Source organism: Dipodomys spectabilis, unplaced genomic scaffold (assembly GCF_019054845.1).
Source record: "Dipodomys spectabilis isolate Male_0828 unplaced genomic scaffold, ASM1905484v1 ptg000096l, whole genome shotgun sequence".
In the NCBI taxonomy this organism is placed as follows: Eukaryota; Metazoa; Chordata; class Mammalia; order Rodentia; family Heteromyidae; genus Dipodomys; species Dipodomys spectabilis.
Genome location: NW_024870773.1, coordinates 17988589 through 18113429, shown reverse-complemented (window position 1 = coordinate 18113429; position 124841 = coordinate 17988589). Strand labels below are relative to the sequence as shown.

General features: G+C 40.2%; 1 protein-coding gene across 2 annotated transcripts; it reads right to left on the bottom strand.

Annotated features, from left to right (window-relative positions):
* Nucleotides 1-24100: 24100 nt before the first annotated feature.
* Upf2 (UPF2 regulator of nonsense mediated mRNA decay) lies at nt 24101-123906 on the bottom strand. 2 transcript variants are annotated; one of them, XM_042685964.1, is made up of 22 exons: nt 123827-123906; nt 117741-118120; nt 112951-113730; nt 103887-104047; nt 98072-98269; nt 96666-96815; nt 95510-95613; nt 88175-88260; nt 69460-69568; nt 60421-60534; nt 57076-57192; nt 55109-55294; nt 52300-52503; nt 51430-51705; nt 48576-48759; nt 42179-42318; nt 37673-37774; nt 36956-37054; nt 33812-33979; nt 30796-30937; nt 29239-29359; nt 24101-25374 (listed from the first exon to the last, which is right to left on the bottom strand). In XM_042685964.1, the coding sequence occupies exons 2-22, from the start codon at nt 118100-118102 to the stop codon at nt 25365-25367; spliced, it is 3813 nt and encodes a 1270-aa protein (XP_042541898.1). In that variant the 5' UTR covers nt 118103-118120; nt 123827-123906; the 3' UTR covers nt 24101-25364. The 2 variants fall into 2 exon arrangements, with proteins under 2 accessions (XP_042541898.1, XP_042541899.1); XM_042685965.1 differs by lacking the exon at nt 24101-25374 and having other exon boundaries at nt 29235-29359; nt 123827-123900.
* Nucleotides 123907-124841: the final 935 nt, after the last annotated feature.

Genomic DNA, 124841 nt, shown 5'->3' with positions numbered 1-124841 from the left:
TGGGGTGGGCAGCACTGCGCAGGTCTCCATGGAGAACCCACTTTCATGATCAGCTTGGCGGGAGTTCCCTCAGCACCGACCTGATCCAGACCATCTCAGAAAGGGACCTTTGTAACCCCCCCTAGCGCTCTGCAAGGATCTGGCTTCCTCGGGGTTCAGTGGTGACGTTTTCTCTGCAGGTGAGCTAAGAAATCCATTCTTTAATGATTATTAAAGAGGAAGAAGATAAGTATAACAATTTAGCCTTATCAAAAATGGTGTGCCTCCTGCCCGTGCATAATGAAGTCTTTGTTTTATTGCTGTGACATGTCACGAGTAATAAACTTTCTTTTTGTCCCTGAATTGCTACCTGGTGTCAGGCAGTAATGGTGTCCTCAGGATGAACATAGTGGCTATTTCTTCTTGTCCCGCGCTGGCTGGGAGGAGGAAAGGGGGAAGGGGAGCACGGGGGAGCGTTCTCCCTCCCCAGTGACAAGTCACCAAACAGGTTTTGTGTCTTCTTTTCACAACAGGGCTTTAAAGTGTGGGGCGCGTGTCCTCATATCCTTTTCTAATCTAGTTGGACAAGCCTTGCTTTCAAATGTCTGAGAAAAGAGAAGACCGGGCTTTGAGCTGCTGCACCCTGGGAAAGTTGCAACTCTTTGTAATGGAGGCCGGGCCGCCACCCCCCAATCCCAGCCCCACAGTCCCAGCCCTCCAGCTCCTGCCTCTCCCCCCCCCCCATTCTGTTCCTCTCTACCCCCCAACTCCAGGATCACCTGCTTTCTCAAGGCCCTAAAGCCTTGGGAGGCCCTGAGACTCACATTTGCGGGACAGTTAAGTCCTCTTAAAGGTCCTTTTATTCAGGGAAAAAAAAAAGCACACAATCGTTCATACAGTCCCAAATCCACAGGACTTGGGGAGGCCAATCCCCTGGCCTCACGCCCCTTCCTGTTTCTGGAGGTGGTGGGGAGTCTGGGAGGATTGCTTGGGGCTGCTTCCTGCAAGACTGCAACAGCCCCATGAGCCGAGACCATGCACCCTGCAGGCTGACGGGACTCCTCACCTGCCCTTAACGAAGTTTCCTGAATCCCAGCACTGTCTTAAAGCCATCCAGGCCCCCTCTGCCCCCTGGATCTTATTGTGGAGGCTCAGGGGTGAGGGTGAAGCAGGGTTCCCCACACCACCCCACCCTACCGCTGCCCACAGTCACGGCAGTGGCTGGCTGTCCCACCCAAACCAAAGGGAAAAGGCATCAGTGGGGACAGAGGCTCATGGAACTCAAATCACTGACAAACAGGTCACACGCCGTCAACGTTACCCGCAGCAGAGGAAGACTGCCAAGGGTAGTAACCTAAATTCTGGAAATGCCTTCAAGGGGTGGGGCTGAATGAACAAGGAGCCCATCTGCGTGCCAGGCAGGTGGCTGCTCTACCTGTTTGTACATGTGTGCTGTGCCCTGTGCGTGTGTGCGTTGGATGTGTGTGTGTCCTTGGTGACTGATTTCAGCGCAGTCATCATGTGGTTTATTACATAGGTGGGCTGCCCATGAGCGTGGCCACATGCAGCACTAGGCCTGCCCCGATCTACATGCAACCAGCACCCGTCCAGAAAATGGCCCTGCCTGGGAGTGTCACTTTCAGAGAGAGGAGGCAGATGGAAGAGCTTTGGCACACTGTATTCATGGAGGCATCTCTCGCCTTCTTGCCTTCCACACTCACACCTAAAAGATTGCTTAATAGTGTTCTTGTTTGGGGCTGAGAAGGTGGCCCAGTGGTAGAGCGCTTGCCTTGCATGCCTGAGGCCCTGGGTTCGATTCCTCAGCACCACATAAGCAAAAAAGAAAAAAGCTGGAAGTGGTGCTGTGGCTCAAGTGGTAGAGCGCTAGCCTTGAGCTGAAGAGCTGAGGGACAGTGCCCAGGCCCAGAGTTCAGGCCCCACGACCAGACCCCCCCCCCCAAAAAAATAATAATGTTCTTGTTTTTCTGACACTACTGGGATTTGTACCCAGGGGCCTCAAGCTTAGCAGTTAGGTACATTGCCACTGGAGTCAGGTTTCCAGCCTCTTCTGCTTTTTTTCCCAAATAGGGTCTTACATTTTTTTTGCCTACAGCTAGCCTTGGACCTTGGACCACGGACCCCGATCCTCCTATCGCCTCCTCTCCTGCATAGTTGGACCACAGTGTGCTTCATTGCACCCAGCTTGTTTTTGAGATAGGGTCTCACTAATTTGCTGGGCTTGAATTGTGATCCTCCTATCTGCTTCCCAAGTGACTGGATTATATGCATGGGCCACCACACCTAGCTCTTAACCTCATTCTTTTAAATTCATAATCCATGGTGGTGAAACTTTTTGTAAGTTAGGTGGTTCTCGGTCCAATCTTAAAGGCTGAAAGAATGGAATTAAAAGTGCTTATAATATTTTTTTTAAAAAAGGTGGGGGCTGGGAAGTTGGCTCAGTGGAAGAGCGCTTGCCTTGCATGCATGAGGCCCTGGGTTCGATTCCTCAGCACCACATAAGCAAAAAGAAAAAAGCTGGAAGTGGAGCTGTGGCTCAAGTGGTAGAGTGCTAGCCTTGAGCTGAAGAGCTGAGGGACAGCGCCCAGGCCCAGAGTTCAGGCCCCATGACCGTACCCCCCCCCCCCCAAAAAAAAAAAGGTGGTGGGAATGCAACTGTAAATGAAAAAACAAGTTTGAGAATTGTTTTTTGTTTAGGCAGGGTTTTGCTATGTGTGTAGCACAGGCTAGATTCAAACTAATGGGCTCAAGGCATCCTCCTACCTCAGCCTCCTGAGTAGCAGGGACTATAGGTGTACACCATGGTACCCAACCTGAAACCATGCTTTCTTAATTTTTGAAGTTTGGGAGACAAGCCGAGTGGTATGGAATGGTGACAGGTGACTCCTCCACTATCCCTGGGACTCCTGCTGGACGGGGAAGCCTCTGCCTCCCTCAGAGGCCTTGAGAGACTCTTCTTTACCTCCTGGGGCCACAGCCTCCACTACCCCGGTGTGCTTGTACTGCAAATGTCCTGCGTTCAGCAGCTTCACGGATGCTGCCTCAGCTGAAGGCTGTGGCCTTCGAGCCCTGTGTTCTCCCCAGTGGGGAGGGGTTCCTCCTCTATCCTACCTGGGTGTTCCGTCCCGAGGGTCATCCTGCTCTCCATCAGAAGGAAGGACAGATGGAGCATGTCATCCTGAAGCCGGGTCTGGTGGAAAGAGCAGTGCGGTGGGGTGGCATCTTTAGGGAGGAAAGAATACTGAGCAGGCTCAGGGGCGAGGGTGCAGTTCCTAGAGTCTGAGCCTGACCCCTGCCTTGAGGAGGGGGAGGGGCAGTTCAAGGCAGGCACTTTGGCTCTGAGGCCCTCTGGCCCCTCGGGCTGGGAATGTGGATCCTGGGAATTACCCATTCCCAACACACCCATAAGCAGGGCTCCTGCGCACAGCACAGCTAACTGGGTTGCCCAGTCAACACCCTGGCAGTGTCTGGAGTCCAGGCTGTTACTGGAAAGGCAAGAGAGCCTCAGTGGAAAGCCCAGAGACCTTCTAGCCAGAAGGCTGCCCCGGCCGGGCCTCCGCCCAGGACCTCCTGGCTCAGGAGAGAGCTGTGCAGAGGAGGTGTTTCCTGGTTTAGATTATTTTTTATTTCTGACACCATGGCTGTAACAAACCAGTGATCTCAATCCCACCCTGTAGAGATGATTATGCATAGATTATACTTATTAGTGGTGTTGCTGATATCTGTGCCTTGTGTGTGTTTGGGGGTGGCCGGTCTGTGATAATGTTTCTATTGTTGATTTTTTTTTTTTTTTTTTGCCTGTCCTAGGGCTTGAACTCAGGGCCTGAGCTGCTTTTGCTCAAGGCTAGTGCTCTACCACTTGAGCCACAGCACCACTTCCAGCTTTTTCTGTGTATGTGGTGCTGAGGAATTGAACCCAGGGCCTCATGCGTGCTAGGCAAGCACTCTACCACTAAACCACATTCCCAGCCAAAAAAAAAAATTTTTTTTTTTTGGGGGGGGGTCCGGTCATGGGGCCTGAACTCTGGGCCTGGGCGCTGTCCCTCAGCTCTTCAGCTCAAGGCTAGCGCTCTACCACTTGAGCCACAGCGCCACTTTCAGCTTTTTCTGCTTAAGTGGTGCTGAGGAATCCAACCCAGGGCCTCATGCATGCAAGGCAAGCACTCTACCACTGAGCCACCTTTCCAGCCCCCAAAATTATTTTTAAATAAGTAGTTTTCCTGTGGTTTTTGAGGCAAGGTCTTGCTATGTATGTAATCTCAGCGGGCCTTGAACTTGACATCCTCTTAGCCTCCCAAGTGCTGGGATGCTTCCTTTTAAACCATTTTTCCCCTCAGCTCAGTCCTTCACCTCATACAATCTTGATCCCAAGGGTGTAGTTGCTGTTTCTACAAATCATACTCACCTGATTTCAAAGGATTTTTGTTGTTTTTCTCTAAGCGTTTCCCTGGATTTCAGATTCTACCTGGCCTGAAAACAGATGCCAGGGGGAAGGCTGGAAAGCTTAAAGGGGTGCATGCTGGGTAACTTCCTGGTAGCCAGAGTGGTGGTGAGAAGTGAGATTTGAATTCAGCACAGAAACCACATGGCATCCAGGCTGATTGGAACAGACAGCACAGCCCCATCCCATGGAGGCATGTGCTGGGGAAGAGGACCTGACGCCAGTGGCCAGTCCTGAGACTCTCCCTGCTGGCGCAGACATCCTCCTCCTCACCTGGGTTCGAACCTCCTCCCTGTCGCCCTTTTGGAGTCTCGTGCTGGCCCATAGGACCCACGCTGACCGGTCAGGCTCACCAAGAGGCCTTACTGAGATCACATGGGTGAAGGCCTAATTTTGGTGTGGCTCAACCCTTCATCACTGGGGCCCCAGAGGCGGCAGAGAATTCTCACACGGCCCTGGGGACCGGAACGGGCGGGGGAGGCTGGCAGCAGGAGAGGCCCCTCCTGTGTGTGGTGGTGGGCCCTGGCTTCCTGAGGGACACAGCCAGTTTTAGATTTCTGTTCCACTGCTCACCAAGTAACAGGGTTTGCCTCACTTGCTAAAAATACTGTATCTGCGCTGATTTTCCTTGTGGGGCGGGCGGAGCTGGTTTCCTGCTCAAAAGTACACTTGACTTCTCCCTGTCTCCTGTCCCTGCCCACAGGGGACGCACAGCTGGCCTCTCCCTGGGCCTCCTTCCTGGGCCTCCTCCCTGCCGGCAGTGCCAGCTCAGCTCTGACACTGGAGGATTGTCTGGCCTCCCCAAGGCTGGCCAGCAGGAAGTGCCTGGCCGGAGGGGGTGCTGGCTTGTATACCACATTCCAGCATATTCCACAGGCAGGGAACCAAACAGAGGCCACCCTGGCCTCCTGGAGATACAATCTCTTCAGCTGGCCCCATAGTTCACCCACCAACCTCAGCTCCTGCCACAGATGAAATGGGATGTGGATGGGAGCCAGCTTCCTTGTGGAGGCCACGCTGGAAGGCCAGTGTAGTCTACACAGCGGCTCCTCGCTGGTGGCAGCACTCTGGGGAGCTTGTTAGCGAGATGCCCATTACCAGACTTGCTTAGGCCCAGAAACACTGGTGTGGGATGTGCCAATGTGGGCTTTTCGTGGTGGGGACATTTATACTCACCTCCGTGTCCCCTGTATCTAGGGTGACCTCTGGATAGTGAGTGTCCCAAAAGCAGCTCTATTTAAACGGAATAGCTGTGAACACTGAAAGCGAGAGGAGCTGTCAAGTCTTTAAAGGATGGGTGTCGTGGTGATGGTTGCAGTACTAGTGAGGGCCTCACACTTGCCAGTGGTAGTCTCACTGAAACCTGATAAACCTGATAAAATCCAGTGGGAGTTTCAGAAAAGAGGCACAGTCCCTGCTCACCCGGGGCCTTTATGGTCTAGCAGTCATTCAACAAATGCCCAGGCAGCATTCATACACACGGGAAACCCAGTCAAATAAAAGCAAAACAAAGCCACGCCTTACTCCAGAGCGTATTATTTGTGGTGAAGAAGGCATACGCACACCCCAGTGGGGAGAGGATGAGGCAGAAGGCATGGGTGGAATTCCTGACCAGGAGAGATGGGTGGGGCCAAGGAAGTGTCATCACAGGTGATTAGGAGTCAGGAATGTGCCGGCTCACCCAAGCCACCCCACCTGTGGGACTCTGTGGGTTCAACCTGCCCACGTCAACATCCCAGTTCACCACCACAGAAAGGGAAACTGGCCCAGCTCCCAGAGAAAGAAGAGACAAGGGCACTCCGTCTGTCACCCTGTACCGTGTGCACTCACCTGCAGGACTGCTCTGCACAGCAGTGCACATTGTCCTCTGTGGGGCACCGTATGCTGTATCACACATGGCAGTCTCTACCATGCTACGTATAGTAGACACTTACTATATAGCCAAGGCCTCTCGGCTGAGAGTGGAGAGCCCAGTCTGACTGATGTGACATTTGGGGTCCAAGTTATATGCCCTGAGTTTGTTCACTTATAAAACTGGTTCTTTCTGGGCACTGGTGGCTCACGCCTGTAATCCTAGCTACCCAGGAGGCTGAGATCTGAGGATCTCGGTTCAAAGCCAGCCCGGGCAGGAACATCCATCCATGAGACTCTTATCTCTAATAAACCACCAGAAAACTGGAAGTAGTGCTGTGGCTCAAGTGGTAGAGTGCTTGCCTTGAGCTGAAGACAGCTTCTAGGCCCAGAGTTCAAGCCCCATGACCGACCAAAAAAAAAGCTGGTTCTCTGTCCAAGTCCCAGACATGGGCAATGGCAGTCCAGGAAGACATGGTAAATGACAGGGCAGGGAGGGGTACTTGTGGGCCAGGTTAATAACCCTTAATGGGAGACAATTGCAGACGTTGGCCACTCCGGCTGATCCTTTAATGACAGAGGCTGGAGGGTTGGGTGTGTCTTCCGCTCCCCACGTTGCCCTCCAAGGATTCACTGTAAGTTCATCCTTGCTAGCTATGACCTACAATGCGGTTTTGAACAAAACTTACCTAGGTTCACAGTGGATTCTGAAGGTCTGAGGTCTGTAGGCCTGAGCGGAGCAGAGTGCCCAGTGAAAATGGAGATGTGATCCAGGCTGGCTCAACCAGTCCCCTCCTGACTCCTGTCTCCTCATTGGATCAGCCTGGTAGTAAATGGTGATGCTGCACTAATAAATAAAAGACAAAACAAAACAAACAACAACCAAAAATCTTGATCATCATGGTTCAAAAAGTTTATTTTGCTCACAGCTACTTTGTAGGTCAGGCATTCCTTCTCTACTGTGTGACTATGCCAGCAAGAGCCAGTGGCGTGAACGTGTCCCCCAAAGTTTATGAATTGAAAACACAACATGTGTCGTGCCCAATGCCACAGTGATAGAGGTGGGCCTAATGACTGACTGACAGGTGTCACGTCCATAGGTTCCATCTTTTGAAATAGATTACCGTCATTATCATGACAGTGCTTTGTTACTGAAGCCAGTCAGCCCTCTTCTTGTCCACTCTTAAGCACTCTCTTGCCATGTTATAACACAGCAAGAAGGCCTCACCAAATTGGGCACTGGTGGCTCATGCCTGTAATCCTCACAAGGCGGAAATTTGGGGATCAAAGTTGAAAGCTGGGGGGGGGAGGGGGGCCAAGAAAGTCCATGAGACTCTTGTTGCTAAGTAACCACTAAAAAGCTAGAAGTAGAGCTGTGGCTTAAGTAGCAGAGTACTAGCCTTGAGCAGAAAAGCTCAGGGACAGCACTCAGGCCCTGAGTTCAAGTCCTAGGACCAGCAAAAAATAAAAGGCAGCTTTACCAGAGGGAGTTCCTCTAGTGTGAACTTTACCACCTTCTGAGCTGAAATTCATGATGGATGAATTTCCCACACTGCAGACCCAGACTAAGACACAGCCGATGTCCCTGAAGCTGGGGAGGGAGAGGGACTCAGAGAGTCTCACAGGAGCCATTTGAAGACCAGGCCTGAAAGCAGCTGACGTCTCCTGCCACACCTCCGCTGGACCAGACTCACTACATGGCCACAGGTGGTGGTATGGACAATATTATGGTCTTTACTTTCCCAATTTATAATCCCTATAATCCTAGCTACTCAGGAGACTGGAGGATGGTAGTTTGAAGCCAGCTTGGGCAGAATAGTTGAAGAGACCACACTTCCAATTAACAAGTAAAAAGCCAGCCTGGAGGCATTACTCAAAGGGAGACCACCAGCTAAGCAAGCAGACCAAGAGAGTACAAGGTCCTGGGTTCAAACTCTGGTACTGGGCAAAAGGAGGAGAATGGTGTGCTGGTAAATGCTGAACAACTGGCTAACTGAAAAAATTATATGTGTATGTGTGTGTGTGTGTTCCTTATAATTCCACTGATATAAAGGATGTAGAACATACAACTGACGGGGCTGGGAAGGTGGCTCAGTGGTAGAGCGCTTGCCTTGCATGCCTGACGCCCTGGGTTCGATTCCTCAGCACCACATAAGCAAAAAGAAAAAAGCCGGAAGTGGCGCTGTGGCTCAAGTGGTAGAGCGCTAGCCTTGAGCTGAAGAGCTGAGGGACAACGCCCAGGCCCAGAGTTCAGGCCCCACGACCGGACGCAAAAAAAAAAAAAAAAGAACATACAACTGACAACATTAAAATATATAATATACAATATTCTACACTGTAAATTCTAAGTAGTCAGTTGATGCTCATAGAACTTGTTAGTTGACTATTGCCAAACTCATATTCATCCGTGACTTGGCAAATGGATTTACATCTTAGTTGATGAATATTTCCTGCATTAAGTTTATTGTCCTTAAATCTAATTTGTGATATACACGCAAACCATTTCCCACCTTTATACATATTATATTTATGACATAAAACCTCTTTTGGACACATTGAATTTTGTCAATGACATGGACAACTTTTCAAATGCTAGAAAAATATTTCCTCATGAAAGCATAATATACTTTTAATCTACATTACTAACATTTGTTTTCTTATATCACTTTCTGAAGTCTACACCCATCAGCAGAACAATAAGCCCTGATCTGCAGTATTAGCCAATGACATTGGTGTAAATACTTCTACCCAATCAGGGCCAATTTCCAGATGCTAACCTGACATCACTGAACTCAAGAGCTGGGAAGAGACATGTTGCATCCCCACCATGCAGACACACTGGACAAAAAAGCATGTCAAGAGCATAGAAAATCATGAAAGAATAGAAAAGTACTAAACTTAGGAGTCTTTATTAACTTTCTGACCAATCATCTGTTTGAAAGTGAAGACTAGATTTAACAACTAAATAGCAAGTTTCCTGACAATGATCCATCAGCTTGGCCAGCCAGCCAAGTCCGCTCCAGCTCAGCACCAGAGGCCAGTGAGAGAAGTCAGACAGACACATGACCAGAGCGAAGGAATGTGCTGGAGCCAGTGGACCCCACCGTGGAGTGAATGGAGACCAGGGAATGACCTGCTATGTAAATGTACTTACCTTGATAACGTGGCCTAGCTTGGCCAGGACAATTCTACTTTATGTTACTGTCCTATTGCCTCCTCTTATTCTCACAAGTAGTCCACTAGGAATGGAAACTACAGGCTCTATGGCTTTCCTATAACAGCTGGCTGGGGCCTTGGCTGAAAAGGAAAGGCTGGGGAGCAGAGAACTGTGGGGGAGGGGGTGGAGCAGGATAGAGGAGGAAGGAAGAGGCGGTGGCATTATCTAGGAAGTTGGGATAAAAAAGAAGGGCCTTGGGAGATTAGGCTGGTGCCAGGAGACAGTTAGTGAGCAACAGGCCTTCTGGGGGGGGGGGGGGCTGGAGGACCCCACATTTCCCAACAAGCCGGCAGGTCTCACAGAGCCAGCAAAGGAGAAAAATGCATATAAAATGCAAATGACTTGAAGGACCAACAGCAGAAGGGGTCAAAATTCTGACCTTGAAATCTCTTGGTAGACAGGTTGGGTCTTGGATTCCTAGGCCTCTAGTCTACAGCTTCCTCAGAGACTGGAGTCTATGGCCAATCTATAATACCTGCTAGCAACCTCCTCAACTCTGAATCCATCCAGCTCTCCCAGCTCCATTTTCTCCAGTATAGACAGGGCTCAGAGACTCCTTCCCTTGAGAACAGGGCCAGGAGGCAGCTGAGGTCCAGCTGTTGAAATGAGAGCACATCCATGTGCTGTGGTCAAAGACCAAACAGGAGAGGGAGGTGGCGGCTGGCAGCTTAGACAATCTAGGGAGCCCTTCTTCAATATAAAGGTTACAAAACTGTGGCCACCAAATGTTCATGTTTTGGAAGTTGCCCATGCAACTGAAGGACCCTGAATTTGGAGCTTCTCTTGGGAAGTGGGCCCCCACCCCAGGTGATATGTAGGGTCAGGAAGTGCTGGCACTCCCCAGTTATCTGCGCCAGAGCTTCCTGAGCCTTTTTCTTGTCTCTCTTTCCTCTGGAAAAGAGAAGTGATACTCCAGAAAGTAAACCATAAAGGGATCTGAAGGAAAATCCAAAAATAGCCCCGTCTTGGCTGTCTGTTGGCCCCTACTTAGGCCAGTTGCGCTGGGGTGGCTTGGTGTGCTGCCTGTGTGTGGCTAGAATTCAAGCTGAAGGCACAGGAACATACCTGATTACTCAGAAAGCAGGAGTAACCAGGGTGGATGCGAGCCCTGACACTGGGGAACATAAAAACCTAACCCATCCCAGACCCTACATGCAGCCAGAGCCTGATAGGGAGGGTGAGAAGAGGTGGAGCATTCATCTCTGGAGACCCCCCTTCAGTGGTTTGATCGGGTCAAAAGTGACAGCCAGGAGTCCTCACCATGGCTACATCTTGGGTTCCTAAGATTCAAAACATCCAACTAGAATATTCTACCAACTAGAATATTCTCCTACTCCCCCCAAAAGACAGCCTACAGCCCGTGAGGAGGGCCGAGCTGGGTGAGAGTCTGTCCATACAGTGGGGGCTGGAGGCCTGGGTGGGGGGAGGAATGGCCCGGGCCAGGTGGTACAGGGAAGTTCAGACAGGGGTGGGGGGTGCAGGGGGGCCCAGGGTTATAAGGGTGTAAGGCTTTTGTAAGGAGGATGGGAGGGCATCATGGAGGAGGTGATAGGTTAGTTAGTACACAGGTCCACAGACAATGCCAGCCAGCTTCGCCACTAGAAGTGGTTACAAGCATGAAACAGAAAGCGCCAAACCCTTTGTCGTTAGGCTGGAATTGGGAGATATGGAGAAGAACCTGTGGCTTTCGATCTACATTGATGGATGTCAAAATAAATACAGATGTAAACGTGTGCATCTACATGTACCTGTGAACAGATGTATGTCATCTAGCTCAGTCACTAGGGTGTGCAGGTAGTGAACAGCATTCGTTCATTTTCTGCTAAAAAGAATCATGGCTCCTGGGAGAAGTGGGCCTCAGTGTGGCAGGGAAACCACGGGATGAGTCTGGAGCACATTTTTGTGACATAAAGGAAGGGGGTTTGGCACCTGTGGCTCACACCTGTAATATTAGCTACTCAGGAAGGTGAGATGCAAAGGATCAAGGTTCAAGGTCAGCCCTGACAGGAAAGTTCACCGGATTCCGTCTCCAAAATAACCAGTAATAAAATAGTTCCCACCCTTGTAGAACTAAATATAAGCCAATAATACTAACCAGAATAAAAAAGCAGGACTAGATGCAAATGTGAGGCCCTGAGTTCAAACCTGAATACCTCTCCTCCGCCAAAAACAGTAAGGAAATGTTCAATGATACCTATCAAAAGCACATAGAAGCCAGCTCAAAAGTGCTCCACCGACCAAATCTGACATAATTTGAGCATAAAATAAATAATGACAATAGATTATGACCCATGAAATAAAACAGCAATCTAAATGAGGTCAAACATATTAATTAATTATATTTGTTATAGTCATAGCTATATTTGTAATTATATTTATAATTAATTATTCACCACAATTATTTAGTGAGTAATGCAATAAGAGACATAGTTTAAGTACCTCCCTACAAAATACTAGTTACAAAGGAAAAATAACTTCAGGTGGAGAAGCCTGGAAGAAGCTACCTTAATCAAGCAATCGAAGTTGTATCCAACACAGGAGAGAAGGAAATATAGCACCGCCTGATGGGAGCCAGGAGAACACAGCATCACTTTTATGTTAGGTGTTCCAAGGAGCTAAACCCTGTCCCTAAGTGTGAGGAGACCCTGGAAAGTTATTCAGAAACCATTGAGTTTGCAAGGTACAAGCGTTAGGATCATACAAGTCAATAAGATACTGGGGAATGCTCCCAGGTAGAGACATATTACAAATGTGACAGTATCAGTTGCTGCATTCAGAATGGAGTTGTTTATGTCAACCCTAACAACAATAACAAAAATAAGTAAAGGCAGAAGGTTAGGAAGAAAGAATTTTTTTTTCTGGTCGGCTCTGGGCTTGGGCGCTGTCTCTGTGCTCTTCAGCTCAAGGTGAGTGCTCTACTGCCTGAGCCACAGTGCCACTTTCGGTTTTCTAGTGGTTTATTGGAGGTTAGAATCTCACCGACTTTTGTGCCCGGGCTGGCTTTGAACCATGATCCTCAGATCTCAGTGTCCTGAGTAGTTAGGATTACAGGCATGATCCACCAGCACTTGGCAGGAAGAAAGAATTCTTAGGCATTCTTGCCTGATAGTAATTATCACCAAAGACTGCTACAATTACCAGTGTGCATACAGGCCAGACCACCCTATACAATATGTATAGGACATTGCATTGTCACCAAACTTCTTAACTGCCTAGAATGAACAGGAAGGTCTCTTTTCCCAGCCTTAACACATTTAGACCTAAGTTGGAGTTGAGTTTCTTAGCTCAGAAGTTCATGCTGGACCTAAATTAGCCAGAACAATGTCACTCTGCTTATTCTCCTGACTGTTAGTATGACTTCTGTTTGGAATTCAGGTCCCAATCTCTCCCTGCCACCTCCCCACCTCGTTCACCTGCTCTGCCACTGGGGAATCAGCTACTGGACACTTCTGCACACTGAATCTCCCTGGGAGCCCTTCACAAAGCATGGTGTTCTACAGTCACCTCTCCCACCAGAAATATAATCCATCGCATGCTTTTACCATGCATTGACTATGTTTGAAGTCTTAAGAGTAGGATACCAGTCATCTGACAGCAAACACAAATTTTAGATAAACAGCAGATTCTGTCAAAAGCCTGTCTCCATGGCTTAGATTTTAAGACAATCATGCATTACAGAACCTTTAAAAAAAAAAAGAAAAAAAAGAAAGGTGTTTGTGGCAGATGAAGGAGCAGAATGAGGGCCCTAGCTGTGTCAACACAACCAAGTCATAAGAAGGATCTGGATAATACAGATTACAACCGCAACTCCATATCCAGTTCTTCTGCCCACCCTGCCACCTGGAGGGCCTTTCCCTCCAAGTACAAGCATTCTTTCATTAATACTTTCAATCTGTCTTTATGGTCTTTGTAAGGTTCATTTTTTCTTGTAGGCTGCATGCCTCAAACATATCCTTAACAACCTGAGATTTCTTTGTGCTGGTCCTGGGGTTTGAATTTCAGGGCCTGGGTGCTCTCCCTTAGCATTTTCACTCAAGGTTAGTGCTCTACTACTTGAGTCACTGATCCACTTTGGATTTTTGCTAGTTAATTAGCAATAAGAATCTCATAGCCCCTCCTGCCCAGGCTGACTTCAACCCATGATCCTCAAGATCTCAGCCTCCTGAATAGCTAGGATTACAGGCATGAACCACTGGCACCAGGATGCATCCTGAGATTTTGTTATACCTGGCTCGATTTTGTTTGCACTTCTTCAAGTTTGTAGCCCTTAAAAAAGTGCTCAGAAATGCTGAGATGTCTATGGATGTTCTTTGATCTGTTAGGCTCAGAATGGTAGAAATTCTAGCCTTAATTTCAAAAATATTAGGTAAATGTTCAGGAAAGCATGTAAGTCTTATATATTAGTAGTCACTACCATCTTAGCCAAGATTTTGCATTCCTTAAGGGCTAGAGTGCAGCTCAGTGGTAGAGAGCCTGCCTGGCACTTGACAGAGGCTCTGGGTTAGGTCCCTAGCATGACAATAAAAAAGGGAATAATTTTTAGAATGATTAAAATGATTGTCCTATAGCCTCAGGAGGCTTCTGTAGTCATTGTCTGGATGACTGCATGGGAACTATGCTCTTCCCACTGTCTTAGGAAAGTAGATTTAACTACTTATAAGCAGAAAAGCTATGTTTTGTCTTTAGGATTCGTGCAATTCTTTCTTCTCTATGACATGTATGTTTGTTTTACTAGATCATCTCATAAAACTGATGTTCCAGAAAAGTGCATCAGCTATCCTGTGGCTTTATCTCCTGGCACATCACCAGGAAATCCCAAGGATTTAAAATTCCAGTTTCAGAAGCCCAAGACCAAAACCAGGCATGGTGGCACACCTGTAATCCCAGCTACTCAGAAGGCCCAGGCAAAGGTCTGTCTCAAAAATAGTACTGGGGTTTGAACTTAAAGCTTTGTTTGTGAGGTAGGAACTGTACCACTGGAGCCACTCCCCCAGCTCTCTTTGCTCTAGATAGATAAGGTCTTGCTTTTTTTTTTCCCCCAGAAGCTTAGACCTTAAGCCTCCTATTTATTTGTCCCAACCATATCTGGATGGCAAGCACATGTTACCACACCTAGTTTTTTCTGTTGAGATAGTTTCAAGAACTTTTTTGCCTAGGTTGGCCTTGAACTGGATCCTCCCACCTCAGCCTGCCTACATAGCTAGGATTATAATGCTTGAGCCACCAGTGTCTGGCCTCAAAAACAAAACAAACAAACAAAGGACTTGGGGGGGGGAATGACTCAAGAGGTAGAACTCTTACCAAATTGCTCAAGGTTCAATTCCCAGTGCCAATCACAGGGGGTGGGACAAAAAGAAACCAAGATGAAGCTAATGTCAAGCTTGATTAAAAAGGTTCGGAGGGAGAAGCATGGTAGAATACCAAACACTGGTAGTCCTCTACATCTTCCCTATAGAGAAAGTTTAAAGCAAGGCAGAGGAGAAAGATGACCCTATGAATGAGAGCATCAGAGGATCTGGGTGCAGTAGTACACACCTATAATCCCAGGTCCTGAGGAGCTGAAATGTGACGATAGAGACTGGGCAACTTCCTGAGACCCTGTCTCAAAAACCCAAGCAATTAAAATTGCAGCAGAGGGAATGTAGAAGGAAGTTGGGTTGGCACTCAACCTTCACCTCTGTGAGTCTGGCTTCAGGCCAGCACTGATGCTCTGACATCACTGAATAAGCATTTGGAGAAGTTGTCACACACCTACTGGCTCCAGAACATTCCATGCCAAGGCCCTTGTAGAGCAAGGGGTGAAGCCCTGGGGGAGAGGAGATCATGCTGGGACCAGGCTGGAAGTTCAAACCATGCAATTATCAGCTTCAGTGCATCACTGGAAGGCCTTTCATCTCCCACCTGTTTATCACTTAGGGCAAAATGAGTGTCCTGAAGGTCAGAGGTCAGATGGAACAAGTTTGAAATCAAAAGGGCACTAAACCCAGGCCTCTGGACACTACACGTTCCCTCCTCACCCCCTGAAGTGGAGCATGGCACCGTTTCCCTCTTCCTCTGCCTCTACCAGGCAGGGGGATAGAAGGTGGGACTTAATCACAAGTATGAGCTGACAGGAAGTGGCACCCTGGAGAATGTGATTTCTCCCAACATAAAAAGATTCCCAAAGAACCTGTGTTCTGTTAAAAGTCTTTTGAAGAAGCAAATGAGGGGATGAGGACAATGATATCTTCTTTTTCTTTCTTTCTTTTTCTTTCTTCCTTTCCTCCTCCTCCTCCTCCTTCTTTCTCCTCTTCTTCCTCCTTTTCTTCCTCTTCTTCTGCTATATAGTACAGACTATGGGAAGAGAAGTGAGGAAATGGAATGAGCTACCTATGTGCTCCAGTACTGAAGTTTGAACTCAGGGCTTGTGCTTGCTAGGCAGGTGTTTTACCACTTGAACTGTACTTCACTCGCAGCTGTTTTTCTACTTTATTAATTTTTCAGGCTGACCTTGGACTTCAATCTTTCCACAAGCAAGAACCATCACACCCAGTTTGTTTGGATGGATGTCTCACTTTTTGCCCTTACTGGCCATGATCCTCCTGATGTTCATTGTGCTATCCTGTTGTAGCTTCTCCAAAGACCACAATCTCTCCAGGCCAGTTGGGAGTGCCAGTGCTAAAGAGGAGGACAAAAGTCAAATGGACAAATGGGTCTTAGAAGTTGTTAGTTTCTCAAAGAGCTGGGGTTACAGGTGTGAGCCACCACACTTGGCCCAAACTTATTTTTGATAAAAACCTTGTCTTGGCTTTTTAATAAAACCTTTAAAAGAAAAGAAAGAGGCAGAGATGGGAGGGAAGGGGAGGGAAAGAGAGGGGAAGAAAGGGAAGGGAAGGGGTGTTCTAGAAATGCTCCTTGCAGTGGGTTTGGGCCCTTAGCTGAACTTCATCTACCCCCTTCGTCACCCCAGCCTGCTGGAACTGCCTCCAGTGGAAGGCCTTGAACCTGGTTGCTGCCTTTCCCTAGCTCCTCCTGCCCTTCCTAAGCTTGACCTTGCTGTCTAAAGCTTAGGCCACCCGTACCTCACCTCCCACAAATACAAACAGAACGGGTGACTTAACTTGTATTGCCCAACCTAGGTAAACAGCCCTGGCTGGTCCCTGCCCTGACCCCCAAGGTTGAACCTCAAGCCAGAGATAGCACACACGGTGAGATTTTCCCTGCCCGTTTTCTCCTGGCAGGGCTTCAGCATTCTAGTGAACTATTGTTTTGTAGTTCTTAGGCATGATGGTGGTAATCTAAATCTAGAAGAATCTAAACATTTTTTAGGCCCAAAGGAAGAAACACCACAACTGCTTTTTTTTTTTTTTTTTGGGTCCAGTCATGGAGCCTGAACTCTGGGCCTGGGCGTTGTCCCTGAGCTCTTCAGCTCAAGGCTAGCGCTCTATCACTTGAGCCACAGCGCCATTTCCGGCTTTTTTCTTTTTGCTTATGTGGTGCTGAGGAATCAAACCCAGGGCCTCATGCATGCAAGGCAAGCGCTCTACCACTGAGCCACCTTCCCAGCCCTACAACTGCCTCTTGTCCCTACAGTCCAATCATACAACTCTTAAACAGGAAAACCTCCAGAATTGGGGCCCCCTCTACTCTGGTCTCTCTGAGCTTGGCTCCCAGCACCTCAAGAAGCCAAGGTTTTGTAGAAAGAGCGTCAGGTATCTGAGAAGGACAATGGCAGCTGGGGCTGGGGCTCCTGTTTGAACCAGATGTGTGATGAACACAGACACTGTCAGCCCAGACCACTTGAGCTGTGTCTCCTGAGCCTTCCTCTTAAACAATGCAAAGCATGCCTCCAGCAAACAAACAAAAGTCAAATGAAAAGGAAAGGAAAATCCAGGTCAGCCAGCATAGATGCAGGCATCGGCTTACAGTCAGCCCCTTTCTCACAGTTTCTGTCACACTCTCTTCCCCCCTCAAGCCTCTAGGGGTCCCAAGAGGCTCTCAAAGTATCACTATTTAACACAGTTCTGGAGAGGAGCCCTCCTCTATCACTCCCCTTTGCATTTCCCAGAGCACAACATCTCCCAAACTCTGCAAGACCTTTGTCTGTTCACCACAAACCAGGTCCACCCAGCAATGTCATGTTCACAGGCAGCCTCTGAAAACATTAGGTGCGGTGTCTGGTTATGTAAATGAAACAAATGGAAGTGGGGAGCTCTGCCAGCTGTCCCACTTAGTGAGTGACACTGTGGGAGCTTTCCACACATCTCCTTCTAGCTCACCATCCACCCATAGCCCAGGCCAGTCATGAGTCCCTTCACTACCCTCCTACACCTAATCTATTGTTGAGGCCCTGTCAGCTATGCTTGGAAAATACATCCTATGTCTGGTCTCCTTGGGTCCAATGACCTCCTCTTGACCCCATTTGTTTCCCTGACTCCACAGCCTGCTTTCTAGGGGGCAGCCAGTGGAAATTTGACTTATCATCAGATCAAATCAACCCTACCACGCTGTGAGTCCACAGTTCTCGGTCTGACTTGCCAAGTCCTCCCTACTCTCAGACCTCTTCTCCCCTCCCACACCCCCTTGAACTTTCCCCACCTATCTGATGGCCAGGCTTGTTCCTATCTCTCTGAGGACAAAGTATGTGCCCTCCTCCAAGGAATGACTGTTACTCAGGTCTTGGCTCAGCCTTCTCTTGGAGGCTCCAAGAGCGGCCCAGTTTCTATAGTCCCATTTTCAGGGAGCCAACCAGTCACTGAGCCATCATTGTGGACCCAGTGGAGACTCCTGGAGCCCTGAAGTTAGACCAGCTACTCAGAGTTGGCCTGACCTGTCAAGAATGGCCAGATCTTAGTAGCCCTGCATCAATCACTTTGCATGAAACCTCCCCAGGACATCTCAGAAACTATCCTAGGAGCAGGTCTGCCAAGTGCACCCCTGTGGCTCCTCCTATGGGTGCTTTAACTTAGTCCTAGGGCCCTATGGCACAGCGCTTACCCTTTACCTATTTAACAGTCACCTTCCTTCTTGCTTATGTCCCATTCTCTCTGGGAACATCATCTCCAGAGTCTCTATAACTCGAGCTTTGCAGGTGTTAAGTGGTGACGAGTACTTTGCATTCCTTTTTACCATCTGGAATAGTCAGGAAATTTTCTCATTGGACAAACAAGTTATAAGAGGCTTAGGTTAAGAAAATTCCCCAAGAAAATGATAAAATTCAAATCCAATCTTGCCTAACTCCACAGCCTTGCATCCCTTCCACTCTCCTGGGATGAGGGGGAGGGGGACAATTAGGTAGGGGATCAGGTGTGGAAGGTCAAATGGCTTTGGAACTAGATTATGAATTGCTAAGAATGTGTGCCTTATGTTGTAATAAACACAAGTTCATTGACATGAGAATCTCCCCTCCCCACAGACTTAAAGGTAGCAATACTACTGGTCAGTAAACCTTTCTTGAAGGCTCTATCTATCTATCTATCTACCATCTATCCATCCTCCATCTGTGTAACAATCCATTTATCTACCCACCCACCCATCCATCCATCCATCCATCCATCCATCCATCTATACCAGCCACTGTACTAACATCGTTTCATTATTTCATTAATTCCCTATACAATCTTACTAAATCATCCTCATTTTACAGATGAGAACATCGAGGATTAGAGGTCAGTAGCTACTCAAGATTGGGAAGGCAGGAAGTGCAGAAGCTGCTGCTCAGCATACATCTAACAGGACTGGGTGACATGTCAGCCTAGGTTCTGGGTTCCCCCACTGCTCCTCTGAATGGAGAAGATATTTCAGTTATTTCTGGCCTCTGGGCTTCTAGTGACTAGAACAGAACAATTCCAAAAGCAAGTAGTGCCTGAGATGTACATGTTCTTCTCATGAATTACAAAGCCAACAGCTCATGGCACCAAAATGCTACTCTCTGCTTGTGTCTGACCACATAAGATATTTCCAGCACTGACTCCAGCAGGCTTCAAGTCACCATGTTGCAACCTGGGACGATAGATCCACATGGCTGCTTCCATTCTGCAAATTCCTGAGCGTCACTGGTCAGATCAGACCAGACAGGTGAAAGCTCATCAGCAAGCCAAGGTCATGTGGAAGTCCTGTTCCGAACCAGAGAGAGGCAGCTGATACTGACAACCTACTCTTTGGGGCTGAGATCTCAAATTCCCTAGACCAGGAGAGGAAAGCATTTGTTGAGCACTTCTCAGGGAATCCTTCATTCCTAATCTTACATTCCTGTAAGTGGGCTACAAAATGGTAACCCTGCAACTATCCTCACTTTTTTTTTCATCTCCTACCATCCCAACACTCTTTCTTTCTCCCTATATATCTCTTTTTCTCCCTTTTCTCCCCCCTTCTCTTTCTCCTCTTTTCTCTTCCAGGTCTCAGTACACAGCCCAGAATGTACTGAAATGCCAGTCTTCACTCCTTCAACCTCCACAGTGCTGAGATTACAAATGTGCACTACTATCTTGACAGACAAGAAGATTGTGCCAGGTAGTAAAGTAGAGGCTGATTTATCAGAGGAAACAGTATATGCAAAGGTATACTATTAACAGTTGGGATCATAAAGGAATCCTTCCTACATATCAGTCACTGTGCTAGGCACTTCATAGATAACATCATCAAATTTCACTAGATGGCTTACATTTCTTGTTATTCCCCCTTTAAAATATTAATTCCTCAAGGATAGACATCCCACCCCCACTTCTGTTATCCCCAGGTCTTACAGTGCCTGACAGAATAAACAATGTCAGTTTTCCCATGTTTCTGGGTAGCCATATAAACAAATCCAACATCAAATAACTACACAGCCTGGTAGCTTTTAAGTTATCCTATATGAAGCCAATGAAAAAGAACACTAGTGCACACACACTCAACACTTTGATATAATCGCCCCAGAAACTATAAAAGTAGAACCGCTTCTAAGAAACATTTGCGCAATTACCTAGCAATTTTAAGTTAGTTCTCCTGAAAAAAAAAATCTACTGAAATAACAGAAAATGATTGTCTTTTTGAAGATCCATAGATTTAAAAAAGTATTTAAATGTACCAACAATCTGATTTTACTCATAGCAAGAAAAGTGCGTTTCTTTTGTATCGTTTAGATCTGAGACCATGATTTGAACTCCATACCTGATGCTTTTGTTCATTGGCTAGCCCTCTACCAACTGAGCCACACCTTCAATCCCATGCAAAGTATTTTTAAAACTTGCTTTAAATTGATTTCACTTTTATTTTTACTTATGTTTGAAACAAGTCTAGTGAAAAACACCTGTCTGAGTGGTAAATGCTGGTACCAAAGGAAGCTCATACATATAATAGCTTATACATATAATACATTTGGAGTTCTATAAAAACTTACAGATAGGTGGGACACTTCACACTGAAAAATTTGAAATGAATTGAGGCAGCTTCTAGGATCAGGTCACGGTCCAAGTTCATCTGGACATTTGGATTTGGTTGCAGCCCATCAAGTCAGTCTCAGTGCCTGTACAAGATATAAAACTCAGGAGAGCTGGGAACGGTGCTGCAAGCCTGCAGACCCAGTACTCAGAAGACAAAGGCAGGAAGATCACCAGTTCCAGGCTAGCCTTGGCTACAAAGGGAGGCTACTAATTTCTGATCTGATTACAGAGTGTTGCTGGATGCTCCTTCCTGCAAATGAGTGTTCCTCCCAATACACTCCTTCTGTACGCAAATCTAAGATGAATGTCCTCAGACATGCTGGGTTCCTTGGGGTTTGGCTCGAAGAGACATTTCCCCTAGCTTAGCTTTGTGTCTTGCTTATGGGTTTTATTCACTCCTCATTTTTTCATCTTTTCCTTATTTAGTATTGTCAACATTGTACACTTCCTCCAACTTTCCTTCTAGGTGGCCTTTGGTTTTAGGTGGGTCAAATCTATGCAAGCTGTGACATCACAGAGTGTAAGGGATGGAAGCTCTCAGGAGAGCCCAAGACTCACCTTGGTCAGGTCCTCAGGCTGCCCAAGCACCTTCTTAGCTCTTGTCAGCTCTTCAGTCTTCAGAGTGCTCAAAGGAAGGTCTGCCTCTGGTAGTTCCAAGGGGTGGGGGAGGGGAGTCCCAGGCCTTTCTATAATTCATCTGTGCCCCCTCCTCCCCCAGGGCCTTGTGAATGCTAGACAAATGCTCTACCACTGAACTCTCCTGCTACCTCCCCCCCCCCTCGTGTATATGTACCAGTACTGGAGCTTGAACTTCTGGCCTAGGCATTGCCCCCAAGTTGTTTTGCCAGTCCTGGGGCTTGAACTCAGGGCCTGGGCATTGTCCTTGAGTTTCTTTTTGCTCAAAGATAGCACTCTACCACTTGAGCCACAGAGCCACTTCCGGCTTTTTCTGTATATGTGGTACTGAGGAATCGAACCCAGGGCTTCATGCATGCTAGACAAACACTAAGCCACATTCCCAGCCCTGTCCCCAAGTTTTTATGCTCAATGCTAGCACTTTATCACCTTAGCTATAGCTCCACTTCTGGCATTTTGCTGATTCATTGGCGATAAGGACTTTCCTGTGAGCTGGGTGCTGGTGGCTTACACCTGTATTCCTGCTACTCAGGAGACTGAGGATCTGAGGATCACAGTTCAAAGCTAGCCCAACCAGGAAAGTCCATGGACATATTTCCAATTAACTACCAAAAAGCTGGACGTAGAGCTCTGGTCCAAGTAATAAAGAGCTAGCCTTGAACAAAAAAGCTGTGGGACAGCAACCAGGCCCTGAGTTCAAGCCCCAAGACTAGCACAGACAGACACACAAACATACACACACACAAAAGACAAAAACTTGCAAATTACTCTCTCAAACAAGAAATTAGCAAGTAACAGTGAGAGATAAATATAGTAAGGAGAGATAAATACAGTAAGGTAAGCTTCCTTTAAAAAGATGGGAGGGCTAGGAAGGTGGCTCAGTGGTAGAGCACTTGCCTTGCATGCATGAGGCCCTGGGTTCGATTCCTCAGTACCACATAAGCAAAAAGAAAAAAGCTGGAAGTGGCGCTGTGGCTCAAGTGGTAGAGCGCTAGCCTTGAACTGAACAGCTGAGGGACAGCGCCCAGGCCCAAACTTCAGGCCCCATGACCGGACCCAAAAGAATAAATAAATAAAAATAAAATTAAAAAAGGGAAACTTTTTTTTAGGTCCAAGACTAGGAATTGAATTCAGTACCTAACACTTTCCTTTACTGGCTAGTATTCTACCAAATGAGCCACCAACCCAACCTTTTCTTTTTTTTTTTGGTCGGTCGTGGGGCTTGAACTCTGGGCCTGGGCGCTGTCCCTCAGCTCTTCAGCTCAAGGCGAGCGGCCTACCACTTGAGCTACAGCGCCACTTCCGGTTTTCTGGTGGTTTATTGGAGATAGGAGTCTCACGGTCTCTCCTGCCCGGGCTGGCTTTGAACCGCGATCCTCAGATCTCAGCCTCCTGAGTAGCTAGGATTACAGGCGTGAGCCACCAGCGCCCGGCCTCAACCTTTTCTTGAGGTGGCTCTCACTATTGCCTCGGGCAGTTGTGAACTACTGGGCTCCAGCGATCCCCTCCCACTCTCTGTCTCCCAAGGAACGGGGAGTACAGGCATATGCCACTGTGTCTGGCTTGAAAGGTTTTTTTTCCCTATTTGATGCCAAGGATGAAAGCTAGGGTATTATATATGTGAGGCAAGTGCCCTACCACTGAGCTACAGTAAAATACCCTCCCCTCCCCCCATCCAAATGTAGTGACTAAAAGCACTCTTGCTAAAATATGGAATCAACATAAGGAAAGAAATGATTCCTGGGGTTGGTTTCTGACTTGCTTGCCTCTGGAGGCTGTTTACCCACTTTGCTGCCCAACCAAATAAAGCATATACACTGCCTCAGGCTAAGCCATGCTGTGCCAACACTTTTCATCTTAACCAACGTAAGCCCCACACTAAAAAAATGATTCTTTCAGCCAGGCACCTGAAATTCTAGCTACCCAGGAAGCTGAGATATGAGGATCAAGGCTTTGAAGCCAGCCTGGGCAGGAAAGCCCATCAGACTCTTATCTCTGATTAATGTGGAGTTGTGGCTAAAGTGGCAGAGCACCAGCCTTTAGCAAAAACAATACAAAACTCAGAGACAGCACCCAGGCTCTGAGTTCAAGCCCTAGGACTGGCACCACAATAAAAACATTCTTTCCTCTTCTGAGCTGCATAAGGCTACTTTCTGTAATGACCCAAAAGGTAAACTCCAATATGTAAGAAAATCATGGCAATATAGAATCCTTAAAAGTGAAAGTAGCACTGACAGTGAAATGCTAAAGGAATCATGTGATCCCTACCTGCTGGGGTCAGGCACGCTAGGCAAGTGTCCTACCACTGAGTTATATTTCCCCTAGCCGTTGGGATTTTTTTTTTTTTTGAGACACGGTCCTACTTCATAGCCCAAGCTGTCCTTGAACCTGTGATTCCTACCTCTGCCTCCCACCTCTGCTAGAATTAAGGTGTGTGCATACCTATAATTCCACATTCAGCTAAGAATATTTTACAAAGAACAAAGATGACTTGAAGATACTGACTAAATCAGCCAATAGATTTCTAAGGCCCAAAAAATGAAACCACACCAAATCTAAATTACAACACTTTATTGCAGCATCGGCAAAGGTCAGATTTCTGAAGCTGGTGAAGATTGGGCAGCATTTCCATGTGAAATGTCACAACTTTACAAGTTTTGTTTCTTATTTAAATCTACATGCAGAAACTGAAACATGGTAAAAGAAAAAATGCAAAATAGCTAGAAAAAAAGATGTAATCAAGTAGTAGCATACAGATGTGCTCTTTAACTAAATTCCTATGCCTACTGGAAAGCAAACGAAAGACAACTATTCTAATAAATTAATGGATTGTCAGAAACAGACTAAGAACCCTCATTTCTATTTAGAGTGGGGGAGAAAACAAAACAAAACGAAAACAAAAGCAAAATAAAAGCTCTACTTGTTTCCATATTTTGTTTAGACAGAGGCTGTAAACCCATGAAGGTCAACAAAATATTCTGATCCACTTCTTGTTGTCCTTCATTCGTTTTCTGTGACATGCTGACTGGCACGTTTTGTTTTCAATGATACTTACAATGGGCTCGAGTATATCCCTGTTCTTAGGCTGGTATCAGACTTTTCTAAGCCATCTGAATTAATGCTCTTTGTAAACTAACAGTCTTCACATTTCTCTTTCACTCTAGTAGGCAATTTTATATCACTGACTCTGATGGATAAACAGGTTTTTCTCCCTCATCCCTTGTTCTTCTTGAAACAAATTCCTAACAAAAGCCTTCCTGGTGGGTCATCTGGTATTTGGATAACTTTCATCATTTTGTTGTCCTGCATGTAAGTTTTCTCTACAAGATTTTACTGCTTGCTCTATACTTTTCTACTGTAGTCCTGGAGCCCCCACATGTATCTTCTTCCAACATGGGATGTTCAAATCAGAGACACCGTAACTCAAATCAAGTTTAAAACTCAAGTTCATTTCCCCCATACCATACCATCACAACTGTTTCTTCTCCGGCTCAGTCATCTCATTGACACTCTTGGTGGTGTACTGCTCAGTAGTCAAGTGAACCATCTCTTTTCTCGACTGCCATTCTCAAGAGAAGATTAACCCTCACGTGATTTCCATTACAAAAGGCCTTTTCCGCCTTGTCTGGAAGCTTGGGCTTGTTCCGGTGTTGGCAGAGGCTGGTGTTTCTGCCTCATGGCCCCAGCCTGTCCCAGGTTTAGATTCTCAACTCTAGACCGACATGCTGAGATGTGTCCACTGCTCTCATTCAATTGCTGGAGGACTCCACTATCCACAACATCAGATACAGGACCTAATGAAATGACACGTGCTGCTGGATCAACGTCTCCTAAAGGTACAAACAGGATGATGTTAGAAACTTTTGTCCTGTGGCAAAGTTGGGGAGAGAAAGTGCCTCTCAAATACCACCATCTAGTGACTGATTTTTTGAAAGATGACATATACTCTCAGCTAGACTCATATAAAACAAGCACACTCTCAACAATAACTAGAACAGACAGCTCCTGTGGCTTTTCTCTAAGATACCTAGAATTCATGGTTTGTGTTGCAGCTGAATTCAGTAACCCACAAAATGTATAAATCAGGGTTTGACCCCAGCACCTCAGACTGACTTATTTGGAACTCTTATAGGGGCTGTTGCAAATACAATTAGTTAAGATAAGGCCACACTGTAGTAGGTGGGCCTTGATCCATTATGACATTTGGACACAGATGTGAACACAGGAAGAACACCATGTGAAGATGAAGACAGAGATCAGCGTAATGCACGATAATCAAGGAATGTCAATGGTTGCCAGGAGCTGGGAGGCCTGGGACAGCTTCTTCCTCAGCTTCAAGAACCTGCTGACTCCTAGATCTCAGACTTCCTGCCTGCAGAATTGGAGGCAGCAAACTTGTTTAAGCTGCCCAGTCTGCCATACTTCGTTATGGCAGCTGGACTGGACACTGAAAGTTTGTTTTCACAGAGCAAGTGATATCTTTAAGAAACACTCAAGGCATAAAATGCAAATATGGAAAAGTATATCCCTAGCTGTAGTTCACTAAGTGAACTAAAATTTAAAAAAAAAAATCAATGACCTATTCTCTCAAAGAAAAAAAGACACAAAGTATCTCCAGAAGTCAAGACAAAACAGCTAACTAAAACAGAATAAACAATGTCCAAGATCTTTGATAAGATATACTTGTATGACTAGTTATAGCATAGTCTGTCACTTGACAAGTTTATAGGCAAGCAATCATTCTGAGTAAGTTAGAAACTAAGATTTCCTAACAATATATACTTTGGATTAAATGTTATTCTAGAAGATATTCTGGTTGTTGTTGGTTTGTGTTTTTTTTTTTGGGTCCGGTCGAGGGGCTTCAACTCTGGGCCTGGGCGCTGTCCCTCAGCTCTTCAGCTCAAGGCTAGCACTCTACCACTTGAGCCACAGCGCCACTTCCAGATTTTTTCTTTTTGCTTATGTGGTGCTGGGGAATCAAACCCAGGGCCTCATGCATGCATGGCAAGCGTTCTACCACTGAGCCACCTTCCCAGCCCAAGATATTGTTTTATAACGAAATTACCCTAGAAGATATTCTGTTTTATAATGAAATTATGATTTTATTTAACTTAATAAGAACATAAAGAAAATATCTAGGCTGTGTGTGATGGCTCACATCTCCAATCCCAGAACTAGGATCACAACTTCAAGGCCAGCCTGGATTACACAGCAAGTTCAAGGCTAATCTGAACCACAATAATAAGCCCTTATTACTACCAAAAAATAAAAACAAAACAACAACAACAAAAAAACAACCAGGAGCTGGGGTGTAGCTCAGTGGTAGAGTTGTCAAGTGTGCACAAGGTTCTAGGTTCCAGCCCCAGCCCTACAAACATAAGCACTTACTTTTAAACTTAGGTTTAAAATAGCTTAGCTCAGGTTGGACCCTCCCACCAAAAAAAAAAAAAAAGGGATGAAGAGGGAATAGCTTAGAAGTAAACTAGAGAAAGAAAATTTATGACACTGCAAAAAGTTCTCTGGCCATTCAACAAGTATTTTCTAAGCCATGAAGGAGACATAATGGAAAGCAAGATATGACACTGTTTTTGTCCCTATCCAGTCTTTAATCTCCTAAAGACTAGCTAAGCAATAACTAACAGGACACAGTCTGTGCAAATACAGTGAGTTAGGCAACGGTATCCCCAATGACTTAGGTCAAGTATTCTTGATAATACCAAGGTGGGCCTGAAGAAGGAACAGGTGTTATCCGGGGAGAAAAGAGGAGACATTCACACAGAGGCAAAAAGGAACACTGAACACAGGTAATAAATTACAAAGCCAAGCTGGCTGGGAGTGGGGAAGGCCAGAAATTATATACATAGAGTCTTGCACACACTAGGCAAGCTGAATTTAGATTTTATTCTACAGGCTATGAGGAGCTGCTGCAGCAGAAAGGCTCCAGTCACAAAGTAGACCACATCTTAGAATGAACCTTGGGCACAGTGAAAGAATGAGTTGAAGAGATTGAAACAGACTGAGCTGATGACATCTGCAGCAGAAATTTAAAACCCAACAGCAGAGAGGTGAGAAGAGCAATAATCCTAATAGCAGGTGATGATCAGGGAGTGGGAGGGAGGGGGAGAGACATATATCCAGCAACAGAGAGAGCTCTTCAGTAGGAGAATGCAGATGATTACATCCTAGATCTCCTAAGAGAGGGCAGAGTTGAAAGTGAAACTTCCTTTTCTAGCTGGAACAATGGATGGGCAGTGCCTCCATGCAGTAAGCTAGAGAACAGAGTGGGAGAAAGAGGATGGGAGAAAGGACATACTGAGGTTTGTGTTTTCGTGATACACAGATGGAAGGGCAGAAACAGAAATGCAAGAAATGGGTTTGGAGAGCTGGGCAGTAACTGAGCCATGGGAGGAAGGACATCTCCAGCAGAAAGTGGAAGGAGAAAGCCATGTCCAAGAAATATGGACATCTCTACCCATGGGTGTACAGGAGGTGGGTGTTAGGTAGGAGTCAGAGGGCCAGAGTACAGTCATCACAGAAGCCACGGAGAACTAAGTCTAGGAATAAAGGAGTATTTGCATAAGAAGGTTAAGCCCCAAAGGAACATGGTGAAAAGACAGGGGTAGGGCTGGGAAGGTGGCTCAGTGGTAGAGCGCTTGCCTTGCGTGCATGAGGCCCTGGGTTTGATTCCTCAGCACCACATAAGCAGAAAAAGCCGGAAGTGGTGCTTGGCTCAAGTGGTAGAGCACTAGCCTTGAGCTGAAGAGTTGAGGGACAGCGCCCAGGCCCAGAGTTCAGGCCCCACAACCAACAAAAGAAAAAAAAGCCAGGGGTAAGTTAATCAGTGAGTAGAAGGTGAGGAAAAAAGGACAAGCTAGTTTTTCCAAGGGAGAACTGGAAAGAGGAAAGGACAGAAGAAAGTTAATAGAGGCATGCACACCACTGTGTTCACACCTTCATCCATTGTTTAATATATCTATTTCCCCCTATTTATACATCTATTTCCCCCTATTTTATCTTTTCTTACTACTTCCTAGGAAATATTTTGTATTTCAAAGTCTCTCAATACATTTAAAATAAATACATGGATTAGGGAAGACCCAGTTTTCCAGCACAACTATTTGGTTTCTGCACTGGACCCTAATGTGGGTCAAGACCTGTTTTCTTCTATAATTTCCCATATGGAAGGCTGAAGCTGGTCAGTGCTAGGTGAGTATGCTGAAGAAGAAGAGAGCCTCCTGGAGTTGCCCAGTATGTTGTCCAACTGACTCTAAGTTCTGATACACTGATATTGAAAGCTGAGGCAGAGACACTGTATTTGTAACTGAACAAAAAAAGGATTGGGTATTAACATAAACAAGTTTAGAGAAGCTACACTGCAATGCAAAAAGGTGAAGTTGATGGAAAATATCAAGATAAAATATTCTAATACTCTGATTTCTAATGAGACAAGAGGGAATGGATTATCAAAAACACTGCAGCACATATTCAAGCTAATTTTAAGAAAATGTAATTGCAGGAATCTACCATTTTTCATTGCCAAATAAATAAGCTTAGTTTGTATGTTTATCAGCAACACAACAGGCTTCAATAAATTAGGCTTTCATCAGTAAACACAACCCAGATTTCTCTCATTTACTAACATGGATAACACAAAAATAAATCACTAAGGAAGAAGCAAATGAAAATTGCTTTACCTCCCACCAGTCTTAAAGATTAGATCTGCATTCGGTGCTCCCTTTGGATGTTGGTAACGAGGCCGCCGCTCACGGTTGGTGTTTGCTGGGGCTGGGCGCTGTGCAAGAGACTGCAACATTTCTGTGATTAGAAGGAAAAAGAAAATGCTGTTATCCCTTGCAAATGAAGCGTCAGGGAGATCAAGTTTATTAGTTGTGACAGGTAGCTGACTAAAAAAAGAGAACATTATGCAGACTAAAATGATTATGAAGTATTAAAAGAGCATTATCAAGAGAAGTTTTTCTAATCTCCAATGTTCCTCTGACTCTGGATGTGGCTGCTTTCTGAGTATTGTGCAAGGCAGCAAAGCGGCCTGAAAAGCAGCATGGTGTGATACTAAGAGTGCCCGGTTTGGGGTGACTACATGCTGGCTAAAATCCCAGCTTTGCCAATGAATAGCTTTGAGGCTTTAGATTGTTTCCCTAAATATGAAACGCAGGTAATAATCACTTATCTCCTATATTCTATACTCAGAAGTACACAGAACAGTAAAAGCTACACGTAATTATTAATGCTATCACCAAAAGGCTGTCTTACAAGATGTTCACAGATTTTTATGAAAGGTTCCAATTAACCCAAGAATTCTAGCTATGTACTCATAAAAGCAGAATCCTAATGTTAATAAAACCTCAAATTTTAAAGACTATGGTCCTTGAGGTCAGGGCTCCAAATAGACAAAATAATTACTATCTATCTTAACTGGCTGACAGTGGGAGGCAATTAAAAATTATCATCTCAGCCCAGCACAGTGGTTCCTGAGAGGCAAAGACTGGAGGACTGGGCATGACAATATGTGCCTGTCATCTCAGCTATCCAAACAGTACAAACAGTTAGACTGTAGTGCAGCCTAGTTCAGGCATTCAAAATATACCTAAAAGACTCAAAATATACTTAAAACAAAAAGGGATAGCTAAGGGTGTGACTCAAGTGGCAGAGTGCCTGCCTAGCAAGCAAAAGGCCCTGAGTTTAAGTCTTATACCAGACACACAAAAAAAATTCATTGTTGCTGGGTGCTGGTGGCTCACAACTGTAATTCTAGCGACTCAGGAGGCTGAGAGCTGAGGATTGAGGTTCAAAGCCAGCCCCAGGCAGGAAAGTCCATGAGACTCCAATTAACTTCTAGAAAACCAGAAGTAGAGCTATGGCCCAAAGTGATAGAGCACTAGCACTGAACAGAAAAAGCTCAGGAACAGCGCCCATGACCAACCAAAAAATTCATTATCACTGCATTTGGATACATACCTAACAGTATGTAATCTAATGGAATTATGGAGTTAGCAAAATACTACGAAAAATAATATATTACTTTACAAATAAGTAAGGAACAACTGTGACAACTGTTAATACCTGCAGAAAGCATCACATTTTTTCATTATTTGTAAAGATAGATTTTTTTTTTAAAGCTAGTCTCACTATATAGTCCAAGTTAGAATTTGTAATTCTCCCACTTCAACTTTCTAAGTACTGGGATTACAAGTAGGCATTACCATATCACCAGTCTATAAATAATTTCATACCTTGATAATCTTCTTGTTCTTGCCGTTCATTGATATCTAATGTGAGCTTTTTCATTCGCATCCTCTCTTCTTGTTCTGCCTGTTGTTGGTTCCAATGATTTGCAGCAAGTTGGGATGACATAGGCACATTAAGAATCTTAAACTAAGGAAAAAAGTAACAAATGAATTCCTAAATAGCCTGAGAAATTTAAAAGAAAAAAGAGACTTGAAATAAAAAAGTGAGTCGGATTAACTGAATATACAGAAATCATAATGCTTTCCTTCACAATATATCGACCCATTTTTTAAGAACATTGACAATCAGGTATGTGTTTTATTATAATAAAATAAGGGATAAGAAAAAAAAGGCCTCCAAGTTCAATCTCCATACAATGCCTAGGTCCTTTAGTGCAGCTTATTTTGAAGTGTATACATCTAGCAACATGAATGGAACAATTTCTCTTTCTGTAGACCCTGTAATGTATGGTAAAATGGAAAATATATCCTTTGAATTTCTATTTTTATCAGGCTATTGAACTGTTACAGTGCAAATCTCATCTACCTGCAGGGCTACTAGCAGCTGGTGGCAGCTGAAAGAAGGGAGAATTGAGCAACTGATCCAGAGCTGGTTCCCTGTAACAGGGATTGAGTCTTTGTCTAGGAATATTTTTTTTTACCCAGATGTTCCTGGCTTTGGTATGAACATGGCAAACAAACCTAGATTAAAAAAAAATCTATGAATTTATGATCCATGACTCCCTGGAAAAACTTATGTAAGCTATGCTACCATTTAAGCATAGAACAGGTGTTTCATAACCTAAATCCTCTTGTATGAACCACCTGCACAAATCATGAAAAAGACCTTATCTGTTATTCTGAATCAAAGACAGAGTTAAAGGAGCAGTGCTCAGGATCCCAGACATCTCTGCTGGATCCATGCCTTCTGAATGCTGGCATCCTTGGAATTATTATTTATTGAGAGCTCACTCATCTGCATCTGACCTAAAAATATGATTTATCAGATGTTTTCTCTTCATTCTCTTTGACAATGTACAGTTAATGCTCCTCTAAGAATGGAATCCCAGAACACTAAACACACTAGGTTGATACAATACGATACGCAATAGCAAAAAATGTTAAGAGGGGCTGGGAAGGTGGCTCAGTGGTAGAGTGCTTGCCTTGCATGCATGAGGCCTGGGTTTGATTCCTCAGCACCACATACGCAGAAAAAGCTAGAGTGGCACTGTGTCTCAAGTGGTAGAGCACTAGCCTTGAGCTGAAGAGTTGAGGGACAGTGCTCAGGCCCAGAGTTCAGGCTCCATGACCGAACCCCCCAAAAAAAAAAAGAGTGGCCAGGTGCCAGTGGTTCACGCCTGTAATCCTAGCTACTCAGGAGGCTCAGATCTGAGGATTGCGGTTCAAAACCCAGGCAGGAAAGTCAGTGAGACTCTTTTCTCCAATTAAGCAACGGAAAACTGGAAGTAGCACTGTGGCTCAAGTGCCTTGAGCTGAAGAGCTAAGGGACAGCACTCAGGTCCCATGACCAACAACAACAAATAAATTAATTAAATGTGGGTGAATAACTATACCCTCATATGACATTTGTGGGATAAACTTATTCATTTGTTTTTCAAAATTAAATACACACATAAAATAATAGCTCAGCTTTTTTGATACAAGGGATACTTGCTTTCTTGTATTAAGCTACAATGTTATACATTTTTAAAAACAAACTATCTTTAGATACATTAAAACTTTTGTTTCAAAGTATTTTATTTCAATTCATTAACAGTTAAATCTAGAAAGACATTATGAATAATATCTTTTTCTTTCTCCTGAACTGCTAACTTCATTGGTGTGATTTTTTTTTTTCTTATTGACTACAACAGAAGGTTTTCTGTAAGTACAAATCTGGTACACAAGGAGATCTTTCATTTAAATTAAGAATTAAAGATTCTTATAGGGCAACACATTTGAGTTTGTAGAAAATCACTGCACCAGCAGGGCCAACACCCAAAAGCCAAATAAAGAAATACAAGTCAGAACAAAATGCACTTTCTTTTTTAGACCACAAAATTCCATTGGTGTTTCTTCAAATAATGTTCCTAAAGTTTAACCTTCTCCAAAATTCCAAATAAAATTTAGAGTTGAAAATGTACTTAATAACTAAGAACTCTGAATTCTTACTTCATGCTTGCTAATATTTAAATTTCACATTTTAATATTAGGATTTTTGAGCTCTTCATTTTGTACAAACTTACATGAAACACAGTTTATACAGCTATCCATGCTGAACCAAAAACAGTTCTTGAGCCACATGATTTAGAATTTCAGACTACTGAAGTAAATTTCTTTTCCTTGTTATTTTTTTGGAGGTGGAACTGGGGGTTTGAATTTAGGTCCTTATGCTTGCTATGAAGATATTCATACCACTCAAGCCATGCCTCCATATGGTTTGCTTTGGTTGTTTTTTTAATTTTGTATTTTCTACTTTTTGGCAGTACTGAGAATTGAACTCAGAGCCTCATGTTTGCTAGCAGGAGGTCTACACCAGTTGAATCACTCTGCAGACCCTTTTTGTGGTAGTTATTTTCAAGTAGGGTCTTACTTTATGCAAGTTGGTGGGGACTGTAATCCTTTTACTTGGGCTTCCTTTTGTGCTGAGATAACAGGCACATACCTCTTGGCCCAGCCATTGTGTTTGTGTTTCTCCCTGTAGCTTGGAATGACACCAAATCATTGGTTTTATGCCTAGGCATAAAAGTTTGAGAAACTCTATCTCTAAATAACAAGCAAAAAGCAGGGCTGAAGGTGTGTCTCAAGTGGTAGCATGTCTGCCTCTGAGTTCAAGCCCCAATATCACCCAATTCAAAAGAAAAAGTCAGATATGCCTTCCATGCATACATAATGGATCAAATTATTTTTACCACTGAATATTTTAAAAGTCTGAACTCTTACTGTTGTAGCCAAAAGATAATTTAGAATTAACAATAACTAGTTGTAATCAATTGTAACTCCATAGTGGACAGTTTCTTACCTGCTGCTTATTGCCTTTTCTCGTTAACATGACAAATGGCATAGTATCTGCAGACTCTGTCTCTCCCTCTCCACCACCAAGGGGAGGCCCTTTCCTCAGCTGGCTTTTGAGATGCAAAGGAATAGCAACATCGAGTTGATGCACTTTAACTGATTCACCACTTCGTTGCTTAAAGACAGAAATGAAGAATTATATAAATACTCCAAGATACACGTGGACATATGTAAATACAAATTACAAGTAATTTTGTCAGTAAAGTATTTCTTAAAATACAACAATTTTAAGTCCCAGAGACTCTTTCTGCAACAGAGATGAAACCAAAGACTATATTATATCTCCCTTGATTCCTAAAACCTATGAACATAGAAGGAACGGAACTATGTATGTGGTTTGGCTCCTGTTCTCTGCTCCAGCCTTCTCTGAGCAATGTCACAAGTGCAAGTAAATCTCCTTGCTCAGCTGCACTCTTCCCTTTGTCCATCCTCCAGGCACAGCTTCCCTATAACTGCCTGATAGTCTTGCACTGGCCTGCTGACTAATCTGAATCCTTCATCAGGCTTAGGGGGCCACTTTACCACTGTGTTCCAGTTCGCTAGCATCAGCTTAGCCTTGCTTTACACACAAGTACTCAATAAGTATTCTAAAGTGAATGGAATTTGTGACTATTCACACTAGTTTACTGGTTGATAATATCAATTATTTTTAATATTTACATTCAACTCTTCAATTACTTAGGTGAATCTTTACTAAAGATTTAATATGTATTAAGTTTGGAGACAGTAAAATTCAAGACAGGTCACCCTGATAAAGGACTCAAAACTCTTAAGGAAGACATTTTGTAAACTGTTTAAATATAAAAATATATTTTAAAGTGTCAGTATGAATTCTTCTAGCCTAATTCTTCCTGCCCCACCTTAAGAGGCAATGACTGTCAACGACAAAGTATGTTCTCTTATGTAAACTAATAAACACAAGCAACCATTCCCAGGCATATTTTTTTGGGGGGGCTCAAGGCTAGCATTCTACCACTTGAGTCACAGCGCCACTTCCGGCTTTTTTCTTTTTGCTTATGTGGTGCTGAGGAATTGAACCAGGGCCTCAGGCATGCAAGGCAAGCACTCCCTAGTGTAAGGTCCACCCCAGAATGGCGAGCAGACTCCACCCTCCTTGCAGCAAAGTCTCCACCCAGTACCTGCGTTGCCTAGGCAACTGGGACACCTGGAAGAGGTCACATCTGCATCTGCTGAGGTCACATCTGAATTTGATGTGGCCACACCTTTCTCCTTACCCTAGATAAGGCCTAGCCCAGGCCCAGAGGCTCTCTCTCACTGCTTTTTTCTAGCTCTCTCTGCTCTCTCTCTCCTCTCTTTCCTCTCTTTCCCAGCTCTCTCATTCCCAGGCCTTTCCCAGCCACATGGAGTGCCAACCTTGCCTGGTCCCAGCAGGTCTACTGAATAAACCTACCCCTTACCTGAATACCACGTGCGTGCTGCTGTTCTTACTCGGCTACCTCTTTTAAAAAACCTAACATCAAGGGCTGGGAAGGTGGCTCAGTGGTAGAGCACTTGCCTTGCATGCCTGAGACCCTGGGTTCGATTCCTCAGCACCACATAAGCAAAAAGAAAAAAAGCTGGAAGTGGCACTGTGGCTCAAGTGGTAGAGCAATAGGCCTTGAGTTGAAGAGCTGAGGGACAGTGCCCAGGCCCAGAGTTCAGGCCCCACAACCGGACCAACAAAAAACAAAAAAACCTAACATCTACCACTGAGCCACTTTCCCAGCCCCCAGGCATATTTTTGTTTCTTTTTAATCCTAATCTTGAGCCTTTTTCTGTTTGATTGAATATGTATATATAAAGTTAATTATATGCATATGTCATTATTTAGTTGGTTCTCTACTGAACTTTTTTTTCTACTAGAAATAATGAACATGTATTTTCAACTTGCATATTACAAAGTTAGTATAATTTTAGGCTAACTATCATGTCCATTTTAAAATATTTTTTCGGTCATGGGTCTTGAACTTTGGGTCTAGGTGCTGTCCCTGAGCTCTTCAGCACATTGCTAGTGCACTACCATTTGAGCTACAGCACCACCTCTGGTTTTCTGGTGGTTAATTGGATGGACATTCCTGCCTGGGCTGGCTTTGAACTGTGATCCTCAACTCTCAGCTTTCTGAGTAGCTAGGATTATAGCCCCCAGCACCCAGGTTCACATCCATTTTTGTTTTAGTTTAGTTTAGTTTTTTTTTTTTGCCAGTCCCAGGGCTTGAACTCAGGACCTAAGCGTTGTTCCTGAACTTCTTTGGCTTGAAACTAGCACTCTACTACTTGAATCACAGCTCCACTTCCAGCTTTTTCTGCTTATGTGGTACTGAGGGATACAACCCAGGGCTTCATGCATGCTAGGGATATACTCTACCACCAAGCCACATTCCCAGCCAGCCCATCATTTTTAAATTTACTAAATTAGCTAGGAGGTAATCAATAACCTCCACTGAAATTGTTATGATTCTTTTTTTTAAACTTTTAAGTAGTACCTCATGTAATGTTTAAAAGAGTATCATTTAACTGCCCCCAACATACTCCTTTTGTTGGTCATGGGGCTTGAACTCAGGGACTGGGAACTGTCCCTGATCTTCTTTGCTCAAGGCTAGCATTCTACCACTTAAGCCACACCTCCACTTTCAGCCTTTTGGTGGTTAACTGGAGTCTCATGGGATTTTTCCTTACAGGGTTGGCTTTGAACCCTGATCCTCAGATCTCAGCCCCCTCAGTAGCCAAGATTACAGGCATGAACCAGCAGTGCCTAGCCAAAACTTTTTTTAAAGTTTACCAAATTACCAGGACTGCTGGGGCGTAGAGTGAGACCCTACCTGCTATTACGCTCTCCTGGATAACCACATAGCTTTCTGCTCAAGACACCCTGCTTTTTTGGTCTGGTCTAAGTCTAAAGGGGTTCCATTATAATTCTCCATCCTTATGTTACACCATACTGTCTTCCTATAGCTCATATCCTAGTAATACTAGTCTTTTAGTTTTTCAAGTACAAGACCTTTTCTTACTTAGAACTTCTGAATTCCTCAAATTTTTCTAGTGTACTACAATATTTGTGTTGAAAAGATTTTTCAAAATAGAGATTTAATACCTGAAGGTTTTCTAACATCATTTTATCCAGAGCTTGAATGAAGTCATCATCTTCTACACAAGGTACATACTTAAGTCCACCTCCTTTAATCATTACCTCCTTATTAAAACAAAACAAAAACAAAATCAGACCAGAAATTTTAGCCATAATGTTTCACATGAAAGTCTTTTGGTATTGATGTTTCAATATAATAAATATTAACAAGAGCAAAATATAAAAATCTTATTAAATACAAGAAATTGTTAATAAAAATGAATTCCTAAAGAAGCATTTCTCTTTTTTCTTTTCTTTTTCTTTTGGTGCTAGTCCTGGGACTTGTACACTGTCCCTGAGCTTTTGTGCTTAAGATTATTACTACACTACTTTCAGCCATTTCTGGCTTTTTGGCAGTTAATTGGAGATAAAGAGTGTCATAGAGTTTCCTGCCTAGCCTGGCTTTGAACCACAATCCTCAGATATCAGCCTCCTGAATAGCTAGGATTATAGGTGTGAATCACTGATACCTGGTTGAATATTTGTTAATATTCAAAAGAAATAAAACTTTCTTTTATTCAAAAGAAATAAAACTTTCTTTTATTCAAAAGAAATAAAACTTTCTTTTATTCAAAAGAAATAAAACTTTAATATACTATGAAAACAATGCACTTTAGTAGCTAAAATTTAACATACTATGAACACAAGGCAGTTTCAAAAAGGAAAATTTTCAGACATACATACATTATTCTCTTCATCAGTTTCATTCTCCTTATTAGAATCTGTAAGATAATCTGTATTCTCTTCCTCTTCCTCTTCGCCCTCATCATCATCATCAGAACCCTCCTGAAATTGTTTAAAATAATTAAAATGCTTTGAAAAGGATTACTACACTTTATGTGCCTTAAGATTCTAAAATGTCAATAATCATTTATTATTGTCCTGTTTCAGAGTATTATGTAATCTGCTTATAAGGAAATGGCAAAGTCAGCTGGCAACATTTCCTACATATCATCTGCTAAAATGCCATCATACCATCTTCCACTGAGCTAATAATACAAAGACCTGTTACAGAAACTTCCTGGAACACAAGGAAGGTGTTTCCTGAATTTTTTTATATTTCTCTCCTCTAAAACGAATCTAAGTCCAAATTACTCACTGTAGTAATCTTTAATACCCTTTAACTGTAAAATTCAAATTTAACAATATTATCAGATAAAAGCAATGATATAGCACTATATTTATAAAGGTGATTAAGTTTGGAAGTGCTCTCACTTCATTTGTTTGCTTGATCCAACTAAAAGAGATGGATGAATAAGTTTTATCATTCACATCTTTATACTTGAGAAAAACCAAGGCTCAAAAAAAAAGCTCTGCTGGTCAGTGGAAGAGCTACCAGTTCTGCCTCTCCAAGCACTGGCTACAATTCATCCTCCCTCAACCTCCCTTCAGTTCACAACTCCCTTCTATCAGCTGAATTGCTTTCAGAAATAGAAGACAGATCAGAACAAAGCGAAGGTCGATCTCCTTATCCCTTCACTCCAATAATACAACCACCCCCCCACACACATAGTTTCATAAAAGTTGTACAAGCACCAAACTACCTAAATCTCCCATCCCCAGTCTCGAGTGACTATTATTCTACTATCTTCTAAGAGATACTATTTGTTTTTCTTAGCAACCACAAATGAATGAGAACGCAGGGTGTCTCTGTCTTTTTGTCCCTGCTTATTTAACATCATGTCCTCCAGTTCCATCCATGTATGTACACATGACAGGATTTCATTGTTTTTTTTTTAATGACAGACTAACAATCCATTGTGAAGACAAACCACATTTTTCCATACACATAATTAGTGATTAAGAAAATAGAAATGCTGATATCTTGATTTATTATATGCTATATACAAGTATCATACCCAATAAAAATATAGTAGAAATAAGTGTCAATAAATTTTTTTTAAGTTGGGCACAGTAGTACATGCCTGTAATCCCAGCTATTCAGAAGGCAGAGGCATGAGAGTGACACGTTTAAGGCCAGGCTAGGCAAAGTTAGAAAAACCCAACCTCAAAACCAAAGTATTTGTTACTGGACTTATATAACTAACCTCTCTGTACATTACCTTTACAATAAAAATTGTATGAAAAAAAAAGTATAGCATTCAAGCAATAAGCTTAATTCAAGTCTCAGAACCACCTAGAAAACAAACAAAAGGGCTAGGAGGCAGGGCTGAAAAGTGGTAGAATGCTTGCCCAGCATGCATGAGGCTCGGGGCTCAATACTGGATACCACAAAAAATAAATAACACTCTACCACTTGAGCCACAGTTCTACTTCATGATTTTGGTGGTTAAGTGGAGAGAAGAGTCTCTGAGATGTTCTTGCCCAGACTGGCTTTGAACTGTGATCCTCAGCTCTCAGCTTCCTGAGTAGCTAGGATTATAGGCATTTACCACTGACTCCTAGAGCACAATCATCCACACACAAACACACATCCTAGCACAAACACACACGCACACACACATATACATACATATATATATACACTTAGGCAGGGTGTCTAGTAATGAGGTTTCAACTCAGAGTTTCATGTTTGCTAGGCTGGCACTCTATCCCTGGAAGCTATGCCTCCAGCCCACAGTTACTTATTTTAACTAACAGTGAAGCTGTTTTCTTGTGCAGTCAAATCATACCAGATGTTCATTCACTAAGTGCAACTGAAACCTTTGAAAAGTAAAGGTTACAGAATTTTACTTTTTTGTTGTTGTTGTTGGTTGTAAGGCTTGGACTCTGGGCCTGGATGCTGTCCCTTAGCTCTTCAGCTCAAGGGAAGCACTCTACCACTTGAGCCACAGCACCACTTCCAGTTTTCTGGTGGTTACTTGGAGATGAGAGTTTCACAGACTACTTTCCTAACCAGGCTGGCTCTGAACTGTGATCTTCAGATCTCAGCCTCCTGAGTAGCCAGGATTACAGGTGTGAGCCACCAGCACCTGGTTTAAATTTTTACAGTTATTTACTCAAATCAAATCTTTGAAGCTTAACTTTCATTTCTCACAACAAATACTAGTTATAGATTTCTTTTCAATATTTAATTAATACTTCCAAATTATTAGACCATTCCAAATGCTTTAAGTACTCAAAGAACACAAAATTCATATACAATTATAACTATAGTAACTTACATGTCTATATAACCAGTGAACTGCTGTTTAAACTTTTACTTTCATAACTATTCCATTTTTATCTTTATTTAACCCGCTCTTAAGAACTTTCACCAGGTACCAGTGGTTCATACCTCTAATCTAGCTACTCAGGAGTCTAAAATCTGAAGACTGTAGTCAAAACCAGCCCTGAGCAGGAAAGTTCATGAGATTCTTATCTCCAATTAACCATCAGAAAACCAAAAGTGGCACTGTGGCTCTAAGAGGTAGAGCACTAGCCTTGAGTGAAAAAGCTTAGGAACAGTGCCCAGGCCCTGAGTTCAAGCCCCATGACCAACAACAAAAAAAAAAAAAAAAAAGAAAAAGAAAAAAAATATGTAGGTAGGTAGAGTAATAAACAAATCTTCTTATAAGTTATACAAACAATTACTAGCTCGTGGTCAGTTTTGTTTCTTCTCTTCTATTAACTCCCCAATCTACCTCTAGACTAAGAAGCAAATCCATCCACTCTTCTAGCTTGATGGAACCTTTAAGCTTATATAAGCTTAGAAGAAAAAGTAACAGACTCAAAACTACTAGGTTAAACAATAAGAAAATGACTGTTTAGTAGATTTAAAATGGTAGAAGAGGGGCTGGGAAGGTGGCTCAAGTGGTAGAGCGCTTGCCTTGCATGCATGAGGCCCTGGGTTCAATTCCTCAGCACCACATAAGCACAAAGAAAAAAGCCGAAAGTGGCACTGTGGCTCAAGTGGTAGAGCACTAGCCTTGAGCTGAAGAGCTGAGGGATAGTGCCCAGGCCCAGAGTTCAGGCCACGACTGGACCCCCCCGCCCCAAAAAAAAAAAAAAGGTAGAAGAAGGCCTGGGAATATGGCTTAGTGGTGGAGTGCTTGCCTAGCACACATGAAGCCCTAGGTTTGATTCCCTAGTACCACATAAGCAGAAAAAGCCAGAAGTGGCACTGTGGCTCAAGTGGTAGAGTGCTGGCCTTGAGCAAAAGAAGCTCAGGGACAGTGCCTAGACTCCAAGTTCAAGCCCCAGGACTAGCAAAAAAAAAAAAAAAGTAGAACAACAATTTCACATGGCATGGCATAGCAGAGTCATAAAAACAAAAAGTGTATGCCAAGTATTGTGGTACATGATGAGTTTTAGATTATATATACCACTAGACCTGGAAAAAACAAAGCAAATTTTATTAATATTTAGCTAGTAATTTTTTTTTCATTTGGGTCAGTCCTGGGACTTGACTTCAGGGCCTTGGGTTAGTGTTCTACCACTTCAGCAGTACCTTCACTTCTGGTTTTCTTGTGGTTAACTGGAGATATGAGTCTCACTGATTTTCCTGTCTCACTGATTTTCAAAGTTGGCTTTGAACTGAGATCCTCAGTTCTCAGCAACCAGTAGCTAGAATTATTGGCGTGAGCCACCAGCTTCTACCTAGTAATTTGTTTTTAAGATTATAAAACTTACAGGTTAAAAAGTCTACACTCAACAGTGAAGTTCAGACATAAAGGGAATCAAATATTTGCCTTCGAATAAAAATTCTATCATTAGTCTTTATTTACAGTCTTTTTTTCTGTAAAAGCCCCTAATCAAGAAATTTTATAATAGAAATATGCTATTAGTGACATTTTAAATAACAAAACCAAGAGGGAAATTATCTTATTTCATGTATTAAAAAAAAAAATCCCGGTTCACTAGCATGGTGACCATCTATAATCCCGGCCTTCATAAAGTTAAAGAAGGGAGCTGGGAAGGTGGTTCAGTGGTAGAGTGCTTGCTTTGCATACATTAGGCACTGGGTTCGATTCCTCAGCACCACATAAGCAGAAAAGGCTGGAAGTGAGCACTGTGGCTCAGTGGCTCAGTGGTAGAGCACTAGCCTTGAGCTGAAGGCTGAGGGACAGTGCCCAGGCCCAGAGTTCAGGCCCAGAGTTTTGACCAGCAAAAAAATAAATAAACAAAGAAGGATGACTGTGAGTTTAAAGCCAGTTTACAGACCCTTCCCTCCCACACACACAAAAAATCTTGGCTCAGTAAAACACTTTTATACACATGTACCTATTTGCTATAAATAAAAGTCATCACCTCTTCTTCTGGCTCATTTACTTCACTCTCATTTCCAGACTGCTCTTCTGTTTCTGCTCCCCCTTCTTCTTCTTCTTCATCCTCATCAAGATTTTCCCCTTCTGTTATAGAATCTTTAGACTCTTTGTCATTTACAAGACCTTGAAAGAAGAAAATAATGGGAAAAATAAAAATTTTTACAAGGCAAGTTTTCTATGTATTATACTTCTTAGAATTATATAAGATAATTCAACAACCATTTTCTCTGAACTGTAAAAGGTCAAAATTAAAAACTGGAAGAAACATTTCAAAAACTAAATGACCAGACTTATTTCAACAAAGGAGCACTACACAGGTAACTTCTAGCAAAAAGGAAAATAATGAGTATGTATGTATGTGTACTTTCCTTTTCTTACAGCTTCAAATACCTATAGTTATCCTGTTTAATTGTAGGCTCAGAAGAAGAAAAAAAAGCTGCCCATACTCCTAGTTATTCAAGAGGCTGAGATCTGAGGACTGCCGTTCAAAGTCAGCCTGGGCAGAAAAGTCCTTATGGGATTCTTATTTCCAATTAACCTCTCAAAAGATGGAAGTGGAGCTGTGGCTTAAAGTGATAGAGCACTAGCTTTAAGCAAAAAGAGCTCAGGGACAGTGCCCAAGCCCAGAGTTTAAGTCCCTGTAACCAACCAAAAATAGCTAACTAAAGGTTTAGCTCAGACATATATAAGACACATCATCAGCCACAAACCTCTAAACCCTCAAAAATATAACATCATGTAATCTTCATGAAGAAATTCATTTGGCTATGAATCTGAATGTCTGCAAATTAAACAGAGGAGGAGACAAAGACTGCTCTGTCCCCACATGGCTTAATTTCTTTTCCTCATAACAGTATTTCCCCAAGAAGCTTCCCAGTCTAAGTCTACTTCCCTATCAGATCACACTGAGCAGCTGGTTATTACTGTGTGAACATCATTCTATTCTGTTTCCAATATGCATGTGCAGTAGCCTCATTTCACCTGATTTCCCACCATTCTTTCCTAAGCCTCATCACTTTTTCTTTCTTTCTTTTTTTTTGGGGGTGGGGGATCCGGTCATGGGGCCTGAACTCTGGGCCTGGGCGCTGTCCCTCAGCTCTTCAGCTCAAGGCTAGCGCTCTACCACCTGAGCCACAGTGCCACTTCCGGCTTTTTTCTTTTTGCTTATATGGTGCTGAGGAATCGAACCCAGGGCCTCATGCATGCAAGGCAGGCACTCTACCACTGAGCCACCTTCCCAGCCCCTCATCACTTTTTCTGTCACAGGCCAAGTCCCAGAGATCTGCTTACCGAATCTACTCAGTAGGGACCACCCTTCAATATGCACTTGCATCTGATCCTGTTTTATATACCTTTTATCTCCTGTTTCAAAGGATCACTGACTGTACTTTGATCTATTATTTTTTCTTCCTGCTTGTTCCTATATCACCTGGAGAATCTATGGTTGAACATTACATGGGTGCTCCAAAATGTTCTATTTTTTAATGAGTTCATGCTACATCAGATAAGGCTTTTGAGGACAAAAGACTTATTTGAAACTTAACAGAAGCTACAGATTGGTAAATACACAGTGTTTGGTAAATACTTATTCATTCAGACTGGAGGAAAATACTGGAGTAGTTAAAGTGTGTAGCTAAGTTTGGAAAGAAAGAAAATAAGCTAGATGAAGCCCAGATCTGTTATATATATATGTATGTATATATGTATTTGTTTGTTTATTTAAGTGCTGGGCCTTGGACCTGCCAGGCAGGCACACAATACCACTTGAGCCAAATTCCAGACTTTTTTCACTTTAGTTATTTTCTTGGACAGGCTCTTGTGTTTATGCCTAGATCTGGACCAAGATCCTCCTTATCTATGCCTCCCAGTAGCTGGGAAGCATAAACGCATACCACAACTCCTGAGTAGAGGTGAGAGTCTCACTAACTTTTCCCCCCAGGGTGCCCTCAAGCCAAGATCCTCCCAAGCTCTGCCTCCTATATAGCTGAATTTAAGGCATGCACCACCACCACACATGGCCCAAAGAGATCTATTTTAAAAGAGAAATACTATTTAGAATAAATTATCATTCTATTAACTTAGGTATTTTATTTTTCATATATAACTAGATTTCACACATTTTTGTAGTTATTCCAGTCTTAAAATGCAAACTATTTGACTTCTGGTTATCAAAAGCATGGTGTAAAGTCAGGAGTTTATAAGGTAAGCATTCTCAGTAAAAACATTGAAATGATAATAAATTCATATGGCACGAAACATCATGTGATGTTTAAAGTACATATCAAGGAAGAACATATTTAACTTTGTTTCAATAGGTATACTTGTAATTTATAAGGAAAATAATACTGTTTCCAATAAATGTTCATTTCTCTTGTAAAAACAATTTATAACTATGGTACCTGTATAATAATTACCAACTTGCTGACTTCTAGGAAACTGTTAATATAAAATAAATGATGTAGATGAAAACAAGCATATACAGGACATATCAATCAATGGCAAACTGCAAAGTAGCAATAAAATTTTAACACTAAAATGTTGGACGTATATTTAAAGACCAAAATAAAATATCTTCCATTCAGTATGAGCTGTGTGGTGCTTCCCTTTCTTGTCCATAAGAGATGGTAAAAAAATTTTGATATTTCTCTGCTTTATAGTTGAACATTTCCCTACATATTTGTGAATTAGAGACAGCAGGGTCTTTGAAGCCTGTACTTAGATCAGTGTTTTAATTTTAACTCATCATCAAATGTAAGTCACAATACCTCTGCCATACGGAGCAAAAAAGCAGTACTCAATGAAAATACGTACCCTCCTCATCCCACCTCAACAGGTATGCCACGCTCACTCAGCTGCCTGTGTTCTAGTTTATCCTGAATTCTGTGTTCTTCATTATAAAAGTGATAGTCAGGCATGAAAATACTTTTAATTTCAGTCACTTCTCATTGCATGAAATCTTTACTTTTGTGTGTTCTTTGTATGTTTCTTCAGAACATCAACAAATCTTCAGATATTTGAATACTAAATCTATTTTTGATAACTAAATCTTTTTTTCTTTTTTGTACTGAGGATCAAACCCAGGATGATTGCCACTGGACAATATTCCAGCCCCTACATCTATTTTTAAATGTTAAGAAATGAGTATTTAACTCTTAATTCATCTGGTTCACTTGCAGTTCCTACCCTATTTTGAAGATTCCTAGGTTATATATGTACTTTTTTTGGGGCCAGTAAAGGCCTGGACACTGTCCCTATGCTTCTTTTGCTCAAGGCAGAGACTCTACCACTTGAGTCACAGCATCATTTCGGCCTTTTCTGTTTATGTGGTACTAAGGAATCATGTATGTTAGGCAAGTACTCTACCATTCAGCCACTTTCCTAGTCCTTATATTGACTTTTATATTAAGTTAGAACTAGTTCTGGCCTTAACTCTATCCTACTGACTTTATTTTTAAATTATAAAATACACTCATTTGCTTTAAAATGTAATTTCTTAATATCGACTCTTTTCCCCACATCTCTTACTTCTGTTTCTATAATTATAATACTATCTGGATTTTCCAAACCTGAGTTAAATAATATTGCTTATAACTATTTTTATTCCATTCATAAGGTTAAAGACAGTGTGTCTTTGCCATTATATTCAACCAAGGCTGAGTAAATGAAAGCACACCCAAAATATCACAAGGGGTATTACAATGAAATAAAATGTAAAACACCAAGGAACCAAACAACAGAACTAATTAATTATGACACAGTCAAGGCAAGGAATATATATATATATATATATATATATACAGTCAATTAGAAAACAAAGATTGCCAAGTGCTGGTTAAGTCTACTCACAAGGCTGAGATCTCAGATCTCAGTTCAAAACTAGCCCAGGCAGGAAAGTCAATGAGACTCTTCATTTGCAATTAACCACCAAAAAAGTAAGGAGTGGAGCTGTGGCTCAAGTGGTAGAGTGCCAGTCTTGAGCAAAAAACTCAGGACAGTGCCCAGGCCTTGAGTTCAAGCCCCAGGACACACACACACACACACAGACACACACAGACACACACACACAGACACACACACACACACACACACACACACACACACACACACAGGGATTGTTGTTCTCTACAATCACATGAAAAAAATTTTTAGACAATACGCATCAAGTATTATACATGATTATCTTTCAAAATGGTGTATTTCTATATAGAATATAATCTTACTCTGTATATTTTCAGTATTTTTAAATTTATGTCATAAATATTTACTTGTGATATTAAAATTATTTAAAAACATAAAGAAATGCTCTTATGTTTCCTTATTATCTCCACTGCTGGTATGGCAGATTATAAAATAATAAATTTACTGGTCTTCAAAAGTAAATAAAAACTACCAAAGGCAAATAGTACATTATCTTATGGCATATCAACAGAATAAAATACAACTGAAACATTATTTTCTGCATACGTTGTCTTGATATTTAGATTCTAAAACCAGTAGGAAAATGGAGAGTACTTGAGTGTACACTGATTGTAGCCGCCACCATCTGTAGAGCTGCATTCATAAATGGTGGTCTCTATTTTCCTTTCCTTTTTTTTATGGCGGGGGGGCTGGTTCTAAGGCTTGAACCTGAGCTTCTTTTGCTCAAGACAAGCACTCTACCACTTGAGTCACAGTACCACTCCCAGCTTTTTTGAGTAGTTTATTGCAGATAGGAGTCTCATAGTTTCCTGACTGGACTAGCTTTGAACTGCAATCCTTAGATCTCAGCCTCCTGAGTAACTAGAATTACAAGTGTGAGCCACCAATGCCCGGCTCCTTTCCTTTTTAAAAAGCCCAAAGTCTTTTAACCTTGTGATTTACTTGGAACAAAGCACAACTGTTCCTGTTACCACCACCAAACTCGGTGTCACACTGAAATTTACCCATACCCCCCATGTACAGATCACTTAAGTGGTAACAGCAGGATACCATACTACCACTTAATCTCAAAGAATACAAAGTCAGTAAAACAAATCAACTAAGTACTTGGCTTAAAATGATCATTTATTTGTTCAACTAGAATTATAAGAAGAAAAAAAATGATTCAATTTGGCAGAGTTCAAACTTTGGGAAAAATTGCCTATGCCTTTGTGAGATGAATAGCCAATACTTGCTCAAAGAGCAAGTAGTATCTTTAAATATATAGCACTTACATTATCCACAAAACAATTACCTGTAAAGACAGAAATCCTACTATATATATTGGGTACAATGTAAAAAAAAAAAAAAAACCACTGGGGGGGGGGGCATCGTAAACGACTTCACCATGAAAACTAGTTCTTCAGACATGCTATAAATTTACAGTTAATTTAACTAGCAAAGGTAACCCTAATGATAACCAGGGATCACAGGAGATGGAGATCAGGAGGATTTTAGTTCAAGGCCACTCAGGGTAAAAATACCTCATCTGAATCAATAGGTCAGGCATGGTGAGATATGCCTGGCATTCCACCTACACAGCAGACATAGACAGAAGGATCAAGGCCCTGATTGGCTTGGGTCAAACTACAAAATTGTATTAGAAAAACAACTATAACTAAAAGGCTCAAGTGTGGGGCTCAAGTGGTAGAGTACCTGCCTAACAAGCACAAGGTCCTGAGTTTGAACCCAAATACCACCGCACCTACCCCCCGCCAAAATTCTCTAATGATAGATACAAATGTAAAGAAAGGAAATAAAATAATTTCTAAAAAGCCTTATCTCTAATAGTCTCAAGCCCACGTTTTTAATAAATATGACTGTTGGCTATGCACACTGTATATATCAAAAGTAAATTTTATTAGCAACTACAGATGCTAAAATTAACAGCTGGGTGCTGGTGGCTAATGCCTACAATCCTAGCTATTTGGGAGAACCAGACAGTAGGGATCTCAGTTTGAGGCCAACCTGGCAGAAAATGTTCTCAAGATCCTTTTCAATTAAGGGCGGAACCCTTTGTCATGCACTAGTAATCTTATCTAATGAGAAGCCCAAGCAAGAAGCAAGACCCTATCTCAAAAATAAGAAGCAAAAATCAGTGTTAGAGGCTTATTAGTAAGAGGGAGACTGAGTTGAAAACCCTAATACCACAAAGAGATTCTAAAACTGAGAAAGGCTACAAGATTGTTGCTCTATCACTATCATTTGCTTAAAGTCCCAGTTAACTGTGGTACTCCAATTAGATCACTTAATGAAACCAAGCACACCACCACACAGGTCTTGCCTAACTCTATCACACAGCACTCAACATTGAACGTACAAAGTACACAAGTGCAAAACTCTGACTGGCAACACGATAACGCAAAATCTGGAAACAAACTGCCCAGATTATCTTCATTTTCTCTCTGTAATTAGTTGCTTACCTAGTTTTATTAAGAATTCTCGTTCCAAGTCGTGTACCTGCCTGATGGATTCTTCCAGAGAATTACAGAGTTTGATCTTTGGTCTTAGCAGTTCTAATGTATCACTGATCATGTAATCTATATCAATAGGAAATGGATGGTCTTTTGTCCAAACCTCCAAACTTTTCTTCCACCAAACATAACGCTGATAACAAATGAAAAATAAATTTAGCTATAAGAAATTAGTAACAAAATTATTTTAAAATAAATTATATTCTGATGTTACCTAGTTATAAAAACTAAGCTAACAGCTTTTACAAGAACCTATCATTTTTATTAATGGCCAATAGTAATGATACTAATCCCAATAATTTTCCTCTATCTATATAGTTTTTAAGCCACATAGTGACTTTAAATATCTTTTTATTGTATCACAGCTTTTATGTTTAAAACACAAGGAAAAATTATAAACGAAATACCAAATTAATTTTCAGCTACTCTGAAACCAAGGCAGAAACTCTACTCTCATACCCCAAACCAGGTTTACATATTTAATTCTATTAAAATATAGTTTTGCTACATTTTCATTATTTTCCTACTGTTACCTACTACTATTTTCAAAGGGATCAATAAAAGTATCTGGAGACATGATTTTTTAAAAATATAAAAACAAAGAATCATTAACAAACATTAACTCAACATCTATTGTATATATGGCACTGTATAAATATTTTCCCTCTCCACATAATATGGATTCCTCATTCAAATTTTTCCTTTTTCTAATTCTTAAATTGGCATACAAAGAGTTATACCTCTGGTACTTCATGCCTTCTATCCAGGCTGTGCTAGGTCCCTGCAATTCAAAGTGTAGACCATCCTTGGAGGTGCTTTACAAAGACTCTTAGGCCATCACTCTAGACACTGAATCAAAATCTGTATCTTAACAATGCTACCAGGCAATGTCAGTTTCAGAAGCACTGCACCTGATGACCTTCAAAAACTTAACCCTTCACTCTACTAGGGAGAATATAATGTATCATTTCCCAGACCTCACTCATTGCTGACTTCCATTCCCTAGATACATTTCTGCTATAGTACTATATTATAATTAATTTGGAAAATAGCTTGGTCTGTTTCAGCTCCTAGATATTTCCTTTTGTGCATTTTATTAGTGCATATTAATTATACAAATGGGTTTCATTTATATTTCCGTACATGCATATAATGTATTTTGATCAAGTTTATCCCCATCATGAATCCTTATCCCACCTCCTCGGTTTTGAACTTCCTTAAAACCAGGATTTATTATTCTATTTTCATACATGCACATGCTCCTGGATATTTTAGAGTGATTCTTTTCTCTATGCCTACTAGATTGGCAGAGTCCAAATAAGGTTTCTCTCTAAAAGAAAATGCTAATAGTTAGGGTTGCCATTTTGGAGCTACTCTCTCTTTTTTTAATTGTCTTCAATTAAAGATAGTCCTTAGATACAATAGGAAACTGCAATTTCTCATTTTATGATCATCAATTCAGAAAATAAGGCATAACATTGCAAAGGTATGGTGGTAGGACACAGTTAACAGTATATTCCCAAGACTATTTACCCCAAGTCAATAACAGCCACTATGTGGATATATATTTGACGCCTCAAGCTGTAATAAATCCATTTTTTATCAATGGGTAAATGAAATGGCTAAAGATTTCTGATTACTCAAAACACAGGACTCTATTGGTTTTAACTCTAATAAACTCTAACATCTCAAGCCTTGACAATGAACTATCCACTCTAATCCATACTTACAACACTATTTCACAGGAAATAGTGGCTGGGCTACAACCAACTTGGAGTTAACCTCCAAGTTAACTTCTGAGGCATAAATTTTATTGGATTTGTAGTAATATTCCTGTATTTGTACTAAACTTAATTTATATTGTACGTGTTTTAAATTGCAAGGGTATATGATTAGCTGAAATTAATATTAAGAAGCACAACCTAAGAGTTTACTAATAAATGAATAATATTTCTCTCTGTGTTAAATAACATTTCCCCAAAGTGGCAACAATTAGAATTTTACACATAAACCAAAACATAGAGGAAAGAGATGTTATCAAATGTACAAAAACACAAGTGGAGCTAGGTACAGAAATATATGCCTGTAATCCAAGCACTTGGAAGATTACATAAGGATCTCAAATTTGAGGCCAGCCAAAGCTAGATGGCAAATCTCAATCTCAAAAACAAATTTTAAAAATCACAAATTTATGCTGGGCATTGGTGGCTCATGCCTGTAATCCTAGCTACTCAGGAGGCTGAGATCTGAGGATTGCAGTTCAAAGCCAGCCCAGGTAGGAAAAGTCCATGAGATTCTTATATCCAATTAATTACAAAAAGAAAAAAAAAGCTGGAAGTAGAGCTGTGGCTCAAGTGGTAGACCGCTAGCCTAGAACACCAAAGCTCAGGAACAGTACTAATAAAATGTTACTATAAAATGACTGTCAGGTCCTGAGTTCAAACTCCAGGACTGACACACATCCACACATCCAAGGAAAACAATCATAAACTTAATTAATGAATTACTACTTCAACTTCCATAGCCTATAAACTATTTTACCAAGCTTATTAAGTACAACCAAAATAATTCAAAATTGATGAATCATTATCAAGCATAAATGTTGCAAGCAATTATAATGCCCACACAGTAAAATCCATCATTAAATTTTGAAATCTCTAAAAGCATTGTTACAGGAATACATTAATTCTAATATGTATGAATATGTATTACATATATATATATATACTATAGCACTTCTTTGCTAATATTTTTGTAGGACATACAATGCCAAACTGCGTATTCACATATTCTGCTTGTATACCTGAAAATATACAAGGAAGCAATCGAGCTTCCGCTTACTGGAACCTCTGTCAAAGTACTGGCCACAGGTATCCAAAATAGTGCATACTAGTCTAATTCTGAAAAGATGCTCAGGAGGGTCCAGGGAACTTGGAGAACCATCAGAGTTAACACCAAATGAAGTAAAAGAATAAAGAGTTCGGAAAATAACAGCTGATTCCACCATTCGATAATTATAAAGTTCCCCTAAGAATTTAGCACTGCTGATACGCCTCTGATTAAATTTAGGTTGATTAACCTGCAAAACAAAACAAAAGCACAAATTATTATTGAAGAGAAGTAATGTACTGTAAATCTATACTTTAACAGTATCAATGTACTCAAAGATCACAACAGACAAACAGCAATGATTCTATACTCCTCTTTTAATAATATGGTCACTTCTGGTTGTCTATCTTGAAAATGTTTTAATAAAAAGAACATGTTAGATATTCTATCAAGTATGAAGCTAACACTAAATGAACTGTTTTCTCAAACAGATGAAAGGTAATTAATTCTTCTTATTTCTCATAACCTATTTTCTCTGCAACCTATGAATTAAAAACAGTACAAAAAAAAGTTTAACAATAAAAGGAAAGCACTTATAAAATGTCTTTATAAAATGATCATCAACTTCCTCTAAATTAATAGGTTTACAGATTCATGTCAGATGATTCTTAATAGTGACCTATAATTAATAAAAACTATCCAAACATGCTTAAAAAAACTACAGAAAAGTAAAAAACAAAAAAACACTCCAGGGCTCACCTGAGATCACAGTAGGATATCTAATACATTAAGGTTATTACAAATAGGATTTAAAGATGGTGACTTTAAAGGAAGTCCTTGTTACCTCCATTCCCAATCGAATATCTTCTAGAACTCCATCCACAACATGGATGCCAACATCCTCTTGATAGAGCACTAATCCTGCTAAGAGGTTGGCTACACAATGAATACTATTATATTTCACATTCCAGATGTTTATCATACAACAAATAACATAGTCTTTCACTTCTTGGTCCTGCCAGGGCAACTTTCTCATCTGTCTCAAAACCTAGGTAAAAAAAAATTTGGTCTAAATTATTAGGAGAAGCACAAAAAGTATGAACAAATTTTACAGGTTGCTTTATTATTATTGTAAAGAGGCAGCAAAATTTTCAACTGGTAAGTATTTTAACTTACGGCCTTGTGCTCCAGCCTTTTAGTTTTTAGCCTGTTTTTCAGATAGACTCTTGTGTTTATTTGTTTGTTTTTTGGGTCCGGTTGTGGGGCCTGAACTCTGGGCCTGGGCGCTGTCCCTCAGCTCTTCAGCTCAAGGCTAGTGCTCTATCACTTGAGCCACAACGCCACTTCCGGTTTTTTTCTTTTTGCTTATGTGGTGCTGAGGAATCGAACCCAGGACCTCATGCATGCAAGGCAAGCGCTCTACCACTGAGCCACCTTCCCAGCCCTGGTAAGTATTTTAGAAAGCCTATTAACTCCTTTACTTTAGAGAGAAAAAGTGCAAATTTTCTAATTACAGTAAATTTGTTCTCATTTTTCAAAAGCCTTTCCTTAATTCCCTCAAATTTTCTAAAGCCACTAGGTCTTCAGTCAGGCTAACAGTATGGTGTCACATACACAGGTCACTGAAAGAATAGCTAAGGTACCAAAAGTAATGTATTCTTTTATGTGTCATTTGGTGGGGGGAAAAAAAAAAAATCTCACTTTTAAAAAAAATTATCAATTTTTAACAAACACATAAACTCAAGGCCAACTAGTTCAAAGACAACTTTAAACAGACGGGACAAGGTACTGGTGGCTCAGAAGGCTACTCAGAAGGCTAGGACCTACAAATCGTGATTTGGAATCAACCTGAGCAGAAAAAGCTGAGGGACTTACCTCTAATTACCCAGAAAAAAGCTGGGAGTAGAGTCATGGCTCAAGTTGGTAGAATACCATCAATGAGGGAAAAAAGCCAAGTTAGAGCACAAGGTTTATAGTTCAAGCTCCAACACATAAAAAATATAGATAAAAAAGAACCTCGGGGAAGGGAGGGAGGGAGGGGATGGTGGGGGGAAAACAATGGAGGGGGTAACAATGTTCAAGAGGAAGTGTACTCATAACCTCACTCATGTAACTGTAACCCTCTGTATAGTAGCTTTACAATAAAAAAAAAAAAATCCAAAAAAAAAAAATATATAGATAGATAGATCTAGCTCTGATGTAGAGATGGATGTCTCTATCTATCTATCTATCTATCTATCTATCTATCTATCTATCTATCTATCTATCTCTCTATCTCTCTATCTCTCTATCTATGGCTAAGGAAATGGCTCAAGTGGTAGAGTGCCTGCCTAGTAAGTACAAGGCCCTATGTTCAAAACCACACTATGACTCCCTCCCCACAAAAAGGAATATAGTACTTTAAAAGCATTGGGTTACAACAACTTAAAATTACTCACACTTTATAGTTAGGATTCAGCAAACTAAAATATCTGAAGTACATAGGAAAGTGCCCATCACATTATAAATGGCCTGTAAATGTTAGCTTTACTATTTCAAAAATTCTACTAGTAACTAGAAACTTGCAGAGCTCCACCAAAATAAGTTTTTAACATCGTCATAAGAAGAAGAAAATGGGTTCAATTGGCTGACTGGAAAATATTCCTCTATGTCTCCCTACCCCTATATCCATAGTGCCTCTGTGTTCTTCTATCACCTCTACCACACCACACAACATTCAATACTATCCAAACAGTTTAGCCAATCATAAAAATTATTTTAAACAATCACTACTGACAAACCCGAAAGGTCTAACTTCCAAAGCTGTACTATCATTCCTTATTACCTTCTACCTTGAAAAGAAAACTGTTATGTTTCGTCTTATAGAGCACCCCAGGGATATGTTTTGAATAACAGGTCAGTGCTTCCTAACCTTTCTTGAAAATTGACCCAAGAATCCAAAGAAACTATAGACCCTTTTCTCGCTAGAAAGTAGATAGGGCTGGGATATAGCTCAGTGGCAAAGCACTTGCCTAGAAAGTATAGATAGCCAGATACTCAAAATTATAAAATTTCAGAGGGATCATGATCTTTTTTAAAGCCCACAGAATGTTAAGTGCTTCTGTAATGATGCAACATATTTAAGGGCAAACAGTTTCAAATTTGTATGTGGTGTCAAAATTTAGCAGGCTCATCCCTGCACATTACATGGGAGGCTGAGATCAGGAGGATTACAGTTCCAGACCAGCTGGAGCAAAAAAGTTCACAAACCCCCCATCTCAGCTAAGGTGGGTTACATAAATAAGAAATTCTTGAAAAAAAAAAAGAAAGAAAAGAAAATCTTGCTCCAGGCCAGCCTTGGCAAAAGGCCATCTCAAAAAAAAGGTAACAATGTGGCTCAAGCAGTAGAGTACCTGCCTATCCAGCTCCACATCCTGAGTTCAAGTACCACAATTGGAAAAAAAGCTAAACTAAACTTAAAAAAAAAAAGGTTTTAAGAAAACAAATATGTCTCAAATATGACATGCCATCATACATATCCCTTCAAAGGATGAACTCCACAAAAATCAGTCAACGCAGGGTCCACCTCTACCTTGCTTGAATTTCTATATAACAGCACTACCACTACTACAAGTATTCCACTGACAGTTAAGAGGGGACATGACTAAGATTACCTTCTCAGTGGTAACCTTAGAGAGATCTTTGTAGAGAAGCTTCCGTACATACTCCTGAAGAGGAGGTCGTTTCTTTTTTACGGTCTTTTCAGCCAGAGGTGGGTTGCAGTAATAATAGGCATTCTCTACCATCGTGACATATCTTGCATCAAGATGCATTGCTTGTTTCTTTCTCATCATTTGCTCCTAAAATAAAACAATCAAATTAACCCAAACACTTTCATGGCTCAAATAGTGAAACTCTTGTCCAGTAAGTATGAACCACATTGAAAACCTAGGACCATCACACACAAATACTAATTCTGCACTCACTCAACCATTCAAGAAAATATTTTACTTGGCACATATTATGTGCTGAACAATATGCCAGGTAATAAAAATTCAATAATGAAGAAGACAGAAATGACTCTTTTCCTGCAACTTAATAGTCCAGTATAGTGAGACAAGTAAACAAACTATTAAGCTTTTCAATAATAATTGTGACCAGTGGTGTATAGAAAAGACATGATAATAAGACACAGAATAAAAGGAAACTTATTTAAGGGTAGACAGGGAAGAACACTCTGAGTGACACTCAAGCTAGGATATGCAAGATGGCAAAGCTTCAGAACCACAGAAGAGTGTGCACAGCAGAAAGCACAGCAAGAACAGAGGCTCTGAAAACAAAGTGAGACTGGTATGATCCAGGAACTGAAAGAAGGCCAAGCTGGCCTTTTCTGCCCTGGTTGGCCTAGAACCACAATCCTCTGGTCTTAGTTTCCCACCATAGCTTGGGATGGATGACAGGCAAGTGCTTGAATAATATGGAATAATTAAATATTTGATGAATTAAAAAATATCAAACAAGGGCTGGTAAGGTGGCTGAGTGGTAGAGTGCTTGCCTCGCATGCATGAGGCCCTGGGTTCGATTCCTCAGCACCACATAAGCAGAAAAAGCCAGAAGTGGTGCAGTGGCTCATGTGGTAGAGTGATCACCTTGAGCTGAAGAGCTGAGGGACAGCCCCCAGGCCCAGAGTTCAGGGCCCAAGACTGACAAAAAAAAAAAAAAAAAAACCCAAACAAGTAGAAAGAAAAATAATTAAAATAATAAAATTAAATAATACATGAGCAAAATGGAAAACAGTAAGATGATAGAAGCAACTGCAGCTGTATCATCAGTTAACTAATATGTTTTATGTAGCTGATGATAAAGTATATCAAGTTAAAGCTGTAGAACATAAGACTTGATTTAAATCACAACTGGGGCAGCAGCTTGAGGCTGTAGAGAGGCTGAGTCATACAGACAAAGTACATTGTAGTTTCTGGGTTTGCCCAGCGAAATCAATGATGAGCTTCATAAAGGCGTTGTGGACTAGGGTGGATGCCTATAATCATAGCTACTCAGGAGGCTGAGATCTAAGGATCATGGTTTGAAGCTAACCTGGGCAGGAAAGTCTATGAGATTCTTATCTCCACTAAACTACCAAAAGAGCCAGAAGTAGAGCTGTGTCTCAAGTAGAAGAACACTAGCCTTGAGCAAACAGGTCAGGGACACCACCCAGGACCTTTGAAGCCCCAGAACAAACAAAAAAAGAATTTGAGGGAGAGTGGAGATAACTGTGTTATATACGCTTGAATGTCTTCTTTACTGTTGTATACTTGGGACCTAAAATATTACCAAGCAGGTACATAATTAATACTTAACAATATACGAATAAATAAATTTTCAAAAACACATGCATCTTCAAGATCCGCTCTTCCATACACACAAAACCATCCTAAACTGGGAGAAATACTGGGCTATTTATGAGTTCAAATGTAGCTATGTCACATTTCAGAATTGCTTCTCCATATGTAAGAGATGTTCTACTTCACAGAGAAATGTTTGTATTCATATGGCAGCGAAAGACAATCAGCCCTGGTCAATATTTTAACCACTGAAATAAATCAAGAACCTAAAGTTCTTACCAAGATGCTTAAGCTCTTACCAAAAGTACACTGGTCCTCAGGTGTGATTCTGGAGATCTAAAAAGAAATCGTCCACATGTTTCCAGTAGGGTACATGCCATTTCAATATGGTGATGAGAAAAGTCTGATAGAAGCATCTGGAATAACAAGAATGATGAAAAACTACAAAGACAACCCTTCAATCCTAGTAGAGAAAAAAGTATATACACCCAGTGTGTGTAACAACTTTTCTTTTTCTGGGCTGGGAAGGTGGCTCAGTGGTAGAGCGCTTGCCTTGCATGCTCGAGGCCCTGGGTTCGATTCCTCAGCACCATATAAGCAAAAAGAAAAAAGCCGGAAGTGGCGCTGTGGCTCAAGTGGTAGAGCGCTAGCCTTGAGCTGAAGAGCTGAGGGACAGTGCCCAGGCCCAGAGTTCAGGCCCCACAACCGGGGGAAAAAAAAAAAAAAACAACTTTTCTTTTTCTTTTTTTGTCAGTCCTGGGGCCTGAACTCTGGGCCTGAGCACTGTCCCTCAGCTCTTCAGCTCAAGGCTAGCACTCTACCACGTGAGCCACAGCGCCACTTCTGGCTTTTTCTGCTTATGTGGTGCAGAGGAATCAAACCCAGGGCCTCATGCATCCAAGGCAAGCACACTAGTACTGAGCCACCCTCCCGGCCAACTTTTGAAATGTCAAGGTAAAAATAAAATCCAGTACACTTTTAGTAAGTTTCATTGCTGGGCATCTCTGTGTTCTGCCATCAAATATTTATAGAAAATCTTGAACATATTTAATACTTTCCTTTCAGAAATATGTATATCAAAGCCCTTGAGATATTATCAGATATAAATGAAATATAGACTACATATAGCAATAACATTTTCTCAATTAATATTGATCAAGTATCATGTGCTTATTGTATAAAATTTCTAAACATATAACCATACATTTTAGTTCTACCCTAATCCTTTCTATGTACATTTTTTAAAAATTGAAACAACTTAGATATGTGTTATCATCTTTAACAATTTAGTTTCATTGAATCAAACTATGTTTTTATGTTCTTACAATGCTCTTCAGCTATTAAGGTATACACTATGTCGTAAGATGAACTATATTAAAACTTGATTTATTAGGCATCCAAACTGTCTCCCATTCTTTGCTATAAAATAGCATGAATGTGGGTCTAGTGGCATTTGCTAGAAATCTCTCAGAAGTCTGAGGAAGAAGAACTTCATTTTTTGTTTTTGTTTTTTCGGTTGTGGGGCTTGAACTCTGGACCTGGGTGCTGTCCCTCAGCTCTTCAGCTCAAGGCCAGCACTCTACTACTTGAGCCACAGCGCCACTTCTGGTTTTCTAGTGGCTTATTAGAGATAAGAGTCTCATGGATTTTCCTGCCCAAGCTGGCTTTGAACCACATCCTCAGCTTTCAGCCTCCTGAGTAGTTAGGATTACAGGCATAAGCCACTGGCACCCAGCTAAGGACCTCAAGTTTGAGGCAGCTTTCCAGTGCAACTTAGTGAGAGTCTCAAAAAAATTATTTTTAAAAGAGAAAGGACATCCTTGTAAATAAATATGTGTACATATTGATGACTATTTCTATACTTAAAGAGAATCTGCCAGTCAATAAATACATATTCTTCTTCTATATCTTTTGGAATTAGCACAAAGAAATATGCTAATACATTTAAATTGTTCATAGTATGTGTCCTTTCAATTACAGCATTGAGAAATTTTCTATAATCTCTTACAATGTCATTTGAACACCAATCTCCTAAGAAGCTCCAATGAAGTTTAGAGACCTTAATCCTTTAAATGTTATACAATGGTTATTACCTATTTAAATACAGTGAACATAGCTGTTTAACTCATGGTGTTCTAAATCTATGAATTGATAACATCTACTTTGTATGATGGACCTATTAATATGCTAAGGAAATCCCAGCTGATAGAAAACTTATTATAAAGAAAAACAATTTCAGTAAAGGAATAATTGATTTCAACTGTAGAAGAATTATTCATTTGTCATCAGTTCTACCACTTACAATTGCTGTTACTGATTTCTCATTTAAGCCGGACGCCCATGGCTCATGCCTGTAATCCTAGCTGCTCAGAAGGCTGAGATCTGAGGATCACGGTTCAAAGCCAGCCCGGGCAGGAAAGTTCGTGAGACTCTTATCTCCAATAAACCACTAGAAAACCGGAAGTGGTGCTGTGGCTCAAGTGGCAGAGCACTCGCCTTGAGCTGAAGAGCACAAGTTCAGCGCCCAAGCCCAGAGCTCAAGCCCCATGACCGGCAAAAACAAAAAAAACAAAAAAAACCTGATTTCTCATTTAATTCCACTGTAGACAGACAGTTTTCTCAGAATTCCTTTCTAGTTGATTTTGGTAAATAATCTATGTGCATTTAAGGATTATGAATCCTGTTGCTGTTGGGATGTTGATTACATCAAGTTGGTAACTCTGCTAATCAAATTCTGGGCAGTACATACTGAGCTCTTTTCATGTCTCCTACTATAATTGTAGACTTTTTTGCTTCCCTGTTATGATTTTTTTGTTTTATATATTTTATAGCTCTCTTATTGGCTACATACTCAGGAAGATAATACTTTGCTGTTAAATGATATCTTAGCTGGGCACCAGTGGCTCATGCCTGTAATCCTAGCTACTCAGGTGGCTGAGACCTGAGGATCGCAGTTTAAAGCCAGCATGGGCAGGAAAAAGGTTTGTGCAACTCTTATCTCCAAAGAATCACCAAAAAGCTGGAAATGGAACTGTGGATCAAACTGTAGAGCACTAGCCTTGAGCAAAAAAAAAGTTTAAGGACAGTGCCCAAACCCAGAGTTCAAGCTCCAGGACCAGCACACATACACAAAAATGACCTCTTCATCATTGTGAACTGTCCTTAATTTCTAATAATGCTTCATGTCTTAAAGACTACTTTGAAAATAGTTTAGTGGAACTACTTTAATTCAGATTAGTATTTGCAGAATATGCTTGCTAGGCTAAGCCATGTCTCCAGCCCTATTTTTTTGCTCAAGTGATAACCACATTCCACTGAGTCCAGCTTCCTTCCATAGACTTCCCTCTCATAGACATTTTCTGCCCTGGTTGGTCTAGAACCACAATCCTCTGATCTGTTTCCCACACAGCTTTGACAAGTGCCACAGTTGTTGTCTTAAATCAAGTCTTATGTTGTTATAGCTTTAACTTGATGTATTTTATCATAAATTACATAAAACATAAAGAGTACTGATGATACAGTTGTAGTTGCTTCTACCATCTTATTATTTGTTTTCTACTTTGCTTTTTAACTCATCAAATATTTAATTATTCCATTTTATTCAGTACTTCAAAATTTTCTATTAGAAACAAATTGGCACTAACCTTTAAACAATGTAGTGTATCATTTTTTGTGAACATTTTAAATTTCGTTAGTTCTCCAATAAAACGAACAGTTTTGTTCTTTGTTTCAATATTGATCTGGTCCTTTTTTCGAACCTAAGATTAAAAGAAAAAATATTGCTGAAATAATCTACATTCTGAATCACTGTGATAAGAACTACTATTTTTAATATGTTTTAATTCACTCCAAGCATTTCAAATTGTGCTTAAATTCTTATTACCTTCTATATAATACCCACCCTATAAAATGTTCTACAAAACAGTTGGATAGCAAAGAATTTGGAGAAAAAATGCATTTTCTCATACTTAAAGAGGCTCTTAAAACACATGTACACAATACACACACACACACACACACACACACACACACAACTATTTAACTGTTTAAATTAACATTTCTCAAGTTTTTTTGAACATAAACCTTCCTTTTAAAATGTTACCATATCAGTTAACAGCCCACTAAGTTTTATTATAAGGAACATAGTTTAAGGAATGCTGCTATAAAAAATATAAATGCTGAAAGCACATTTAAGCAAAATGCTAAGTAAAGCTTGTTGGTTTAATCACAACATTTTATTTTCAATTATAAGTTCACTACAATGATACATGCAATATAATCACTGCTGCTTTTTATTGCTAGTTGCAGTGATGGGTCAAAGCTCAAATACTATGAAACTTCAAGTCCTCTACCTAATGACACATATGTCAAGATATAAATTCCAATGGAACAGTGTAATATGAACAGCTACATTAAAATAAATGCAATTAGATTTAACCTCAGAATAGTTTAGTCAGAAAAGCAAACCTATAGCCTAGACATCTTTTACTTGAATATGGTTTTACCTTTAATTAGTTTAAAGCTCGACATTTTCCAGAGAACATTCTGAGAATGGAACCACACTTACTACTGTGATTAAATATGGTTTTGTGTGTTTTTTTTCTCCTCTCCCCTCCCCTCCCTTCTTTTAATGACACTGAGGTTTGAACTCTGGGGGCCTTAGCACTTGCTAGGAAGGCGCTCTACCACTGAGCCACACCTCCAGCCCTAAACAGGTATTTTTTAAACAAAAAAAGAACACAAAGATATAAAATGATGTGACTAAGGATTAATACCAAGACCCAAACCTCCCAATTGCAAATTGAGAATTCCACTACATTATCTACAATTACATGCTGGGATTCAAGTGAAAGTCTAAACTCACTAGCACCTCGATACTTAGTGACAGTCACTTATAAACTTTTACCGATTTGGTTTTATTTCAATAGAATTTGAAAATTTTAAAGGAACTCCTTTCTATAGCAAGCAGAATAGGTATTCAGAATTTTGATTCTTAAGGAGTTTTAAGTAAAACCATATTTACTAAAATTTCAAAGCAAACTAGAAGTTGACAATAACTGACTTTAAAACATAAACTAGGGGGGGCAGAGGGAGCAGGGAGGATTGGACGGGAGGGGGGGTGCAGGGCGGGAGGGAAGATGGGAAGGGATGGGAAGGGGAAACAAAGGAGGAGGCTACAATGCTTGATAAGAAATGTACTCATTATCTTGCCCATGTAATTGTAACCCCTCTGTACAGTATTTTCACACACACACACAAAAATATATATATAAAAAACATAAACTAAGCTGGGTACTGGTGGCTCACGCCTGTAATCCTAGCTACTTAGGAGGCTGAGATCTGAGGATCAAGGTTCAAAACCAGCTTGGGTAGGAAAGTCTGTGAAACTCTTATCTCCAATTAACCATCAGAAAACGGGAAGTGGCTCCGTAGCTCAAGTGGTAGAGCACTGGCCTTGAGCTGAAGAGCTCAGGGACAGTGCCCAGGCCCAGAGTTCAAATAAAATCACAAAAAATTATACTTTAATAAACAAAAGAATTAAACTCCCATTTTGACATTGACTAGCTAAAACAATACTGGATAACTAGTGATATAATCTAGAAGGAGTATAGTCTTCAGAAAGATACTTTCACAAGCCGGGTGCTGGTGGCTCACGCCTGTAATCCTAGCTACTCAGGAGGCTGAGATCTGAGGATCGCGGTTCAAAGCCAGCCCGGGCAGGAGAGACCGTGAGACTCCTATCTCCAATAAAAAAAAAAACCACCAGAAAACCGGAAGTGGCGCTGTAGCTCAAGTGGTAGAGCGGCTCGCCTTGAGCTGAAGAACAGCGCCCAGGCCCAGAGTTCAAGCCCCACGGCCGACCAAAAAAAAAAAAAAAAAAAAAGAAAGATACTTTCACAGATGTTTGACAAGCAGTACTCACAAAAAAACTGGTTTATTAATTTAGGTTTCTTTTTGAATTCCAAGAGTGAATGGGGTATTGAACTGTAGCTCAGTTTTGCTGGGCTTAAATTAAAGCCCTATCACTAACCAGCTCGGTCTCGACTTCCTATTTTGTAAAATGGAGCTCAAGTAAGTTAATATATGTACAAACAGAAAAGTGAAAGGCTTCAATAAATATCAGTTATCAAGTTTATCCATCTCATGTGTAATACATGGACACTAAATGTTTACTGATTAAAAATTAATGAAATAAGGTTAGGAAGATGGCTCAGTAGTAGACTGCTTGCCTTGCATGCATGAGGCCCTGGGTTCGATTCCTCAGCACCACATAAGCAGAATAAGCCGCAAGTGGTGCTATAGCTCCAGTGGTAGAGCACTAGCCTTGAACTGAAGAGCTAAGGGACAGCGCCTGGGCCCAGAGTTCAGGCCCCAGTACTGAAAAATATATATATATATAGGGAAAAGAAATAAATAAATGAAATACCTAACCTTTATAAATGCATTATACTCAAATGAAACATCAAAAGCTCTTTTTTATTTTATTTTTTGGGTCCGGTCGTGGGGCCTGAACTCTGGTCGTAGGCACTGTCCCTCAGCTCTTCAGTTCAAGGTTAATACTCTACTACTTGAGTCACAGCGCCACTTCTGGCTTTTTTCTTTTTGCTTATGTGGTGCTGAGGAATCGAACCCAGGGCCTCATGCATGCAAGGCAAGTGCTCTACCACTGAGCCACCTTCCCAGCCCCATCAAAAGCTCTTTAGCCAGAATTTTAGCAGCCTTGTGGTCATTTGGAAGAATATCATGAGCTTGTGCAAGTTAGTTAACTCCCCAAACCTACCTGTCCACTTGGTACAACAATGATAATGATTAGGACAATGACAGTGGTGGTGACTAAGCTTCACTTGATAGGAACCAATCCAAGTACAGGGCAAAAGAAAATTTTCTTTTATATAATCCTTAAAATAATGTTTAAGGGCCGGGCGCTGGTGGCTCACACCTGTAATCCTAGCTACTCAGGAGGCTGAGATCTGAGGATTGCGGTTCAAAGCCAGCCCAGGCAGGAAAGTCCGTGAAACTCTTATCTCCAATAAACCACCAGAAAACCAGAAGTGGCGCTGTAGCTCAAGTGGTAGAGCACTAGTCTTGAGCTGAAGAGCTGACAGCGTTCAGGCCCAGAGTTCAAGCCCCATGACCGACAAAAAAAAATAAAAATAATAATAATGTTTAAGGAATGTTTTAACTGATATGGCAAAGTGTTTCTAAGTAAAAATTAATAGCAATTATACATATAACAACTCATTCATGAAACACTATGAGAACAAAAGACAAAGGGAATAGTTGTCTGTTGTCCTAACTACTCAAAAGGCTGAGAGAGGATTAAAGTTCAGCACAGGCAGGATGGTCTGTGAGACTCTTACCTCTAATAAACTACCAAAAGGCCAGAAGAAGAACATGTGGCTCAAGTGCCAGCCTAAAGGACAGCACTCAGGTCTTGAGTTCAACACACACACACACACACACACACACACACACACACGACCAAAAGGCCAGAAGAAGAACATGTGGCTCAAGTGCCAGCCTAAAGGACAGCACTCAGGTCTTGAGTTCAACACACACACACACACACACACACACACACACACACACACACACACACACACACACACACACACACACACACACACACACACACACACACACACACACACACACGCGGGAGAGGTACCTCAGCTGAGATGTAAAGCTGCTTAACAAAACTTAAGGCAATTTCACTAGTCAAAGAAACAGTAGAGTTTTCTGATTTGACAAATCAGTAAGGCTAATAGAAAAGGGACACCACATTTTCATGTACTTCATTCAATATACTGTGTCTAGATACAAAACATATAGAATTCTGACTTAAGATCTATTATCATGACTCAAGCTAGGTTAATGAAAAAGACAGTGGAAGGAAGTGTGAAGAGAAGATGTGAAATTAGATTTGAGAGTTAAATGACAACACAATTTGGTAAACACCAGAATCTGGTTCCTGAATGTTAGAGGCTTCTTAGCGGTTAGATAAAACATATTGTAAATTTATGGACAGAATATCAAGTAGATTCAAGGAAGCAAAAGACAAAGACATTTTTAAGAATAAAAATAATAAGTTGTTTTTTTTAGATATAACTAGCTAACAATACATGAAAACTTTCTCAGTATCATAAAAGAGGTTCTGACCAAGAAACATATATCTGAGGACTTAGGGTTGGGAAACAATGTTGACTAAAGCTAAAATATGTTCCTCAACACAAAGGAGGTGAGAGGAACAAACCAGAAAACCACAACGCCTCAATCTTGGCTAGAAAAAAAGGCAAAGGCTGGGACTGGGAATGTGCCTTAGTGGTAGAGTGCTTGCCTAGCATGCATGAAGCCTTGGGTTTGACTCCTCAGTACCACATAAACTGAAACATAAATAGGATTGTGTTCCAACCCATTAATGCCTGGAGCATAAATGTAAGACCCTATTTGAAAAATAAAAGCAAAAATGATTTTAGGCTTGGTTCAAGTGGTAGAGTGCTTGTTTAATAACATGAGACCTTGAATTCAACCCCTAGGCCTGTCCCTTCCCCACTTAGAGAAAGAGTTGTTTATGCTTTAAGAAACTAATTGCCATGAATCTCCTAGAGGGGCGTGAATATGTAATCTCTTAAAAGAACACCCTTTGGTAAATGCTGCTATTTCAGGGATGAATACATCAGAAGTCATGTTATTCTCAGTGATCCCAAGAATAATTTCCTTGCACAAACAAAGAGATGTACTGGGAGGCAGTGTGTTGTGATATATGAGTTATATGTGTCAGTCTTTCAAGTAAACCCTTAATTAAACAAGACACAAGTTGCTCAGCTAATCATTATTAGTGCTTTTTAATAAAATTCTATTATGAGTACTACTTCTCACTGCTGTAATACTTCATGACAATGTGAACAATGTAAGAATTCTCTTGGAGAGAAGACGGGGCATTTAATCATCATCTATCTCCTTCAGTCTGAAAACTTGACTAAAATTTTTATGATAAGCCATAAATATGCTCAACATTCTGAATTCTCAACCAAAAGCAAAATTACTACCCCAAATCCTCCTCAATTACTACCCCCAAATACCTCCTCAAGTTTGCCCTTTGATTCACCGTCATAGCAGCACTCTTGATGACTGTCAGCATTTTCCTAATTGCCTGTTAGTTGGTGTCCCTGCAGCTTCTACACTGCTAGATTTTCCTGGTTTTTTTTTAGGGAACAGTCATTCTGACTTTACCTACATTACTAGGATTATAACAGGCTAAGTTGCTCAAATACTCTAAACCTGTTTGCTTGTCTATTAATGAGGATAATAATTATATCCTTTGAAGCAGTTTTTTTTAAAGATTAAAAGAGATAAGAATATAGCTTTTCATTAAGTGCCTGAACCAACTATCTCCAGTCTCCTTTACCTTTTTTTTTTTTAACTAGTCCTGGGGCTTGAACTCTGGGCCTGGGCGCTGTCCCTGAACCTCTTTGTGCTCAAGGCTAGCGCTCCACCACTTGAGCCACAGCGCCACTTCCGGCTTTTTTCTTTTTTCTTATGTGGTGCTGAGGAATCGAACCCAGGCATGCAAGGCAAGCGCTCTACCACTGAGCCACCTTCCCAGCCCTGCTTTTATTGTTTAAGATGGCAGGTCTCAAAAACTTTTTGCTAAAGCTGGCCTAAAACCTCAACTGTCCCAAAATGACAGGCATGAACCACCATGCTGGGCTGCAGAATGCTTACGATAGAAAATAAAAGCATTAACTTTACTGGGCTCAGTGTTTCCAAACTTCTCTAAACACAGAAACTTTAGCTTGGTTAATACTACCTACAAACTCTGAAATACACTTTTTTTAAAAGATGGCCCAGAAATTGTAACTATAAAACTCATAACAACAAACTAACACCTACTACAAGATATAATTAGAAATCATCCTACTCTTTGAGACATTTTTTCTTCTTCTGGACACAAGGCACTCACTCCTCAATAATTCATTTGGCAATTAAGCATGCAATTAGTATATCTGCTATACTAATCCTTATACTTAACTCTATTTGGGGGGAAGGGGCAGTACTGACGATAGAACTCAGAGCCTCAGTCTGTCTCTTAACTTTTACTGCTCAAGGCTGGTGCTCTACCACTTGAGACACACCTCCACTGTCAGCTTTTAGGGAGCTAATTGAAGATACGAGTCTAACAGACTTTCCTGCTTGGGCTGGCTTTGAACAGAGATCCTCAGATCTTAGCCTCCTAAGTAGCTAAGATGGTGGGCACGGACCACTATTGCACAGCTATATTAAATTTTGAAAACTTTTCTTGTTCTTGGTGGTGAGTTTTTAAACTAGTACAAGCACTCTGGACATCAGTCTGGAGATTCTTCAAAAAACTAAATATAGACCTTCCCTACTACCCAGCCATACCACTCCTAGGCATCTACCCTGAACACCATGAACCAGGTAAGGATACCTACACATCCATGTTCATTGCCACACTGTTCATAATAGCTAAGATATGGAAACAATCCAGATGCCCTACAATAGATGAGTGGATCAAAAAAATGTGATGCCTATATACAATGGAATTTTACAAAGCCATTAGAAAGGATAAAAATAATGTCATCTGCAGGGAAATGGATGGAACTAGAACAAATCATGTTAAGTGAGGTAAGCCAAGTTCAGTGAGACAAACAGCACATGTTCTCTCTGATATGTAGAAGCTAGATCTAAAATGCACTGGGACATGACAAATTATTCAGGATTCTAGATACTGTGAGATCAAAAGAGGATACTCTTAGGAGAGAATCACAAAGGCACAATGCCTAACTGCTTCTTCATATTTATATAATATATAAGTACTGAAATGAACTCCAACATATGGAAACAAAAGATTTTTTTTCTAAACTTCTGGATGATTCTGTCTTCTTTATCTTAGATATGGTGTATTCACATACGTATCTTTGGGACGATGGGGGAGAGCACAGAACTAGAGGGGAAAAGGGTGAAAAAGTGCAGCAGTGGAGCTCCCGAGACATTGATGGAAGTGAACTATACAATTCGTGGGTGGAGATGAGAGGGAGGGAAACAGGTAACACTGTAGGAAAGGAAATTTACTCACCACCTGACCTGACTCATATAAACACAACCCCTCTGTATATCCCTTCTATAAATAAGAACAAAAAAAAATTTTAATTCCCTTGTTCTTTGTATTTATGCTAGTTTCCCACAATATCATAAGGTTCTTGACCTCAGGAATTATCTTTCTGAGTGTTCAACAGTACTAATAATTTGTGCTATAATGAATATAATAAAACATTACTGAACAAAATAAGCATTTCCTGACTTTACTTATATTCCAAACAATTTACTATAAAGTTAAGATTTTAAAGCTTGGCACCAGTGCTCGTGCCTGTAATCCTAGCTGCTCAGGAGGATGAGATCCGAGGATCCTGGTTCAAAGACAGCCTGGCAAAAAGTCCCTCAGACTCTTATCTCCAATTAATCACCAGAAAACTGGAAGTGGCGCTGTGGCTCAAGTGGTAGAGCACTCACCTTGAGCTGATGGGCTCAGGGACAGCACCCAGGTCCAGAATTCAAGTCCCACAACTGACCAGAAAAAAAAAAAGCTAAGATTTAAAATATAAATTTTCACTAGCTAAGATTCTTTTTTGGAGGGAAAAGGGAGTTGGTACTGGTGAAATGAATGCAGGGCTTTATGGTTGCTAGGCATGCTGCTAGGCAAACTCTCTACTACCATGAGCCACACCCCTAGTCCATCAATTCTCCAGCCTTCTATGCTCACTTACAATCACCTCTACCATACCAGTTTTTTACTCCACCATGTATGTGGCTGAAGCTCTATCAATTACAAAGCATGACTAAGTAATGAGGGATTAGAAGAACTACTAACACACAGTCTGTCTAGATTCCCAGGACTTGGAAAGGAAGGGAAACTTACTGCTTCCTCATCAGGCCCCTGGTATTTGCCAAAGCTCCATTTAAAGAATTCCCCACCATTCAAGATAAAGATTTTTTGTTGTTGGTGGTGATGGGCTTGAACTCTAGACGTGGGTGCTGTCCCTGAGCCTGTCAGCTCAAGGCTAACTCTCTACCACTTGAGCCACAGCACCACTTCCAGTTTTCTGGTGGTTTATTGGGGATAAGAGTCTCACAGACTTTCCTGCCTGGGCTAGCTTTGAACTGCAATCCTCAGATCTCAGCCTCCTGAGTAGCTAGGATTACATACGTGAGCCACCAGCTCCTGGCTCAAGAGAAAGATTCTTAAGGCAAGAATTAGTAAGATACAGGCAAGAGCAAAATTCACTGAAGTCTTAGAATTTATAGAAATTCTTGTGTTTGGCATATTTGTACCCCAACTGGGCTCTTCAATGTCAATCTCATTTTCTTCTGGACCAGCATTCTGTTGACTTGGAAAATGGTTTTTAATTCATAAAAGCAAAAAGTGAAATAGCAAATGAGGGAATAAGACAGGAGCAAGGGCTCCCTTTTTTGTTGGAATATCACCAATTTCAAGCTCTGGTGAACATGTTTAATTCAAAATTTTAGAAGTCCATAAATTCTGAACTATTATCAAATTTCAAAAGTACACTTACACACAAAATAATTATGTTCTTAAAGGATCCTCACTTGACTTAAAATACACACAGACATATATATTACAAAATAAATGCTTAAATACATACATGGAATCTGAAATCCCCCCTCAGCATGGAACAAAGATCCTCTGCTACATCAGACATGCAGGGATGTAATGTAGCGACCAATCTTGCATAAAATGGTAGCAAATCCAACCTGCAAAAGTTATATGTGATATGTGTAAAAGGAAAGAGAGACCAGAAATAAATTCATTTTCAAATTCAACTTTCTCAGATACATTAGCATTAAGTGATTATAAGAACTAATCACTCATACAAACTTATTTATTATCATCATGAAGTATCTGGGAATTCAATAAACTTTGTGAAAGGTTTTTTTTTAATAATCTGGCATTTTCTATTCAGTTTATCATATCTGTAATTGTACTAAGTATATAATTTTGATAAACTATTATATGCTAAGTGGAGAAAATCATACATTTTAACAAGACTTAAACCTTTAATTATGTAATAAACAAGAGTATTTACAAAGTTAGGGGTTTCTTAAAGGGTGCAAAACAGAATCCTTTCATCTAACGAGGGGTAAATTATTTAGAATTTTCGTGTCTAAAGTTAAGAGTAACCAATAACCTACAAACCATCTAAGATGTGAAAATACTATTGAAAAATCCAAATGTAGCTTCCACATTTTATTGGTCATAGAAACGCTTAGACCTCATCCAAGATCTCATTTTAGATAATGCATAGAAGGAAATGGCATGCATGTCATCTTCTTCTGCTGTCAGAACACTCTTTGCCATCAAATATGGTTGCAGCTCCGGAAGCCTGCTTACCCACACCACCAGGCAACCACTACTAAGTGGAATCAACTCTCCATTGTAGTTTCCATTTCTGTCACAGATACTATTTTATAAAACTTGATTGATAAGTGATTTAACACTCTGGAGATCACAGGATGAGAATGAAAAGCAGTGCTAACACTGCTTAGAAAGCAGCTATACTGACAGCAGCAACTAATGGCAGCTGATAAAGAAAGCAAAGGCAACAAGAAGTAAACCACAGGTGCCAAAACTATGACAGCCTGAGCCATTTAGAAGAGAAACAATCCTGCAAGTTTTATTGGTTCTGAATAGAATACTATTCTATAGAATCATGCAAAAAAGGGAAAAAGACCACATATCACGAAAGGCTTTAGGAAACTTCCAGCATGAATATATTTGCCCTGAGACACAGGATCTTGGTGAAAGAAGAATAGAGTTATATTTGAAGAGATGAGGTTAAGAAGAGAAAACTGAAGAGCTGCTGGGCACTGGTGGTTCATGCCTGTAATCCTAGCTACTCAGGAGGCTGAGATCTGAGGGTTGCGGTTCAAAGCCAGCCCAAGCAAGAAAATCCATGAGACTCTTATTTCCAATAAACCACCAGAAAACCCGAAATGGCGCTGTGGCTCAAGTGGTAGACTAGCCTTAAGCTGAAGAGCTGAGGGACAGTACCCAGGCCCAGAGCTCAAGCCCCACAAAAGACAAAAAGAAAAAAGAAAACTGAGGAGCTGGGAATGTGGCTCAGTGGTAGAGTGCTTGCCTAGCATGCATGAAGCCTGGGTTCAATTCTTCAGTATCACATAAACAGAAAAAGCCAGAAGTGGCACTGTAGCCCAAGTAGTAAAGTGCTAGCCTTGAACAAAGAAGCTCAGGACCCTGAGTTCAAGCCCCAGGACTGGCAAAAAAGAAAAAAAAGAAAGAAAATTAAATCTGTACGTAAAATCCTCAAAAACTTTGTACTCCTCTTAGGCCTTTACTACTACTACTATTATTATTATTACTATTATTATTAGCAAGTCCTAGAGCTCAAACTCTGGGCTTCGCTGCTCTCCCTGGGCTCCTTTTTGCTCAAGGCTAGCACTCTAACCACTTCTGCCACAGTGCTACTTCAGCTTTTTCCATGATTAATTGGAGATGAGTCTCAGACTTTCCTGCCTGGACTGGCCTGGAACCACAATCCTCAGATCTCAGCCTCCTGAGGAGCTAGGATTACAGGTATGAGCTGCCAGCACCCAGCTATTATTTCTTTTTAAAATATCACTTATTTCTTATTATTGTGCCAGAGCCAGCTGTAGATAGTGCATACACTTAAGAGTCCTAATAACCACCCTATTAGATGGATATGATAGTCACCATTCCAGAAACCTCATATCAAAGAATGTGGAAGCTACATAGTTGTAAATTAATACCTTTAAAAAATATCATCTCTCTCTGTATCTAGATAGATGGATATAGACAGCTATATATAGATACACAGTATACATATGTGTTTATATAGCGTGTACACACGAGTGCGCGCGCGCGCGCGTGTGTGTGTGTGCGTGCGCACGCGCACGCCAGTCCTGAGGCTTGAACTCAGGGACTGGGTGCTGTCCTTGAGCTTCTTTAAGACTAGTGCTCTAGGGCTGGGAAGGTGGCTCAGTGGTAGAGCGCTTGCCTTGCATGCATGAGGCCCTGGGTTTGATTCCTCAGCACCACATAAGCCAAAAAAAAAAAAAAGAAGCCAGAAGTGGCGTTGTGACTCAAGTGGTAGAGCGCTAGCCTTGAGCTGAAGAGCTGAGGGACAGCGCCCAGGCCCAGAGTTCAGGCCCACGACTGGACTCCCCCAAAAAAAAGACTAGTGCTCTACCAATTGACCCATAACTCCATTTCTGGCTTTTTTTTCCCCCGGTGGTTAATTGGAGATAAGAGCCTCATGAACTTTCCTGCCTGGGCTGGTTTCAAACTACAATCCTCAGATCTCAGCTTCCTCAGTAGCTAGGAGATAGGCACAAGTCACCAGCATCCAGCAATCTTATCCTTTTTTTTAGAGAAATAGTGAAAACTGTATTCCATTACATAGAGATTTGAAAATGTTTGAATTAAAATACCTGTCAGTAAATTTTAAAAGCTTATTTAAAACATTTTTAGTTTTATCTACTGGAAGCTAAGCTTCTGTGTCACATGGAAAACATACAATGTGGATCACACATCAAAGATAATAATACAAAAGTGAAGTATTACTGCAGTGTTCTCATAAATATGTAACAATTTTCCTGATGCTGCTAGTGTTTTAAAAGTCTGAGGCAAATGAATCTTTTTTCTTATATAACAGACAAATTTATACTAATATCAAATTTATAATTTTTTTAAATACTAGAGTCCTCATTTGTTTTTCCATACTCATTTTAATAAGTACTCTTTTCAATTCATAATCAGTTGCCAAATTTAAATATAATACTTTAAACCTATGCTTTGATTCTGCCATTTCTTTTTGTCAAAAGCATGGGTCAGAGAGCAACAGAAAATGTATTGGGAGGTAGGAGGGCCAAGTTCTAATTCTACAGCAAATGGCCATCTGTGACTTCATGGGCACATCACAAAACCTGTTCTCTGCACTCACTTGGCCGCTCCCTCCTCAGCCCTCATACCGCCCTTCCCTTTGGCTGGAACCTGCTTCTCCCAAATAAGTATCTTCCCTCACAGGTCACCTCATTAATATACCACTGAATCTGAACATCCACCTCACTCTATGTATTCCTGAGCTCATATCCTGTATTAATTCTGAAAGCACAATGTACATGGCATATAGTTTATTTGTTATGCTTCTCTCCACAACTCCCCTCCCCCACCTCAACATTTGAGTGTCGAATGGGCACTCAAAATAGTGCTTCATCTACACATTTGGTATATAAATGAAGGTTGACAGTCTTACTCTTTTTTTCTTTCTTTTTTTGTTGGTCATGGGGCTTGAACTCTGGGCCTGAGCGCTGTCCCTCAGCTCTTCAGCTCAAGGCAAGCGCTCTACCACTTGAGCCACAGTGGCACTTCCAGTTTTCTAGAGGTCTATTGGAGATAAGAGTCTCATGGAGTTTTCTGCCCAGGCTGGCTTTAAACCTCAATTCTCAGATCTCAGCCTCCTGGTAGGATTACAGGTGTGAGCCACCCGTGCCTAGCTTTGATTCTTATTTTTAAATCTGATTTACTAGTATTTTTCATATACTTTGTATATCAAAATAAAGTTTTAAGTTTCTTGCTCCCTTCCATTAGATTCTAGCTATTTTTTAATGTACAAAATGCAAGTTTTCTATGCTCTGTTGCTATTATATAGTGAAGAAATGATTGTTCCATGAAAGACTAAATAAACCAATAAAGCTATCTAGTTTTACTCAAGACAAAATTTGATTTTAGAAATGTGCATTTTTTTTCCAAAAATTACTTCAGTTGGAGTTTCAAGTGGTTTTAAAGTATTCTTAGTATACTGTCTTATTTACTTAAAATGTTTAATGTTCTTTTTATGTATAATACATTTTCTAGATACTTCTCTATTTGGATTTCCCTAAGAACAGCACTTATTTTTTTTTCTTTTCTTTGTGGTGCTGCCTCTAGGGTCTCTCAAATTCTAGGAACATGCTCTAATACTGAGTTATATCCCCAGCTTCCAGCTCTTGAATTTCTGAAACATTAGTTCCATCATGACTTTATATATATATATATATATATATATATATATATATATATATTGGGGGGGGGGGGTCCGGTCATGGGCTTGAACTCTGGGCCTGGGCACTGTCCCTCAGCTCTTCAGCTCAAGGCTAGCACTCTACCACTTGGGCCATAGCAACACTTCCAGCTTTTTTTTTCTTCTGGTTATGTGGTGCTGAGGAAATTGAACCCAGGGCCTCATGCATGCACAGCAAGCGCTGTACCACTGAGCCACCTTCCCAGCCCCATTTTTTCAATATATTTTATTAAGCAAAGTTTGAGCCAATCAAACTCATCAAAACCTCAAACAAGCCAGGTGCTAGTGGTTCATACCATCAGTCAGGAGGCTGAGATCTGAGGATTAGATCAAAGTCAGCCTGGGCAGAAAAGTCTGTAAGACTCTTATCTCCAATAAACAACTCAGAAGAAGATGGAAGTGGCACTGTGGCTCAAGTGGTATAGTGCTAGCCTTGAGCACAAAGAGGCTCAGGGACAGCATCCAGATCGGGAATTCAAGCCCCAGGACCAGCAAAGAGAAAAAAACAAAACAAAAACAACTTAAGTAAACTATGTCATTTCCCTTTCCTATTTCTTCATTTGTCATTTATACTTTGCTTCATTGTTTTTCTTTTTCTAATTAGCCCAATGTACTTGTAGGCTTTTTTTCTAGCCGAAAAAAAAGGCAGTTATAGCTATTCACTTTACAGTAAAACAGTTTGTGTTATCTGTTCAGGCACAGTTTGGTAAGCTAACACACAGGTAAGTGCTTTCAGCTTTAACAGATTCAAAATAAATGGTTTAACAATTTAGAAGAATAGTTTAATTCTTTTAAAACATCCTAGGTAATTGCTAATTTTAGTTTTTGTTAATTTTGGAATTGGCCATGGTCTCTTTTCTCAGACTATTCTACTGCTGGTAAAATGCTTAATTGATACTTCATTTCACTCAACTTATGTCAGTTTGTGTTTATTCATTATTTCCCCAAATAAAATCCCTTACGCACTGCAAATAAACTAATCAACTACATTTTTGTTTAATGCTAGTCCTGGCTTAAGAATGATTTCTGAACTCCATTTGCAATAGCTTCAAAAAAAATTAAAATTTGGGAATAAACCTAAAAAAGGAATCAAAGATCTTTACAGCAACAAGTATAAAAATTTGAAGACAAGATCAACAAATGGAAAGACCTTCCAGGTTCATGAATAGGTACAATTAATATTGTGAAAATGGCCATACTGACAAAAATTATCTACAAACAACACAAACCCCATAAAACTTCCACTGATGTTCTTTACTGAGGTGGAGAGAACAATCCAAAAATTCATATGGAACAACAAAAGACCTCAAATAGCCAAGGCAATTCTAGGCAAAAAAAAAAAAGCAATGCTGGTGCTATCACAACCCCAGAACTCAAGCTCTACCAGAGCTATAATAACAAAAACCAGCTTGGTAGGGGCTTGGAAGGTGGCTCAGTGGTAGAGCGCTTGCCTTGCATGCATGAGGCCCTGAGTTCGATTCCTCAGCACCACATAAGCAAAAAGGAAAAAGCCGGAAGTGGAGCTTGGCTCAAGTGGTAGAGCACTAGCCTTGAGCTGAAGAGCTGAGGGACAGCACCCAGGCCCAGAGTTAAGGCCCCACGACCGGACCTCCAAAAAAAAAAAAAAACAGCTTGGTATTAACACAAAAATAGAAAAATCAATGGAATGGACTAGAAACCTCAGAATTAAAATCATATACTTACAGCTATCTGATATTTGATAAGGGAGCCAAAGATATACAGAGGGAAAAGATAGCCTCTTCAATAACTGATGTTGGGAAAAGTGGGCAAACTAGGCATCCATATGCAGAAAGCTAAAAGTAGATCCCTGTTTTATACCATGCACTTAACTCAAAGTAGTTCAAAGACCTGAACATCAGATCTGAAACTTTAAAATTACTCCACGAGGGAGTAGGAGAAACACTAGAACTTTTAAGTAGACAAAAACTTTTTGAGAAGATTCCTAGGAGCACTGCAGAAAGGAGACTTGACAAATGTAATTAAATCAAAATAAGGCTCCTGGACAGCAAAGGACATAGTTACTAAATCTGAAAGATAGCCAACAGCCTGGAAAAAGCTCTTTACCAATAATACATGGGACTAAGGCCTAATATCCAATATCTACCAGGAAGCTCAACAAATTAACTCCTCCCAAAGTATATAAACTAATCATTATAGGGGCAAGGAGCTAAAGAGAAACTTCTCAGAAGAGGTAAGAATGACAAAGAAACACCTCATCCCTCACCATAATAGAAATGCAAATCAAAACATCTCTTAAGATTCTATCTCACTCCAGGTTAGATTGGCCATCATCATGAATTTGATCAACAAATGTCAATGGGGATGTGGAGAAAAAAAGGAACCCTATTGGTAGGATTGTAAACTAGTACAACCTTTCTGGACAGTAGTCTGGAGGTTCCTCCATTATGGTCCAGCCATACCACTCCTGGGCATCTACCTAGATTATCACAAGCCAGGACACCATAAAGCTGTACATCCATGTTCATAGCTGCACTATTCACAATAGCCAAGCTATAAAAACAGCCCAGATGCCCTCCAATAGATAAATGGATCAAAAAATGTGGTATTTGTACACAAAATTTTACACAGCCATTAGAAAGAATAATATTATTTGCAGAGAAAGAGATAGACCTACAACAAATTATGTTAAGTGAGGTTAAGCCAAGCTCAGAGAGACAAACAGGGCATGTTTGTTTTCTCTCATATGCGGAAGCTAAATCTAAAATACACTGGGATATGATCAATTATACAGGACTCAGCACTCACGCACAAGAGGATACTCTGAGGAGAGGAACACAAAGGCACAATGCCTATGTGCCTCTGATCATATAAAATGGTATTTATCAAAATAAACTCCAGGAAATGGAAACAAGGTTTTTTCCTTCTTGTTGTTATTCTCTTTTTGTCTTGTTTATTTATCTCTTTGGGAGGGTAAGGAAAGGCACAAAAATGAAGGGACAAAGGGTAAGCAAATGCAGCAGTGGTACTCACTAGACACTGTTGAAAATGAACTATACAACTTGTGGATAGGGACAAAGAGAATGGGTGACACTTCCAAAAAAAGTACTCATTACCTGAATAATGTAACTGTAACCCCTCTGTACATCACCTTTATAATAAGGGGAAAAGGTTAAATTGAAAATAAAGAATATTTTCTTGTCTCTCCTACAGTCCTAAGAATATAAGCTTGAAAGGGACTGGAGAGTGAAAGGTCACATCATTTTAAAGCTATTAAAACACAAATCAAAATATTGAAATTAATAAAGAATTCTCTACACTGAGACTGAACTTGGTAATTCATTTAATAAGCTAGTTGACAATTCATATAATTTGCTTTAAGAAGTAAATAAAAAATAAACTTTTCTTTTGAAAACAATTATATAATCTTTAAGTATTTTTTTAGCCAACAGTTAACTATGAATCACTTAAAAACTACTTTTTCTTTCAACAATAAAACTGCATGTCTCTAAATGACACATTCAAAAAATTCTGCTTGACATTAATAATCACCAAGTTAGTAAATATTCAGTCATTCTCCTAATCAATTTGCTTTCTTCCTCCTCCCAGCCCCGCCCACCTCTCACTGGCAGTTACTGGGGTTTGAACTCCTTTTTAGTTGTTTTTTCCCCTGCTTCTCTTTTGAGACAGTATCTTCCAAATTATTCCAAAAAGGTAAAATACAATCAAACGATTGAAGTCACTTACTCTGAAATCCACAATAAAATACCCTGTTGACTTTTTTCCCACTATGCTGCTGTTCTCAAAGCAATAGTGCCATCAAGTGGTATAATATATTAACATTTCAAAAACACAACAAAAATTCATTCATGGCTGAAAATTTAGAGAAAGATCCAACTGAAAGTTTCATAAGAGTGTCAGCAAATCCTCCTAAAAACCTAGAACAGGAAAAGCTGTTCAAGAATTAAGTGTTGTTGGGCACCAATGGCTCATGTTACTCAGGAGGAAGTCTAAAGTGAGGCAAATCTTCATTTTCACAGGAATTCAGACATAAAATCTGTAAATGCAAATACTACCTGAGTTTGACTGCAGCTATCAAGTATGTCTAGATTTGGAGCAAGATCACTTATAGCATAAAGCACAGGAGAAAGTTGGCCCAAACAGAGCTTTCAAAACCCCACTAGAATGCTTTAGTGGTAAACTGATGTCCCTTACAATTAACTACAGCTTGTGGTCTGGAGACCAAGAAAGAGGCACCGAAAGCCACATGAGGCAATACAGCAAGGGTGCAAAATAGGTTTACAGACCCCTAAACAACAGATATCTTAACGAAGGCAAAAATTTACCCTTAAAAAATAAACCTGTTGACCTGGGTGCTGGTAGCTCTCACTGGTAATCCTATCTACTCAGGAAGTTGAGATCTGAGGACAGTAGTTCAAAGCCAGCCCTGATAAGAAAAGTATGTGAGGCTTTTTATCTCCAATTAACCACAAAATTGCTGGAAGTGGAGCCACAGCACAAGCGATAGAACACTAGCCTTGAGCAAAAGAACTTATAGCCTTGAGCAAAAGAACTTAGGGACAGTACCCATGCCCAGGGTTCAAGCACCAAAACTGTAACAATAAATCTTCTAGTAATATGAGCCAGGGAAACCTAATTCATTTAGATGGAACAAAAAGGTCATAGATAGGTGGTGGTGGCTCATGCCTGTAATCTTAACTACTCAGAAGGCTGAGATCTAAGGATCATGGTTCAAAGCCAGCTCTGGCAGGAAAGTCTGTGCGACTCTTATTTCCAATAAACTACTCAGAGAAAGCAAAAATGGTGCTGTGGCTCAAGTGATATGAGTGCTAGCCTTGAGCCAAAAGAAGCTCCAGGAAAGAGCCTAAGCCAGAAGTTCAAAAAAAAAAAAAAGAGGGTAAGTACTGCATCATTATAAATGGTCAATTTTTAAAAGTTAAAAGAACCAAGAAAAGGCAGGGGAAAGGAAAAATCCTCAAAACTATGGCAATTCATCAAGAAAAATTATTGCCACAAAATATATGGAAAATTCTGATTGGTCATGGTTACTTTTTAAAATCTAGATGAATAGAAAAAATGAGAAAAGGTTCATTAGTGGGAACAACTTCAGTGGAACACTCAGTAAGTACAAGAGTGTGGAAAGAAAGGACATTGAAGTGACTAATGGGGCTGAGAACATGGCTTAGCGGTAGAGTGCCTGCATGAAGCCCTGGGTTCGATTCCTCAGTATTACATAAACAGAAAAAGCCAGAAGTGGCGCTGTGGCTCAAGTGGTAGAGTGCTAGCCTTGAGCAAAAGAAGCTCAGGGACAGTCCCTGAGCTCAAGCCCTAGGACTGGCAAAAAAAAAAAAGTAACTAATATCCAAAGTAGAAGAAATCATTATACAAGAAAGATACTTAGATACTCACATTTATGTAACACTATTGATAATAGCAAAACTATGGGATCAGACAGAGTGTCTAACAACTGATGAATAAAGCAAATATGGTATGTATTCACCATGGAATAGTATTAGGAAATAAAACAAATGAAATTCTGTCATTTGCAGGAAAATAGATGGATATGGAGCTCATTGTTTTGGGTAAAATAAGACAAACTTAAGCCCAACATTGCACATTCTCACTCATTTGTGCAGTACATAAATATAAAAGGGGACATGTATGTATGTATACACATATACACACATGAATATAGTATAATGAAATCTACTAAAAGCTATTTGAAAAAGGTAGGAGAGAAGGAAAGAATGAGAATATAGTGGAAGAAGTGAATTTGTTCAAAGCACACTGTGTGCATGTATGGAAATATCAGAATGAAGCCTCCTATTACAAATGTATATTAACTAAAAAAATAGAAAATAAAATGTAAAATAAAATGAAGAATTTTCATTCAGATTTAAAAAATGTGATGAGTAAGAAGACAAGGACATTCAACCTATGCCAAACTAGAGCATCTAAAAAAAAAAAAGGAAAGCTAATCTGGAGAAAAGAACATGTACTGGAACATATTTAAGATTCAAAATCTAGAAAACATTCCTAAATTTGTCTATGTATATGAGTATGTCCATGTACACCAGTACTAGAGCTTGAACTCAGGTCCTGAGCAGTCCTTTATTTTTTTCACTCAAGATTGGCACTCTATCACTTATGGTTACTTAGAGATAACATTTTCATGAACATTCCTGCCCAGGATGTCTTCAAACTCAGATCCTCAGATCTCAGCATCCTGAATAGCTAGGATTATTGGAGTATGTCATTAACACTCAACCTTAAAAATTTTAATATGAAAACTTAAGAATCACCTGGCATGATGAACAACAAGGTAGATCTATTCTAAGAAACCTACTGTATTTGCTGGGTGGCAGTGGCTCACACCTGTAATCCTAGCTACAGAGGAGGCTGAGATCTGAGGATCATGGTTCAAAGCCAGCCCAGGCAGAAAAGTCTGAGACTCTCATCTCCAATTAACCACTAGAAAACCAGAAGTGGTGCTGTGGCTCAAACAGTAGAGTGCTCATCTTGAGCTGAAGAGCACAGGGACAGCTCCCAAGCCCAGAGTTCAAGCCCCATGACGGACAAAGAAAAGAAAAGAAAAGAAAAGGAAAGGAAAGGAAAGGAAAAGAAAAGAAGAGAAACCTACTGGATTTATTAGAAAAAGAATTGAGTACCTATATAAATGACTCACTACATCAATTAAAAAGAAGCAGGCTGGCCTCAGATGTTTTACAACTACAGCAATCACTAAATGGCTATTATTACAAGCTATTAAGATTAAAAAAAAAAAAGTATTACAGATCCTTTAACTAGTCAAGCTGTCTCTCAACTAAAAAAGTCACAGATATATCATTCTGCACCCAGAAGGGCTCAAAGGAGATTTTTTTCCCAGATAAACTTTAGTAAACCCATACATAGATGGGGAAAACTTCTACAAAAGAACTGGCAGGAAATGCTGAGTAAGTGAAACTGTATAACTTAAAAATAAAACCAATCTGGGTGCACAGCTCAGAGAGAAAGTATGTGCCTAGTATGAGGTTGATGGTTCAAACCTCTACGCCCCTCCCCAAAATAAACCCTAGGGTTTGACTGACAAGTGTGCATATAAATATTTTATTTTCTACCGGGATGTATTATCAATAACATAGTGAAGGGGAATGAAAAACAAAGTCAAGGAAATATGAGGCTTATCTACTTCAAACACTAAAAGTACTTAACAATTAAAGTTGACAATAAAAACACACATTTAAAATAAGAAAGGAAAATATTAAAGACATTACTATTAACTAATATCAGATGGGGGAGGAAAGGAAAAGAAAAACACAGCACAAAGTAATTTTATCAGTGCTCATTGTAGAGAAGCGAGAGTATCTAAGTAAATGATTGTTAAGCAAAGTAACAGGTGAAAACTAAGTAAAATCCAAATTCAGTAATACAGAGATTCAACTGAATTGATTTTGACAGACTAAATGTAAGTGAAAAGATATACCAAACATAAGAGAAAAAGCAGAAATCATAATCATGTCAGATTAAGGTATAATTCAGAACAAAAAGCACTAAGACAGACCCAATAGGCCACTTTTTAAAATTTACAATAAAGATGAAAGCTTTATCTATACACAAAATAAAACATTTACTTTCTGGAAGCTGAAATAATAGTAATTACTAATAAAAATAAAACACATCAGGTCAGGTGCTGATAGTTCACATTTATAATCCTAGCTACCCAAAGACTAAGATATAGAGAATTGAGGTTGAAGACCAGCTCAGGCAGAAAAACTCTGCTAGATTCCATCTCCAAAAATAACCAACAAAAAGTGCAGTTCAAGTAGTATAGAGAGCACGACTCCAGCAACATGAGGGCCTTAATTCAAACTCCAATAATACCAAAAAGAAAATTAAAAAAATACACACACACACAAATATACAATCCACACATACATAGACACAGACAGTCTCTCTCTCTCTCTCTCACTCACACACACACACACACACACACACACACACAAATAACTCATCTCTCTAAGTCACGAACACTGACCAAGAAAACTTTTTTTTGTTGATCTCTGTAGAACTTAAACTCTAGGCCTGGGCTCTGTCCCTCAGTTCTTTAGCTCAAGGTGAGTGCCACCTGGCAGCAAGTAATCTTTTTTTTAAAAAGGGTAAAAAGAAGCAGGGCACTGGTGGCTCACACTTGTAATCCTAGCTATTCAGAAGGCTGAGATCTGAGGATCGCGGTTCAAAGCCAGCCCCAGCAGGAAAGTCCACAAGACTCTTATCTCCAATAAACCACTCAGAAAAGCAGAAGTGGCTCTGTGGCTCAAGTGGTAGAGCACTAGCTTTGAGCTGAATAGCTAAGGGACAGTGACCAGGCCCAGAGTTCAAGCCCATGACCAAAAAAAAAGGTAAAAAGAAAAAAAAGGGAAGATTTTAAATATTTATATAATAAGGTAGAACTGGTTACACATTTAACTCCGCACCATATAAAGAAACATGCTATGTTAAATAACCATGCAATATTTACAAATATGAACTATGGAATGGGCAATGGAAGAAATTGCAAAGGATTCCAAAAAGTAAAAATAATGTCCTGTAAGCTTAATGCAATAAAAACATGAATTACTAACAAACTGCAAAATAGTCACACTGCCAAAAACTTTCAAAATTCTATCAACTTGACTCACAGAGGAAATGAAAAGAAACAAAATAAATGGAAGAAACCAAAATAAAGGAAATCATAAGAGGACTAAAATAATGAATCTAAAAGCTGGAGAACTAAAAATGGTAAATCACTAGCTAGCACAATCAATTATAAATATATAAATATAAATAAAGCATAACTAAATAAAGTATAAATTAGTAATGACAAAAGACTGGAAAGGCTGAAATGATTAAATATAATACATTCATAGAAACATACATCTTTAAAAGAACAAGGAAAACCTTTTGTAGCTAAGATGAAAAGATAATCAATTGTCCCTTAGGTCAAACACAGGAAATAATCTGTAATTATATTATCTTATATGCTCAAAAGAAACTTTGAGACACTAAGAATTAAGATAGCTGGGTGCTGATACTTCACATCTGTAATCCTAGCTACTCAAGAGGCTGAGATCTGAGGATTGAGGTTCAAAGCCAGCCTGGGCAGGAAAGTCTGTGAGACTTTTATCTCCAATTAATTAGAGAAAAGGCCAGAAGCACAATGTGACTCAATTGGTAAAGTGATAGCCTTGAGCAAAAGGAGCCCAGGCAGAGTGCCCAGGCCCAGAGTTCAAGCCCCAGGTCTGGCACGATATATATATCTATATATAAATATATAAATATAGATATATATTTAAGACAATGGCTTCTATTGGACTTAAGGGGATAAAGAGATAAGGGTAGATAAGCCAGGTGCTAGTGGCTCATGACTCTAATTCTAGCTACTCAGGAGGCTGAGATCTGAGGATCACAGTCCAAAGCCAGGATGGAAGGAAAGACCCTAAGACTCTTACCTTCAATTAATCACCTCCCCCAAAAAAGCCAGAAGCAGAGCCTTGAGCAAAATTAATGTCCTGAGTTCAAGCCCCAGAAGAAGTACCAAAACAAAACTCATTGTGGAAACCCTAGGTGCTGTGGGAACTGGGTACAGGAAATATGAATGTGTGGAGAATGACTGATTCTAGTGGGAAACTGTGATTGCTTATCCTATATCTAAATAAAGACTCGGGATCATGAGAGTCTGACCTTCTGCAGTAATCCTGTCAAAAGACAGGAGGAATGCCTATGTGTACTTATCTTACTGCTTCAAGATATCCAGTATGGGCAGCAAAGTCTGTGAGTCTCTTTTTTCTCCAATAAATTACCTCAAAAAACCTGGAAGTGGAGCTCCGGCTCCAGTGGTAGAACACTAGCCTAGCCTTAAGCAAGTTCAGGGACAGTGCACAGGCCCTGAGGTCAAGTTCCAAAACCAGCACACACAAAAAAAGAAACTGGAGGGAGGGGAAGTATGTACTACAATTTGGCAAGATTTAAGACGGAAGAAGCTGAGAAAGGGCTTTAAATACCATGTGATATAATTTTATCACCTCCATATAAGCGATGTCTTCTTTTTTTTTTTTTGGTCGGCCATGGGGCTTGAACTCTGGGCCTGGGCGCTGTCCCTCAGCTCTTCAGCTCAAGGCTAGCGCTCTACCACTTGAGCTACAGCACCACTTCCTGTTTTCTGGTGGTTTATTGGAGATAAGAGTCTCACGGTCTCTCCTGCCCGGGCTGGCTTTGAACCCGATCCTCAGATCTCAGCCTCCTGAGTAGCTAGGATTACAGGCGTGAGCCACCAGCGCCCGGCTAAGCAATGTCTTCTTCATCACTGCAATAACCTAACTGTGCGAGGGATAAAAAAGTTAAACTAGCCTTCCTCCTTTCCTCAGCGTAGAGTCTACGGAACAATGTCCTCCAGACACTGGAGGAATCTAAGAAAAGGGTTTTTGCAAAAGTTGATGTCATGATGTTCTTTTCCTGTCTGTCTGCATATAATATTGTCTATTAGAAAAATTCTCTCTATAATCCATTTGCTCACAGCTCCTTTGTCTAGCTAATTTCAGTCAGGACTCAGATTAAATAAAACAGTCTATATAGCCTTCTTTGGCTCCATCAAATGAGTAAGTTCTACAAATGCTATATATTTCAAAGCTGCATGCTATCCTTCTTCCTAATAAGACAACTTGGTATTATTGTTGTCTTCCTCAACAAGCTTTAAGCTACATGAAAGACAGAAGTGTTGAGTCAATTGTGTTCCTTACCTTGTCCAGCTCCAACCACTGGATGAATTAGATAATGAATGAATAGGTTTTAGAACCTAGACCATCATAACAAACTTAAATTACAGAATCTAGAGCATCTCAGGGATTTAACAGAACCAAGGTCTAATTCTCAGGACTTATAGAATGTCATGCATTTTAAATACTTAGATCTTATTTACACTTTAGTCTTTAAATCATCATTTTCAACTTACTAATACTTTCAAGCATATGTTACTAACAGATTCCAACTTCTACTAATTTGCAGCTTTCTATCAAGGAGCTCATTAGATACATTCAGTTGTAAAAGACCAAATAACAGTATACAAATTTTAAGGACTTTTTTTAGGCTTAAATGAAGAAGGAAAAGAAATAGATCTTTTATGGGGAAAGAAGTTGATCTTTTACAAATGAACTAAGATATTAGTCACTGCTTCATTTCATTTGTTATCCAAGCTTTTTTATTTTTGTTTATTCTATTCTAAAAACCTCACTTGAAAAAATTTAGTCCAACGGTCTGGGAAGGTGGCTCAGTGGCAAAGTGCTTGCCTATCATGCATGAGGCCCTTTGTTTGATTCCTCAGTACCACATAAGCAGAAAAAGCTGGAAGTGGCACTGTGGCTCTAATGATAGAACACTAGCCTTGAGCTGAAGAGCTGAGGGACAGCGCCCCAGGCCCAGAGTTCAGGCCCCATGATGGATTAAAAAAAAGTTTTTTTGCCTTTTTTTTTTGCATTTTTTTGCATACTTTACCCTTCAATTTTGTATATATAAAAATGGAACAAGCTGGGTGCCAGTGGCTCACACCTGTAATTCTACTACTCAGGATGCTGAGATTTGTGGGCTGTGGTTCGAAGCCAGCTTGGGCAAGAAAGTCCTGAGACTGTTATCTTCAATAAACTACTCAGAGAAAGCTGGAAGTGGTGTGGTAGGTCAAGTGGTAGAGCACTAGCCTTGAGCAAAAGAAATTCAGAGACAGCACCTGGACCTGAGTTCAAGCCTCAGGAACTAGCACCAAAAAAAAAGAAAGAGAGATTTCACAATTAAAGTCTTGAAACTGATGACTTTTTTCTTAGTTGTACTTAAGCTAATGGTGCACCCCAAAACTGATGATCCCCTAACTGTAAGTCATATAGTACCTACAAAACTTTCTGAATTACAATTCTCAATTATCTACTTCTACTCACTATATAAACATCCCTTCTCTCTTGCACAACTAAAATGAAAATTCAAATGTTCATATTACTTTTGTTAACAGGAGTTAAAAAATATGAAAGAAAAAGGATGAGTAGGAATTTGGTCTCATTTAGAAACCTCACTAAGAGATCTCTAGTTACCACCTATGAAAGAACTAAGTTAAAATTTTGCTATAAGAAATCTTCAAAGAAAATGTTTTTTTTCCTTCATGCATTTGTTTCTTTCTTTCTTTTTTTTTTTTTTTTTGGGTCCGGTCGTGGGGCCTGAACTCTGGGCCTGGGTGCTGTCCCTCAGCTCTTCAGCTCAAGGCTAGCGCTCTACCACTCGAGCCACAGAGCCACTTCCGGCTTTTTTCTTTTTGCTTATGTGGTGCTGAGGAATCGAACCCAGGGCCTCTGGCATACAAGGCAAGCGCTCTACCACTGAGCCACCTTCCCAGCTCTCATGCATTTGTTTCTAACGCATTTATAAGATTATTTCTTTGTTGCTTTGTATGTCCTTCCCCCACAGTATAACCCCTGCTTTCACTGTATTTGATGTCGGTATAATTTGTGGAGGGGAAGGGGAAAAACAAGTCATTTAAATAAGGATACAGGTGGACCCGTTGCAACAATGAGAAGTACAAGCTGTCATGTCGAAAACGAACTTTACAACTTTGGTGGGGGGGGAGGGATGAGTGGGGGGGCGGGGGAGGCTGGGAAGGGATGGGAAGGGGAAACAAAGGAAGAGGCTACAATGCTTGATAAGAAATGTACTCATTATCTTGCCCATCTAATTGTAACCCCTCTGTACAGTATTTTCACAATAAAAAATAAAAATTAAAAAAAAAAGAAATCTTCAAAGAAATTTTTTAGAGAAAATATTAGTTATGTTGTATGAAAGCACAAAATTTCTTATTCATTCTTTTTTCTTGGAGGGGGGGTGGTCGTGGGGCTTGAACTCTGGGCCTGGGCGCTGTCCCTGCACTCTACCACTTGAGCTACAATGCCACTTGTGGTTTTCTAGTAGTTTATTGAAGATTAACAGTTTCACAGCCCTTCCTGCCCCGGCTGGCTTTGAACCATGATCCTCAGATCTCAGCCTCCTGAGTAGCTAGGATTACAGGCGCAAGCCACTGGCACCGGCTTCCTTATTCATACTTGATAAGCCAAAATACATCTGCTCTAGATTCATAAGGTAAATATAGAGTATGAGTGGTCCTGAAATGTTTACTGAGGTAGAGATTTTAGTGTAGTATAATACAGAGCATTTGAATGACTTGAATTACTCACAATATAATCATTAACTTCTACTTCTATCCATGAATTTCTGGGTAGGGGATCTCATCTCTAAGCTGTTACAATAACTCAAATAACTTGAATTTTTCATTTAAATTTTTACAGATTAGATTAACACTGAATTAAAATATTTACACAAGATAAATTTCCCAAAACCTGTACCTTTCAATACTTGTACTACTTATTGCCAAAAACAGAAACCAATTCCTTCTAACAATTAGTAAGTTTGTTTTTTGTTTCTTCTCTAGTACCAGGGCTTTAACTCAGGACCTTGCATTCATTCAGCTTGCTTGTTTGCTTTGCTTGTTCTATACCACTTAAACATGCTTCCACAACAAAATTACTCCATTTATCATGAAGTTTTAAAGACAAGGTCTTGATACTATATAGCCCAGGCTGGCCTCAAACTCACAATCCTCTGCCTGAGTCTCCTGAATACTAATATTACAAAGCATGAAAAAATCATGCCTGGAAAGTAACATTTAAAATATTTTTTACATAACAAGAAAATATTATAAGAAATTAGAGATAAGAAAAATTCAATAAAAAAGTAAAAATATGCTAATAAAGGCCTACTGAATTAAAAAAAAGAGAGACATGATTGATATAAAGAGATTATTGGGGAGGAAGAGTGACATTATGGTAGCTCACTCCTGTAATAGTCAGGCGGCTGAGATCCCCTGAGAACCTTGTTTCAAAGCCATCCCAAGCAGGAAGCCCAGGAGACTCTTATCTCCAATTAATCACGAAAAAAGCCAAAGTAGAGCTGTGGCTCAAGGGTAGAGTACTAGCCTTCAACAAAAGTAGCTCAGAGACAGCCACCAGGCCGTGTTCAAGCTCCAGTACCAGCAAAAAAAGAAAACAAGCGAGCAAGTGAGAGACACAGAGATAGAGAGAGAAAGAGAAAGAGAGAAAGAGAGAGAAAGAGAGAGAAAGAGAGAGAAAGAGAGAGAGTTTTTTTTACTACTACTACAGAGTAAAGCCACCAACAAATTACTTTTGGCAATACGTACCTCTGTCTAGGAACTATGAAGAGTGCTCGGACCAACTTCTTCCTGTTTGCTTTTGTGTTCATGTTCATGCAAAAATCCATTGCTGCCTACAAGAGAAAGAACAAACTTCCTTTCTTAAAAACTCAATTTCTTCTTCCTAAACATTTCAAAATTGTTTTAAAAAACTGCACTGTAAAAATATGCAAACAAAAAAATGCAAACAAAACAATTACTCTGGCCCGCAATGGATGGCTCATATCTACATTCCTAGCTATTTAGGAGGCTGAGATTTGAGGATAGCAGTTTGGAGCAGCCCTGGCAGACAAATGTGAGGCATACTCCAATTAGCCAGAAAAAGCCAAAGTAGGGCTGTAGTCAAGTGAGAGAGAGCCAGCCATGAGCAAAAAAGCTCAGAGAGACTATAAGGCCCTGAGTTCAAGCCCTAGTAACAGCGTGCACACACTCACACACGCACACAGAATCTTACCTATCTAAAAATATGTATTTTTTTTAATGCAACCTTGTGTTGAAAACAGAACTCAAGGGGATAGCTTGAGGACCTACCATGAGATCTTCGATAATTGTCTCTATTAAAAGTATAATCAATGCTTTTAAAGACAAGTATATCAGTTTTAGTATCAAAGGTTACAATGCTTGCCTAGGATGTATAAAGCCCTGACTTCCATCAAAGATCTTCGTAAGCCAAAAAAATTAACTAATCTTAATAAGGATAACCAAAAAGCAGTAATATTTTAAGAGAAAAAAAGTGTGTCCAATAGTTCATCAATGTCTAACATATAATATAAATACAGAAGAAAAGCTGGGGAAGGCGTATATGAAAAAGTCTTTGGAAAACAGAAATTTAAGGGCTGAAAGGTGGTTTGGTAGTAAATGGTAGCCTAGAAAACAAAAATATGAGAAATTGGTACAGTGTTCCTCAGTCTATAGGAGTTGGTCTAAGGATGCCCAGGGATATGAAACTTCACAGAAGCTCAAATCTCTCACATACAACAGCAGAGTGCTAGGAATGGTAGCTCACACCTGAATTACAGGTACTCAAGAAATAGAGACTGGGAGAATCTCAATTCAAGGTCAACCCATGCAAAAAGTTATCAAGACTCTATCTCAACCAAATTTCTGGGTGTGGTAGCATATGCCTGTGATCACAGCTAAACAGGAGGCATAGATAGGAAGATCACATCCCAAAGACAGCTCCACACAAAAACATGAGAGTCTAACCAAAACTAACTAAAGCAGAAAATGACAGGAATTTGATTCAAGTTGTATACTACTACCTACTAGCGAGCACTACCTACTAGCGAGCACAAAGATCTAAGTTCAAACCCAAACTGTGCCTTTAAAAACAACAAAAAAGAAAGCTCAGTAGCTCACATTTCTTCCTTTTTTTTTTTCTTTCTCTCCCCCCCACCCCTCTTTTTTTTTGGGGGGGGGGTTGGTCATGGGGTTTGAACTTGGGCCTGGATGCTGTCCCTGAGCTCTTTAGCTCAAGGCTAGTGCTCTACCACTTGAGTCACAGCACCAATTCCAGTTTTCTGGTGGTTAATTGGAGATAAGAGCCTCACAGACTTTCCTTGCCCAGGCTAGCTTTGAACCACAATCCTCAGATCTCAACATCCTGAGTAGCTAGGATTACAGGTATGAGTCCCTGGCATCCAGCTGGCCCACATTTCTAATCTTAGCTACTGAGGAAGCTGAGATCTGAGGATCACAATTGAAAGTCAGCTTGGACATGAAAGTCCATTAAGACTCTTAACTCCAATTAAGCACCCAAAAAAGCTGGAAGTGGAGCGTGGCCTAAGTAAACAAAAAGAGTTTAGAGACAGTGGCCAAGCCTTGAGTTCAAGCTCCAGGACTAGTGCACATACACAAAAAACATATAATCCATATTTTTAAAACTACAGATGAGCTGGGACATGAATGACTCACACCTGTTTGCCTAGCTACTCAATAAACTTAATAAGATCCAGAGGATCGTAGTGAAAGTTCACAAATCTCCATCTTCAAAACAACCTGCAAAAGCCCAAGTAAAGGCATGGCTCAAGTGGCAGAGTGCCAGCCAAGTTACTGCAAGCAAGTTGAGTTAATATAAAGCCTGCATTCAAACCTAGTAACAAAAAACAAAAACCCCAAGATTAAATTTACACATCCACACAGTACAATATATACATATAAAATCAGGCATTTGGATCATGTTATGATTCTATGTAATCTTAGGAAAACCTCTTACTTTGATTTCCATAAAATGACAGGGTGGACAACACAGATTTTGGTTTTATGAACTTTTTTGTTGTTGTTGTTGCCGATTATGGGACTTGAATTCTGGACCTAGGTGCTGTCTCTGGGCTTCTTTTACTCAAGGCAAGCGCTCTACCACTTGAGCCATAGATCTAGTTTCAGCTTTTTTGAGTTTATTGGAGTGTAAGAGACTCATGGAGTTTCCTGCCCAGGCTGGCTTTGAACTGCGATCCTCAGATCTCAGCTTCTGGAATAGCTAAGATTATAGGCATAAGCTGACTGGTTTCATAAACTTTTGCTGCTGAATATCTGACTTAAGTTTATCTGCCACTACATTAATTTCAGAATTATTACATCTTTCTACTTAGTTTCCAAATACTTTCCCCTTAAGCCAACATATATGGTTTGCCAACATATAAGGGGAAAAATCCTCTCATAAGGACCACTGGAGTCCAAAAGGAAGGTAGTAGGCTCCAAATTGTTCATCTGCTCTCAAAAGAGTTAACTTGGAATTTAATATGAGGTCATTACTGGCAAGATTTCTTTTGAGGGGGCGGAGAGGAAGATGGGTGGTATGAGGTTTGAACTCAGAGCCTCAAGCTTGCTAGCTCTATACCATTTTTGCTTTTGCTTTTAGTTTTTTCAAGTAGGGTCTTATATTTTTACCTGGGATCATCCTGATGATGATACCCCTTTCTCTATCACCCTTTAGCCAGTATCACAGGCTTGCAACCTGCCTCGCTTATTGACTGAGATGAAGTCACAGAAACTTTTTGCCCAGGCTGGTCTCAAACAATGATCCTCCTAATGTCTGCTTCCCAAGTTGGCAATAGCTCTTAATATCAAGCTGGAAACCAGATGAGACATTCCATTAGAATGATCTAAGAGTCACAATAGTTAATATTACAAATATACACTATACTAATATGAGATCCTTCTCCACTACAGCTTTTATGTTAGTATCTAAAATGAGGGCAGGAGTATCAAGAGCTCTCTCTTATCCTGTTTATGGCCAATGAATATACCACTTTTGCAGGGGACAGAATCAATCATAATCAAGACTTAAAAAAACAACCAATTGTTTTAAGAATGGTTTCTGCCACATGCCATAGAAAAAAGAAAAAGAAGGCAACCACTTAAAAATAAATGCTGTAATTACTAAGCTTCTGAAAGCTATACATTGACCCAATTACACTCAAGGAAGCCAATTTGGAATGTTTCAAGTCCATTAGATTACATGAATAGTTACTAACACATTTCTAAATTATTTGAAGAGAGGCTAAAAGTAGACAAATAATCTGTAAAAGGGACTCTCAAAATACTACATGAGAAAAAAAAAAAGCAAAATAATATACTTTTTTTTTTTTTGGGGGGGGGGGGGGGGTGGTCCAGTCGTGAGGCCTGAACTCTGGGCCTAGGCGCTGTCCCTCAGCTCTTCAGCTCAAGGCTAGCGCTCGACCACTTGAGCCACAACGCCACTTCTGGCTTTTTTCTTTTTGCTTATGTAGTGCTGAGGAATCAAACCCAGGGTCTCAGGCATGCAAGGCAAGCGCTCTACCACTGAGCCACCTTCCCAGCCCAAAATACTATATTTTTAAGGAAAATATTAACTAAAGAAATAGTTTCATATTTCTGATCTTAAGAGCCCTTTATAATCTTAAAAATTATTAACGATTTGAAAATTTTTGTTTATATACACACCTATTAGTACTTTCTGTATTAGAAATAAAATGTGAGAAATTTCAGAGAGGCCTTTTATTAAGGTGTTTTTTTTTTGTTTTTTTTTTAACATTTAACACTTAAAAAAAATAGGTTTGGGGGGGCTGGGAAAGTGGCTCAGTGGTAGAGTGCTTGCCTTGCATGCCTGAGGCCCTGAGTTCGATTCCCCAGCACCACATAAGCAAAAAGAAAAAAGCCGGAAGTGGCGCTATGGCTCAAGTGGTAGAGCGCTAGCCTTGAGCTGAAGAGCTGAGGGACAGCGCCCAGGCCCAAAGTTCAGGCCCCATGACCGGACCCCCACAAAAAAAAAAAAAAAAATAGGTTTGGGCTGGGAAGCTGGCTCAGTGGTAGAGCGCTTGCTTGCCTTGCATGCATGAGGCCCTGGATTTGATTCCTCAGCACCACATAAGCAAAAAGAAAAAAGCTGGAAGTGGCGCTGTGGCTCAAGTGGTAGAATGCTAGCCTTGAGCTGAAAAGCTGAGGGACAGCGCCTAGGCCCAGAGTTCAGGCCCCACGACCAGACCCAAATAAATAAATAACTACCAAATTAAAAAATTTAATGAGGGGGCTGGGAAGGTGGCTCAGTGGTAGAGCGCTTGCCTTGCATGCATGAGGACCTGAGTTCGATTCCTCAGCACCACATAAGCAAAAAGAAAAAAGCCAGAAGTGGCGCTGTGGCTCAAGTGGTAGAGCGCTAGCCTTGAGCTGAAGAGCTGAGGGATAGCGCCCAGGCCCAGAGTTCAGGCCCCACAACCGGACCCCCACAAAAAAAAAAAAAAAAAATTTAATGAGAGAGAAATGGCAGGCATTCTTTACGATAGATGGATTTCTTTTTATTAATTTACATACTGTCCATTTCGATGTGTTTAGATAAAAGTATATAAGAACATATGGCTTTACATATACAGGTGGGTGGAAAAACGGGTAAATTTTAATTATTTTCAGTAATTGTAGTCCTTTTTGTTATACTGTCAGAGCTTGACAAGTGGTAGTTTCTGCAGGCTTAGCAGCAATGTGGAATCTGAATCCTATCAATATATTTCCTGCACTGTTAAGTTGAAATCAATTGGTCTAACTAAAACCCCTTTGTGTAACTACTTAAAGATCATAAAAAAATTGTTTTTGTTTTTGTTTTTTGGGTCCAGTCATGGGGCCTGAACTCTGGGCCTGGGCGCTGTCCCTCAGCTCTTCAGCTCAAGGCTAGCGCTCTACCACTTGAAACACACTGCCACTTCCAGCTTTTTCCTTCTTGCTTATGTGGTGCTGAGGAATCAAACCCAGGGCCTCAGGCATGCAAGGCAAGCGTTCTACCACTGAGCCACCTTCCCAGCCCCAATAAAAAAATTGTTTCATCTTACACTTTAAAGAAATCTAGTACTAATGAAAAGAATTTTAATACTGATCACTGAGAAAAATAAATATATATTTTAAAATTATATTATTTAATATCACATCAATTTCATCAGAATACTCATTAATAAAATCTTTTTTTTTTGGTGCCACTAATAGGGCTTGAATTTAGAGGACCTCTTGCTCTGACTAGGCTTTCCTATGCACACTGTTGCTTTACCACTTCAATCTCACCTCCAGTGCCAATAAAACCTTTTTAGAAAACAACTGAGAAAGTAAGTATCAAACTTAGGACTATGGACCTGTTATCCCAACTTCTAACTTGCTCTGAAAACTCATCTGACCACTGGCAATGTTTTCAGTGATGGGCTCACTGTTTACTTCAAAAAACCTTACCTTCTACTAAAATCCAAATTGGAATATCCATGGCTTGTGCATTAGCTCTTCCTAGCAAAAATGGTACTCTATAATAAAAATGACTAGGCGAGAAGGTGGCTCAGAGACTGGTTGCCTAGCATTCCTCAATACCACATAAACAGAAAAAGCCAGAAGTAGTGTTGTGGCTCAAATGGTAGAGTGCTAACCTTGAGCAAAAGAAGCTCAGAGACAGTGCCAGGCCCTGAATGTAAGCCCCAGAACTGGCAAAAAGAAAAAAAAAAGACTAGGTTAGCATCACTCAAATATTTCTCTTGAGACAATCTTGAGACTGAAATGCTCTATATGTCCTTCTCAATGGAACATTAAAAGGATGCATGCTCAAAAGCTGAACTATAATAAAAATCACTCATTTTTATGTGTTTACCAAGGATATAAAAGGGGCTGTTACAGTTTTGCAGACAGACATCAAAACCAATACAAAGGAGGAAAGAGGAGGAGGGAAATCTGGTTATTATTAGGAAAAGAGCTGTGATTTTATAGACCCCCTTGAAAGCACCTTAGACACAACCAGAAATCCAGGGGATACTTTCAGAACTTCTTGCTCGGTATGATGGATCTTGTTTACAATTCCAGCTATAATTTAAGAGGCAGAGATCCCAAAGAACACAGTTCAAGGAGTATCCCATCACAAAGTTAGTAAAATATCATCACAATAAATAAGTTGGGCATAGTGGTTCATACCTGTAGTCCCAGCTACCTAGGAAGAACCTAGGTAGAAGGCTCTTGGTCTGAGGCTGACCTCAGGGAAAAATACAAGATCATATGTTTAAAAAAGTAACTAAGATAGGTATAGTGACTCACATCTGCCATTCAAAATACACAAAAGACACAAATAGGAAGATCACAGTCCAGGCTAGTCTAGGCAAAAACCCAAAACCCTTCCTGAAAAACAAAGCAAAACAGGCTGGAGCATAGTTCAACTGCTACAGCTTCTACATAGCAAGCATAAGGCCCTAAATTTAAAGTCCAGTCCTAGCACAAAATAAAATAATAATTTAAAAAAAAACACCTTTCATCTGGCTAGGGGCATGGCTCAAGTGATAAAGCACTTGACTAGCAATCCTAAGGCTCTGGGTTCAATCCTTAGCACTGAAAGAGGGAAGGAAAGGACAGTCTTATATAAAAGAGTACTTTCCATGGAGCTGGGAAGGTGGCTCAGTATTAGAGTGCTTGCCTTGCATGCATGAGGCCCTGGGTTCGATTCCTCAGCACCACATAAGCAGAAAAAAACGGAAGTGGCGCTGTGGTTCAGGTAGTAGAGCACTAGCCTTGAGCTGAAGAGCTGAGGGACAGCACCCAGGCGGAGAGTTCAGGCCCACGACTGACCAAACAAACAAAAAAAAGACTACTTTCCAATCTGAATGATCCCTATATGAAGGGGAAAAGTATGAAGCCTACAGGATTCTAGAGGCACTTCCACTGCTAGAGCATCCACTCCAATTTTATTGGTCTACACAAATTCTTATAAAACACTCCATTTGAAGAAATGATTTGCTCTATAGCTCAGCTGATCTGAAAACCATGACATTCCAAATCCAGAAGACTTCTACAAGACATATGTGCTTGAGTATAATTACAGAAGGATAAAGATACCTTGTCAATTAGATCCCGGTTGACACAGTTGGGCAACTGCTGGAGGAAAGCATCTACTATGAGCTTGAGATGAGATCCAGTGCTGGCTTCTTCATCTTCTTGTTCTAATATAAAATTAGTTTTTCAACAGGTTACAAGAGTAAACAGAATATTTAAGAATAAAAACATCTAATTCCAAGTAATTTGGGAACTAGATTATCTCCAGCTATGCTTTTTTTTTTTTTTTTTTTTTGGGTCCGGTCGTGGGGCCTGAACTCTGGGCCGGGGCGCTGTCCCTCAGCTCTTTAGCTCAAGGCTAGTGCTCTACCACTTGAGCCACACAGCGCCACTTCCGGCTTTTTTCTTATGTGGTGCTGAGGAATTGAACCCAGGGCCTCGAGCATGCAAGGCAAGTGCTCTACCACTGAGCCACCTTCCCAGCCCCAGCATGCTTATTTTAGAAAGCTTAGATGTACCTAGAATCATAACCCCAAGTCATTACAATCTTTCAGATACTAATTATAAAAAGGCAAACTTGGGGGGAGGGAAAGTGGGAGAAAAATGAGGGAGGGGTAACAATGTTCGACAAGAAATGCACTCATTACCTTACATATGTAACTGTAACCTCTCTGTACATCTTGACAATAAAATTTTTTTTAGAAAAAAGGCAAACTTTTCTTATCAGACACAAACTTATTCAGAAAATATATGTAGTAAATCTAGTATCCTTATCTGTCAAGCATCCCACATAATGTAAATAATGTATCTTAAGATATTTACAGGGGCTGGGAAGGTAGCTCAGTGGTAGAGCACTTGCCTTGCATGCATGAGGCACTGGGTTCCATTCCTCAGCATCACATAAGCAAAAAGAAAAAAGCCAGAAGTGGCACTGTGGCTCAAGTGGTAGAGCACTAGCCTTGAGCTGAAGAGCTGAGGGACAGTGCCCAGGCCCAGAGTTCAGGCCCCACGACCGGACCCAAAAAAAAAAAAGATATTTACAATTATGATATTTTAGATAATCAGGCTTACAGCCATATAATTTTGAATAATGTTTTGCTCTAAATCAAACCCCAAAACAATGATAGCCAGAAAACAACAGAAAAATAGGGTATTAAAGACTAGACCCATACTCTTAGGCAAGAAGTTTTTTAAAAAACTGATATAATAGTTATTTTACCTTGTTCATCAAGAAGTTTCTTCGTAAGATCTTCAGCTTCATCTGGACCCTCTAACTCCAAAGTGTCATCATTAATTTCTAGATTCTCCAACTCAAGCTCTAAGTCATCAGGACTTGATACTTCCTTATTATCTTTAGGTTCTTTTGCCTCTGTTTAAAAACAAAGAATGAGAGACTGGGGTATAGCTCAGTGGAAGAGCAACTGGAATACATGAGGAGTTATGATTATTCACATCATGAAAAAAATAAAAAGCAAAACATATCTGAATTAAAAGTCATATTAAATTGCTAATAGAAAAAAATAGCTAACATTTCAAAGTCAGCTGAGCAGAAAAACCTATGAAACTTCTATCTCCAATTAACCACTGAAAACCCCGAAGTTGAGCTGTGGCTTAAGTGGTAAAGCAAAAAAGTTCAGGGACAGTGTCCAGGCTGAGTTCAAGCCTAGGGACTGGCAAAAAAAAAACAAAGAAAAGTTGGGTACCATTGGCTCACGCCTGTAATCCCAGCTACTCAGGAGGATGAGATCTGAGGATCACAGTTCAAAGGCAGCCTGGGCAAGAAAGTCCATGAGAAAACCAGAAGTGATGTTGTGGCTGAAGTGCTAGAGTGCTCACCTTGAGCTGAAGAACTCAGGGACAGCACCCAGGCCCAGAGTTCAAGCCCCCACAACAAAAAAGAAAAAAGAAGAAAAAAAAAAAGCTGAGACACTGAATGTTCAGGGGGGAAAACACACACACACACACACACACACACACACACACACACACACCTTAAAAACCTGGCCGGGCGCCAGTGGCTCACGCCTGTAATCCTAGCTACTCAGGAGGCTGAGATCTGAGGACCATGGTTCAAAGCCGGCCCGGGCAGGAAAGTCCATGAGACTCTGATCTCTAATAAACTACTAGAAAACTGGAAGTGGCACTTGACTCAAGCGGTAGAGTGCTTGAGCTGAAGAGCCAAGGGATAGCGCCAAAGCCCAGAATTCAAGCCCCAAGACGGACCAAAAAAAAAAGGAAACCTGGTCCTTAAGGCAAAACTGCTCCATTTCTGAGAATATAAAGGAAAGAAAGGTAAAGGTGATATGTAACAGACATATTTGGAGTGGTAGACCTGAGACAAATTATGCCAGGTCATAGAGATAATGATAACAAATTTCATTTATATTCCATGCATGTATATGTAAAGCCATCAAAATAAAAATGAACACTCAAACTAACTCATCTTAACTTGAATGTACAACCTGGTAAAAGTGTATCAACCTCCCCACTCTAGTGATCTGTTCCATATTATTCTGTCATTCACTTAAGGCTCATATTACAAAACCAAACTTTTTTTTAAAACAAATATTATACCGAAGCTAATTTCTGGACACTTAATATTAGTTTTTTTCCTCTATAGTTTACCTTTTGAATCATCTTTGTTAGATTCTTTGTTCTGACAACTTTTTTCATTGTCTTTAAACAAGATAGCCGGAACAAAAGCTTTCAAGTCAATAAGGTTCTCATAAAAATTTCGAGCATCTTCATCTTCCCATATACCACCTTCTAAGTCATAGTCTCCAGGTTTACCAGGTGTAAATATATCGATTCCAGGCCCATGCTCTGTAATAAAATAAACCACATGTAATTAACATCATTTCAGATACAGCACAGTAAACATATTTTTATTTTTCAATCTTACAGATACTGAATCTTGATGGTTTTAATCAAACAGAGTTTCCCAATCAGAAAGAATCTGGAGCCAGGCAGCAATAGCTTATGCCTGTAATCATAGCTACTCAGGAGGCTGAGATCTGAGAATCCAGGATTGAAGCCAACCTGCATAGGAAAATGGGTGGGACTCTAATCTCTAATTAACCATTAAAAATCTGGGAAGTAAAGCTGTGGCCCCAGAGGTAGAACACAGGCTTTGAGAAAAAAAACTAAGAAGTGCCCAAGCCCTGAGTTCAAGGCCTAGAACCAATACCAAAAAAGAAAAAGGCAAAAAAATTAGAAAGTTTTATATAACCATTTTTAACATTAAGTCACAAATAAGATCTTAAATTAGAATACAGCAGAAAATAGCACAGGATTAACATGCTTTTCTCTTACAATTCTTTTAAGTAATGAATGATATTAAATAGCCATTTAAGTTCATAAAACATAAAGCCTAAATAACCAATACATAAGCTTCCTTCATGAAGCATTTTTAGGGTAACTTCCAACCTTCATATCATTTATGTGACACTTGTATTCTTTTTTTTTTTGGTCAGTCGTGCAGCCTGAACTCTGGGCCTGGGCGCTGTCCCTCAGCTCTTCAGCTCAAGGCAAGCACTCTACCACTTGAGCCACAGCGCCACTTCTAGTTTTCTGGTGGCTTATTCGAGATAAGAGTCTCACAGGCTTTCCTGCTTGGGCTGGCTTTGAACTGCGATCCTCAGAACTCAGCCTTCTGAGTAGCTAGGATTACAGGCGTGATCCATCAGCACCTGGCTGTGACACTTGTAATTCCATTTACGTACTCTGAATTCAGAACCATACCTCCTTTCTGGATTCTCTACATAGTAGACTGCTATAGTCAACTGATTAGTAATTGAAAAAAGGTAGAAAGATGAGGCTCCCACGCTTGCTCTAGCACTTAACATGGCTCTCTCTTTCGGTTTTGGGAATCAAACATAAGACATGTTAAGCATCTACTCTATTATGAAAAATAAAAGCAAAAGGAAAGACTGAACTAGAAGATAATAATGGCATTATTATAAAAAGTTAGTATCCATAAAATATATATTAATAAAACATTTATGTGGTTTTGTACATGACTCTGACAAAAAAGCATTTCTAAGAGATGTATCTTCTGTTATTCATAAGGAGCTCTTTTGTATTTTACCTGGGATGGTGCTAATAAAATCAATTAGAGTGGGACATTAAGCTTCAGAATGGGCTGGACATCAGAGACTACAAGCAAGAAGGTAAGAGTTGAGACTAAGCTCTATAAAGCCTCTTGAACAAGCAGATTCAATGAGTTTCCAGGTTGATGACAGAACACATCCACATGCAGATAGGTGCCCACCTGAGCAAGCTCCACAAGAGCAGAGTCTATGGCTTCTAGATTTGCCCCAGGTACCTCTTCATCTGGCTACTCATCTTTACCATTTACGCTATCTTTTTATAATATACAAGCTACACTAAAAGTGTTTCCTTGAGTTCTGTTAAGCCACTCTAGCAAATTATCAAATCAAAAGAGACGTTTGTTAGAATTGACTTTATAGTTCATCAGTGAGAAATATAGGAGGTCACCACACTTGACATCTTAAGTCAGAAGCAGTTTTAGGGGTCTGGGCCCTTAACTTATGAGAATAAGGCTAATTCCAGATAGATAAGATCAGAACTGCATTCAATTAGGATCCTCAAGTAGTAACAAAGTACTGATGAGTATTGGAATAGGCTAACTCACACATCTACACCAGAAGAATATGGTACCAGAAAAAAAAAAAAAAAGCAGCAACATTTCCATCTTACTAGAGAAACTGATTATCAACATTTAAAATCAGCATAATCTTTGTTCTGCAAGGTTCTTTCACATCAGAAATAATAGAAAATGTGAACCCTACCCGGGCACTGGTGGCTCATGCTTGTAATCCTAGCTACTCAGGAAGCTGAGATCTGAGGATCACAGTTCAAAGCCAGCTCAGGCAGGAAAGACCGTGAGACTCTTATCTCCAATAAAACCACTAGGAAACTGGAAGTGGTGCTGTGGCTCAAGCGATAGAGTGCTCGCCTTGAGCTAAAGAGCAGAGGGACAGTGCCCAAGCCCAGAGTTCAAGCCCCACAACCAACAAAAAAAAAAAAAAAAGAAAGAAAGAAAATGTGAACCTTGACTTACAAGATTATCCACTGCAGCATTGCTTTATTGTCAGAACAAAACTGGAAAGAACCTAAATAAGGTAATAACAAACCACAGATATTACACTATTGCTATGATCTGAATGTTTTTAGCCCCCTGAAAATCTTAGGTTGAAACTTAATCCCCAGTGGAATCTTTTGGAGATTATTATTAGGCCATAAGGGCTCTATCTTAATGCCAATGCAGGGTGTCAGGAACGTAACTCAGTGAGAGTGCTTGCCTAGCCTGAACAGAGCTCTAGGTTCAGTCTCCAAATCACAAGGAGGAAAAAAAAACAAAACTGTGTAAGAATATTCAAATGCTAGCTAAGTGTGATAATGCACACCACCTGCAATTCCTGCTATTTAGGAGGCAGAGCCAGAAGGATCACAGGTTTGCAGCGAGACAGAGCAAGACACTGTCCTAAAAAAATAAAAAAATAGACACCAGTGAGCATGTTCTACATATGAAGACATAACAGAAGGTGCACTAGAAAGCAGAGAACAACTGGTTTCCAGACATCACATCTGCTAAGGCCATTTCCAAACCTGCAGAACTATAGTCAATGAATGGCTGCTTATAAATCACCTTGTGTACACCACTTTGTTATAGCATCCAGAATGGATAAGACAATTAAGTAATATTTACCAAGTGTTAATAGGAAGGAGATATTTCTATATGAATTGACACAAAGCTTTCAAATCTACATTCATTATTGAAAAAAAATCATACAAAATTAACAATCTTACCAAAATTAATCTTACCAAAATTAACAAGAAAGATGTATTCATAGAAATCAAATTATGGGCCGGGCGCTAGTGGCTCACGCCTATAATTCTAGCTACTCAGGAGCCTGAGATCTGAGGATCTCGGTTCAAAGGAAAGAAATCAAATTATGTATGTTTTGTGTTTAAAGATAAGAGATTTGGACAGATTCCCATCAAGCTGTTAACCCTGATGACCTTGGTGAATGGAATGATGCTTCTAATACAACATACACTCTAATATAGCATACAAACAGACTGAAGTGAAATTTCAGACATGGACACCTCTGTTTCTACCTCCTTGTTCCTGGACTGGGAAAGTTGCCTCTCCAGGGGTCCTTGCAAGATCCTTTGGGAGCTAGTTCGCATCCCTCAAGAATAAAAGCCTCTTCCTATCCAGAGTAACTGTGCGCCAAGTTTTCATGTATTTTAAACACCTGACACCTGTAGTGCTAAATTTTAAACTAGAGCTTTGTATACTACATATCATCTTTGTAAAAGATTCTGTTTAAGAGTCCTCTTTTTTTTTTTTTTAGTGCCAGTCCTGGGACTTGAACTCAGGGCTTAAACACTGTCCTTGAGCTTTTTATGCTCAAAGCTAGCACTCTACTACTTGAACCACAGCTCTACTTCCAGCTTTCTAGTAAATGGAGGTAAAAGACTCATGGACTTTTCTTTCTGCCCAGGCTGGTTTCAAACTGCAATCCTCAGACCTCAATCTTTTTTTTTGTCAGTCGTGGGGCTTGAACTCTGGGCCTGAGCGCTATCCCTGTCCTCTTCAGCTCAAGGCCAGCACTCTACCGTTTGAGCCACAGCATCACTTTCAGTTTTCTAGTGGTTAATTGGAGATAAGAATCTCACGGACTTTTCTGCCCGGGTTAGCTTTGAACCATGATCCTCAGATCTCAGCTTCCTCAGTAGCTAGGATTACAGGTATGAGCCACTGGCGCCCGGCCAGACTTCAGTCTTCTGAGTAACTAAAATCACAGGTGTGAGCCACCAGTATCCAGCTAGAGTATGACACATTTGTTATAAAGCACACATCCATTGGATTATGCAAATCAATTTCTAGTAGCACTGAGCAACTGGACATGTGCTAACACACACTCTTCCCACTAAGGCCTATGCTAATCTTGGGTTGTGAAACAGAGCATGCAGCTTCTGCTTACTAGAGATATACAGAGACACATGGCTGAAAACATGTAAGAAAGAGATGTCTGCCAGGCTCTGGTGGCTCACGCCTGTAATCCTAGCTACTCAGGAGGCTAAGGGGATAGCACCAAAGCCCAGAGTTCAAGCCTCACGAATGACCAAAAAAAAAAAGAAAGAAAGAAAGAAAGAAAGATGTCTTTTGGGTTCCTCCAAGCCCCACACCAGCCACTATCACTAATTCTCTCCTGCACCTGGCTTTGTGAAGCTATTTGTGATATGCAGGTCACATTTCAGATTCAGGATGGGCTTAAGTTGAAAACTTGTGTTTAAAAAATGAATGCTTAGTCAAGAAATAGAAACAAGTTCTCCCTATTAACAAAATGAATACTAAAAAGCTGAAACATGTTGGGGGAGAGGAGATGGACCATAAAATGAGGGGAAAAGGGTGAACAAATAGTCATTATCTTCAATACACATATGCAAAAGTTGAGGGTATACAGATGCATTGTACTCATAATCTGACTTGTGGAATTGAAACCCTTTTTAAAAATTATATAAATTTAAAAAACAGAAAGAATCAGGTTCTCAACATAGCCAAAAAAAATTAAAAATAAGGATAAATCTATAAATATTAGAATCCCCAAATCCAATTCACCTTTCTCATTATCTGTTTCACAAAGTAAATCTTTCTATAACCCCAAATATGGTTTAAGACTAGTCCTGATTGGATTTAATCTAAAGATACCCATCACAAAAGAATCTGAAGAAATCACCACAATATCATATGAATATTCTCTAGCTACATAACCTTTCTCATTCAGGAATGTAATTCAAGTAGCTTTGGAAGGTTATTCAGTCTTAAAACCTTAATTTAAAAGAAATTAAAATTTTTTTGTGTATGCTGGTAGTAGGACTAGAACTCAGGACCTATGTGCCGTCATTCCACATTTTTTGTTCAAGGCTAGTGCTCTTAACACTTGAACCACAGTTCTATTTCTAGCTTTTTGGTGGTTAATTGGAGATAAGTATCTCAGAGACTTTCCTACTAGGGATGGCTTCAAATCATGATCATCAGTTCTCAGTCTCCTGAGTAGCTTAAGATTATATGATACATGAGTCACAGGTGCCCGAAGAAACTTTTTTTTTTTGCCAGACCTGGGGCTTGGACTCAGGGCATGGACGTTGTCCTGAGCTTCTTTTAATTGAGGCTAGCACTTTACCACCTGAGCCACAATGCCACTTGCAGCCTTTTCTGTTTACGTAGTACTAAGGAATCAAACCCAGGGCTTCATGCATGCTAGGCAAGCACTCGACCACTAAGCCACATTCCCAGCCCCAAAGAAAGTTAAAAATTTAAATTCGTGTGTGTGTGTGGGGGGGGGAGGGGGGGGGGCAAGTGATAGTGTTGGTTTTTTGAAAATTAGATTTAAGGTCATCTTACCTTCTGGTGTTGGTTTGTCCTGAGGAAGATCTGGCATATTCTCGTCCAAAAGGTCTGCTAAGGACTGAGAATTTGCCAGCAGCTTCTGATAAGACATGGCGAATTCTTCATATTGTTTATGTCTATCTTCACTTAGCTCCCCTTTAGAATGCAGAATACGCCTATAAACAAATGATAAAATAATCTTGAGAAGCTTATCAAAACAGGTGGGATCTTCAGTATGTTCACAAATAAAATTAAATTAAATTAAAAAAAAAAAAAAAAAAAAAACAGGTGGGATCACTGTTGTTATATGGAAAATGCTGTATGAATATGATTTTATTAAATTGTGCACAGTTTCTGCTAATTTATCACCTCAAAAATTCTAGACAAAAAAAATTCTAAACATACTTCAAAAATTAAAATGACTATACTCAAAATCACCTAAAGCAACTAAATTTCATCAAAGATTATGAAGCATGGACTTCAGAAATACCATATTTATAATATACTACTAAATAAGGAGGTTATTTAAAATCCTGTTACCGCCATACATTCCTGTGACAGTTAAGCAAAAATGTTTTCTTGCAACTAACAAATTAAGCTTTCAAAAGCACTGGTTATAAAAAGAATCAGCTACTTTTAAACTTCTACAATGAATACATATAACAAAATATAAAACAATTTAAAATTTTATTATTTTGTTATGTCACATTCCTCTAAATACACAGTTAACCAAAAATACTTAACACATCTATGTAAGTCACTTTTCAGAAACAGCAGATTTTAGCCAAAGGTAGTGATTCATGCCTATACTCCTAGCTACTGGGGAGACTTAGGTCCATAAGTATGTCATTCAAGGCCAAGAGAGGGAGGAAAGTCCAGGCGTCTGCATCTCCAAAAGAACCAGGAAAAAAGTAAAAAGCCAACAGAACTTAGTGTGAAGCCCTTGAATTCCAACCCTAGTTCTGACAAAAAAAAATTTTTTTTAAATCAAAATCAATTATTCTTAAATATAAATTTCCATTATTTAAATCCAAGCAATCTTAAAAGAGCCTGCATCTCCTACATAGCTAATTGTCAATCTACAATGTCAAGTATTGGTTGTTTTCCCATTTCACAAATATCAACTGAACACCCACACCACCTACTCGAACTCAAGGGTTAGAGGACACAATTCCTACTCTACAACCAAATACCAGAAAGTCACCAATTATTTTGAATGCAAAACAATCAAATGTATAGTCAAAATGCCAACTATATTTGTATAAAAGCCAATAAAAAATAGTCATCTTTTGGGCTGGGAAGGTGGCTCAGTGGTAGAGTGCTTGTCTTGCATGCATGAGGCCCTGGGTTCAATTTCTCAGCACCACATAAGCAGAAAAAAGCTGGAATTGGTGCTGTGGCTCAAGAGGTAGGATGCTAGCCTTAAGCTGAAGAGCAGAAGGACAGAGCCCAGGCCCAGAATTCAGTCCCCACCACTGACAAAACAAAGTTTCTGAATTTAAAAATTTTTTAAAACTCAAAACATTTAAAAATATTCACATCCATAAAAAGCCACTATTTAGAATGATTTTTAAGCCTCTAGCATTTCTACAAATGGGCCTATTAGAACTTTAAATCAAAAGTTCTAATGTAAGAAATTTTGAAATTTTAAAGCTAATAAAATTAGAAATTCAAGTTAGTGTTCAAGAGTAAGCTATTTTAAAATGTCTGCAGTATATAATCAAACAAACCTAAGAGCTCATTCTGAAGGAATTTATATTAAGAAGGGATATTAATGGTTCTAATAACAATGAAGATGCAATGTTATACACTATTTGGAAAGAAATTGTAACCATCCCAGAATATCATCACTTGTAAATTTATTTCTCTAAAGTTCTGATAAGACTTACAATACTAAAACTTCCCAGGTATAAGCCAAGTATAACTATTTTATCAGAACAGAAAATGAACAGTTCTTATTCTACTATCAACCTTACATTCAAATATTTGCCTGTGGTTTTACATTTTGTCAACTCAAAGTAAATTTATTCATTGATGGATTCTTGTGTGTGGGTTCCAGTCCCTCTCTAGACCTACTAGCACCAAACTAAAACTTTAAAAGTTTGGAGGTATTCTATAACCCCTATACACCAGTCTGAATTCCATGAGCACAAATTTACCAAACTATTCAATACTTAGGTTGTGATTGAGTGAAAACAATTCTCAGGGAGAAAGCACTTGCTTAAGTAAATACTGATACCAGAGAACAGACTTAACTTCTGATATCAACATGATCAGGTATCTGTAACCCTTATTATTTAATATATATTTACTAATCATGTTTAAATTCACAAAAGGTGTGTGTGTGTGTGTGTGTGTACAACTTACAGCAATGAAATAAGCCATCATAGAAGCCTGGGTATTATTGAAAAGCCCTAATCATTACAGATTCTAATGACTTAAAATGAAACATCATGTATATTACGTATGGCAGGGTGTATAATTTAAGGAAGCTCACAGAAAAAGATCTGTAGCTTCATCTTTTTTTTTTTTTTGCCAGTCCTAGGACTTGAATGCAAGGCCTATGTCTGTCCACGAGCCTCTTTGTGCTCAAGGCTAGCACTCAACCACTTGAGCCACAGCACCACTTCCAGCTTCTCCTGAATGGTTTGTTGGAGATAAGTCTCACGAATTTTCCGCCCAGGCTGACTTCAAACCGTGATCCTCAGATCTCAGCCTCCTGAGTAGCCAGGATTACAGATATGAGCCACCTGGGCTCGGCCTTTTTTTAGAGGAATAGGAATACTGAGCAGAGAAAAGGATTTGCCTAGCAAGTGCAAGGTCCTGGTTGAATCCCTAACACAAAGAGGAAGGGAAAAAGGGAGAGAGGGAGAAAGGAAGGGAACAGAGGAAAAGGGGGAGGGGAGAAAAGAATGTATCTGTGAAGCAATGAAACATTATCAACACATGTGATCAAAAATTATCTCTTTATATCAGTGTTATTTAAAATGTTTTTGTTGTTGCTCAGTATCAAACCCAAGGGCTCATACATGGTAAACAATTACTCTACCATAGACTATAACACCCCATCTCTCACTACAATTTCTTATATTCTATGAGAACATAACACTAAAAATGCAAATAAAATAAAGCTAAAAATAACTCATCACATCATCTTAATTACTATCTTTTTAAAAACACATCTATTACATAGTTACAATGAAACTATTTTTTGAGAATGTCATAAACCAGAGGCCAGCAGACTTTTCCTATAGAGAGGAAGAGTGTAAATAATTTTAGGCTTTACAGAGGATAAGATGTTCCTTACAATTATACTTAATCCTGCCATTACAGCAAAAACACAGCAATTGTTAATTTGCAATAAATAAATACCACTGTTACAAACTTTATAGATCCTGAAATTTGAATTTCATTTAACTTACATATTTCACAAAATATTGTTCTACTTTTAAGAATTTTTCTCCACTATTAAAAAAGGTAAAATTTGCTCTTACAACATATGCTATACAAACTCTGTCCACATGCCACAGACTTGTCATGACTGGAGTTAACAAAATCACTTCACTGTTAAATGTTCCTTAAATAGTTTATTTTCTCCCATAAACTAGTACCCTTTTAAATAATTAAAGAGTAAGCAATAAAAATCAAATAAATTTTAAAAAATAAAAAACCAAGTAGGGATAGGAATGTGGCTCAAGTGGTAGAGTGCTAGAGTGAGCAAAAGAAGCTCAAGGACAGTGCCCAGGCCCTGAGTACAAGCCCCAGGATTGACCAAAGGAAAAAAAAAAAAAACTTTCAAGTTTTGTTATAACAAAAATACAAAAATATCAAGCCTCTTTTATCTAGCTATGAGCTATCTTTGTCTAGAAGCATAGTTAAGGTACATCAATCCTTGATTTGTGGTGTTTTTTATATTACTGGCTTAATACTGCAACCCTAACAAAACATTATATACCCCATTTCTGAATAAAGCATAAGCATAATCAAGAAAATCCATTAATGCCTTGTAATAGGTCTATGTTTTTTTTATTCTCCATAGTCATAGGGATTAAACTTGGCTTGGTGCTTGCTATCCCTGAGCTCCTCAGCTCAAAGTGAGTGCTCTACCATATGAGCCACAGGAACGCTTCCAGTTTTCTGGTGGTTAGCTGGAAATAAAGTCTCACAGACTTTTCTGCCCGGGCTGGTTTTGAACCTCAATCCTCAGATCTCAGCCTCCTTGAGTAGCTAGGATTACAGAACCCACCAGCACCTAGCCATCTTAACATTTTTATTATTACTTCATTTTTTGTTATTTTAGATAGATTGCCTGTTGCTATATATTATCTTTAAAAAAAAAAAAAACTATGAGCTGGGCATGGTAGCACATGTTTATAATCTCAACACTGAGGTTGAGGCAGTTCAAGATCAGCTTTGGCTACAAAGTGAGACCTTATCTCAAAAGAAAAAAAAAATTTTCTAAATTTCAAATGAAGATGAGAAAGTCTCACTCAAAAGTTTTCCTGAAGATTACACAAATGACACCCTAATAGCCTAGCATTTTTACTGAACACTTTATATATGTGCCAGATGCTGTTATTAAGTGCTTTCTACACATATAAATTCACTATATGATTGTTCTTTCCCTAGAGGTACAGTATATTATCTGCATTTTACAGATGAGAAAATTGAAGGAAAAAGGTACTAGGTAATTTGCTCAAAATTACAGAATGAGTAGATGACAGGTCTAAGATTTGAAGCCAAGCAACCTGGCTTCACTATCCATGTTGTTAAATACTGGAACTATGCTTCCTCTCAAATTAGTATTACCTACATCATATTTTATACAGAAATTACAATGTCTCTCAAATGCATATTACAAAGGCAAGCCTAACCAGATCAGGGTGCTTATTTTGTATCTTCTTTGGGGCTTTTAAATAGCATTTGACTAAATACCGAGTGACTTAATACCCTTATAATGATGGATGCTATGCAACTGAAGAAAAGCTATCCTTGCTACATTAGGTAAGTCCTGGTACTATTTTTTCCTTCAGAGACACTATGAGGGATCAGTTAAGATTACACACAGAATGCATTATGCATTTGGCAGGAAGAAACCTGCCAAAGTCCACTGTACTAAAGGCAAGAACTTACTGGGTACAAGTGGTTCACACCTATTATCCTAGCTACTCAGGATGCGAAGAGCTATGGATCACAGTTCAAAGCCACTAGAGCAGGAAAAGTCCATAGGATTCTTATCCCCAATTAAACACACACACACACACACACACACACACACACACACACACACACACACACACACACACACACACACACACACACACAGCTGGAAGAGGAGCTGTGGCTCAAGTGACAGAGCACTAGCCTAGAGTATAAAAGCTCAGGACAGCACCCAGACCCTGAGTTCAAGACAGACAGACAGACGGTCACACACACACACAGCCACACACACACACACACAGACAGACACACACACACACACACACACACAAACGGGCAAACCTTTTTAATGCCAACTACTATTTAACTTTCCATTAGCTCTAAGAAGGAAAAAAACAGCAATAGTACCAAACCTTATACAGTCGCATAAATAACACACTAAAATTTTGGTTTAAAAAAAAAATCACGAAGTAGATCCAGAAAAAACTACTAGGTTTTACTTTTCATCGCCTGAACTCTTATCAAATTGTCATAAAAATTTGCTTCAAAATTATCTTAAATTTTTTTCTGAAGAAATTCTACCATCTTGACAAAAATCTTAGCTAGACTGATTTTTGAGCACTATCACACCTAATAGAAGCCATAGTGGGTAAAACTACTGCACATGATTTATTCCCATGAAAACATATACTTGATAACAACTACAAAGGAGAGACTTTCAGCAATCATGTACTTTCATAGTAGGAAAGAGATTAACTAGACTACCATTGGATTGTGTCTAATCCCCTTCCTAGATCAAGTTTGCTGTCAGTTACCTGCACCTTTACTACTGAAATTGCCTAAACAGGCATGAGCAAATTAATTTAGGCATAAGCAATTATTCTATATGGTATTTAAAGTTATCACCTCCAAATTATATCTTTAAGTGGCCAAAGTCTGCCATGATAAATAATTTCTAAAATGCTAACTACAATTCTATACTAATTACCATAGATCTGTATCAAAATGGATGTTTCTCAAAGAAAGCCACAAAGCTGTTTACCAATGTCTTAAATAAGAAATGAATAAAGGTCTCTTTATCAAAGGTAGGTATCTATATATAATATAGATACGCATATAATAATGCACATATAATCAATATATAAAATCATTATTAGTTAAAATAGTACTCCAAAAGCATCTGAATAAAGTCTAAAAAAATCAGCAAATATGTATTTAGGCTTAAATCTTTTCTTTAGTAGTTCAAAGTGAAGAAACTGCTTGACAGCAGTTCATATGAGCAATAAGGCTTTAATGTCAATAATTCTAAGAAAAAGTCAAAAGAATGACAGGGCAGCTGAAAACTTTTAAGCAATATAAGTCAGACACAGAAAAGAATGCATCCAAAACAAATGCCCGAAGGATAGTGAAGTACCAGGAAATCATGGGACAAACTGAAGAACTGGAGGTATTTAGTCTGGAGAGGAAGAAAACACCTCTTCAGTATGCAAATATCTAAGGTTCTGTCACATAAGGAAAGAGTTCACAGGTCCTACATCAATGTGTTTCAAGCTATCTGCCCTCAAAGACTGTTCCCCAGCCATTACCGACACTATGAAATGCTGTCAGAATTTTCTATTTACTGTTTACTCATGTGAGCCCTCACTTTTAAGTAGCTGTACCAGAAAAAAAGAACTAAATTTATTTTTTTTAATTATTGCAGAAGTCAAATTTCACCTTGATATAGCAATTTATAGAAAACAGATGTGCCCAGCATTGGAGTGGTGGAGAAAGCATGAACCCCTTGGGAAAGTATCCAGAGGAATATTACCTGTTGATAAGATCTGCTAGGAATCCCAAAGTAGATTCCTGAACTAGAAAGCTAACTGCTAAATCATTGTAGATTTGCTCCACTATAGAGCCAAAAGGAAACAAACCCTTAAAACAGCCAGTAAAACTAATGCTACCATCATATTTAAAAAGTCAGTTGTGATATACCAGAGAGATGTATGGGGGGGAAACTATGAAAATGTCCAAACATTGCAACTTGTAATTAGGAAACCTGAAATGTGACCGTTAAAATTCAAAGGCACAAAACGGGTAACAATCCTTTTTCCTATTTTTTGTAAGGGGAGGGGTAGGGCAGTACTAGGCTTTGAATTCAGGGCTTCATATTTGCAAGGCTGAGACTCTACCACTTGAGCTACTTTACCAGCCCAGCCCTATTTTTGATGATTATTTCTGAAATAGGAGCTCTTGATCTTTTCTGGTGGCTGGGCTTGAACCATAATTCTACAGCTGTCAGCCTCTCAAGTAGCTAAGATTACAGATATAGCCATTTGTGCGAGCTGATTTTTTTTCTTGAGATAGGTTCTTACTATGCTGCCCAAGCTGGTCTTGAACTCATAGACTCAAGTGATCTTTTTTCCTTAACATGTAGACAGCTGGAATTACAAGAATGTAAAACCAAGCCTGGCTTTTTTTCTATTTTCCAGCTAAGATCTCATGCTTTTGGCCCAAGACCATAATCCTATTTATGTCTCCTAAGTAACTTGGATCACAGATGTGAACCACCAAGCTGTTTGTTTCTTGAGATGCAGTCTAATTTTGGGAGGGAGGGGAAAAAAAATCCTTTGTGGGCCTCAAACTTAAATCCTCCTGATCTCTGCCTCCAGTACCTAGGTGTGTAGAGTGTCTAGGAGTCTAGACACTGTGCCCAACTTTTTCTTTCTTCTCAACAGAATCACTGATTAAACCATTACCATTTCAAATCCTCACAGAAATGACTTTTGGCCACCAGGATTTAGCCACATCATTTATTTATGTACCTATTTGACCATGTCCTAACAGTACTTCTATTGGCACACACAATTACTGTCTCATCTGGTTAAGCTAATCATCTTCCAGTGTTACCTACTAAAACCAGTTCTGCTCCACTAGTCTTCTGAGAACAATAGAAAGGTACTCCCCCATACTAACTGATAATCAACAAGAATTTCAGATTCTCAACCATGTCATTCAACTAGCTGCACTCAGCTATAATTGTAGTTGCCACCTTTCTTCATACCTTCAGCCCTCCCTAAAAGTGACCACAAATTGCATCAACTTCTACAGATGCTTCCTTGACACAGATACTAGTCTCTATGATTTCTTTTAACAATCAACGGTGGCTCCTTATTCAGATCTTTTTACCAATTACCACTGCATAATACATTACTCTTCCAAAATCTTAAATGGACACCCCCAGAAAGACAACTTCAATAAATACTCTGTGAAATTGCATCTAAGAAGTTGTCACAAAAGCTTGTTGACTGTTTCTCAAAATTTTGATCTGAAATACTGACAAGATTTATTTTCTTGAGCCAGGAATGTGGCTTGGTGGTAGAGTGCTTGCCTAGCATGCATGAAGCCCTGGGTTCAATTCTTCAGTACCACATAAACAGAAAAAGCTGGGAAGTGGTGCTGTGGCTCAAGTGGTAGAGTACTAATATTGAGCAAAAAGAAGCTCAGGGACAGTGCTCAGGCCCTAGTTCAAGGCCCAGGACTAACAAAAAAAAGATTCATTTTCTTAAAATCAGCAAGTAGCAATAGTGACATTAATAACCTAAAATATACAACAGAAAACAATAGCAAGTAAATTGAAGTAAAAGAAAAAGAAAATTTATGCCCAATTATTAGGCAGTTTTTGAAATCACACTAACATATCCACAAAGCAAAATCTTCCATTTCCTTGCCAGATTCATTTCAAATCAAAAATGAAATGTACTGTCAATTCATTTGAACATGGCTCAACCATTACACTTTGAAATTTTCCTGGAATGTTAAAAAATCACCTGTAAGGAGCCCTTCTCCATAAGTTCTTTCAGTGTTGAAGACTTTAAGCATTTTAAGTATGAGCTCCAAAATAAATTCTCAATTCTGAGAAACATTTGAAAATCACCTGTTTTGTCTCTCAGTATTCTGGAGCTCCCTGTGGTCCCTTTTCAGGTGTTTGGTCAAAGATGTAAAGTACTCTTTTAAAAGGTTCTGGAAAGGCTGCTGTTTCTCTGGACTAATTATCTCACTAGGAGGAAAACTCAAATTAAACTTCTCTGCAGCACTCTTTACTCTCCTTGGTACAAGTCCAGCAATGTCATCTCCACAATGGCGACAGAAACTAATCACCACAGAAACATGAGTGTGGGATTCTCGATCAGCATTAATAATATTTTTTAGCTGTTCATAAATTAAGGAAAGACCTTCCTTATCAGTGAAAATCCCAACTATTGTCAATTCTGCAATGAAGCGCAAATCAGTTCTTAGTTTAGTAATATTAGGAGTTTTCTCCTCTTTCCTTGCTTCAAAATGTTTTTTCCAGACCTGAAGAAGTGAGGGGGCAAAGTCAGCATAGCGCTGGTGAAAGAGTGAGCACAGGTGTACAGCACAGTTCACATCAGAGATTTTCAGTTTTGCTTCCACAATGGAAGCTACTGCTTCTGCAATGTATTTGCTTAAGTTCAGGCCATTAAAATCATGAGACAAGGAGTCTCTCTGTTGTTCTGTAATCGTTTTTAGTTTCTTGACAAAAGCAGTATTTTTCTTCAGACTTGAGTCTAGGCGGCTGAAGAAATTTTCCTCTGGTCGGTTTTCTGGAGCATTTTGGTTTTTGCTACGAAGTTCCTTTCTTAACTGATGCCGTTCCCAAGCTTCCTGGTGAAGCTGAAGAGATTCTTCTTTCTCTCTATGTAAAAGACAAAATACAAATAAAACTTCCATAAGTATCAATTGTAAATCACATGAGTAAAAGCCAATAAAAAAGTCATCTCTCAGGCTGGGAAGGTAGCTCAGTGGCAGAGTGCTTGCCTCACATGCATGAGATCCTGGGATGGATTCCTCAGCACCACATAAACAGAAAAAGCCGAAAGCGGTGCTGTGGCTCAAGTGGTAGAACGCTAGCCTTGAGCTGAAGAGCTGAGGGACAGCACCCAGGCCCAGAGTTCAAGCCCCACAACCAACAAAAAACAAACAAACAAAAAAAAAAATAGTCATCTCAGTATTCAGAATCAATAAAAGATGCAGACTGTGATGGGTGCCAGTGGATCACACCTGTAATCAATCCTAGCTACTCAACAGCCTGAGACTTCAGAAATCATGGTTTAAAGCTAACCCAGGCAGGAAATGTCCGTAAGACTCTTATCTCGGGCTGGGAAGGTGGCTCAGTGGTAGAGCGCTTGCCTTGCATGCCTGAGGCCTTGGGTTCTATTCCTCAGCACCACATAAGCAGAAAAAAAAAAGCCCGAAGTGGCACTGTGGCTCAAGTGGTAGAGCGCTAGCCTTGAGCTGAAGAGCTGAGGGACAGCGCCCAGGCCCAGAGTTTAAGCCCCACGACTGAAAACAAAAATAAAAATAAATAAAAAAGACTCTTATCTCCAATTAACCACATACACAAAAAAGCTGGAAGTGGAGGTGTGGCTCAAGTGATGCAGTACTAACCTTGTTAAAAAAAAAAAATCAGAAGTCAGTGCTCACACCTGTAACCCTACCTACTCAGAAGGCTGAGATCTGAGGACAGCAGTTCAAACCCAGACAGGGCAGGAAAGCCTGTGAGACTCTTATCTCCAATTAACCACCTGAAAACCAGAAGTGGTACTGTGGCTCAAAATGGTAGAGCACTAGCCTTGAGTACGAGAGCTCAGGGACAGTGCTCAGCCCTGAGTTCAAGCCCAACAACCATTAAAAAAAAAAAAAAGCAAACAACAACAACAACAAAATGCAGGGACAGTGCCAGGCCCTGAGTTCAAGTCCCAGAACCAGCACACACACACAAAAAAAAAAAAAAAGAAAAGAAAAGAAAGAAAAGGAATAAAGGAAGAAAGATGAAGAGCTGGGAATGCACTTAGTGGTAGAATGCTTGCATAGCATTCATGAAGCCCTGGGTTCGATTCCTCAGTACCACATAAACAGGACTGGCAAAAGAAAAAAAAAAGGAAGGAAGGAAGGAAGGAAAAGGTAGGAAAAGGAAGGAAGGAAAGAAGAAAAGCAGGCAGGCAAGCAGGCAGGCAGGCAAAGAAAATGCAGACTGCCCTATCCCTTTTTTTTTTTTTTTTTGGCCAGTCCTGGGATTTGAACTCAGGGCATGGTCACTGTCCCTGAGCTTCTTTTACTCAAGGCTAGCACTCTACCACTTGAGCCATAGCACCACTCACTTCTGGCTTTTTCTGTTTGTGTGGTACTAAGGAATCGAACCGATGGCTTCATGAATGCTAGGCAAGCACTCTTACCACTAAGCTGCATTCCTAGCCCCTTTTCTTTATTTTTGAAGACATTTATTAATGATTTCAGACAATAACAGTCTAGAATACAGAAGGGAGAATGAAGGATTCTGATTAGATCCAAATTAACAATCATTAACAATCATTCCGTCTATAAGCAACTAATAGGATTAAAAACATAATGTTCAATATGAAAAATAAAAAATATACAATATTATCCTTGAGAAAGATATAAAACATAAAAATATTGGGTAAATAGAAAATATGTACATTTGGTTAAAGAAAAACCATTATAGGATGGATATGGTGGCTCATGCCTCTAATCCTAGCAATTGAGAGACTGAGGCAGGAGAGACTTTAAATTTAATGCCAACTTGAGCTAGAAAATGAGTTCCAGGTTAGCCTGAACTAAATAGCAAGATTCTGTCTCAAAAACAAAAAGAAAATAAGGGGTAAGGATTTAGCTCAAGTGGTAGAGTGCATGCCTAGTAAACATATGTCCTGAGTTCAAAGCCTAGTACCACCCAAAAACAGCATTAAAAATATTTTGGCTGAGCACTGGTGGCTCACGCCTATAATTTTAACTACTCAGGAGGTTGAGATCTAAGGATCGAGCTCAAAGCCAGCCCAGGCAGGAAAGTAAGTGAGACTCTTTATCTCCAATTAATCACCAAAAAGACAGAAGAAGAGCTGTGTCTCAAGTGGTAAAGTGCTCGCCTTAAGCTGAAGAGCTAAGGGACAGCACCCAGGCCCAGACGACTTCAAGCCTCATGACCAACACCCTCCCCCCAAAAAAATGGAATATTAAGATTCTACTTTTCCATCCATAGCTTAATCAACCTTTAGGTCTGGGGCCAGAAAAATTCAAGTATAACTTAGAAAATTTGTAAAGGAACCAGAGAAAAACTATCAGTTAAAAAAAAAATTTAAACAATAATAAAATTAAAACCCTGAAATAAAAAGTAAAAAACAAAAAACAAACTCAATGTAATTTACCCTGAAAATAGGTTAAAAACAGATATATACTCATTTTTCCATTCGAGATAGTTTAAATTACAGAAATGATTGTTTGGGCAAGGGTGGAAGGGAAAGAATCAATAATCTGACTTTGGTATACCCAAATATGTAATTTTATAATATAAATCAATATGAAAGTATATTTCCCTCTTTCTGAGATGATCTTTCCATAGCTATCCTATAATTTTACAATTTCTCACTAAAGGAGGTTGCATCTACTATTGGGAGCACGGATATTTGAGCATCTCTTAGAAAGCTCCCAGCCACATGCAAACACAAGACTGGCAGAGAAATCAAATCTTCAAAAAGCACAATTCAAGCCAGGCGCCTGTGGATCATGCCTGTAATCCTAGCTACTCAAAAGGCTGAGATCTGAGGATAGCGGTTCAAAGCCAGCCTGGGCAGTAAAGTCCATGAGACATTTATCTCCAATAAACCACCAGAAAACCAGAAGTGGCACTGTGGCTCAAGTGGTACCGTGCTCACCTTGAGCTGAAGAGCTCAGGGACAGCGCCCAGGCCCAGTGTTCAAGTCCCAGGACCAACAAAAATAAATAAAAATGATAATAACAACATGCTGCTTTGAAATATTCAAGAAGGAAAAAGTTGATAATTGATGATGTTGAGTTGATGGTGGGGAAAGAGGGACTTATTATACCATTCTGATTTTTACCATGTTTCAAATTTTCCCAGTTAAAAAGTTAAGCTCTTTAATGGCAAGAGAAAGGTAGAAAAGTTACTGTGAAACTGAGCATCTCATGAGTGTGTGTGTGTATACTGATACTGGGGTTTGATTTCAAGGCCACAGCACTGTCCCTGTTTCATTAAAGGCTGGGACTCTGCTACTTGAGTTACAGCTCTACTTCCATCTTTTTGGTGGTTATTTAAAACTAAAGAGACTTTCCTGCTCCAATTGTCTTTGATTCTGGATCTTCAGATTTCAACTTCCTGAATAGATAGTATAAAGGTGTGAACCAGTGGCACCCATCATGATTTAATTTAGGAAAAAAGAAAATTAAAATAATTAAGCAAAAAGCTCAAAAAGAATTATGGTTAAGTGACAATGTCAAAACTAGCCACTATAATTGCTTTCCAGACCTAAAGTTCCAGCTCTTCATGAAAGTGGAATTACCATGACTGAGGTATGGTTCAGTTGCAGAGTGTGTGCTTAACATGTGTAAGGCCCTAAATTCAATCCCCAGCACTCAACAATAAAATAAAATAGAACAGATACTAAAGAACTATATGAGAAAAGCAGCCAAAAATTAAGTATTATCCCACCATGAAAAAGGTTTAAAAAAATTTAGCTCACCCTAGACCTTATAATCTAGTCATTAAAAATAAATTAAGCTACTCCAGACTTAAGGAGCTGCACACAGGAAGTTTTATTTCAAATAATCCTTTCTCAAAATGTTCCAATTTTCCCATTCCCTCACATCCAAAATCAAAATAAATTTTCTTACTTCAATTGAGCAGCTTCTTCTTCTTGCTGTCGTTTTGCCTGCTCTTCTTGCTTTTTTCTCTCTTCTTCCTCATGTTTCTTTCTTTCTTCTTCCTCTTTTTTTTTTAATTCTTCCTCTGCCTTCACCTTTTCTTCTTCTTTTTTCTTGCGTTCCTTGTCCTCCTTTTTTCTCTTATCGTCTTCAAGTTTCTTCTTTTTGTCTTCAGGGACCTTACTGACCTCCTTCTTGGCAGAGATCTTGAGATCATCTTTTGGTTTCTCCTTGCTGCTCACCGGCCGCCTTTCACCGCAGTCTTTTTCCTTGTTGTTTAGTAAAGATTCTTTTTCTTCCATACTTGCTGACTTTTTACGCTCAGCTGGCATTATGTGACCCAGGACAATCTGTGAAGAATTCAAGCGAAGATGTAGAATTGTATTTACTGATATACCATTTTTAAACAAAATATATTAATGCAATGTAGCAACTGTTAAATTAAAAATTATACAAAGCTAGGCACTGGTAGCACCTGTCATCCTAGCTACATAGGAGGCTGAAATCTGAGGATCACAGTTCAAAGCCAGCCTGGGCAAGGAAATTCCATGAGACTCTTTATCTCCAATTAACCACCAGAAAACCAGAAGTGGCACTGTGGCTCAAGTGGTAGAGCACTTGGGTTGACCTGAAGAGCTGAGGGTACAGCACCCAGGCCCAGAGTTCAAGCCCCACAACCAACAACAACCATCATGACAACAAAACTCCACAAAAGTAATAGTATTCCTGAGATTTTAAGAAAATCTTGGTAAAATCCCACATTCTATAATTATTAGTTATGCTTTTTTACTTTTTAGTTAAAGAGAAACTGAAACAAAAAAAAAAAAAAAACCCAGTCAGGCACTGGTGGCTCACATCTGTAATCCTAGCTACTCAGGAGGCTGAGATCTGAGGATCTCAGTTCAAAGCCAGCCCAGCAGAAAAGAAAGTACATGAGACTCTTATCTCCAATAAACCACCAGTAAACCAGAAGTGGTGCTGTGGCTCAAGTGGTAGCGTGCTCGCCTCGAGCTGAAGAGCACAGGGACAGTGTCCAGGCCCAGAGTTCAAGCCCCAAGACACACACACACACACACACACACACACACACACACACACACACACACACACACACACACACACAAAATCCCAGTAGCTGGGCATCACTGGTTCATACCTGTAATCCTAGCTACCCAAGGGGCTTGAGATCTAAGGATGACCAGTTCAAAGCCAGCCTGGGCGGGAAAGTCCCTAAGACCCTCATCTCTAATTAACCACCAACAAGACAGAAGGTAGAACTTTGGCTCAAGTGGTAGAGCATTGGGCGTGAGCAAAAAAGCTCAGAAACAGCACCCGGACTGAGATCAAGCCCCAGAAGTGGCACCAAAAAAAAAAAAAAAAAAAAGTATATGTACTTTCATATACATATGGCTCAGATTAGAGCATTATTAATTCCAAAACAATAAGCCACTGCATTAAGAACATATTGAATCAGTTTTTACCGCAGCACTTTTAAGTGTTGAGAGATACTGTAGACTACAGATGGAGCTCAGTAAAAGAAAACCTACCTAACAAATATACGCTAGGCTTGGGTTTGATGCTCATGTATGCATATGTATGTATGTATTTTTAAGTGTATTCTTTTTGGTGGGGATATTCCATAGTGGTAAATCCAGGTTCAATTCCCACCACCACATACACATATAAGGAGGTGGTGGAGCAGAAAGAATGATCTATTGTTTCATTATTTCATACAACATTCAGAAAAAGAAAGGAAAACAAAAACTGACCTCCAATATAAATCAATGGGCAAAACAAAATAAAGCAAATTTTACCTCATTGCTCTAATTTTACTATTAACCTTTCCCAATTAAATAGACTGTTAATCATTTCCAACTAGACCAGATCTTTAATCTTTTTGTTAGTACAAGTCAATTTTAATAAACATAATTATAAAATCTGTTCTATACCTGCCAGTATAACAGACACCAGCACAAGGTTTCCAAACCTTCCAAACACACATACATACAAATTATATGTATGTGTATGTGTGCGAGAGAGAAACAGAGAGAGAGAGACAGAGACACAGAGAGACAGAGACAGAGAGGCAGACAAGCAGGTATCACCAAAAAACAACTAAGGTCAGTAGAAGTAAATTTGGGAGTTACACAACCCATCTAGTAGCCTCTTTTACTTTCCTATTCTCCTCCTTTTCCATTGGTATTTATTTTGACCTGACACCCACTGGTGGAACTCAGTACAAAAAATGGCTGGTACTCCTGTTTAAATCATCACTTCTAAAACATAAAAAAGTGTAAGTAGCCTTAGTATGAAAATACCATACAGTATAATGCAAATAGCTACTCACTGGCACCATACTGAACATTTTATGTACATTATCTCATTTAATACTAAAATTTTTATGAAATGGGTATTCTTTTCCCTATTTTATAAATGAGTAAACTGAGAGTTGACCAAGTAACCTGACCAAGGCTGCCACAGAGGGTTATAGAGCTAGAATCTGAACGCACAATCTTAAAATAAAAAACCTTGAGAGGCCAGAACTGATACAATGATATGAGAAATCATAAAATTATGAATCTCAAAAATGGGAAGAGTTCCTAGTAATGGCTAAGCAGTTTTTACATAATGTTTTGAGATTATTGGCAGACACTGGCTGATAAGAATAGAGACAATTTACATATAAGATAGTAACACAATCGTACTTAGGAATATTAGTTACTATCTGAAAAAATTAATGTTTATATAGAATTTGTCATTTCTGATGTGAAATATCAAGAAGGGATATTTCAGGATTATATAACCTACAATTCTCAGACAAGAGAAAGAACTGCATCAGAATTTATAACTAATGCCTCGCTCACAAAATCAAACTCAATCTTAAATTTAGCAAGGCTTGGTGGTGCCTACCTGTAATCCCAACTACTCAGGAGGCAGAAACAAAAGGATTGTAGTTGGAGCCAGGCTGGGCAAAAGTTAGTAAGACTCTTATCTCAAAACACAAGCTAGCATAGTAGCACAAGCTTGTAGAATGTAGAGTTAGGAGGGTTGAAGTTCAAGGGCAGCCCAGTAAAGTCAGCAAGACACCTGGGAAAATAAGGACAAAAGCAAAAGAGCTAGGGATGTATGTAGATCAAGAAGGACAGCACTTGAAAGCATGAGGCCCTGAGTTCAATCCCCAGGAGTACAAATTTAAATTCTCCTAAGACATCAGAAAATTTGTTTGGTGCATGACAGATTCATAAAAGACCATCATTTATTAGCTAGAACCCCAAACTTTTCTGAGTCTACAATATTCATTCACTCAATAAACTCTAAACACCTTCTGTATTTGTGAACAAACAGTAGTTGTCATTCATAAGACAAACCCCACTCCAGAAAAATGATAAAACAGATTCTTAATAAGACTGCTAATTCTACTTTGGTTTTTTTGTTTGGGCATATTGTAGTTTGAAGTAAAGGGCCTTGTGCTTAATAGGCTTATGCTCTACCACTTGAGCCACACCTCCAACTCTTTTTGTTTTAGTTTAGTATCTGACCTTGTACCACAACCCTCCTACCTTTGCCTCCTGCATGGCTGGGATTTCAGACTTCTACCATTATACTACATGTTTTGTTTTGGCTTGGACTAGCCTTGAACCTCACAACCCTCCTAATCTCTGTAGCTGGAATTACAGGTATGAACCATCAAGCCCAGACATGGTCTTAATGAATCACTTCACTCTACATTAGAAGCACACATCTAAAATCTAAAGTATACTTAGAACTCAATTCCAGTCAACAAAATTATGACAAAGGTTCAGGTAGAGGGGGCGATGTAACTTGTGAAAATAACATTCATGATCTCTGAAATCGAATCTTAGGTTTGCCTTCCAACCTACAACATACGGAAACTGGGCAACATAACTCTTTTCCTTAGTTTTGTGGTTATTCATCAACAAGAGGGAGACACTACCAGCTGTCTTACAAACCTATTAAACTTGTAACACATTAAGAATGGCAATTCTCTTTTACATATAATGCTGAACAGTTTTAAGTTTTCTAACTGGATTCTACTACATAGCTCAAAGATTACACTGAGGTGGCAACAGCAAAGTGATCTGCCAACACTACACAACTGATTCAGTAGCTACTGGGCACTCTTCTCCACTACATCCCGACTCTTAATATTTAAACAATCCAAATAAACGTATGGCAAACAGTATGACTCGAATGGGTATACATTCATATCACAGGAATTAAAGAATTAAACCGAGGATTTAGTTCTATTTAGTAAAATGGTAAAACTTATTTAAATAAATTCATGATTTAATAAAATCAAGCATTTCATCTAAAATGTTTCCAAGTGTTTCACACAAAATCCAGAACTTTAAATAGATTCTATGCCAAAATGATCGATATGAAAATTATTTTTTTAGTTAAAATATGATTAGTTCTTACAAACTACTTAACTGAATCTAATTAAATTCAAACATCCCTTAAAAGGAAACCACAATTGAAAACTACCTTTTCTTGGCTCCCAAAATAGCGCTCTGGCACTTGAGTTGTATATTTGATTTGGTTTTCTAAATATACTCTGAAGTTCCAAAATAAAGTAAAACTACTTAACTAGTAAAACATAGGACCACGGAGTGTGCAGGGGGAAAAGGGAACAGAAGGGGTGTTTCCCTACTAAAGACCTTTCCTTGCAAAGTACCATATGGACTGTGTATGAAATCACAATGAGCTGCTCTGAAAATACAACAGAGTAAGAGAATGCTGTTCCACCTTTCCATTCTGTGTTTTGAATTGAAAATGTTCTAAAGGCAGAACAACACTGGGGTAGTTTTCCCTAGTCTTTCACTTCCTTCTTTTAAAAAGTCCTCATATATAAAGGACACGTTCAAATTGGATGTTGTTTCACTAGAATTCAAGAACGGTTTTCTTGACGATTTGTACCTACAAGAACTATAATAAGGGACAAGAGCCAATGTTTTACTTCTGAATCATGCATCCCAGAAGGCGTAAATTCTTTTAAGAGACTTGAAAGGCTGGTCACCCTTGTGTGTTACCCCCCACCTCACCCCAATCCTAGAAGCGGGCTCTGATTTGCCACCCTGGACACCAAATTTCCTGTTAACACCCCCCTCCCCCAACACACACACACACACACACACACACACACACACACACACACACACACACACACACACACACACACACACACACACACACACACACACACACACACCTGCCCCTTAGTTCAACTATACTTACTAGCAACAGTACCGGAGACTTTAACACCCCCCTCCCCCAACACACACACACACACACACACACACACACACACACACACACACACACACACACACACACACACACACACACACACACACACACACCTGCCCCTTAGTTCAACTATACTTACTAGCAACAGTACCGGAGACTTGGGATGATTAAGAAGCCAAGAATCAACCACTTTATGGGACTAAAAGTAAACCAAACAGCCTTACCCCCACCACCTCCATAATCGCCCCAATCCCCTTCCTCTATACACATCTATGCCCCCCGAAGTCCCCACACACTACACACCATCCCGCCACACGGCCCACCTCAGGGGTACCAGTCACCTCGGCCGGCCGGCCCGACCCCAACCTCTCATCCCACACCGACCACCACCCAAGACTCTCGAGCCGGCCCCCCGGTTCCCATCCTCTCCCACCTCCCCTCGCCCCGCTCCACGCCCCCAAACACCTTCAACCCGCCACAGCGGGCTCCCCGCCTCCGGCCCCGAGGCCCGGCCCAGGCATGAGGGACCGGCACCTCCGCCGCCGCCCCTCATGCCGGTCCCGGGGGGCGCCCAGGCCGAGGAGAACCCCCCGGACCGAGCTCTGAGGAAGACGGCGCCCGGAGACCCGCGGTCCCTCCACAGCTCCGCCGCCGCCCCCGGAGAGCCGGGGGTGCCGAGTCGCCTCTCGGGTCCCTCGGGGAGGCAGAGTCCAGGCCGGGGCCCTCCGGCCCCGCTTCCCTGCCCCCAGCCGTTGGAGCGAAGGGAAAAGAGGTTCCCCGGGACTCACCTCGAGCCCGTTGTCAACATTAGCTCCGGGTTTCCCAGCACCAACTCCAGCGCTCGCCTCTCCCCTCCCCTCCCCCCGCCGCTCTCGCCGCCGAGGGCCCGCCTTCCCTCCGCTCCCCCTCCTCCCTCCGCCCGCCGGCCCGCCCGCCCGCCCGCCACTCACCAGCGCGGCCGCGCTGCCAGTGGGGGCGGGGCGGAGGAGGGGGAAAGGAAGGGGCTGCCCGCAGTAGTGCCAGACCAAAACCAGTCTGGATCGGCAAGTTTTCCCGCCAGATCCAGGCCTTGTCCCTGATGTGTCTGTAGCAAATGTTCATATGGGCACCAATATTTGCTTAGAGGTTCGTTTCAATTTCCCGCTTGACAAAGAAGAGAATTTCCTTCAAACAGGCAGCATATGGGGCAGCCTACCTCAGAACCTCCAGTCAAGGCCCCAGCAGAGGGGAGGAGTATTCCAAGGACCGGAAGGCAGGAAGTGGATTGGTCGCCAGGAAAGGAAAAGAGACTGAATTGGAGATACGCAGGCGCGAACTCTAAGGGCTTGGCGGGGGGGGGGGGGGGGGGGGGGGGGAGGGCCCTAGACTAAGGCGGGGCGGGGCCAAGTGGAGGTGAGGAAGGGTGGAGGAATAGTAGAATTACGGAGCGCCATTAAGGACAAGTTTGGCCACATTTTTACTTTTATTTTTTTTCCTGGTGCGGACGTAAGGAAGAGGTCCAAGAAGGGAAAATGTGATTGGGAAAGGTGAAGAAGAAATTGAAAACTAGATATGGCTGGTGAGAAAGGTGGAAGTTAAGGAGTCTGGACTTCGGAAAGTCCCGCAGGGGAACTTCCGCAAGCCTTCTATGTCCTACGACATTAAAAATAAAAAACAAACAAAAAACACCACCTGTGAGCGGGGAGGCTTTTCTTTTTCAAAGCTTGTCTCGTTTCTCTCGAATGTTGAACCCCTTCACATACTGTAAAAACGTGTTAACAGTACTTGTTTACTCCTAAATTGCTGAACTTGTGCGTTATAACC

Excerpts from the sequence above, each read along its gene's own strand:
- Upf2 (XM_042685964.1), bottom strand. The coding sequence starts at position 118,102 with ATGCCAGCTGAGCGTAAAAAGTCAGCAAGTATGGAAGAAAAAGAATCT. Across the intron at positions 113,731-117,740 it reads GAAGAAGCTGCTCAATTGAA|AGAGAAAGAAGAATCTCTTC; the intron begins GTAAGAAAATTT and ends TCTTTTACATAG. Across the intron at positions 104,048-112,950 it reads AATACTGAGAGACAAAACAG|GCGTATTCTGCATTCTAAAG; the intron begins GTGATTTTCAAA and ends ATTTGTTTATAG.